This window comes from Chelmon rostratus, chromosome 16, assembly GCF_017976325.1.
Source record: "Chelmon rostratus isolate fCheRos1 chromosome 16, fCheRos1.pri, whole genome shotgun sequence".
Classification (NCBI taxonomy): domain Eukaryota; kingdom Metazoa; phylum Chordata; class Actinopteri; order Chaetodontiformes; family Chaetodontidae; genus Chelmon; species Chelmon rostratus.
This window is the reverse complement of record NC_055673.1, coordinates 7,641,045-7,785,223: the sequence shown is the minus strand read 5'-3', so window position 1 is coordinate 7,785,223 and position 144,179 is coordinate 7,641,045. Positions and strand designations below refer to the sequence as shown.

Below are 144,179 nucleotides of genomic sequence, written 5' to 3'. Positions count from 1 at the left end.
TGCTACAGACGCGCTGTTGTTTAGCATCGGCATGCTTGTCTGCAAAGGACCACAGGATAGGTACAACAGTCGAAGAGTAAACTTCATTATTTATTGTCTCCTAATATACAGGAATGCAGCCGCAGGTATGTACTGAGTGAAACAATAAATCAAGGAGTCAGCCAGCAGTGGGAAACACTAGGCGTCCCTCATTAGCTGCAGCACTAGTAGCGGCTGCCAGACTGGTGCATCAGGGCCAGGCCATCCTGGGGTCAGTCTGGAGGATAATCAAAAGCTGTAATTATATCAGGAATGTCCCTCAAGCACAGCGACTGGCAGGGGCAAAGGATCGCTGGCCAGTATCAGGCACAGAACATGGAAGACTTACAGAGACAACGAGCAAGAGAGGAAAGAAAGACAGAAAACAAATGGAATAAAGTAAATATGAAAGAAAAAAGCGGTCTCAAGAAAGCACACATCCTTGAGCTGCTGCCGGAGAAAAGCGGCGCTCGTGTAATAATGAAACAGCAATGTGGGAGGAACTGAAGGACAAAAGTGGAGAGACAATGAAACACATGAGACGTTGACATTTGAATAGATAAAACAGACACAAACTAGCTGTGAAAAGAAAATCAAGACAGAGAGGGAGAGACAAGGAGACCCGCTTGGCATTCGTAGCCGGCGTATGAAAGAGGGGTGGGGGTGGCGGGGATGGAGGAAGATCAATCATGTGGAATAGCAGAAAGACCTTTCAACAAACTGGCTTTAATCTTCTGACAATGCAACAAACTGGTCGTGATGTGAAACTTCTTCCTGAGGAGCAGGGGCCCCTGCCTCTAATAACTCCCCTCTGTGAACAAGCTAAATCTTTAATGGAGGGCAAGTTCAGCCCGAAACTTCTCCCCTGCAGCACGCACGCGAGATGCAAAAGACAAACGGCGACCTGTTCTGAGGCCAGTCTGGCAGGACGACGCCGACCGCGTGCATGTGTGTGCAGATATTATTCTGTGTGTGCAGCACATACTGCACTTCACATCCATACGTGCACAGAGCCTCATCCTACGCGTGCCGACAACAATATCATCAATGCGGAGAAAATGTGTGCGGAGAATTAAATCACGAGCTATTTACAAAAAAAAAAAAACCAAAAGCCTCATTTATATTTCACCCCTCTGGCAACCCTTGCCTCTAAATATTTATTAAGTAATTAAAATAAAAGTTAAAAGGCCTCTGAAGCTTCAGGTCCTGTGGTGGTGTTGTGGATAAAAAGCACAGCTCAGTTACTATTAATTCTGTTTGAGACCCGCAGCTTATAACAATGCCGCCTCAAATGCATTTGGGGGCCAAAGTTCTCCTGGAAATGATCGTGGGGTCAATGAACGTTTAGTAGCTGCTGTTGCTGCTACTAGAGGGCACGTCACACTCAGTAATAACCCATAAAACCATAACCTGTGAAGTCAAAGGTTACTCCCATATCTTTATTTATATGTCACCTGTCTGTCAGAGAACCTCTGAAGCCAAACCATCATGCATATCCAAAAACAACAAACAAGACCAAGGCCCTATTTGCATGGGACCAGTATTACTCCCCCGGCGTCTGTGGTGCGTTATCCCCCGGATATGATGTCAAGGCTCTGCGTCACATCAGCGTTTCAGAGCGTCGGGTCTTCGGCAGCCACGTTGATTATATAGAGTCGTTCTCCCAGTTGTTTTCTGCACGTGTTCAAAGCAGAAATAGACATTTGCAGCTCATTTGGTTCAAGTAACAGACGGCTTGCTGCTGCATGACAACCCTTTGTTGCTCCTAACCTCCTCTGTCATCACTCATCTTAAACGTCATTCTAAACATCTCAGCTGTTCAACATGTTATGAGCTGCGATCAGATTTTATACCTCTGTGACCTCTGTGTCTGGCGGAATACGGGAGGCGATTTGCGGCAAAATTTTTACATTGCACACTAAGGTAGGATTAAGGTCACAGACGACATCTGCGGTTATTACTTGTTGCTCGGGGTCCTCTGGTTATACTGGTCCCATGTGAACACAGCAGCACTTGTGGCTCTGTGAGGCTGTACTTAGAGCCAGTGGCGCTTTGAGCTAAATGCTGAAGTCAGTATGCTAAGACGCCCACAATTAATGGCTATGCTAGCACTTGGATGCTTATACTTACCATCTTAGCTTAGCATGTTAGCATGCTAACATTTGCTAATTGCCACTAAACACAAAGTACAGCTGAGGCTGATGGGAGAGTCATTAGTTTAGCAAGCATTTGGTAATAAATCACTGAGGTAATAACAATTCATCTACTGGGAAACATGCAAGCCTGCACAAAATAAAACAGTTGAGATGGCATATTTATTTCAGTTCGGATGTCTGGAAGTATTGAACTGACCAACCGACTGACACAAACCCCAGAAACAGCTTGGAGCTGTGAGGCCACAACTTCGCAAACAACCCGAAAACGACTCTTTGCAGTATCAGAGTTTGATCCACTCAGCCCAGCAATGATCGGAAAACGTAGAGGAGCTGTATGATTAAGTTATTTTATCCGACTCGTGCGTGCCAGCAAGGCGGCCACGCTGCCAGCTAAACCGATAAAAGAAGGGTTTCTGTATACATGATAGGTGCTGCAGACTGTCAGGATAGTAGTTCAGACCAGTGTCAGCAGCAGACCAATACCCCATGAATACCTGCTGAGATGACAGAGTGCAAAGGTTTATCACATTTACCACCTTCATACACCAAATATCAGATAACATCATCTTTACTTATTGCATTTCTGCTCTTTCCATTTGTTAACTGTAATTTGGTGCCGCACACTGCTGTAAACTTCATTTCAGACCACTCAATAACATGTTGAGCAGGAGCCATCCAGGACATACTGCTATTTCTCTGTCAGCTTTAATTGCTTTCATCATGACCCGACACAGCAGGCACGGCGCTGTACAATGTGCAGGAACCAGCGCCTGCGCTGAGGCTGTGCTATACAATAACAAGGGTCATTTAATAAAGCTTTCACCGCTGGTTGAAAACAAACAACTACAAAGACTAAAAAGTTGTTTTTCCAGTTTTAAGGGTTTTTTTTCAAGTCACCCACTTGGCACTGAGACAAGTAGACAATAACTTTTAATTACTGACAGTCCAAGAAAAAAAATAAAAGAAAAATGCGACAAGAAGGAAATAGATAGGCTGACAGTTTGTCAGGCAATCAAGCATAAAAAGACTAATGGCACCAATTACAACTGATGTGGGGTGGGCTGATCTGTGTTTCTAATGCAAGGCTTGCTTTTGATTTTTAACCTTTTTTTTTTTTTCAAACAGTGTTTTACAGTGAGTCGGTGCTGTGTATGGCTTTTCAGTGACTGTGAGAGGGGAGCTATTAGAGCGTACAAGAGTACAATCACATTAATTAGAATAGAAGTTCTCCACGGGTGCAGGGCAACGGGCGATTTTTAGATTGAGGCGCTGAGTACTTAAAAGCTTCCCTCAAAGCAAATGTGAAATTGAACACAATTCTCACATTTTCTACCCAAATATAATGAATGTTTTTAAAATGTACATTTAAGACGACACGAACGGTAAAAAGGGACGATGCTCGGTCACGATTTTACACCTTTGCTTGATTCATCTTTCCAGGTAATCACTTGACAAACGCCTGTGTTCTGTTCAGCCTGTGTCCAATTGCAAACACCACCTTTTTGAATACTCTGTGTCACTTTTGTGGTAATAACAATTTCAACCCAAAGTCATTAACGGCTCCCCATCAATCACGCCTGCCCCCAAAGTGAGAGATGTTATAATAATAATGGATGATCCGGTGTGGCGCGGCGCTGTCGCTACGTACACCGCCATAAATCCTCCATACACAAACCATGATCCCCGACTAGCATGATATACATCATTTCCTTTTATGTACCTACTCGTTGCACCCCATTTCCCTCAAAATGTCCTTGGTATCCCTCTCTCTTTTCTGCTCACCTTCCTCTCGCTCTCCTTTATGCTCGTCTTTATGCATCTGTGACACCGAGCGTTCTGAGGCGATTCAGTGAATAAATATTCTTTTTATGTCTGTCACTCTTTGCTCCTGGCTTGGCTGGCTATGTCTGATTGATGCTCACATAAACACACAGCGATAACTTTGGAGGGAATAAGTATTTTATTAGTTATGACTAGAACACTGAACTTTTAATTAGACGATCTACTTTGTGAATACACCCGTAGACGGAATATCAGACATGTTTTCAGTGCAATTACGATGTTTGCTTGTAATGTTGATGCACGTCTGCCAACCTCGACTGCATCGAACGCTGAAGCTGAAATACTGTGTGCTTTTACACCAGGTGTGACGCAACTGAATGAACTGAAAGGTCAAAGCTGCAGTAGGCAATATTAATTCCTTACAAATTTTGACTATTACGAGTGCTGGTGACATGATGTGCACAACGATCACTTAGCCCACAGCCCCGGGAAGCAGCGAGGTCCAGGTGACTGCCAACTGCAGCTTTAAGATGATTGTTTTCTGCATATAGATTACTATAAACTGTTATGTGCCTTGCTGGTGCCACAGCTGCATCAAAGTCATGCTTGTGCGTGCTTGTTATTCTGATGCAAACTATAAGAGCAGGCTAATTAAAACATTCACCCTCTGCGGTTCTGCTCATCCACAAAAGCCTCGTTTGAGTCTGTTAACTTCATAAACGCATGTGTGCAAAGTAAAAGTCCAAGTAGTAAGTAGTACACGTTTAATTCTCTGGGGTTGTATAGCCGATGTAGGTCTGTTCTGTTTTGAAAGTAAGCAATCACACATGGTGCCCCCGCTGTGCAAAACCCCCAAATGGCTAAAACTAATATAGTCTTAATGTAAGTAATTATGTTCTATCTTAAATCGGTTGGGAACTTTCAAAACTGAGGCATGAACTTATTATCATCTCCAGTAAAGTACCAGAGAGCAGAACCATGTTGACACATTAAGGTGTCTGCTCTGATGATTCATTAACAGATAAGCTCATAACGGTCGCCCTGGCAACGAACAGCGGGCAAAACAGCTTCTCAGGTGCCGTTTTTGTCTTCTCCATTACACGTACGTACAGTAAGTCTGGAGCCGGTGCTCAGGCATGTTTATGGGGTAATGGCTAGTCTCAGAGTACAGTAAGTGTCCTCTGGCTATTGATCCAGGTTGGTAAGATCACGAGCGAATGCTGGGAAACTGAAGGCGTGGGCTCAGGAGTCTGGCCTGTCCGTGCTCCGTGCGCCTGTCTGGGCTCCTGGATGTCCGGAGGTGGTCAGGGAGGCTGGAGACGGCAGCAGACTGAGTGGAACCAGCCGCGCTGCCAGGCGACCGATACGATGACTTTTTAATGGCTTCTCATTTCATGATAAACTAATGAATGTGGCTCCGCGCAGCGAAACCTTACCCGCCGCTTCTGGTCGAGAAAGGCACAAAAGAGCAAACTATTGAACGTTTGGGTCCCATCGACCGGCGGGGTCGTATTGTTGCAAAGAGTTCAGGTTGTGATTTCACACCAACATGCCATTTACAGAGTGCACTTCTGCAAGATGCATGAACTTCATTACGTTTGCACGACTGACAGGCTGCAGACTCTGCTGAGACTTGCCTTTTGAGGCGCAAGATCACATCTATACAAACAGTATATTGATGGCTAAGCTCTCTGCAAATTTCCCTTCATCGCGGACAAGCTACAGTAAATGCCTCAAACCCTCGTGGACATCTGGCAGCCAAGGACTCTCCGGAGACTCTGGCAAAAGAGCAGAACATCTCATGCAATGTCAGTGGACCTGTCAAAGCAATCTGTTTTTCTCTGCCATGGGTCAGAGGCCAGCGCGCTGAGTGTACACACACAGCACAGCACATATGACTAGAGCGCCGGTGCTTCGCCTCCAGCTACTCCACCTGTGCACCTTCTCCATCCTCTGCCTCTCCTGTTTATCTTTCTTGATAATCTCTCTTTATTCCTTTAAATTTTCTCCCCTTCCCTCGCATTGTTCTGAATTCTGGTGGCGCCCTCCTTCCTTCAGCCTCACTAAGAGATCTGCACGTTGTTCATACTCGGCTGCATCCTGCTCCGGTGTCCTTGAGAGCCGGGGTTGGAGGTAAGGGTGGGTCTGTTGTATTCGTGCGAGCCCCGCTTCTCCCAGGGTAAAACTAGATGAAATGTGCCTCGCCTAACCTTGACGCCGCTCGACTCCCTCTCTACAGCTTTTCCCGCAGAAAAAAGAAAATGGCCGACTGGCAGTCCAGTGTGAAAGCCTTTGGAGTGAGGCGAAAGTCTGTAATTGGGGGCCCTGAGCAGGGGAGTCTTCGCTGCATGTCAAGGAGAATTATAGCTTGAGGTTAGAAAAAAGTATTTTTTCGGGAGGAGGGATTCTTTTCAATACGCCGCATTAGTTATGCTCATTTTCTTCTCCCTTCCTTTCTTCCTCCCTCCCTTCTTAGCATTTAAAAATACAACCGGACTCCATTTACTGATTGAATGAACGCCATACCAGCTACGGGGCTTCTGCTCCGCCTTTATTACCAAGGCCAGTTTCAATTCATGCCTTAATGAAAGGAGCCTTTACTTTCACAACAGGGGACGCAATTATTCTCTGTATTTCATAACAGTATTACCATCAGAGGTGTGCCGCTTTAATGTGGATGTCTGCATTTAGGCTTTGAGACCCTCAGAGACCCACAGCGTTAATGAGCAAGGTTAGGGCACACTGTGTCGTCTGAGCAGTGAAGCCATTTGCTCCTAAATGACATTCCCTTTGTCAGAATGAGCCCATATTCGTCCTTAATGTGGAGAGTCACCCAAGGCATCTGCATTGTGTTCATACTGGATTCAAAAATCAAAGAAGAGAAAAAAATTAAACTGTGGGAGTGTTTATTAAAAGTGATATTACCACACACCTTATATATCTATATGGATACGTTAAAAAAAAAAAAAACATGACTCACTTTGTCAGACACAGGTTTTCACTTTGTCTTCACCTTAATCACATCTTTCAGGCACCGAGCCATAGATGGCGCCTCCGAGGGAGGAATCTCGCTGACAGGAAATTATGAAAAAGAATTAATTTGACCTTTGCTTGCAGCGAGAAAAAGAGAGAGAGACAGAGAATGAGGAGAGGAGATTGCGGGGAGGGTGGAAAGATGGAGTCAAGGGAGGCTTAAGGAGGAAGCGCCTCCACAGAGGGCAGGATCCTGAGGAGAGAACTCGGATAATGAGAGCGCTCAGCTTCCCACATGGAGCAAGACATCTGATTCACTGGAAAGCCCAAAGGAAGGACAGTCGTCACCCCGAGCTCCCTCAGTCCTCGCAGCGAGTGGCTTCAATAAAGACTTCGGAGGAGAGACTCTCTATTCACTCATGATGGCCATTTGTGCCAGTTTGCTCAAAAAATGTGGGCTTCCCATCGCCTGGTGAACGTGGCCGAGTTCAGGAGCATTCTTCAGGAGCAAGAGATTAGACACAGCCTGTCGTGCCAGCTGTTTACCTGAGGGTGGCGCTGATTGGCGTGTATCAGTGGCTCTGCTCCTTACCATCAAAATGAGCTGTCACTGTAACCCCTCCTCCCTCCTCACGAGTCGCCATGGCGGTCCGAACAATGAGCGCATATGAGCACAAAGCTGTGAGGAGTTCACTGTCTGCATGACTGTCTCTGTTATTTATTGGATATGATGCCTTTCTAAAGTTATTACATCCTAGGTTTATGAAGTCAGAAACTTTCCTCGATATTTTTGCACGCATCGTCCAGGATGGCTCCATCGGATCCATTCACTCCTCTCGCATGTGCTCGACTAATAATGTCTTTGCTTTCATTGTCTGGGCCCGTCAATCAGCTGTTCTCATCAGCTGCTCACGTCTATCCAACAGCACAGCGGCACGCCTTCAGTCGTAGCCCATCATCTCGCTGCTGTCTCTGAAAATACGACTGTCTTGGTACGTTCTCGCCGCTGTTGCTCTACCTCCTCGTCACCGGCCGGTCTTTGCAGACTCATCAGCTCCATCATTTCATCAGCCACCACCACCAGCACCACCAGTGTCTTTACTGACAGAGTCAAAGCCTTTCTGATGAGACTTAATCATCACATATCATCTGTCATAATAAACGATGATCTTTACTTCGTTCACTTCTCCCCCGTGATTGAAACTTGGTTTGAGAGGGAAAAAGTGCAGATCTGCGTGATCCTTTAGCAGACACGGTGAGATAGCTCTACAAATCCTGCTTCTGAGGCAAGCTAACAATGTTTTTTCTCCAGGCCTGTTAAAAGTTATTGATCGGGCTGCTTGTTATCCCACAATCACCAGACTGTAAAATGAGGCGTTAATCTACAAGCGGGGCAAAACGTGGAACCCGCCGGTGTGCAACTCTTCAAAAGCAAAGTTTCTCTAGTCGCTCAAGATCTTCACGTCAGCAAAGTTTACATGTTGAGCCAGTTAAAAGCCGCGGAAAAAAAGACAGAGGAGGACATCCTGTTCAGCGAAGCTCTCTGACTGAAGAGATTTCCTTTATGAAGCCGTGAAGTGGGGAGAGATAATTCATTAAGGTGCCTGGAGCAAAGGAGCCGAGGTCTACTAAAGCACAACAGGAAAGCTTCCTTCATTTACTGCCCCGCGGCCACAAAAGCTGCTGAACTTTTTCACCCTGGGACCTGAATAAGAAATTTAGGCTATTGTGTGGAGATTCAGGCTCAGAGAGGTGGTTGCAGCTCTTGTTATCATATTTTAACCACGAACAACACCCGCCCGAGTTAAGAAACTACGTGCTCAACGGAGACTGAGGGGGAATTTTTAAGTATTTGCATCAATTTGCATGATTGTTTTTGCATTTTCTGTGATTGACTGGCGACCGCGCTGCAAATTTACTGGAAAAGCAGCTCTTTAACATGCAAGCAAACAAACTTCTCAGCAACTTCGCACAAATGCTACAATTCTGGCGGACAATGACGGGCGCAAACGCACAAAGTGAAGCAAAGTGAAACTGCCTATGTCTAATTTTTTTCAAAGTTGTCCTCGTCTTCTCTCTTAAATGAGACTCTGTTACAGTAAATGAAGCATAAACAGCGAGCGGGTGTCGACATTCACAGATTAGCACTATGTACTCAGAAAACCACTTTCATACAGCTCCGTCAGCTGTGTAATTCAAGTTTCTTTTAAGAGTGATGATTTCACAAGCCAGTAATAGCATATTTACTGGCATAGGACTGTTATTGAAAACTCTGAAATGGTTATAAGCATGAAATTGAATACAGAAGAAGAGCAAAATGAGATTTTTTTTTTTTCGAGGAGGGGAGAAACGCGACAGCTTAACGGCTTCCAATCTGTGTATTCGAGTTAATTCAGAGAGATTCAGTGCAGTCACTACAGGCTTTTAACACACAACCATTTGGACGGTTTAACGGCATTATCAAGAAAACAAGCTAATTAATCACAACAGCCTCGTTCCCGCTTCCCAATTGTCTCCGAGTGTGACTTTTTAAGCTGTCAGGGGGGTTAAAGTGAAGCCATAACTCACTGTGATTCACCAGAGAGACAGACAGATGCTTCGGTTTAACACCCTGCCCTCTACATTTGGTCTCAGGTGCAGCAACGTCTTCGTTTGTTTCTATGGATACACACATTAAAGCTAAATATAATCTGTACAAGGAGTAGCTCAGACATTTACAAGAAGAAACACAGACAGGAGCTGCTGGGCCAACTGTATCATTTTTTCTATCACCTCATAAAACCTCAGTTTTATTAGTTTTCTCCTGTGTATTGATCTTTTATTAAATGTCCCTCCTTTTTTCATGTTTTAGTTGTTTTCTAATATGTGTTGACATTTTATAAAAGCTTATTCTGCTGATTTTATCTTTTGCTTTCATTTCCGCCCTTTCGAAGCACAGCCGCGCTCGAAAGCTCTCCAATAAAAGCGTCTTACCATTAACCGTCAAAAACAAGGTTTTATTTTGCATCGCATGGCGCATTAAGATTTTCCAGACTTTCAGCTGGAGAAAGAAAACCGCATAAATCTGCTGATTCTCACAGCGGAAGACTTACGTGATACTTCCCGGAGTTCAGGAAACTTGATGATGGTAATCAACCAAGAACATGAGGATATTTTTTTTGTGTTTCCTCGCAAATGTGAAAGTTCTGGATGGAGAGACACATTTCAGCATCATAGAGGACAACAGAGACATGTATACCCTACTGGAAACACTTTGGTTTGGTTTAGGCGCCTGGGTCGAGCCTGCAGGATGGTTACACTCCCCCCGGGGGCTACATGTCAGGGTTGCTGCTCATGTCGGAAAAGGACTTTTGGATGAAACTTTAAATTCATTATCATGGCTTCTCAGATGTTTAATTCATTACATCACGCCCTACAACTCCCCTTTAAAGCCCTTTAATTTTAATAAATCGCTACGTATATTTAAGATTGAACACGAAACTTACGCTGCTATCAGAGCTGCTGTCGTGCAAATGGGAAACAAAGCTGAAGTTTTTAGACACGAGCGAGCGAGTTCTGCTTTGTCATGTGTTTGCATGTTGTTTGCTTGATGGAATTATGAAGCTCGGGAATTTCGCGGAAAATAAGCTCGCAGCGTAGTGCAGTTAATTCGCTGTGTGCTGTTATTATGTTGACATGCTGTGATACGCTCACAACACGACTGATGTCACATGCAATTAGCGTCCAAAGCTTCGCTTGATTTACATGAGCATGTGTAATGTCATCCTCGGTGGGTCGCTGTGCTTCAAAGAAAGTGCTTCTGGGATTGTTGAACAGCTCCACACACACACACACACACACACACACACACACACACACACACACACAAACCTTTCTAAGCGATTGGGCAAAAGTGTGCAGCGTTGAGAAAGTAGGCAAGATCAAGAACTTTCTGATCAAGCTCTTTCTTTTATTCCTCACAGAACAAGCTGTGGTGGGGGGGGACACAGCAGAACTGAGCACCCTCTGCTTCCACCCTGCACTGACTCCAAAGGGCCACTATCAGGCCGTCCACTCAGCGCTCCGAGGCCGTCGCCGTTCGGGTATCGCTTTCTATTTGGAGTGCCTGGGCCCGTCTCTGTTGACTGTAAGCAATAAGCGATGAGCCTCCACTCTCTGCCGTCCCCGTGGCAAAGAGAGGGAGAGGGGAAATCTAATTATTTCCCTCCCATGGCCCAGCAAGCCTTAAAGGTTAATCACTGTCCGTCTAGCTAATTCTGTCTGGGTACACTGCAGTAATTACAACACCTCGCTCTCTCTCGCCTGCTCTCTCGCCTTTTTCTCTATTGTGTACCTTGCTCGCTCCGGCGCTCTCTTCTGCACCCTCTCTCTTTATAGATACTGGATGTCCCTCTCTCTCTCCTGCTCTACCATGTTTGGCTTTATATACAGTTGCTGCACTCTCTCGTCTCTTCTGTCCGCATATACTGTAAACTTACATGTATATCTTTCATCCTTTTCCACTGAGACTTCCTGTTTCCAGCCTCCTGCCACTTTAATTTGCTGCTGATGCTTATCGCTCAACACTTCCTCCATGTTTACCAAAACTAACAATCAGACTAACTGCCGCTTCATTTCACTTCACTCATTCAACCTCACATTGTGATCATGTTAATTCATTTCCGAGGAAGGAGGAAGCATTTCCGCCTCTGGGCCGCAGTCGACCAATGACAGTCTCACAGATAAGTCACACACCTAACGAACAAATCCCGTCAACTTCCAGGGTGGGGCAATCTTACACAAAAAATGACGGATTTTGCTGCAAAACGTACGTTGAAGCCCGACTCTGTTCCATCCGTTCATCCCAGAGACACAGCGAGTGCTAGCCAACGAGTTAATTTTCTTGTGTTATATCTGTTAACTGGGTCCACACAAATCTGCAGTGTGCTCGATAACGTTAGCCAACGTTAGCCCTCCAAGTTACATGATGATTCATGTCATGCCGACAGGACATCTCATAGGCAGGGCTGCTGACAGAGAAGGTTACATGATACGATATTAATAATTAGAAAAATACGATAATTCTGGCAGAAAACGTCACATGACTCTGGGGTTGTTCTTCTATTGAATATTTAGATCCGTGCATACTACGGGCAAAGATCTAGAGCTAGATCTAAGATATTTTAAGGCATGGCAGTATTTTACGCTACAGAGGAAGACAGCATCATCAGTCTGAATCCACAAAACTCTGATTAATGGCTCAACATTAGGCGCCACCAGTCAGAGATGTAAGGTGCGATTCAAAGCTCTGGACACATGCCGTCTACATAAATTTATGATAATCTACATTTAATCGACAGTTTGGTCATATTCACCACTTTGCAACTCTGAGTTGCTCTTTTTAAGAGAGATCCTGCTACAAGTCGCCAGTGAAATCACTTTCCAGCTTTGGTGTGAAGCCGCTGTCAACAAGACGGAGCCCTTCCTGCCCAGATGTTTCACATTCAAAGCCTTCCAGTGGCTCAAATGGCAAAAAGGCCTGGTCGCCTTTTAATGTGACACATCTGCAGGACGCGTTGTGTTCAACTGATTAAAAATACTTCAGCAAAGTCGAGGCAAATGGGAAAAATAGTGAATAAAACAGTGTTTTCGGAACCTTAGAGCAGCATATTGTTGAGTTTGGTAATGTGTTACGCTGATGGGAGCACCCCCTCTCAGTGCCTCTCATTTGGCTGTTTTTAGTCAGGCTATTATTTGAAACTCAGCCATTGTTTAAATCCTGGATTTGCAGAATATATAAAAATATACAGACATATAGATGATTTATATATAGATATTTCGTAGAGACGTGTTTGCCTTCCATCAGATCTCAGAGGGAGGAGGGTTTCCTTTTCTCACCTCCTCTATTTCTCACACTCCCTTTTCTCCATCTTCTCACCGCCTCTCTTTCGGCTTTTCTTCCTCATCCTACCTTCTTGTCACCTACTGTCCCCCCCCCCCCATTCTTCTCACCAATTCATCCCCCTTCTTTCTCTCTTTCATTCTCCCTCTTCATCTTCATCATCTCATCACCACTCTCCGCCACCTTCTCACTTCATTTCTCTCCCTCTGGCTCGGCTCCTCGCTGGTTACAGCTGCATATCCCTCCAGCAACAGCTCGAGGAAGAGCGCCTTGGGCCGAGAAACACTCCTCCACCTCTTCTCCTTCCAATTTCTCCTTCCCTGCCGAAAGCATCTCCAGAAGCGACAGCTTAGGAGACTTAAAATACTTTCTGTTTTCCTTTTTCTCCTTTTCTCACTGTTCTAACTTTCTCCCCATTCCATCACTCGCAGTACTTTCAGTGATGCAGCTGCTAAATACGGGAAATTTCCAATAATGGTTATAATAGAGCAAAAAACAAGCAAATAAATTTTTTCATTCATTTTCTTCACTTATACCTATTTGTTATTACTTCCTGTGATGTTTGTGCATAATTCATGTCATGCAAAACAAAATCTAAACCCTGTGCACATCTTCTCACTTCCATTTCCCAACATCCACCAAATTTAGGTCCTTCCCGTCCCCCTGTCCTATCTCCCCGAGGCCCAGATAGGCTCCGCTAACAAGCTGCCTCCTGCTGAGGCCAGCGGCCGGTCGCTGCTGAGGGTGGTGGGCTGTCGCTTCGCATATCATCAATACAGAGAAGGGATCGGAGACGAGAGGAGAGGAAGAGTGGCGGAGATGAGACAGAAAGCGCGAGGAGGGAAGGGATGGGAGGCTGAGAGTAGCCCTCAGCAAAGTGTCATCGCTCAGCTAAACTCTCTGCCGTGCGCTCTCTCTTCCTCTTTCTATTTTCCACTTGCCAGGAGACCAAAACAGCGGCAGGGGATAGAGGCTGCTTTATTATCCTCCAAATGTTTTCCAAGAATTTAGCAGAGTGACAAAGATCCCTCGAATTTGTTTCTCGGCCCCCGCGGCAAAGCCCTGCTTGAGAGTCTGTGGGCAGACGGGCGCTGATGGAAGTGGTGGCGGCGGCGGTGGCGAGGCGAAGCGCTGCTGGTAGCGGTGATGGAGGAGGGCAGCTGCTAGAATCGCTGAGGAAGAGACGAGGGAAGCTGAGAATCACGGGGTGAGGAGGACAGAGCGAGGAGAGGATGGGAAACAACAGCACCCGCCTGCTGTTGTGAAACACGCTACAGAGGACGCGCTGAGAAGTGAATCGTGTAGAAAAAACAAAGGAATGAAGTTGAAGTGAGAGACTGCGGGGGGGCCACAGTGTGCATACAGGAAAGTACGATGAGGGGAGGATGATGGTGGTGTCCTCTGTGACAGAGAACAGCTGACGGTGGAAAGGCGAATGCTGTATTACATGTGTCTTTGGTGAAAGGGCAAATTCAGTACAGGTAATAATGTAAATTAGTTTGATGAATACAATGTACCTCATGTGGATACACAGCATGCTCAATTTTGGATTATTATGGTTTAGATTTATAGTTACTGACAGCGGTGGCACTGCCCTTACAGTACAGTTTTGAAGGGCTTGAGTATTTTCATTTTATGCTACTTTACACTTATACTACAAACATTTAAGAAGGACATAATGTACATGTATTTTACAGGTATGTTTACTCTCTGCTTTTCAAATTAAGTTTTTAAATCCAAAACGTGATGATCAGGTTCTAAAAACAGATGCATCATTGCAGTATTAAGAAGCAGTTAAAATTAGCCCTGCCCCACCAAGTCCAACATTAAAGCATCACTTCATGCATTAATAATAATGATCCAGTAACATAATATAACAGTGAGAGGGGCCATTCTGCATAATGAGTACTTTTACTTCCTTGTGCATACACACAGGATTTTTTATGTATAACACAGTATTTCTACACAGATGTATTCCTACTAACACTTTATGTCAGCACACGATCTGAATACTTACTGCGTTCTACTTTACTGTCATGAGCTCATTTATTTATTGTTAGATTAATTTGGAAATTACAAATTTCCAAATTATAGTCCAACTATTTGATCAAACTTTGATGAAGTGTTCGAATTATTGGACATATTATTCATACTCCGGAAATACTACATTTTTGTTTAATTGTGTCTGTTATAGCGGGTCCTTCATAAATTATACTGGAGCCACCACGAGCTACAAACCCTGCGGTTCTCTGTCGAGTATTTCTCAGGTGTAACTGTTAATATGACCACTGATCACTGTCACACTGTGATCTGGAAACGTACCTGAGTGAGTTACTGTTTGTGGAACCTCCTCTGTTATCAGACACACTGTGTTTGTGTAAGAGATGTGGTTTCGACAACTCTGCGCTATCCCGGTGTGGATATGATACAATAACCTGTTAATCTTTTCTCGCTATTAAACGGACTGTGTTTCCTTTTTTGAGTATTAATAGTCTCAAAACGTGGCTGACAAAACGGTGGAGGTATTTGTTCTTCTGTCAGCGCGCCAGCACCGATTATCCTCGTGCTTGCGTTGGAGTGAAATAGCACCTACACATATTGTTGAGATGAGTGTCTTGCATAGACTCTAGACTCTATCCTGAAATGTGAAATGGCTTTACAGCTTCATATTCTGGGTAATCCCTGCACAACATGTGCAGGCAGGTATAGCTGTTGATATTAAAGATGCCATGTGAAGACCACGAGTCGTGCTATGTTAATGCATTTTGGTGAGTAACAGTGAACGTAACCTGGGTACCCTTAAAGTGGCAATCACACCTGAAAGTGACATTCAAGGCTCGTTCATGTGCAACATGTTGGGGGCAGATTCTTGGTGCACAGTGACTAATTGGAGCTCTAGTTAGTGAACCACTGTAGCTGACGAGCTAAATGCGCTAACTGGCCTGGTTGACTGGCACTTGTCAGTCACAAAAGCTCCTGTAGCTTCTCTCTAGTTTCAGTGCACACTGTTTCATTCAATTAAACAGTAAACAAAGGGAATTAAAGCTCAAACAAGAAGCTAGCAAACTCATCAGCTTGTTGGCTTAGCTTGTTTGCTACCAGGAGAACAATTTTACACAGTTTATTCAAAAGACGCACGTATCAGCAACTCCTTTCTCATAACTTTGCTCCTTTGTGGACTTTGTGGAGGAGGTTATATAAAAGTTGGTGGTGAGGCACAGCTAATAAGATAATCTGGCTCTCAAAGAGATTGGTTAACAGCACAAATTCATGTGCCAAAGATGCCATTCCTGCGCATTAATTTTCTCAAGCTGATCCCCTGATCGCAGCCATTCCGCTGGAATGAACTGATTTCAGTGTGAAACCTGGTCCTGGTGCATCCAGGCTTTAAAGCCGCCTGTGATCACTTCACACCAAAAGATACCAAAGGAGAAAAAAATGGTGCATGACTCTCGCGGTTGCATAATCGTTTTTGATTCATCACTTCCTGCCAGTTTTAAGACATGCAGTGATTGCCATGACTACAGATGGCATGCACATAAATGCTGCACAGTAAATGACTTGAATATTTAACAGAATGTGAGATGTCGTTCTGCTTATGAATAATCTTTACTCGGCAGAGAAACAGATACAGCACATGCTCTAAAAACCTGTTGTGTTTTCAAGCCTGTGCGAGAAAATTATATGATGAGTGAGATAAATAGTACTATGGTGAAATGTGTGCAGTGCGTTTTATATATTCTATGGTTGACCGAGTTCGAGGGGTGAAAACGGCTGCTGAGAAATCTACCTTGTGTGAGAAGTTGAAGGGTCCTGACTTCCTCCCGGACGCGAAGCTGCAGGACCTGCTGCAGGATGTGCTGCCTCTGGCCTTCCTGCATGATGCCCATTCTCTCCAGCTTTCTGTCTGTCAATCTCATCAGAGCCCGCCCTAAACAGCCAGAAAAAACACAAAAACAAGGCCGGAGGTTGAGGGCCAGAAAGAGTGGGAGGCCAGTGGGAGTTCAATATGCACAGCTGGAGACGCTCTAAAAGGGAAGACATAAAGCTTTTATGTCAGTAGAAGGAAAGAGTGAGGAAACAAACACAAACAAATGTGGTCAGAAAATTACAGCCGCACAATTTGTGCATTGTATATTGATAAGAGAGACGTCGCAACACCGAGTCTGACATAAAAACTAGCTGTTTTAAGAGCCTTCGCCTTTTATGTGAACGTCAATTAGTCTGAAATTTGCTATTAAGCCGAGCACAACTCAACATGGAGCACGTTCTTCTAAAAGACGGCACACATTTTACACAAATATCAGAACTGTACATCCCGAGAGCAAGAATCCCTCACAGCTCCCTCTTTAATTGCAAATCCTTGTATAAAATCCATAATTTAATCACCCAATCAGTTTCTATGAGGGGGATTTGGGCTGCTGGTAAAGTGCGAGCAGAGTGTGGTGTAATTATTAACGCTTGTTATGAGTGCCTTTGTAACATGTGGGCTGGTAAGCAGATAGGATGATAATTCAGGGTAATTACTAGGCATTAGGTTGGACCCCGAGAGCTCCCTTTGCTTTTGTGCACCGATGACTGCGCAGGGATGAAAGTGGCTCTGATTGGTTGACGGCCGGGGGGGTCGGTCCTGATAGGCTGATGAAAGTTAGTCCGTCTTCGCCCTCGTTTTCTTTCACCTCGCTTCTGTCAGATCATTAAAGTTAACAAATACGAGGCTTAATTCGTTACTTACGCAGGATTGAAAGTGAATTTTAAATGTGTCCTCTTATTCAAAGCCCCTCTTTTTAAAAACAGCAACAGAGAGAAAGGCAGGCTTTTTAATTTCGTGTCTCTCGACTTGTTTGGACGATCTATTGTGGATCGTTAGGACGCGCCGAGCCCCACGCTGCCACTTTGCTACCACAGCACAGAAGGGAGCAGTTGGGGAAAGCTAAGCACCCTTAATTGTTAGTTGGTAAAACATTGACTGCGTTAGGACAATTTTCTCCTGCCTTAACAAAAGAAGCTCTTTGCTCGCCGCTGCGGCCAGAAGGGGGTAAAATGCCAAACATAGTTAAGATGCTTCACAGCAAAATGGCGCTGAAAGTACCCATTACATAAACACTGGGGAGCTAAGTAGACTCATAAAGGCTCAGACGTGAGAGGAGCATATTAAAGGGGAAAATGGAAAGGACAAAGATTAGTGAGGTGGAAAGAGAAAGCGGGCTAATGAATCAAAGGCGGGACGGAGGGCGGAAAGTTGGGGAGAAGAGAGACACGCACAGATTGACCGACAGCACATAAAGCATGTTGGTATGAGTCTATAAACATTGACCAACCGTCACCCTGCACATCATCTTATGACCAAAGATAGATCGGCATGGCAACAGAGGCTCACTTGTTCTCTGCTTCAGTGATGTCTATCTTAAATAACAGCCAGCAGATGAACAGATGGTTCTCACAGCGTCTTTGCTAATCTTTGCATTATTCATTGAGGCATCCACATGTTGACATGTCCTCTGTGTGTTTGCTGATGCTGGGCCACAGATCCCTCTGCTGCTTGTGTAAAAATACCTTCGCTGTCTTCTTCTGACCTTTAAAAAACAATAATGTGAAAGAGCCTTTAAGTAATCACCCTCCCCTTTGCCACAACCTGATTTTGATGAAGATGACAGCTGACCAAACGAGGAAATGTGAAGGATGTGGAGGAGCAGGACGAGTGGATCAAAAGCTACAAACAAACTCCTGCAAACAGTCCAACTCGCTGTGACACATTTGTTTGTGATGTTTCGAAGCAGGACCTGCGTCACAATGAGAGGCCATCTTAAAAAGGGAGTGGCTGTGAGTCTGCAGCCAATCACATTCTCCACGTGCAATATGAAGACATTAATACCAAACAGCAATGACATATAAGTAAATTATTGTTTGGTAGTTATGCCCTCTATTGAACACTGGGATTGGTTGCAGACTTAGAGCTGCATACGGCTTCTCATTTGGGGCGACTGTGGCTCAGGACGTAGATCAGTCGCCACCTATCAAAGGGTCGGCGGTTCGATCCCTGGCCTCGGCAGCCTACATGTCGAAGTAGCCTCTGGCAAGACACTTTAGCCCAAACTGCTTCCGATGCTGTACATCGGTGTGTGAGTGCGTTAATGTTCGTAATGAGCAGGTGGCCTAGCTATCGTCGTGTGAATGGCTGAACGCAGGCTTGTGTTGTAAAAGCACTTTGAGTGGGCGTCAGACTAGAAAAGCTCTATATAATAATAATAATATCTATAAATACAGTGCATTTACCATCATTATCACAAATCATATCTGACATGGGTAATAAGTGAGCGTTTTTTTTGGCAGTGCAGTGAGCATCAATCACAGATATACAGCAGATAGTCTAGTAATCCATTTTTAAACAATCTTGCCCAGAGTGAATTAAGAGTTTGATACCAGTTTCACACCTGTAGGTTAAATATGAAGCTAAGATGGCTAGTTTAGCATCATCAGCAGGATAAACAAATGAGACATAACAGGTTCCTGAGCGAGCTTTAGAGGTGCTGCTGAGCAGAACCAGACTAGCTGTCTCCACATCTTTCCAGTATTTATGCTATGCTAACATAGCCAGCTGGTACTGAACTAATGAAAACAACCCTTCTGATTTTACTCTCTGCAACAGAGAAAATAAGTGGACGTGCTCCAAAATGTTGCACTTTTAAATGACTTCTGGAACAAATCGTCATTTCAAAATCCAATATTATAAAAAACTCTCATAAAATTAGTAAGAGTCATGAAGTAGAGAGGTGATAAAATAATGTTTTTGAGCTACTTAAATGGTCCTCAAACACAACACCAGGGTTAATGAAACCTTCCAGTTGTGATTTAGAAGCGGTCGTCAAAATCATTTCGCATGAATGTTTATTTCACTAAATAAGATTTCCCGTGGATGTCTTAATACATCAGGCCTGGCATCCTCTAACAGCTTAAAACAAGACGTGTATTAATGTGGGCAGGTGGAGCACTGCGGATGCCTGGAATACGCAAAGCTCGCCGATGCCGCGGACAAGCGGCCTGTCCTCGGCGGCGGGCGCCAACGCCGCTCCGTCCGGTCGGCGAGGCAGTAACAGCAGGGTGGAACAGCCTCGGAAAGGAGTCCAAGCTTTCACTCTCTCGCCCTGCAGTTCTGAGCCATTGGTTTTGACAATCCCACCAAGCCTCAGCTGGGAATTTTTCAAACCACAATTAATACACTGAGCAGTGTAGCATGGCCACGAGGAGGAGGAGGAGGAGGAGGAGGAGGAGGACAGAAGAGGAAATTGGTCAAGAGGAAATAAATGAGGTAAGAGTAGAAGGCATGCTTAAGAGAAAAGTTGAATTTCTTGAAGTGACAGAAAACAGTGAATCAGCTGTAAAATGAATCACAGCGGGCTGCGCGTGGCACAAACACAATATTATGTCAGCTCGCCGTCGTGCTGCACGGTTAATTCTAAAGAGCGGCGCCTCAGGTCACTTAGCAGGTCAACGCCAACAGACGACGGCAAAAACAAGACCAGGCAGAAAATCAGCGACTCTTGACCCGGAACATATATTTTACACGCTGTCACATACTGACGCACACCGACACTGTCGTCCTGCTTAACAGCAGCGGCATCTGAACACGTGTCTAATCGCTGCAGTGTCTTTGAAGGCAACACGTCCACTCACTCTGCGTGTGGTCCCGTCACCACAGCTGCTTTTACGGCAAATTTTATTCATAATTACGACGACCTGGAAAAAATAAGTAACAGTATTTAACATAATTGCAATGCATTGATTCTAATTATACAATGCCTGTTAAAACAACAAGAAAAGAAAAGCCAATTCAGCTGTTAGACGTCACAGGTGCATCACAGCAGGAACACCTACACACACACTCACACACAGTGAAGTTATGTTGGGAGGGCAGGCAGGGGCGGTCGTTACACACTGTGGCGGTCCCAAAACCTCCTACGAAGAAGTCAGAAGACAGTCCAAGCTGAACGCCAAGCTCGTTCAATACTGGACGAGTCAGAGGAAACTCTGACAGATGCTGCTGGAAATGTTCCATTTCACTTCCTTAGTTGTTCTTCAGCTCACTTATATTTAAAGTGCAAGGGAATCCTCCGTGAAAAAGACAAGTTTATTCTATTTTTCAAAGTCAGCAATAGTAGCATAGTATAGTATAGTAGTTAGTAATTAAAGGATAACTTTCGTTTTTTACAACCTGGACTTTATTTGTAGCATTAAATCTGACCATTTAGACACCCAGACAACTTTGGTGGCATTTGGAGTCATATTCATATTGGAATATGAACGAGTTTCGCCGCAGATTATGCGTTTATAGAGGCTGTGCACGGATGCCCCGAGTACTCGCATTATACGGATATACGCGCCGCTCCTCTGGGGCTGATTTCTTCAAAACGACTCCAAATGCCACCAAAGTTGTCTGGGTGAGTAAATGGTCGTATTTAATGCTACAAATAAGGTCCAGGTTGTAAAAAACGAAAGTTATCCTTTAAATCATGATCATGATGAACTCTTTGAAGAATTAATTCTTCAGATTTGGGCAAAATAAAACGTGTTCATCAACAAGCTCTACGCAAGTAGTTCATCAATATGTGACAAGATCACCCCCACCATCATTAAAGGGGAGTCAGTGCCTGCGGTCCAGCAACATAAATATTTGGGACCCATCTTGGATGTTGACCTTTGATGCCAACACTGATTTTGTTAATTAAAAAAAAAAAAAAAACAATATTCAAGGAAGTTTATCTCTAGTCTCTGATGAAGGAATACTTCCTTAGTTGAGTTAGGTTGCTATATTCTGCAGGTTTACAGCAACAGACTTTACGCAAAAGTGACTTTAAGTGCTGCTTCTGTTTGTATTTAAGTCACACGGAGAGCTCAGGACATCTTCATGGACTCACAGCTACACGGGGAGTTTCATTGATCGGGACAGAGGTTTTCCAGATGTGCCACAAACACATACCTGAGGTTCCTCTTCTTACATCAGCTGTTGGAATAAAATGTGAGATTTGGCCTGCAGCTGTAGATGCAACAGGATGCAACAGTTTTTTTTCCCCCATTTGTTGTTGTTTTTATCCATTTCTGTATTTTTCAGCATTTGCCATCGACTGCCATCTGTACTCCACTTTGTATTAACTCTGAAACATTAGTGTTTCATTGCTGCTAAAATGATATTTGTGTTATTTAAATGAATTAATTCGTAGCGTCTGATCAATATGTGCCCTGCAGTGTTTTTAATGGGCACTGTGGTGATATAGACTCTGTCTGGACTCAAACTGGGGATATTCAATTATTATCCTGTTTTTATTCTTTATTTCTGGGGGGGGGGGGGGGGGGGGGGGGGTTCTGGCGGCACGCAGAATGTTTAGTTTTAAGTTTATTGTACTTTAATAATCCCAAGACTGGGAAATTGCTTCTCTGCTTTTAACCCATCGCTGTTGAAACACAAACGCATGCAACATGCACCATGCAGTGAAACACACACAGGAGCAGTGGGCTGCAATCAATCCAGGGAGCATACTGGGGGGGTTAAGTGCCTTGCTCAAGAGCACATCGGCCGGGGAATGGAGGGGGAGGGATCCGAATTTTTCTGCCGGTCCGGATCAAACCGGCGACCTCCTGATCACAAGCCACTTCTCCAACCTCTAGGCCACGGCTGCCCCCCTGACATTATCTACAGTAGAAGAAGCAGGAAGAAGGCACCATGATGTCTGTGTGTATCAGGATCGTATCTTGTTTTTTCCAATATGGCATCTTTTCCAACTGTTTTTTAACACAAACTGAAAATGTGCATGAACCTGCTGTCCTGTCTGTCCACACATACCAAAACACTAGCCTCTCTCAGGCCTCTCCACTCAGATAACTTCTAGCTTCTACTTTTCTGCCACCCTGGGGGTGAATCATTTCTTCCTCTCTTTATATAAGGCGGTTAATGGATCCAAACTCGAAGGAAGCTGCTCCTGCTTCCACCGAGCTCTGAATATTTCTCTCCATATCACCTATTTCCTTGATTCTGGATGTCACCTGTACCACATCTGTGATTCATAGCCAAGAATTTATTTCTTATAGCTATATTGCGACAACGCTAACAAAAATGTATCATCATCTATATGCATTTTTACGCTCAAACCAAATACAGGCGCACATGTATAAACACACTTTACAGATACACACTGATGTGAGTGCACACACAAGCACATTGTCCCTGGGAATTAGATTAATGAGTGGTGGGTGAGCAGCAGTGGGGCTGAGGCAGATTAATCTACAGCTATAGCCTGGCACGTCAACCACGGCGTTGATGAATGGGAGCTTAAAGTGCATCTGTACACACACACAGAAACATACACATATACAGATATAAAAGCATGTGAGAACTGGGAAGTGTTCGCTAACCGGTCACATACACACATGCCTATAAACAGACACAGATCCCGCAGGAGTCCACTTCAGTTTTCAGCTAAAATGCCATGTGCACTGTGGCTGTGTGGGGCAGCCACGGGTGAGGACAGCAGCACAAAGGCAGCAAAAATTAACCCTCCAACTCCAAAAACCGCACTTTTCAGCCCTGACGTGTTCTGGCAGCTGCACGGCGTGCTGCAAGAATGTATTCTATGACTGCTTCTCCTCAGGTAAATCTTCCACACCAGTCACACGTACTTCTCAAATCTCCCACGCAGCTGTGTGTCCATATGTGTGTCCTCTGGGGATGAATGTCACCGAGCTGCATCTGGCGAACTGCACTCAGAACCTGCGCTACACTCTGTCAAGAACAGAATAACAAGTGATGTGAGTGCAGAGCGCTGGGTGGTGAGTATACTTATTGCTGCCAGATGCGATCGTATGCCCCCTCAAGAATAAAAGCGGCTTTTGGATTCAACTAGCTGACGACGACATAACATAGACTGCAGCGGCACTGGGCAGAGTAGGGATGCACGGATTCATGTGTTTTGCACAGTGCATTGTAGCGCACAGCCCCCACGTTGTGTGAGCAGCACACTGCCCCCACCTGTGCGTTCATGGGCGTGCTAGTCTAGGTGGGGTCAAGCGCATTTGTTGGCACATTGCTATCTTGAGCCAGCAGAGAGTGATTGCGCCACCAGTCAACAAAAACCCGCTCTGGTGTAGCATTTTCCTCTAAAGGGTGTACTGTTCATATAGACGGCTGCCTCACCTCAGGGAGCTTTGGTGAATCTCTGCTGCTCCCGTGGACAATCACAGAAAACAGTTCGCTTCTAAATGCTAGGTGCAGGCACACCTGGCTTTTAAAGGAAATGGGAGATGACCCTCTGATTGTTTAATCAATGCTGCACCCAAAGCACACATATGATTAATGAAGAGACTGAACACAACCTGTTTGCACCTTACTTTGCGCCCAGAGAATATGCTGTTTAACTTGGTTGGTCACGCTTTGAATGCAATTTAGAGCATGAGCTATGTATTTAAATAGTTTAGTTTATTTATCCCAAACTGGGAAATTACTTCTCTGCATTTAACCCATCACTGATTGAAACACACACATGCAACATGCAGTGAAACACACAGGAGCTCGGCTGCATTCAAGCACCCGGGGAGCATATAAGGGGGTTAAGTGCCTTGATCAAGGGCACATTAGCCAGCTAATGGAGGGGGAGGGGATACTCCACCACACCCAAATTTTTCTGCCAGTCCAGTGGCGGAATCGAACCAGCAACCTTCCGATCACAAGCAGCTTCTCCAACCTACAAGCCACGGCTCCAGAAATTAGCACTTAATATATATATATATAAATTGACTGAATTGTCATTTATCATTAAAATAAAGAACTGTGCACCAGCAACGTAAACATTTAACAAGATTCGGGTGTAAATATTTTAAATGCTGCAACAAATTAGTCAGGAATTAATATTTCAGTATAAAACAATACAGCTGCATCAAATGAGAACAACGTTAAATCACAATCAAGTCACAAACTAAAGCAGATAAACTTGATGAAGCAGTATAAACAAGTAACAGTAAAACCGAACATTCAATATAAAGGTTTAGGTTTAGTAAACATAGAATTGAATCGATCAGCCCCTGTGTCACAGGCACCCGATGCAGCTATTTGAGTCAGCATGAGACCGATGGTGCACAGGGTCCGCTGTGATGTGGTGCAGCTTGAAGTCCTTAAAGCAAATGGTGACTGATCGTCTCAGCCACAGAGCTGCTTGTAGCCCTGCAGCTAAAAGGCGACTGCAGCCATTAAGCACCTGTGATCCAATGCTAATGCTATTCCTGACTGTCGGAGAGGAGACCTGTTATGATCCTGGAGAGACCGGGGTTCAGTCTCCGCATTGAAACTAGTCCAGCCAGCCAGACACACACCCACACACAGATAATAAGCTGCCTCGATCCTCCACTTGTCACAGCAGCAGTCGCCTCATGCTGATTTCACCACTACTGATCTATTCCAGTTTGCTCATCATTACAGCGCGCCTCTGTTGGTTAGCCACAGCTAACAACCTGTAGACAGCTCACTGGGACTCTAACGCCGCGGAGTCGGCGCAAATGACTGAAATCACCGTGAGCTTCCCCGTGGAGCTAACTAGCTGTCCTGAGCTCAGCGGAGCACTCGGATTCTCTGTGGTCATTATGGAGGGACCACTGGCTGTGATTTGAGAGCGCTAACATCCCGTCACAGGTGGAGGAGATCACACAGAATAAATGTGCGCTCTTGTTGCGGGCCGACGACCCGGGCCCGTGATTGGAGCGGCCTGCTGTGATCCCGTCACTCGAGCCTCGAGCTGTGTTCGCCGTCACATCACGCCGTCTCACAGCTGAAATTCGGCTGATTTTATTATTTATATATAGATTTTATTACATTAGAATATCATATTATTGTTAAAAATTCTGCGCCTCGCCTGTGTTTTTAATTGATGGGCATCTCTGCTGCACTTTTATTGCCTTTGCCTTGCCTGGACTGCACTTCATGTATCTTATGCTATTCTAATTGAATTGGCTCTAATGAATTTCTTTGCCTTGTGTGAAGCACTTTCATTTGCCTTTAAGTTTGAGAGGTGCTACACAAATAACCTATTATGCAATAATCCTTGAAAACAAATAAAATTAGTTCTTAAAGGTTTGAGCACATATGAAGACATCTGTCATGACACGTTTTATTTCTGAGGACGTCAGTTTGACTATTAATGATTTTGCATACATTGGACATTTTGTGATGTATATTAATATCCGAACGCACACTAATGAAGCTCAGTAGTACATTTTGTTAGACCCTCCCTGCCTCGTTCAAGCTATGAAACCATGCAGCCAGAGCTGTGAATGCATTCTGGACACAGATAACTGTCAACAAGCAGCAAAATAAAACTGGTCTCAGCCTTTCCTGAGCTGGAGTGCCACTGCTGAGTCGTACTGGGGAAAGGCTGGTGGGAGGTACTCAGCACAGCGTGATTACTGTGATTGAGACTTTAATCACATGGCCACATAGCGGTGATGAGATGGGTTGTGTTTGACTAAATCTGTAATTTTCTTGCTATGATCATTACAACAGGCTCACTGGGGACAAGAGCTGTAATGACTTGAACATCAGGAGTCCATTTTTCTCTCTTCTGGCAGGTCAAAGGCTCCTTTTCTTTCTTTATGTGATTACAAAGGTGCAGGACCAAAAGGGAAGAACACAAAGAGAAGAATATTGTGGTTTTGCTTACTCATCATCAGCTGCTCTGCATGTCTCAGCCGCTTAAGATTAATGTCCAAACTCTCCATATGGAAAAGCAACAATGACATTTTTCAAACATGCAATTGGCAGAAGAGTAATTAATTTTATACTACACATTGCCACGCTTCCTTCTGTCTGTGGATCAAATTGTCCCCCAAACAGCTCATCAGCAGCGAGCTGTTCGAATTTCCCGTTTGGAAATTACACAAAACAACGGCCACCAGTGGAGCCGTTTCGTGGCTCGCGAGTTGATTCGCAGCCATTTTAGTGCCTGTGACTCGCTCACTGTTCCTCTATTACACAGCAGCGCTTTTATGACGCCTGCCGAACTCATCGTCTCATCGCTCAAGCTCTGTTTAGGCCTGTTGCTGGGTGTCCTCGTCTGGTTTCAAAATAGCGTTCGTCGCCTTTCATCTCTCGGTTCCGCGGCTCATCAAATATACATTTTGTACCCGGTGTGAGACCTTCCAGTGGACGGGGGGATCGCGGCCGGGGCAACGCCGGCTGCTGTTGTTTTCAAAGTGGAGCGATGATGGATCCGCCGAGGCAGAGGGGGCTGAACACAGACCTTTAAGAGAACTGAAGTGTGAGCTGCTGAATACAGGCCGCCCTCCATTAAACCGCTAATATTACAGGCTATTAATTATTCAGAGTAAGGCCTTATGACACCATACATCAATGGATATTATGGGGCTGGTTACTCATTTATCTGGAGAATTCCTGCGTGAGGAAAAACAGTCTAACCGATGGATGATGGCGGCGATATCGTCTTCAAGCCGCACTGCCGCCTCTTTTCCTCTCAAACCTACAGAAATGTTGTTTTGTGTCTCCTTCAGTCTTCAGTCTGGGTGTCTCGCTCCTACGCAGGACGGGTGGGGGGCTTTTATAGGTCTCCATCCAGGGACCCTAATCTGTCCGTGGCTGCAGGTGATTTTGAGTTACCAATTACATCATATTAAAGTCGTTAATTCGGCATTAATTTATGATGCTGCATAATGAAAAGACCTGCTCCAAGGAAAATCAAGTTTTGCACTTTGTTAACACGTCCGCTGGTGGGTTTATATGCTACATCCCATCAACTTGCGAGGCGACGCTTTTCCAAAGGCTCGGGTTAGCTGTTACCGTTACAAGGTGCAGCAATAACTAAAAAACATTACCATCGACTTGGAGGTGAAACCGTACGAGTCACTCGTCTTTTCAAGTTTCCGGTTCGAACACGTACAGCTGAATTACTCCTATATAACCTCTCGCTGTGTAGCATGCAGCAGCTACCAAAGCAGAGAGCAGGCGAGGGGGTTTGTGTGCCTGATGGGCAGAGCTAAAGGTGAGCAGGTGGAGAGTAAATGGACTGCATTTATAAAACAAGCCAGCATTCACCTACACTCACACACACACACACACACACACACACACACACACACACACACTCACACAGTGGTGGCACAGCTATCGGGAGCAATCCGGGGTCAATATCTTTGCCCAAGGATACTTTGACATGTAGACTGCAGCGACCACAGATCGAAGCCCTGACCTTCTGATTAGCGGACGGCCGCTCACCCTCCTGAGTCACAGCCGCCCTGATGGAGAAGCAGGGACTATTTTCATATTCACAGATCCGTGCATACTTAATGAAGGTGTAGAGTTACATCTATGCCATTCAAAGGCGTGATTTTTTTTCACGAAAAAAACCTGCGAACATGTTATTTTGATGAACGGAGATGAGGTTTTAGTGGTTTAATCGATGCCAGGAGAGGCTCTTCAACTATCAACGATGACGCTGTCCACTTTGTTATCGGCTTTACATGCGAGCCTTTGTGCGAGACGTTTGTGCAGCCAGCCTCTACAGCTGCATCTAATTCTGCTTTTGTGTGCCTTTCGAGAGCCTCTGAATTTCCACAATATGATGTAATGATCTCCTCTGACAGAAAATACAACTCAATAGTGACTCACCCTTCTTTCCCCGCTCGTCTTCCACCCTCTCGCTTTTGATTACCGATGTCACCGCACCTTTTGCGCTGATTGCATCTAAGGTAGCGGAAATTGTGTGTTTAACTAATTTATCGTGCCAAGCTTAACTCTCACCGAAAGTGCCTCGTCCTTGTAATTACAACGGATTAGGGCCTAATATCTAATTATGCCGTAATATGCTTTAATGCATTTTTAATGGCAGCTGGGTGTTAAAGTCAAATTCGCCGCTGTCTCTGTTGGGGGCGGGAGGTGAGGACTGAGGGAGGGAAAGGGTTTCTTGGCAGTATGGGCTGCAGGGAGGATGGGAAACATTGATTTCTTTGGCTGAGGTTGCAGGAGCCTAGCAGGGAGGCAGCTGCTGCATACTGAAGTCATTTGACGTTAAAAATGTTGCACCAGCCCCTGATGCGCAGTAAAATGCATTTCCTCCGCCACTGTTTTATGTCAAAGGAGGGAGGACACAAATGCCGGTTTGAATTATGATCTGGAATAGAGACCGTTTATTGATTTGCTACTTTATGAAGGGATGACTACATTGCCAAGACAAGTGAGATTGAGCACCGCTGGCAGCCGAGCAGAGGGTTGAGTATTCTGTTCTGGATGGATTGGACGCTAAACACAGTAAAGAGAGGCTACGGTCTGGAGAATCTAGCGTTCTGAAAACCAAAAACCTGGCCTATTCATGCAGATACACACACAAACACACACACACACAAGCTTTGAGGGTCAGAGAAAGTGCATGAAAAGCACACTGAACATATCTTCTCAGATGCACGCTGCTCTTACAAATGTATTCATCCTCTCTGTTTGTCGGCACATGATTGTTCTCCACGACAATATTCCATTCATCATTTGTTTCCCCCTTGTTTATTCTAATAGGGTGCAGGAACAGAAAAAAAATATCTGCATAATATTTCAAAGATTGATTGGGATGCAAATTGCCTTGTGAGCCCAATTGGTGTGGCTGGGCCCGTTTTAATTGGGTTCTGTTAATTAATGCTCGATGTGAAGACAAACTGAATTACTTGCAGGTTTTGTGCATGTCATTATCTCCTAATTGTGGCAGTGGGGAAGCGTGTGTGTGTGTGTGTTTGTGTGCTGTATGCGCATGAGTGTGCATGCATATTTGGTTAACCCTTTGGTCTCTTGCGTGATCCTGCAAAAATCATTACACCCTAATAACAAACACAGGTCATTAAGTTAATGCGCCATTAGGAAGCTGAGATCACATGTTTTAATCACTGAAAGACTAATCAGAGAAAATATCATTTATTTACAGGTTGTAACTGAATGCTTTAGGCTTGTCGGGAACACTTAGGTGTTTAATCTTAAAGTTAGATTAATTTTCCTACCGCATGATACTGGATGGCTGCACTCGACATGATTCCTCTGTTATGTAAGAACAAACGCTGCACAGATGTGAGAGGATGAGTGTTTTCAGTGGCAGCTGAACTGGAAGTCCTTCTCATGTATGTGTTGTGTGTTTGATCTGAATTATTACTGCGAATAATTTATTTTGCAAGCAAAACCCAGATAAATGAACTGTAAAAACAACTCGTGTTCCACTAGTCGTTAGACGTCACAGCCGTGCTTGCACTGCGCCTTGAACGAAGAGAAAAGTCCAAAATGCTTCTATAAGCCTGATTCGACAAACTTTGGGACGCTGTGTAAAACATGATATGTGATCATTTGCTAAACCTTTCTGACATATACTCGACTGAAAACAGTACAACAACAATTTATTTCATGTATTTCCTCATTAGCTTCATAGATTTTTATAAATATCTGCTTATTCTGAATCTGATGCAGCAACAAGTTTCAAACAAGTTGGGACAGGAGCAACAAAAGACTGAGAAAGTTGTGGAACGCTCCAAAAACAGCTGTTTGGATCATTCCACAGGTAAACAGGTTGATTGGTAACAGGTGATAGTATCATGATTGGGTATGAAAGGAGCATCCTGGAAAGGCTTAGTCGGATTGGATAAAGGATGTTACTACATGGGCTCAGAACACTTTGTAAAATGATGATTGCTTTCTGTTTTTATTTATGGTTTTTCACTCCCAACTTTTTTGGAATCAGGGTTGTGCTTGAAAATGGATCCAAAGTGAAGCAGCGGTTCAGCAAGCATGCAATGAACTGTGGGTTATCTCCTGGACCTCTACGCTGCCGATGAGATATATGCGCAATTCAAACTGCAAAGCAGTGAGATTCATATTTTCGGACCATTAAACCGAGGATGCTAAATCTCAAAACCCTCCATGCAAACATATAACAGTCAGAATGCATCAAAGGCTAAAACGGGAGCGTGAGTCATTACGCCACTCATCATGACCGCTGAGCGATTTATCCTGCCAGCCAGTCACTGAGTCGAGGAGGTCCTCGGCAGCAACAAATAAACATATTAATGTGATCAGTCGTGCTCCGAGAGCTAGACTGCACGGCAATTAACAGTCGTCTGTTACTATGCGGACCGGAGTGTCGTTAGCACCGGGGTGACCTTGAGGAGCCTCGTTAGGGAAATGATTGACGTGGCAACTGTTGTCAGTGGTAACACAGACAGTGGAAAGGGAGGGACGGACAGACGGGTAGGCCGGGTGGCAGGGCTGCAGGTGGTAGACAGCGGGTGCGCTGCGCACCTGGGATGTTATGGATGAGATCTGGCTCCGTCAAGGTGAGAAATGACAAATGCAGCAGAGTGAGATTGTTTTGTCTCCAGAAATTCACGCCTTCTGCGCCGAGTGTTCCTATGCTAAGGTGTTTCTGTAGCAATGTCGAGCAAATGACTGCACCCGGTAAACAGAGTGATTTGGATATTTTAGCACCAACCACTTGTCACCTAGCAACACCTATGGCACAGAACCAGTGTTTTTTGATTGCTTGACAAACAGCTAACAGTTAAGCGAATGAACGCTGGAAGGCCGTCCTCCACGACAGCCACTGCACAGGTGCGAAGGTGTGAAACAGTACCTGTGATGTCGTGCTGCTTGAAGGAGTCGCTGTAGATCTGGTGCTGATTGGGACAGTGCTTCTTCAGCCATTTGCACACGTCCTGCTGGGTCCACAGGGCCACCGGCTTGGACAGCTTCACATATCCTGGCTGTGACAAACCAAAAAACGAAACGTCAGGAACATTTCAGGATCCGTTACACCGACTAAATTTTCATGAAGCGGTAGCACGAGTTGTTTCACAAGCCTGCTGAATGGTGCCTCTGTAAATACAGTATTTACATGTGTTATTGCAGCTGGGGTTATTGTTCACACTGGTTAGAGCAGAGGATGTCAGGACTGCACACAGTCTGCCACTGATGGGCCATAATGCAGTCATGTGACACCTTTATATAGCTTGACTGATTGTGTTATGTAATATTTGCTGGCTGCTGAGTGACATTTTGCCCTCAAGGATGAATTAAGTATTAATCTTAGGAAAAAGAAGAAGTCAATATAAAACTAAGGCTGAGCAGGCGCTGCAGTTTTATTAATCTTGAATGTTGTGTTCATCTGTCGAAAACAGCTTCTGGGCTCACATTTTACTGTTTGTTGGACCGGTTACAACACGGTTGCTCTCGACGGATGTAAACATGGGGCATATACTGCAAGCCGGGCCGTCCTCGTAAATAAAAAATTGCTCTAAATGTCTTGCCTGGTAAAATAAAGGTAAAATAAAATAAAGAAATGTGAATACATGTTTTGCTCTGATGTGAAGACGTGGAAATTCGGCCTTCGGTTCTGCAGTTAGTCGACCTGCACGGTGTCTGTCCAGCATTAAGGTGTCCTGGGAAGCTTTAAGTGTTTTTGTTTACACTCTGCTTTTCTCCCTGGCACTGTTCCCTGAAAGCATGTGGACTGAATTTTCCTTTCTCAGAAAAAAGTCCTCTTTTGAATGTTTTGAAACCTGCATTATTCATAGCAGCTCTTATTGACAGATTCCTACCTTCAACAGCGCATCACCACCACCGTCAGATGCCTTGTTTTAAACTAGAGCAAAACAACACAACACAAAAACATCAGAAAAATGAGACAAGACTAGAGCTACGCCCAATACAGAGGAGGCCAAACGCAGCGGGCTCGGTGTGATTTGTTTCCTCTCGGTAAATCTTTGCTCTGCAGCACCACGAGTTCCACTTACTTCCAGTAATGTAGTTGAGAGTGAAGGTTTGCATAAAACTACACACAAATATGACATTTAATCTAGTGTAAGGTATATTAGCTTTCATGTCACAGCACATACATACAAGCCAGATTCCAAAAAGTTGCAGAAAACATGAAAAAAAAAAAAGAATGTGATAACGTGATGATCCTTTCTGACATAAACTCAACTGAAAACAGCACAAAGACAATATATTTAATGTTTGACCTCATCAGCTTCATTCATTTTTGTAAATATCTGCTTATTCTGAATTCGATGCAGCAACACAAGTTGGGACAGGAGCAATAAAAGACTGAGAAAGTTGTGGAACGCTCCAAAAACACCTGTTTGGAACATTCCACAGGTAAACAGGTTGGTAACAGGTGATAGTATCATGATTGGGTATGAAAGGAGCATCATGGAAAGGCTCAGTCGCTCACAAGCGAGGATGGAGCGAGGTTCAACACTTTGTGAACACATGGTTGGATAAAGGATGTTACTACATGAGCTCAGGAACACTTTGGTAAACACAGTTTATTTGCATGATTGCAGTCTTTTTTTATTGAGTCCCGACTTTGTTGTAATCAGGGTTGTAAATGAAAAGGCAGGATATCAAACCTTCAACATCACTAATGAGAACTTTTTGTGTCAAACTGAGATACGTGACTTGTTGAGCAGATGCAGGTCTCTTTCGGTGCTGTTTAGTTCGTCATCACTGCAATAACGCTGTTCACACCTAAAGCTTCCATTCACAACCTTCTTGAATCAAGGTGTCAGTGAGCACCTTTCCTCAATAGCAAAAGCCTGCAAATGACTGAATTCTGTTTTTATTCATGTTTCACGCAGCGTCCAAACTTTTTTTGGAATCGGCGCTGCGCACATACACACCCGTCTGTATTGGGCTGTACTCTGGTTGCAAGATGCCACTCTAGTTTAAATACTTCAGCGCAGTAGCCTGCCAAAGGGAAGCTCTTGAAAGTGCTGGCAATGCTTCGGATTTTGATTGAGGGGCTACTAAAATTACAAACACAGAGAGGTGATTAAAATTTCAAATCCACTCCCCTCCACTTCAGCTTGCTCTCTGGCTACAGTGTGGTGCGGCATAGCAATGGAGGCCCCTCTCTTCTCCACCCAGAGAAAGCAGAATAACAGGTACTGGCAGCATTTCCTCTGCCCCCCCCCAACACCTCCATCTCTCATCTCTCCACCGTATTCAATCTCGCTCGGTCCCTGTCAGATCTATCACATTGTCTTTCTCACTTCCTCTCGTCGCATACTCGCTCTCATCTTTCCCATCTCTCTCTTTCTTATTATATGGCACTACCTCGCTCTCGCCTCCCTCCACGGCTCCTTCCCACTCACTCTATATGTAGCATCCCAGCGAGAAGGAGAAATTGGGAGAGGTGTACGCGCTGGTTTTGGCATGTGGTCCGTATCCCCTGCAGGTAGGCGGGGTGACAGACAGCTAGAGCAGGCAGGTAGGCAGGTAGGCGAGGCCACCGCTCTTTAATGCTATCCCTCGGCAGCCTGCATGTATAGATGCTGAATCTGCAGCGAGGGGAGGGCGCGCGGAAGAAACCACATTAACCATTAAACACAGCTCAACTCAATGCTAATTAACCCTGACTAGCAGCCTGAGGCGACGAAAGAGAGAGGGAGGCCTGGATGGAGAAAGAGTGAGGGATGGAGTGCACGGGAGAGGAGGAGGAGGAGGAGTGTGTGCTGAAAGCATGCGAGGAGGGAGAGTTTGGGAGAAGTAGCAGGAGGGAAAGGAGGAGGATGGCCGGACTGACAGATGAGGCAGCGAGAAGGAAAAAAAAAGAAAAAGAAAGGAAAGCTAGCGGACTCTGACACAGGAGACTCTCTCATTTTCCATGAACCCATTTGTGAGTCAATGGCCATCTGTGTTTTACATTCTGCACTGATTTAGCCCATAGCCGTGTTCCCGGGGCCGGTACAATAGGTGAGCCGGTGCCTTCCTGCCTGCCAGCCAGCCAACGCAGCCAAAGGGCGGGGAGAAAACAGCAGAGAGAAAGAAAACAGGAGTACAATCATGCTCAAAGAGCTGTGTTCAAGAGACTCCGGGCCAATTAGAGGTTTGAGTGACAGCAGAGGGGCGAGAGAAGAAGAAGAAGCCTGCTTTATTCCTAACTGCAATACGTCTGGGAACAGGCGAGCACACATACATGCATCCACATGTGCAGGCAACACCCACACTGACACACACGAGTGAAGAGTGTGCACATAAACCATCCGAACATGCGTGCCAACATTCATTCAGAGTGTCGCTGTCCTTGGCTTTAATTGATAACCGAAAGCCCAGTGCAGCTCCCAGTATTCTTCACGTTACCTTAGCAACAGAGCAAGGACAACCTCAAAAATTAAAGACGAGGAATAGAGCCTTCGGGGAAGACGCGCAGCCCGAACATGAACCGGAGTGCGGAATAAACATCCACACATTAACGACCGCAGTGGAAAACTATTACTTACATAATGAAGCATGTAATCGCGCTGACACTGATAAGCATTTATAGATCCAATATGAATGTACTCTGTTAAATTAATCAAGAGGCAATCACATGGTCCCCTTTGTGGAGACAGCATTGGAATACAGAAAGAGCCGGGGATGAGAAGCAGCGAAAAGCATCCAGAGACAAACACCATCTGACTGAGAGAGCGAGTTCGGCGGCTGTGTCGTAGACAGCAGTTTCCCTCGTGGGCGAGATTTTCCTTTTTGGCTCCGAGATCGGGTCAAAAGGCTTCACACTCAATTAAAAATGATGACTGCAGCAGCAATTAGCCAACACACAGCGACACTGTTTCGTCGATAATTTCCTGCATTTAGCATTAAACTGACCACAAAGACTTCATAATGTCAAACAGATTCTATAGTTTCTCAGAGTTTTGTTTACTTCACAGAAATAACTCAAATTGAACCTCAACCCTGGATATTTCCCCAGACGACACAAGTGGGCAGAGTTCATTTATTGAGCAAAATGCGTACAAGGGCAAAGCAAATATTCAATAGCTCTTTGACAGCACAAGAGCTGCTACTTTTGTTCAGAGCCATTACAGCTGTCTGGCAGCCTTCATTAGGAGCCATATTGTTTGTTGGATGAAACGCGGCCGTGTTCAAAACAATGCGAGCCCGCCTCCTTGTCCGGCCTCGGAAAAACACAAGAACACACTGAGACGTCGGGCTGCAGAGTCTGTCAGAGGGAAGGGGGACGAGCTCAGTTCCTGCATGCATGATGCAAAGACAGCTGCAGACTGGAGGTGTAATGGAACTTTTATGAGGCAGAAGTGAGAGTGAACTAGATATTTTGAACATTGCTTTTTTGGATTTTTTTCCCCAAAGATAAAAGAGGTGAGCATGATAAGGCCTAGTCTTTAAGGTTGTTTCAGACATTCGACAGCCTTTTTCTGTGTGTCTATTAACTTCAGAGGGAGCTACTCCGCTATGACGATCCACGTAGGACACTTTTCTACACCGTTTCTCAGCTTTTGCTGTGACGGCACTAGATGAATGACACTCCTGGTGACTCGAAACCAGGAGAGAGACGATCAGAAAGCTACATGCGCTTGCTTGTTCGAACATTTTATTTACAGTTAATTGCAGACAGTTCACATCTGGATGTGAGTAAGAGTGTAATTAGCTGCAGATATGTGCGCACTCGCGTTTCCATAGCCACACCTAAGTTTGAGAAACAAGCAGTGCTACAATTGTGGTGATGCTACAATTGTTCCTATGAAACGGCTGCAGTGCTGCATAATCACTGCTTTCTGTATGAATTTTGTGCAGCTACACGTGTCGGCCGCCCCGGAAGATTACCGGTCCCTGCGATGGTGGATAGCAATATGGAGTCATTCAACTGGCTACGTTTTGTCGCTATTTAACTTTAACTTTGATTCAGATCCGCTCCAAAATGCAATGGGTTTCTCCTCGGCCCATGCTACACCCCTCCACCAAGTTATGAAGTTTTATTTTAAAGGCTTAAACACAAGTTGGGAGGGGAGAAGGTGTCCAGACCAACGCAGGTAAAGCTGGAAATGCAGCAGAATGGGAATTTCTGCAATAATAAAGAGAAAAATCGTATCTCTGTGATTCAGCACACGTGAGACGGACACTTGAATTCACATAGACAAGTAATATATAATGAACTATATAACATACAGGGGTTACAATTAAGTTAACCCCCTCTACTAAGCATTTCAAAGCAGTACTCAAACATTTTTCAGTATCTGTTTATATAACAGCATCTGGAAATGAAGTGTGATCAATAAATACTTAAAAAAAAAAAGACCTGATCTCTGCTGACAAGTCTATAAATCGTTACCATACACACATCCTGCCCTGTGCATGCTGTATGAATTTTGCTCTGTCATGTCATTTTGTATGATTCTGCTCACTATTTGCCTTTCATCTGATCCATTTTTTAAGAAGACCAGAGAAACTACAAGGCCGCATCAGACTGTGATCCTTCCGTATTGAACTTCTAACGCAGCACCAGTCAGATCCACTGTTACACACTACCCTCTAGTGTCACAACCGCACACTGCAGCTGCTCCTTTTTTTTGAGTGTGACTGGACAGAAGAGCGCTGAGGAGGAAGAGGGCCGCTGCCATTAGTGTCATGTTGACTGAGTGAATGGCTGTTTGAGACACGGAGCCCTGTGTCATTGGCCCTATCTTCACTGCACAGCTAATTAACAGCTCTGGCATGCTCTCTCTCACTTTCCCTTCTCTCTGCCTCGCTCCATTTCTCTCGGCCAGAGCTGGCAGGAGATGAAAATTCCCTGTATTAATTAATCTGTTACATACAGGAATGGGGATGAAACCGAGATGTGTGTGTGTGTGTGTGTGTGTGTGTGCGTGTGTGTTCAGAGAGCTGACAGAGAATAACACGCTATGCCGGGTAAATTAATAAGCCTTCATAAGGAAGCTCGGCTAACAGGCAACGCCAACTTCACTCTGGCACATCAAAGAAAGTACACAAGGCCCCTTCACAGTGCCTGACCTTGGGATTCGGCAGGGTCCATAAAGCATTGCAGGGTGTGTTAACACTAAATAAGATATATTCACCTTGGGCTTGATATTGATTACGGCCGAGATGAGCTGATTTGCTATGGATGTTACAGCCATCCACTGAGTCTAAATGGCTGTTTTATGCCTCATGTTTAATCTATGGCTAGGCCTTGGCTCCATTACAAATCCAGCGGGGCGCAGCATTCAGCTTCAGTCTAATATTTAAAAATGAACACCGCTGATGTGATGAACTGAAGCGACGTGGAGTGTGTTTTTCTTCGGGTACGACCTGTACGAAGGTCTGCATTTATTATGTCTTCACATTTATGAAGAGATGTGAGCTCTAATGTTTGATTTTCTCATAGCAAAACAAACCTCAGCATATTTTTTTTGGCACAGTAACAAGAATGTCTTCATCTCTGTCAACAGTCCTGACAAGATACTGAGTTTGCCACCATGCAAGGAGACTCTTTGAATTTCATTTATAAGGCTGGGTATCAAACTTTAAAGCTAAGGTAGGAACTTTACTTTCCTTTAAAAGCATTTTTGTTCTATTTGTGGAAATTCTCTATACACAAAGACAGCAATTAACTGCTCTAAAAATCTGGTATGTGTGGCTGTTGCAGGGCTGTAATAAGCCAACCTGCCTGTCTACCAACATACCTGCCTACCTGCGTGCACATGCATGGCGCACGACTGCAGCCTTCCACAAGAATAGGCAGATATATCGCTAAAGCTAATAGCAAGCTACTCACACAAGAATGGTGGTGATTGGGTACTTACGAAATCTGTCTTAGTTTCTCGAACGTTACCAGCTCCAGCCTTAATGCCTCTTTGGTCTGGACCAAAATGTGTGTATGCCAGCAAGTATCCAAAATCTGGCATTAAAATTTGATTCAAGGCCAGATATCTTGTTAACTTAATGCTTGAACAGCTCATCATACAAAGTAGGGGTTTTTGGTACAACTACTTCCAAGGCTCACGCAGAAGAGAAACAAACCGAGAAGGTCAAACCTCCAGCAACACCTTCAGCTTGTGGCCTTCATCGGGCTCATCATCACATTTTTTACATTATAATCACTGCTGGAGCTTTGACCTCTTCAGATCCTGGTTTAAAACTACATTTTTGGCAGCTTTGGAGTGTAATTTATTTATATTTTTTGTAGAAAAACATGCATCAGGTATCATACTATTTGCACTAGTTTTGACATTCAGCCCTGACATAACATCTGTGTAGTTTTATCTCAAATCAACCAGATCTGACTTGATATATGTCTTGGGTGCAAGATAAATATGGGTGATTTGATTTAAATTAAATCATACCTGGCCAACATTTTCCTCTTCTTGTGGCATCACTAAAGCTGTAGACACTCTAACTGCTGCTGACTTCAATTGTTAACAGTGAAATTAATATGCTGCAAACCTCCCATCTAGTTCTTAATTAAGCTCAAACCCTATAAGTATTAATAAATACTATCTGGCCTGTGGCTGTGTTGCATGATAGAACAGATTGCCATTCTATGCAATTATAGGCTTTATGCACTTATTGACCGATCAAATTTCTTCCAAAGCGAAAAACTAATTCTCAGCCGCAGTCTAGAGACACAACACTGAAACTGAAAGCTCAGTCAGTTGAATTATTTCAGCTAATAGAGAATAGAGTCCTCCACGCCTTTGCTGTAATTCAGACTTTGCTGCAGCTTCAAGCAGAGCAATGATATAAAATTACACGGCGATGACCACAAAACCCACACAGCCCAGATCCTATGTTACAGATACTGTGTTTTTTTGTTGTTACTGCAGAAAGAGCACATATTAACTTACAGTCGGAGCACAATGCAGAAAAAGCAGAGCATCTCCACCCTCCCCGGGTGTGTGTGTGTGTTTGCACTAATTGAACCCAGGCCTGGCTGTCTTGTCTGGCAGCTCATCCAGGGCTTACACAGAGGACTTTGTCTGACTCAAAAGTACTTCCACATGCCTTGATTGACAGCTGATTACCACAGTTCTCACACAGAGAAAAGAGAATATGAAAGCCATCACTCCCATCTCCTCCCACCGTCCCAACCACGGTCTATTTCTGGAGAGGAAGTGAGGAGTTTATTCTGCATAGCTGATGATGGATCCTTTGATCTACTATCAGAAACACAGAGAAAGAGTTGAAACACAGCCTGAAACAACAGCTTGTCTTTCAATGTTTATTCCCTGTTAAAGTCTTTGTTTGTGCTGAGGAGGTGGATGTGTGGAACATAGGGGATTACTTTATTTAAGTGGGTGGCTGATTTGTTTTGTGTGTGGCAAGCAGTCAAATTACAGTACAAGGACGTTTTTGTGCACAAAATGTAATTCGACTACAAATACAATCAATTTAGGACCAAATGAGGGTATTATAAAAGCAGCGAAACCACCACAACGGCACCAACATGAATTTCTTGTGAGTAATATGGAAGCATGACTCAGAGGATCATGCTAACTGCGCTGTTTGGCTGTAGCTACGCTGCTTTGAGCTTAACGCTAACATCAGCATGCTAAAATGCTCACAATGACAGTGCTAACATGTTGACCTTTAGTAGGTATGGGCTTTACCATCATAAGTTAACATGTTAGCATGCTAACATGTGCTAGTTAGCACTACACACAAGGTGAAACTGAGGACAACAGGATACATTTAGCAAGAATTTGGTCATAAACTGAAGCAACAGAGAAACGGACAATTTTAACTGATGTTATTGAACATCTTTCAGCTAATAGTTTTGTTTTTACAGCCATCAGCTTCACTGTTTTGGTTCAATCTCACCACTCAAATACTGATAAACCTCTTTGTCCAAACATCAACCAGACAACGTTAGCAACTAGCTAGTGAACATAGTCCAGCATTTGGCAGCTAAACAGCTAAGTATTTCCCTCTGGAGGCTAAAAATGGAGGGAATTAGACTGAAACTAGTGAGAAATGAAAGCTAATGTTGCTCCATGTCTGCTGGATGTGTAAACAGCCAACCGTTTGCTAACAGGTTAGCCATAACAACTTTATCATCTTGATAATGTGTAATTTTTTTTGTTTTTTTTTGTTTACAGCTTGTTCTGCTCCTCCCAAGAGGCCAAAATAAACAAATAAATGCTTTAAATCACACTCATCTATCACATATATCAACACTGGCCTACATAAGTAGCTGAAACTCAGGAAACCATATGACTGAAAAAAAAAAAAATCTCTTTTAATTGCAGGTGCGTCATGTTTTATCTCTGGTGGTTTCTAAGACACACAGCCAACTGTTCACTGCTTTAATCAAAGTAAAGAATTCTGTTTAAGGCAAATGTAGAACTACATCAACCTACATTTAACTTTTTACTTGAGTAGCAGTACAAAATGTACGTAAAGCAGGCAGAATGACCCACTACAGATTAATATGTTACATAACTGAATGATTAAACTATTTTATCTGCAATATTATATCTGAATGTATTTCTTGGTCATATTTTGCATTAATAATCCAAATCTGCAAAGTAGGAACAGCTGTAATATATATTGGTACTTCAAAACTGCACTTTAGTACAGTACTTACATTCCACCAGTGAACTCACAGGATGCCATTCAGTGTAACATTAAGCAGTAGATTGAATTTCTGACCTGATTTCTTCACACAATCTCTATCACAAGTGTAGAATTTAAAGATTTTTGCCTCTGATGCCCACAAGTGGTAGCATCACACAAAACACAGCACATCATGGCCTTCATCTGCAAGTTTCCAAAAGTGAAGAAAGTGCTGATTTTTATTGCTAATCACTGAGAGTGGAGCAGTCTGCTTTAGAAATCTAAACATATCATGTGTGATGAGCGTGGACTGCGGTGGTAAGATTTCCAAAATGTGCTTTCAGACCAGCTCTTACCCGCGTCAGCTCAGACTCGGAGACGGAGCGGTGTGGCGGCGAGCGACGCTGGTACATGGGGGGGCTCACGTCCTGGTAGCTCGGGCTGTCGTCGTCCAGCAGCACGGCCCCGGCGTCCACCGACTCCTCCTCTTCCTCCAGCTGTGACGTCACGTCCTCCGGACACATCTGGTGGTCGATCCCATTCTGGCTCAGGTTGCAGTGAACAGCTGTGTGGGCAAATAGATGGCTGGATGAGTCGTGGCTGAGAGTAGACAGTTTTAGTGTTCGGTAAGTAAACCATTTATTCAGACGTGTTTCACTTCTAATCTAATCAGCAGTAGTTACTATAATGCATTAAAGTTGTCCAATACTGTAGAGATACTTAAATACAAGTGCTTTTCCGTACGTTTGGCTTCCAAAATAGTGCAATATGATCTGCTTTCTAGTATCCCAAATGGATTTTTAAAAGGATTTAAGGTGACTTTTGAACTGCTTTATAGTTTAATGTTCCTACGTGAACTGATATTTCCATCTGTGAGCATGTTGAACCACCTCAAGTCCTCCCACACTGAATGCTACACTACACAAATCCCACTAGATGGCAGCAGATAATGCAACATGGCAGGTGAACAACCACTTAGTCTCAATTCAAACCAACAGGATAGCATCATACAGTCTGTAATATAATAATAATAATATGCAAGAACTCACTGTATTTAGCCATCAAATGACACCTGAGACATAAACACTAAAACTATTAAAACTGGAACTTTAAAGGGCCACTGCCAGTTAAAATTGGCAACTTGAGAACTAGACGTTGCAAATTACAGGTTTAATTCGGGAACAATAAAAGCACTTTTGCTCATTTTAATACACTATGATGTTTTGTGGCTTAAGCCTTACATGGTCTGGCATGACCAGGAGCTGTTGGTGGCTAAATGCTAAAAAACTTTCCACAGAATATTGCTGAGTCAGTTTGTGCTACTGTGGAGCTGCATTTCACCATTTACCATTATCCTGTCATTGTGACCTGTGGCCAAATCTTTTATTAAATCATTTCTCAAACAAAGAGAAAGCTAAATGTTTTCCCAAAAATGTACCTTCAATGATATTTATGGAGCCGTCTCACCGCTGTCTACTGTTTATTCCTCCATTTATTTTGTGCATTGCAGTGTGAGACTATAGTTTCCATCAACATCACACTCAAAAATACGTGTATCGAGTATGCATGTGATCATCTTTGGGTATCTTTTTCACATCAATCACATGCTTTAAAAACCCAGAATTGGCATGCAGGATGGAACTGGGACGCAGCCCGACCTTACACCAGACATGCATTAAATCAAGAATGCACGAATGCAAACTAAATACAGCATGTCTGCACAGATTTTATGGATGCTTCACTTGCGTGATGGAGTTTTTGACCTTGCAAACTCAAGATAAATAACAGAGCTCTACAACAGCAGGTTTCCATCTTCGGCCAGAGAGCGGCATCTGTTCAGCGAAAGTGTTGTCAGAAAGGGAGCTAAAAGCAAATAAACTGCGCCTTGATGCCAGATCAACATTCCTACAGCTTTAAATCCAACTAAACCTCTCATTTGTTGGGACAAATTGGCAGTCAAGTTCAAATCTTGAGCGGACGACTTAAAAATAAAGACAGGCTTTAAATCCAGTGAATCAATTCTTATCCAAGTACGGGCGATTATGTATCAGCTGAGGCTGTGTTCTGCAGACTGGAGCTTTCAGGAGATGAAAGACAAAAGTCACATATCGGCAGCAATTCCTTCTAATAAACTTGTATTGTACCAGTTTGCCGTTTCCTCCATGACGTGCTTATTTTTAGTTTTGTTTTTCGTTTGAAGTGTCAGGCTCAGGCACTATTTCAGTCTCATCAGGCAGTGATGCAGGCGCAGAAGCGACAGCGAGCAGTGAGTTGTGAGGTGTCACTGAAATAGGCCATTTGTCATCGTGCAATCTGCCCACTTGTTCTAAAAAACCACCAGGAGCTCGTTCTTGCGGAATGGGAGCCAAAGACCCTTTTTCATCACACCTGAAGGCTGCATCGGCTTCTGCCGCAGCTGCAGATTAAAAGGTCACGGCAACGTTTTTCAAAGGTGTTTTGCTTTTCCTGAGCGGCCTGAAGAGCGTGACAGTGAACTTGGAACATGGAGTAGAAAATCTGCAAGAGGCGCACATCAGCACATACGCAGATTAAGACACAATTAACGGTCTATAACGAAACACTTATAGCGACGTCGAACATGTCGGTGGCACGTGCTCCAGGCAACGATTCGTGTAAACTGCTTCGATACATAAAGGCTTAAATGGAGAAATCGTTGTTGGCTGAGATTAAAAAGATGACAGCCATATATCCGCCAAACAAAAAATTTCAGTCTGTTTGTTGGCAGGCCCAGCGAGCCCAGGAAAACAGCCAATTAGGGACTTATGTCAGGCCAGTGTCGGCGAGCAATTACAGCAGCTGTGACACAGTCCAGAATGATGGGAACAAGACAGTAACAGCACCAGCATCTGTGCCGTCATTTGATTTAACAGGAGCGAGAGCGTGAACGCTACGGTAGGTGGTCCTGTCCTCCTCCTCCTCCTCCTCCTCCTCCTCCTCCTCCGACTCCAACAAGACACGCTGTACAGAAACAAAGCAGGAGCTCAATGTGATTCAGGGAATAATTGCACTGAAAACTAACCGAGTCTCTCCGAGAAACGTCCTCCCCCACGACCTTAAATTCCACCCTCCTCTCAGAATTATTGAAAATGTCTCAGGCCCAGTTTTAAAGCTCAGCTCTCTGCACTTTCATTCATTATTCTGAGGACGCAGGAGTATTTGTTATACGTGCTGTCAGAGAGCACCGAACCCTGCACAGGTTTCTGCTGGATGACTCAAACTGAACATGTAGGAATTTATGCTTCTGACTTCATTACGAGTCGCACGCTGTCAGAAAGCCAAAAACAGTGGTGGAAAGAGCATTTACTCAAGTACTGGACTTCTCCAGCTTACGTTACTTTATACTTCATTACATCATTCGACAGATGTAGGTACTTTTCTCAGATCAAAAGTTCAATAAAAGGCATTTGATAAGCTTATAAATACAACAGATTGTTAAAGCCGCTGTTTGTGAGCACTTACAGAACAGCAGTTTGTAGTCGGGTCACATTTCAGATGTCTACGATGTGTTAGCAGCTCCACAAAGGAAAGATTTTCCCCTGAACTTCTCAGATGTTCCTATTTAAATTCTGTCTGTAGCTCAAAGAGGAAAACTTCGCCAATAATTCACAAAGAAAGTCAAAAATGAATGAGTGCAGTGCAGCAGAACTTTGTTTTTTATATTTTCCGGGCCCAGTCATCATCCCACGACCCTTCGGTTTTATCCTGTGACCCGCTGGAGGGAACCTGACCCTGGAAACCGCTGGCCTAGAGGTCCAAACTACACACTGTATGTAAAGTATTTACAGTAAAACGAGCTCCAACTGGACCAGCTGAAACAGTATAATGCCACTGACGCACTGATGCACCAGTATTAAATAACTAATAATGTAACATACATTAATATCAGTCAGAGGGACTATTTTACTGCAAAATTAGTACTTTTACTTTTGATATGTTAAGTACATTTGGCTGATAATACTTCTGCACTTCCACTTTAGTACAGTTTGGAAAGCAGGACTTTTATTGGTGACATTGTGTTTCTGGCCACCCATTGGGTGCCAAAAACTGCAATATGGACGGCCAGACGGTGACGTTGTTTCCACGTCCAGTAACGGTCCAGTCAGACCCAGACACCAGGAAATACTGATCATATTACTGCTTTGCCTTCTTATACAACACGTTATTAAGAATTTATTCATTTATGTGTATGTTCACTTTTAAAGGCACTGGTGCCCCGTTTAGTGTCATTTCTCAACGTGCAGGCAGGCAGATGGACAGTCTGGTCTCATTCCCAAGGAGGGGTGGCTGGAAGGGTCAAACACAGGACCCTGACCCAGCTGACCGGGGTTTATGTCCAGCGTGAAACGTGACCGTTAACTTCTTTTTAGCTTAAGTACGTTCTGTGAGTGAAGTAACGTAATGTACGTAACTGCAGTTATGTGACTTGATGTACAAACTAACATACTTATTTCAACCCAGGCCGTAGTCTAAACCTAACCAAGTAGCTTTGATTCGGTTTATTATCGTTCTCAGGAAGTTTTATTTTGAAAGTATAACCAGATGTTGCTAGCTGGATGTTGCATAGTTATTATTGCTAACTAATCGCGGAGCCATGTGCAAAACTGACGCTAAAGGGGAACTTAGTTTGAGGCGTATGGCCACTGACCACGTGACGGCCAGGTAACGTGATTTTGGATCTGACGTCTTGTGTTTGTTGGGTTGTTGTGTTTTCACAGTACTTGAGTAAACGATCAGAACACTTGTTCCACCAGTTTTTTTTCCCTGCGAGGTGGAAATAACGGCAGACAGAATTAATGAAAACAGCCTAAAAGTTTGTCTGCAGAATAACACTGACTCACAGGTTTAACGGGAGCAGACGGATCACAGCGCACTATTACAACGTAATATCACAAACAGGGCAGAGCTGCAGACCTGCTCCGTTCTGATCCCGGATCAGAAACGGAGGTCTTGAGACGCCCCGTTTAAAACCCAGAGAGAATATACATGAGCGAGCCGCGCTTTAAACAAAGCCGACTTGAGATGCGCAGCACGAAGCATTGCCTCCTCTCACTGCCTCTTTATTCCCCTCTCCTCGCCTCCACGCTCACTCCTTCCCCTCTCCTCCTCGCCCCGACTCCATTCACGACTGCTGTGCAACAACTCTGGAGGAGAAATGAATTATACATCCTCTGCTAAAAGCATCTAAACAATGGTACAAGCAGACTAAAGGAATAGCAGGATAGACGGATGACAAGATGATGAGAGGGGTTAAGGAAGTGGAGGACCACAGAGGGAGGACAGCTCCTTTTCTCTCCATCCTTTTAATGGAGGAAGGGTGGGCGGATAAAGGGGCTAGGAGATACAGAAATGCTTTTTTTTTAACGGCAACAGTTACTATAAATAGCAGCGCTCCATTCTTCCCTCCCTGACATGCGCCGTGCAAGCATCGAGAGGGAAGAGAGAAAGATGAGGGAGGATGTCTGCCTCCTTTCTCCCCCGACTTCTTTTCTCTCAATGAGATTCAGAGAAACAATGGGAGAGGAGGGGAGGGGATGAATGGAGCGAGCAGCGCCGTCCCTGCACAGCCCAATGCGCTCCCATGATTGAGACCAAGATTAGGACAGAACTGGATTAGTCTTACATCTCTGTCTCTCTTAATTACTGCACATGGAGGCATTACCAACAGGTCGTATCTGAAAAACACCACCAGACGAGTGTATGTGTCTGTGTGTGGTGGGGCATGTCATCATTATACACTGCTTCATCATTTTTAGACGATCTGAACCTAAACGTCTTTGTTGCCAAGGCTGCACCTTCACCTTAATCAGGACTTCCTGAGCTACGTCAGCTCTCACCCAGATAATAATGAATATGGAAGATTTTTCTTTTTTTATCCTGCCAGTTCAGTTTGAATCTACGTCATCTATATTAGCTAAACATGGTTTAGACCAATCAAGTTCTCTTTAGTCTGCTCTTCTTCTTCTTCTACATTTAATCACGAGAAAACAGTGAAACATGGCCGTCACACTTTCCCACGGTCCTGGCTGATGCCCTAAAATGTCTTCTTTTGTCCAATGAACAGTCCAAAACCCAAACAAATTCAGTTTACAATGATATAAATCAGGGAAAATCTGAAAATCCTCACACTGGAGAAGCTGCAACCAGTAAATGACACTAAAAGAAAGACTCAAACGATTAATCATTTGTCAGAATTGTTGCAGATTAATTTTCTGGTGATTGACTAATAATTAATTAACTGATCATTTCAGCTCTAGATAGTCGAGAATAAAGTAAACCACAGACAGTGATGAAGGAAGAAAAAAAAGGCTCTTGTCGTCCTTTTGTACTCTAGTCTTTGCTCTTTGGGTGAAATATAGGATAATTCTGTCTCTTTTATAAATGTAGTAAAAGCACAAGTACAAGCAAATCGCTGATTATTGGTTGAACATGAATCAGATTAAATGTTTATGCTGACATTCAGATATCATCTGCGGTTTAAGGTCTAACATGACTCCATTGGATTTTAAGACATTTTAAGGACCCTCAGACTTCCTGCTCATTACATCGGATGTGTTAACTCAGCTGCAGCCTGACATTTAAGTCCGCTCTGCGAGGTTTCAGTGAGTCAAATGACTGACCGGACTCTTTAACTTCACACTTGCAGATAGAAAATGCACGTTTCAAACTGGAGCAACGGAAGAAGCCAGACGGCGTTTTTCTGTACCGAGTCCAGAGGCTGTGTTTCACAGCCCAAGCTGGTTCAAAGCGAAACCAGCAGCGGGTCCATAATCAAAAGTGAAGTTTGCTCTGTGTGGGCGCTCAGGCTTATAGTGATCTCTTTCTCTTTGGCTGACTCTCAAAGTGGAGCAGAATGAATTGTTTGTGACTAGAATCAACTGCGTGACCCAGAAACAAAGCCTGGAGATAGAGGCCGGGGTAAGCCAGGCCAGGCGAGAGTGTACCAACTCTGCACTGCAGCTCCGAGATCTTTGTTCTTTTAGCTGCTTCCAGGACGTTCAGCAGAAAGGTGAAGCTAATCACAATCCGCAAATCGGCGTGTGCACAAGACAGGAAGGACGTGGGCGCGTTCATTCCCGAACCGACTGTGCCAGCAGATGCTCTTGGGAATTTGAAGAGGTTGTCTGGCACCAAAACCGGCAGGATCTCGGCTAAATGACATTTCAGTCATCCGCGCAGCTGCTACTCTTTTTATATGTTAACAGTGGCTTGGAGCTGAATCACAAATCAGTGCAACACTGAAATAACTAAGCAGTTCAGGAATAAATGTGTGGATTAGCACATATTTTTTCACAGAGCTGGTCGGCTTCCTCCATCTGTCATCTGCTCACACACACATGCACAAATCTGCATGCATCCACAATGATTTACATGCACTCGTACACAACCCTGCGTGTACAAAGATGCGCACACAAGCTGCAAAAATGCCTTCTTACAGTAACGCCGCACGCACTGCCGATTCTCACCCAGACTGATCTGAAAAGTGAGCAAGCGCAGCAGATCTGCACGGGGTGTCAACTGAGTCCATCCGCTGCTCTCCGAATTAGAAAAAAATGTGAGAAGAGTGTGTGAATGTGTGAGCTGAGTGCGCCCGAGGACCTCGGAAAGAGTATCTCCATCAGCGGGGGACAGAAGACACAGTCAGATCCTTGTTACACGCTTACAAAAGTACTAATTAGAATATCTTTGAAGGGTAGAGAGAGACGCACATCGCCTGCAGTACAGGATGTTTTTGGACAGGAGCCTGTAGGAAGAGCTCACTGCTCAGCGAGATTAAATTCAGGAGAAAGAGGAGATGCTTACAGAAGATCTTTCTTTCTTGATTAGCGTTTTTGCAAAGAACAAAAGTCGCTCACGGAGTCTCAGTTTGAGTCTAATGACTGATTCACTAAAGAGCAGTCTCTTTGGAGATGACCATTAGCGGCAGAACATCATTAAGGCTGGGCATCAGATCTCAGTATGTTTCGGTAGTGATCAAAATATGTGCATAGTGATGAGTTAAAAACTGTCTGCCCAAGTGCCAAAAGCTGGCATCAAATGTCTGTTTACATGTGTAATCATGTTTACTTCACTTTAACAAGATCATTTCTAATTTGAATGAAAAATGTTGCTGATTTGACGGGCAAAGACCCTTTAAGGCTGCTTGTGTTGAGAGAACATTTTGCTACAAGCCTGATTGGACACCATCAAAAACATAAACCAACCAAAACTTGCTAATCCTTTCTGACATAAATTCAACTGAAAACAGCACAAAGACAATATATTTAACGTTTGACCTCATCAGCTTCATTGATTTTTGTAAATATCTGCTTATTCTGAATTTGATGCAGCAACATGCTACAAACAAGTTGAGACAGGAGCAACAAAAGACTGGGAAAGTTGAGGAACGCTCCAGAAACACCTGTTTGGATCAGTCCACAGGTAAACAGGTTGATTGGTAACAGGTGATAGCATCATGATTGGGTATGAAAGGAGCATCCTGGAAAGGCTCAGCCGCTCACAAGCGACGATGGAGCGAGGTTCACCACTTTGTGAACACATGATTGGATAAAGGATGTTACTACATGAGCTCACTTCAGTAAACACAGTTTGTTAATGACTGCATTCTGCATTAACATCATTAGTAAGAACTTGATTTGTCGAGCAGATGCAGATCTCTTTGGTGCAGTTTAGTTCGTCATCACTGCATTAATGCTGGTCTCTTTATTTGCACCTAAAGCTGCCGTTTCCAACCTTCTTGGATTAAGGTGCTAATGAGCAGCTTCATTGGGGCAATACAGAGTTTATTGTGCTGCTCAGTAGCACCTCAGCAGCCAGTCGTTGAGGGAGAAATGTTCTCGCGTTCAAGGGGAGCTGCAGACTTAAAACAAGCTAACATTATGTTGAGCTCAGAGAGAAAGTTGATGTAAAATTTAAGTGGTTCCTCTTTCAAAACGTTGCAGCAATCTACATTTCACTCCACCAGAAAGGGCGTCGCTGCTCTCAGAGGAATGGGAGCACGTGGTTATGTAAGCCGGCTAGGTATCCCACCCCGAGCATCACATGGATTTAGGTGTTTCCTGTTGCTCGCGCTGTATGTGTGGCATCTGTCTTCCACCCTGACGGATCCGTTACTCATTAACAGAGCTGCCGTTTGAGGTGATCCCAGCTAACGTTCGCTGAGCGCAACGTTCAGTGGGTCAGCTCTGCCGTCGCTGGATTCAAAAGCACGCGTGTGAATTAATTTACTGCCGCTATGCGCTTACATTAGTGGGCTACGAGTCCAAACGGCCCTGAAAGAAACACACACAATCAGGCTTGAGCTGCTGGTAGCTTTGCTGCGTTTGCAAGCTCAGCAGGGTCGGTACGACAGGGGTTAAGTTCAAGACTGTTGCATAAGCGCAGGCTGGTAATACATGTAATGATGCATTACTAATAAAACATGACATGCGGAGGAATTGTTGTGGGTCCTTTTAGGCTTACTGGCTTTAGTGCATTCATCAGCATATACAAAGCCTCCACGAGGACCTCGCTGAACTGAGAGCAGCTCAGGAAAAGCTCCACAATTACAGGAGGACTAAAACACAATGAGGGCAGCATGCAATTGACATAAGCAACATGCAGGCAAGAGACGCCTCCTGGCATGGTTGTGTTTTCACTCCTACATGCTCATTAGTCAGCCTGTCTGTTCATACGTCAGCTGTAGAGACAATGAGGATTGACTGCATGACTAACTATCAAAGTGGAGTCATGTAACAAGTTATCCAGCCTGCCAGACTCTCTGTGGGGCTCTTAATTCACCCTGACATCCTATCAAAAGTTAACTGTGCTCAAACTTCACAGGCTGCCCTCTCCAACCCCGCGGCTAGATCAGCTATGATTGGTTGGTCCCGTGTCAAGCAGGCGCAGATGTGCTCAGCTTTGAACATCTCTCAGCTGCGGAGGGTGAGGGAGGGGCGAAAAATAAAAAGAGAGACGAGAGGGATGAAGCGAGAGAGGATGAAAAAAGTTGTAGGCCGAGCGAGAGAAAGTGAGAAGGGAAAAAGACAGACAAAATGAGTCGGAGAGACGGAGCCAGGAAGAGAAAGACGGAGTGAAATGACCCACTTTGCAGCACAAACACACGCGAGCTAAATATAACCGCGGTTCACTTTGGCTCGCCGTGAAGCATCTCAGGAATAAAGCTGTTAACGTGCGCCGCTTCAAAGGCAGACAGTAAAAGGATGACAAAAATAGATTGTTTTAATTTAGAGCCGAGTGACATCTATAAATATTTGATAAGAGACACAAACTTCCTCTATTTAAAGACCACAACAGGAACTGCTGCAGATGAAGTGGAAAGTTTAGTATTTCTCCATTTCTCTCGACAGTAAGGCAGTGTGTTTTGTGTCTTTTCAACCTTTTTCCTAATGCAACAACAACTGCAGACTTAGCGTCAATAAGTATCTTGCTGTCAGTAATGATGTACAGCAAAGGAATTACAGCAACATGCATGAAGGCACAGCACAAAATAAATGTTCATCCGGCGTCACAGTGGCAGCAAGTTCCTAATCTTCCTGCATCTTTCACCTCCGTTGCTTCTCCGCACAATCCACAGCCAGCTACACCCTCCCTGCTCTGCAGTGGCCCTCAGCCATTCTCACCTCTCAGCCACCAGATATCCACACCCACCTGCGCACCAGCATGCAACCCGCTCTAACACTCCTCCACACAGTCACGCTGAATCCAGCTGCCCGCCTCATCTTTGCAGGCTTCTGTCAGGCCTCCAAAGGTGCTGGACTCCGAGGGGGTGACATGTGATAAGATGGGTCTTCAGACCTCAACATTTATATTGTATAACAGATAGAAATGTTCCCTTTACAGGAGCTAACATGCTAATATGAGATCTATATTCAGATTATATAAGTCACGTCACAGGTGGATGAAAAGCCACTTTTCTCTGTGAAACTCACTACATCCACAAAGTTACAAACAAAAAATTAAAGAAGCATATGTCTTCAAAACTACATGCAGTTCATTATCATTTATTTTTTGTGCATTTTTTTGCTATGAACTATGGGTAATCTTCAAACTCTGGTGTACTCTGTGCCCTAAGAAGTCTGCAGAAAGTCCATGTGAGGCCCCCTGTGGACTGTTGATCAACCAAAAGGCACTCGTGGACTCCTCGGGAAAACTCGGGCAAATTCGGATCCAGCCTTTACGTAGCTGGTCCTTCCCCTGCCAGATCATCTATCGTGCTCCTCAGCTTTAGCAGCCCAGCTGTCGTCTCCCTGCCTGGTCTGACTTATCGTGACCTTTCACGTGTCTTTGTGGACTTTCTACCTGCCTGCTTTGCCCTTTTTGTTCTGGTTGCCTGTGCTGACCGTTGCTAAATCTTATTTTTGTGTCGACCATCAAAGGGTGAACTTTTTCGCCTCTGACTCATGCATTTCAGCCGGCTACGTCTTTCACTGAGCCATTACAAGTTCCTCAGTACCACAGATAATATACTCAATACATGAATAATATGAAGACACCCACCTTGTGCTTCAAACTGTTAATGCAAACACTACAACTGAGCTCTGAGCTCATTGCACCCCTTCGAACTGCTTTTCTTCAAATGACTGATTAAACTAGCAGTGTTGTAATTAGCTGCAACCTGCTGTCGCCACCCTTCAAAGCACACAATTACAATTAACCGTTTTTGCTCTTCACTTTTAAGTAATTCCAGACTGTGTCCGGCTGTTTTCAGACCACGTGCAGCACTGCTGTAAGTGGTGGCATCACTTGTTTGCATCTGATTTTGATACCAGATTGCTTCATCCTAACTTGACGTGGCACAATTTCCTACTTGAGAAGCACTACTGTTGTCTAAAATTAGATACTGCGCGTGTTCCACCTTAAAAGGGTCAAAAGAATAAGGTCTGCAGCACTGCTACACCACGCCACATAATCACCGTCTTCACCTGACACTGACTCCCTCCATCTGTGCCCACTCAGTGACACATAAACCATCTCAGATCTGCAGCTTCAATCAGTCAGCAGAGCCCAGAGAGCTTCATGGTCACCAGGGACCGGAGCTGACAAGCTGCCAAGGCCCTGCACTCGCCACGACAGGGTGCCAAATGATGCTGAATATTCACAAAAAGCACAATGGTCATCATTTTTGAGAGGTGCGAGTGCTTTATAACAGCGACATGACCGATATTTATCTCTTCCCCTCAGCTTAATCTGCCTGATGCTCCTACTTCACGAAGGTCAATAACTGTGTACAGTAGATTTTGTTCTGCCCTGTTTGGTGACACAGACAAGGACCCGCGCTGTCAGCCAGGTTAATGTTGCAGTGCATTAAAAAAAAGTCCCGAATAGAGGTCGGACGCTGCGGAGAATCTCCATAAAACAAAGGCGACACAAATCTGAACTCCTCTCGCCGTTTAGCCGCCGCTCATCTGCATATTCGTCTAAATGTAGAAAAACTGCACCTTTTCCCTCTTTCATCACTCCGCTTCAGTGTGTGCAAGTGTGTCAAGTGGCTTACGATTCAAGTTGATTGAGTCGTGCGTCCCGAGGCTACAGGTGACACTTTCACACAGGGAGAAATCTCAGTGCAGGTGTGATATGAATATGGAAATAACGACGGTTTCCATCATCTTTTCCGCTGGGCAGCACTCAGTATTCTGGGCTGTGGTTATGTAAGCGAACACTTTTTAAATCTTGAGAATATAGTTCTGCTCTAAATTACCAGATCAAGTACCACTTAGATAAAACTTAGATGGACTGGGCCTTCCTTGAGCTAGAAGACAGTAAGTTAGCCTAGCTTAGCTTAGCATACAGAGCTAAGCTAGCATGGCTCTGTCCAATTGTAGCAAAAATTCACCTAGCAGCCGCTCTGAATATCACATCACAAGTTATCTTGTTCAATCTTCCTCATGTCTCTGGTCTTTGTACTAAGCTAAGCTAACTGGCTGCTAGCTGTAGCTCTATGTTCAACAAACAGATGTGAGAGTGGTATCTTCTCAGCTATACCTCAGAAGTGAGTGAGGCTAGTTCTGAAAATGTCAAACTATTCCTTTAAGGGGCATTGCAGGCATAATATGTGACATAACAGCCCAAAACAATTCCATCATTGTTCAAACCCAGACAAATCAGTACCTTTATTCAAGGTAACAGTGTGTTTCATTTGGTTGCCATGGCGGCAATGGCGTCATATCCCCTTTAGCCCTTGTGGCTACAACTTCCAGGGAATCACCAGACGACACGTCAGAGAGTGAGGAGTGATGGAGCATGATTATCAGTTTTCTGTGGCAATGGAAGACAACAACTCCCATGATGCCACGCTACTTCATGATGTCATGAACTTTGATGTCTTCAAATGTCTCGCTTTGTCCGAGAAACAGTCTAAAACCAGAAGATGTTTAGTTTACACTAATAGAAGACATGGAAAACCAGCAAATACTCACATATGAAAAGCTAAAAGCAGATTTTTTTTTGCATTTTTGCATAAAAAAAATGATCATTTACTCAACTAACAGGCCTTTTTCACATTAAACCTTTTGTCATTGTACAGTCTGCTGTGAAAAGAGGCCTCTTGTTTCAGGTCTACTTCTTTGATACAGTACAATGCAACACAAGTAAACATATATAACAGAAGTGACAAAAGCTAACTGGTGCATTACGCTCAGCGATAGATTTACTGCCCTGTGGCTTTGCTTCGTTGCCCTGGCGTCAGCCTTCCTGGTATTTTGCAACCGGAACTGTACGAGTTCATTCCCACAAATTCTGCTTGAAAGCACGTCAGCTGCAGAGTCCGCTGGCTTTACCTTCTCTCGGACTGGCGGGCAGACACAGTGCGAGCTGGGCCAGCTGAGGCGCTCAGGCCTGACAGATCCGCCTGAAATGTAATGAGTAAACTCCTGACATTCGTTAGGCTGATTCCCTCTCAGGTATGAGGCAGGAGATGCAAGTAAGCCTTTGATGAGGATATAATATGTGAATGCTGACATTGCTGCTACCTTTTTCTATTTTTATTTTCTATTTTTATTTTCTGCTTAGCTCTCATTCTGAATTCCACGCAGCAGCACTTTAGCGTGGTGCATCAAAGATTGCTGTCGGTCCACCCAGGGGACGATTACACAACACTGCTCTCCTATGACATTTCCTACATCTTCTCTCATCTTAATCCCATTTCCTGCTGAGTAAGGTCGGGACGGCGCTTCTTCACCGGAGCAACTCCTGATTAACTTGACTAAAGATGTAATCCTATTCCACCGGTTCAAATAAACATGTCTATTCTACTAATTCTATTCCTGGGCCAGATCCCGGGGATGGATTTGAAATGGGTTTTTTTGAATGGGTGCACAGGCAGGCAGAGCAGGGCAGGACATATGAAGGAGGCTCGATGCACAGCGGCAAGAGAGGGGGAGTGAAATAAACAAGCTCAGGCGCAGGGGTGAACACTGCTGTGGCTGGACACGTGCACAGCTCTTTCCATTAAACCTGTTTCTGTTTGCCTGTATGAAACCTGGCTCTTCATTATTGACCTGAAGTCATGTAGCCTTATCATAGCCGATCTAATAAGACATAAACGAGAAAGAGGTTTTCCCCGTTCGTTCAAAAAACAATTCCGTAAACATGAGCTTTGTGCAGTCAAACAAGCGTGACGTTATTTCAAGACATCATAGTGGGAGATTGCGACGTCTCCCATTGTGCTGTGGACTTGAGGCAGAATGACCTAAAGCTTCATCACCAGGAGTCTTTGTCATGTTTATGTGGAGGGCAACTGCTGTGCATCTTTACTGTAGTTCTGTTTAAGTTTTGTTGTGTTTTCCAAGCATACGTACACCGCAGATTCCAAAAAAGTTGGGATGCTGTGTAAAATGTTAACAAAAATGTAATGCAAATCAGATGCAACCATTTGCAGATCCTTTCCAACCTATTCTCAACTAAAAACAGCCCCCAAACAATGTATTTTATGTTTTTCCTCATCAGCTTCATTGATTTTTGTAAATATCTGCTTATTCTGAATCTGATGCAGCAACACGTTTCAAACAAGTTGGGACAGGAGCAACAAAAGACTGGGAAAGACGTGGAACGCTCCAAAAACACCTGTAAACAGGTAAACAGGTTGCTTGGTAAGGTGATAGTATCATGACAACACCAAGAACACACAGACCTCTTAAGATCATCCAAGACGGACTGACACAAAATGGACTGCTGTGGTCTGACGAGTCCACATTTCAAACTATTTTTGAAAACCGAAGACGTCGTCTTGTCTCCAGGCTAAAGAGGAAAAGGACTGTTCAGATTTTTACCAGCACAAAGTTCAAAAGCCCGCATCTGTGATGGTGTGGGTGTGTGTTATTGCCCACGGCACGGCTCACTCGAACATCTGTGGAGGCAACATTAATGCTGTGAGGTACGTACAGGTACTGGAGCAACATATGCTGCCATCCAGACGACGACTTTTTCAAGGACAGCCATGCTTATTCCAGCAAGACGATGCCAAGCCACGCTCTGCACATGTTACAACAGCGTGGCTTCGAAGTCAGAGACTTCAGGTACTAGACTGGCCTGCCTGCAGCCCAGACCTGTCCCCCATTCAAAATGTGAAGTGCAGAATCTGGCAACGGAGACCCCAGACTGTCGAGCAACTGAGCTCGTACACCAAGCAAGAACGAGGAAGAACTTCACCAATTAGTGTTGTCTGTTCCCGAAGACTTCGTGAGTGTTGCTAAAAGAAAAGGTGATGTAACACAGTGGTAAACAGGCCCGACCCAACATTTATGGAAAGTGTTGCAGGCTTCAAACTCAGAATGAGTGTATTTACAAAATGTTTCACTTTGAACATTAAATGTCTTTTTACTGAATTCAACTGAATGCAGGTCGAAAAGGATTTGCGAATGATTGCATTCAGTTGTATTCATGTTCTACACAGCGTCCTGACATTTTTGGATTTACTCTCTGATGATGTAATCTGTCTCAAGACGGCATCAGACTTCCTGTCGGACATGATGTAACTATCCCCGAGACTCTTGTCTTGTCAGGTAGAAGAGTTGAGTCAGAGAAAGCCAAACGTTTCACGACACACAGGGCAGCATCTTCCTCACGCGCTTGTTTTCCAGGTTTTCATTTTTACAAGCACAAAAAAGATGCAGATATACAGATTATATACAGAACCCAATTAAATCGTTCCCCGGAGTTTAAATCAAACCGCTTGCCAGCTTGAAGTATTATCAGTGAGTTTTTTGCTGTCTTGCACAGACTGAATTGGCCAAACATGGCGAAAAGAAAGCGCCTTCAAAGTAATGCTCAAATGGGGGGAAGCACTCTCCAAAGTGCTGGTTTCTCAAAAGAGCTTATTGTCTTCTCATGTGTTATAAATGATTAAATACTTGACCTATATTCTCCGTCTTAGAGGGGTTGGCGGAGCACTGGAACAGAAAACAGTGACACTGCAGAGTTGTTGTGATTTCTCTCAAACGTCACATCTTAAATAAAGAGCGATGGTGCTGCAGTGGGCTTTGTCCTGTCCACCGGGGCGCCGCAGAGAAACAAACAACGGCAGTTTTAATTAGATCCACGACTTCTGAGCAAACTGTGGCAAATGTAGGAATGGAGATCGGTTTGCACTGAAGTAATCAGTGAGCATCATCTTAGAGGGACGGGGACAGAAACACAACACAGATACAATACTAAACATGCATCTGTATACAAGCCAGTTTAATAGAACTGCATTACAGTTACTTTCACAGATTCATTTACAATTAAGCTTTTGTTTCTTATATGATGAATAAATTGATCATGTGATGTGTAAAATCATTACTTTTGGGGGGTTGTCATAAACCCCTCAGGTATTTAATTTCAAATGTAAATCTGTCATTTAACCAAACAATGTGATTTTACTTGATGAAAACACTGTTCAATTGTCCGGTCACTCAATACTTTCCTCCCAAAGAACGACTCTTCAAATCAAGTCAAAACATCAATATTACAAATTCAGATGAAGAAATATTCAGATATTTTACGCAAGTAAAAGTGTCAGTACAACAAAGTAAAAATACTCAGCAAACTTACTACTTTAAGTATCAAAAGTAAAAATCATTCATTTTGCTGAGCAATGGTCCCTGTGACTTAAACATTACTGAATATTACACGATCAGGTGGTTAATACTGATGCCTTACAGTGGCTCCAGAGTCAGGGCTGACCCCCTGTCTCCTCAAAGGTGTCACGAGATGGATGTGAGGCGATTCATGGTGCAGGAAAGAACATCGTTTTGCAGGGAAGTCCGATAGACTTATGTATACAGGTTCGGGTGGTGGGATGGGTCAAGCACAGGACCCTCACCCAGAAGACCGGGCTTTGTGTCTGGTGTAAAACCGTAAGCAGAGGCTGATTTCTTTTGTAGTAGCTTAACGTTCGTAACTAACATTGTTATTTTAGGCCAAATTGTGATCTCTTCCGAAACCTAACCAGTACTTTTAGCTAAGGCTAGCTAGTCACAGGAGAACAGCAGAGAGAGCGCAGCCAGAATGGCTGACAGAAGCCACGTTCATGCCGATGATGTTAGCGGTTTTCTTACATGTGCATGAGACATGAGGTCGCTGGAGGGAGGCCTGAGGGGATTTATTTGGTTGGATACTTTAAAAGTCTGGCTGCCTTCCCTAACATCATCTACCCAAGCTTTAAGTACAGTACATGAGTAAATGTACCTTTAGCCGAACACTGAATCCTATAATTGTGCTTTTCTCTGCGAGGCAGAGCGCTATCATCACCTCACAGAGAGAGTTAGAGGCCGTTTCAGCCACAGTGCAGCGCTCTATAGGAATCTATAATCTGACCTGGAGTGTTTTTGAAGTGCAGGATTTCTCCCTAATTTTGTCAGACATATTAGTTATAGCAGCTTCAGTGCGTCATCATTCATCTCTCTCAGTGACACAAGTCAGTGGATCAGGACTGGACGCACCGAGCCGTCCTGCAGCTGCTCGAACCGCTCATGTCCCAATTGATCCTGACGCTGCGTTTCACGGTTGCCGTTTGCTTTGCTGCTGCAATGACAAAAGCAACAAAAAAGCTTCACACACACACTACGCATTACGCTATCTATCTCTGGTATCTCACAGTAATGCTTGTGAGAGGTGATCATTTTGCAAGATATGAAAATGACTATGCAAAAAAAAAGTGCTCGATGAGAACGATAAAGGGGTGTCATAATTTTTGGATTTCACAGTTGTGGAGAGGATAAAGTATGTTTCTCCATAACTATTATATCTAACAAAGAGACGCTGTTAAAATATTCATCTATGTTAGCCTGGATAAGAAAAGACAAGAAAGGGATGAAGAAATGCATAAAACTGGATAAAGCATTGAGCTCCGGAACAAAGTGGCAGCTTCAGCACCAGCCTCCCTCTTTACTGCTTTGAAAGAGGAATCTCAAGAGACGCATGAATGAAACTGTACAGGGGGATGTGCTGCAAGGATGGCGCCGTTATAGCTGCGGCGGCGCTTGCTGTATATCACTAAAGACGCATCGTACATGCAGCTTTGAAGCAGGCGGCGATAGCTTTACACCTGTGGGTCAGCGCCAAGAAGAAGCTGCAGCATCAGAGCAGGAAGGGCACAACTTGTACAAGATGTTTCTTGATCTTAGAAGGCACAAATGGAGGAGATGCTGTTAAAGCGGATCCCAGAAAGCTCCAGGCGAAGCTTTAAGGTGGACTTTGAGTGGAATATTTCTTATTTAACTTTCCTGTGAGTTCTAGCCTGGTGAGAGGAGAACGACTGCTGCGATCAAAGAGTTCAGAGCCTCTATCCAGAGTACAAACGTTGCACTAAAGTCTGTAAAATATCAGGAGAGGGGAAACAGGAGATTGCTGTTTCACATGTGTCTATTTTTGGGTCCTTGACATGGGAAAATAGAAGAAGTGGTGCTGCAGAACAACAGCAGCGCTCTGCATGCAGCTCTTCCTGTCATTTAATCTGTGCAGCCAATGACGCCGCATATAAACACTGACTTGCAAACACAACATGATGCATTTAAAGTCCACTTTCATGAATCTAGAAGGAATACAGCCCTGTAATGGATGTCAGAGATGAATAACCTGATTGGTTAGGTATGCAGGAGCGCCAGCGGTTCATACCAATCATACCTGCATGGGCAAACACGCACTGGACGGCACTGGGAAAGCCCTGGGAGGGAGAGAGCCAGTCCAACTGCATGCATGTGACTCCCCCCCTCCTCCCTCCCCTCCAACATACCTCTCATCGGATTCTGGATCCACAAGATGCCTCCGATGAGGTGAGGAGATTGGCCGAGCATCCCGCCTCCCTGACTGCCACTTTCTCTCACCTCCACTGTCCGGAGCACCTCCACTGACTGCTCAGTGACAATCAAGCCGGTGACTTCACCCGCTCCACATGTCACACCACCTGCTGCCGGATGAGCAGCCTCCACCGGACCCGTTCTTGTGGAGCAGGCTGAGCGCACGCACGGCGCTCTGTTGCGCCACAACACAAACACAGAACAAGCCGGTGGATGTTGTCTAAAAGGCTAAATTAATTTCTCAGAAAAAGGGTCCCTGCTGGACGAGCTCAGCACCGCGGGGCTCCGGGATCCTCCTGGGAGCTCAGTGCGCGGCGCACCGGGGATGATTATGCAAAAGCACTGGACGCTCCTCGGTCGCAGACCTGTTAACCAGCGCCGTCTCCAATCGCAGCGCGCGCGCACACACACGCACACACACAAAGCAGCAACATACAGAAAGAGGCTGCGCGTTAACACGAGTCTTTATGGTGTGTGAGCATGTACCAGGACACTGGTAATAACAGGAGATGACCAGGACAGTGCACGTAATGCGGAGAGAGCAAGAGGCTGCAACATCACCCAATCACAGGCTTTCACAGCTGACCCGACCGCGTCTGGGTTGATCTATTCACACCACACAGCTCCCATCATCCCGGTTAACTACAACTACACTGTCTGGTTTCTTTAAAAGGACACAAAAACGGAAACGGCACCGCGGGCAGGAGCGCGTCAAGCGCCTTACCTTCGACAGCCATCGTGCTACTCCACAGATCTGGGCATCACTCGCAAGGGAGCAGGCGAAATGTAAAAGTCAACGCTCCCTCATTGTACCTTGTTTGGCGTGTTATCATCACTTTGCTGCGGGCGAGCCGGAGCGCACAGCTGCTGCCGCGCCCCAAAGCATCCTGGGAAGTGTAGGCTCAGCGCTTTCTGGAAAATGAGGGAAGGGCAACTTTCATCCGTTTTTGCAGAGAAGGCATTTTGAAGGCACCACTCTTTCTCTCTTCTGTCCATACCACATGCTCTCCCTGTGTGTGTGTGTGTGTGTGTGTGTGGTGCCCTAATGAAAAATCACAATACTGAAGTCCATAAATGTTCCCACAGGTAAGGAAAGGTATGACAATTTGGCTTATACTGCACTTTCCACTGCAATTAAAGCCAGAAATGTGAAACGTAATAAATAAATGACCATAAATAAATGAAAATACAACAAAACTACAACAGGGAACAGGAAACAGGGTCAAAGCACCCTTGCCAGATCTGGATCATATTCTAGGTCAAGTTACAAAACCACCGCATGTAGGAATAGTTCTCAGTTTTTTGTAACATACACTTTTTGGCCAACATTGGTATGAAGCTGGTACCTGCAGCTAATTAGCTTAGCTTAGCACAAAGACTGGAAACAGGGGGAAACAGCTAGCCTGGCTGTGTTTGAAGAAAACAAAACTCACCTATCAGCACTTCAAAAGCTCCCGTGTTAAGACGGCACAGCCTGTAAAAACAACAGGTTGTGGTATGACATGGATTACATGCGGGACTATTTTCTAGGCCGGGTGCAGGGACTTCCTGGATTACTTGTTACCACGAGGTTGCTGGGCAACCAGCAGAGTCTCCAGGGAACAAACAGAGTGATTGCAATCTTTTTGTCCAACACCCTGCAAGAAACCAAACAAAATATTCCTTTAACATACATACATGACAAGTGGTGTACAGAGGAATTTAATACAAAACAAACAGGATCGTCGAGGAGTTTTCCCCAGAGAGCTGGACCCAAGCAACCAAACCCGTCACACCAGCTCTGGGTCATAGCCTGGGTACAGTTACCCTAACCCCCGCTTGGTTGGATCAGTGGATGAAGGAGACATCAGGCTTTCAGTAAGTTAAAGCTGCTGCATCATGCAGGCCAGCGGTCCTCAAACTTCTCCCTTCTATTTTATTCCATTAAAAAATGTGTGCATGTTTGCAGGTATGATCATCACACTGTACTATTCTGTGAAATTATGTGTTTGTGCATTGTGTTGTGCTTTAAAGATTTATTTATTTAACCTTTATTTACACAGGGCTGGCTGAGCACACACGCCCTCTTAATAGTGAAATTACACATCAACACATGCATCAGTCAGACAATTTAGATTAAAGTCACCCAAAACTACGAGCAGAGGGATAAACTGAAGGGAGTCTATGAATTCCCATTGTGTCATTTATCCCTGGAGTTGTCTTAGGAGGCCTTTTGGAATAGATGCAGCATGCTGTCTCGTGACTGGAAAGTCTGATTTTCCATAAACTGCTTTCACCCCTGCCAGTTCGGTCTATTCGATGCACATTAAAGCCATTGATGCTGAGCTAGCGCGGGTCTTCCTGGATGTAATGCAGCCTGAGGGGGGGCTGAGGGGAGCGAGCTGGAGGTAAACTCCCCAGTCGACTAGACTAAGTCTGGGGCAGGCTCATAGCCAGCTGGCGGTGCTTTGATACTCTAGCAATCTCGCTCCTCGCCGGGTTACGGCTGAAGTCAAAGCAAAGGTTGAAATCAAGGTGACAGCAACGCCGGCCGCTGCTCTGTTTGTGTCCGCAGGCTCAGAACGTAAAGCTGTAAAGCCTGTCTGCCACACAGCTGTAGATTCGGCTCTGGGCACGGCCATTCTCTTTGCGCTCCACTGGTGCAAGCAATAAAACAACAGCTCACTTTTTAGACTGGCTGCGTCTGCATGTTCATACCGTAATTATCAGGGCTTCAAACTGACAGCCACAGTGAAGACTTGTAAATCCTCTCTGGTATGTCAATTAAACAGAGCAGTTCAAACATGACACACCTGCCCCTGAAGAAAGGGGACATACAGTAGCCGGTGCAGCGACTCGTCACTGACTCAGTGTGTTAATTCATCGTGCAGCTTTTCTTCCTGTCTGCAGATGAACAAACGGATGAGCTGTGCTGTAAATATAAACCACCAAACCTGCTCATGAGGCCTTTCCACTGAAGTGACAGTGAGCAGAAGGAGGAAGCGCTAGTAGCATATTCAGAGAAGATATGCAGTACAGGTACTGCAAGTAGGACAGATCAACAAAACAGCCCAGCCTACTTATCTGTCTGCACGGTATTTGATTGTGACATTTTTACTAGTGATATCCTGGAGTGATGACTCAGATGTTACCTGTGACACCATGAGGAAGTCTGTCTTGTGCTCACGCAGGTGCGGCCGTGGGTCGGCGAGTTTTCTTCCTGGTTTCTTCTTTGGTTTTCAGGTGTGTTCGGCCTCCCTGACACGTTCTTCATCTTCCCGCTTGTCATAATGAGATTTTCAAGAGGAACACGCAATGAGTCGTAAGTTTCAGCATACAAAAAATAGAATAGTAAGAAAAACAAAACCGTTGTACATATGAAGAGAAATGGGGAATAAGTGGCAACTAACTGGAAACTCAACAAAAATCCTGAATCACTGCAATAAATTAAATCCTTTGGTCTTTTTTAAACAATGTGAAACTCCATGAAAATAGACATAATTAGAGAAGACATAATTCATAATGATGATAATTAATCCAAATAAAAGTTAAAGTGAGAATGACACATAGATGACAACTACAATGTTGGAGTCAGGAGACTATGAGGAATGGTTCTTATAATAATAACTAAAATAATAGATGTCTTTTCCTGATTTTGCTTGTTGATTTAGTTATATAGTTGCATGCAACTATAGTTTTTAAATTGGTTTTGTCTACTGAAATTGTTTTTATGATTGGCTTGTTATAAAGTTGTTGCTTTGTGTGAGCCACTTTGTAAGGTGGGTTTAGAAAAGGGCTTTATAAATAGAGATTACTTTTATTATTATTGTCAAAGCATTTTTTTACTGTAATGTCTAGTGAACTGTGTGCAGTAGGTCAGTGTGTCTGAACACAGAACAAGCTTTGGTGCTTTAATGCTGCATTAACGTAGAGATAATCCAACACAAATGCAACAGAAAATAAAAGTTCTGTTCCACAGTGCAGTTAGAAATTGTTTACAGTTAGGTATGTGTGTGTGTGTGTGTGTGTGTGTGTGTGTGTGTGTGTGTGTGTGTGTGTGTGTTTAGTGCAACAATGGCTGCCTGAGGAAATGTGACCTCAGGTCATCCCTGTGGCAAATCCCTGAAGTAGTACACACTGATTGGAATAATTATGAGCATCAAATAGTTTGGCAGTCTTCATGGCAGAAGCACAATAAATGAGGCTCAGTGTTGGAGTCTAAATTAAAAGAAAAGTAAGCAAAGCATTTGCTTATTTGCAGCAGCCAGGAGAAGACAGCCGGGTCAAATACTGGAAGCAGGGGAACAGCTGGCTCTGTCAAAGCTGGAAGGATAAGTCCACCTACCAGCACCTCTAAAGCTGACTTATCAATACACTACATCTTGTTTGTTCAATCCATACACAAACAGAAATGAAAACTACGACTAAGTTTCAGTTTTACATGCTTGTATGCTTTAGCTGTTTCGTAGCCAGGTGCAGTTACTTCCTGGAGTTTCTGTTGGTTACCTGGTAACTCCAGCACCTGGACAAAAATATCCTGGTAGGTATACTTATGGAAATCCCCATAAAACTACAAGTTGTTGCCAGGCTAGCTGTTTCCACCTGCCTCCAGGCTTTATGCTAAGATACGCTAATCATCTCCTGGCTCCAGTTTCATACTTGATGGACAGATATGCAAATTTCTCTTTGGAGATGAATAAAGTATCTATCTATCTATCTATATGTGAGGAGCATCAATCCTCTTATTTAACCCTCATCAAACAAAGGGAATAAGTCTGTTCCACAAAATGTCAAATTGCCAAATTCTGTTAAACGGTACAGACAATTAGCCTCTGAGACAGCTGAGATGTCGGCCGCAGTTTGAGGGGGGGGGTACATGTTGAAAGAGTGGCCTGAGGGCTGGCCTGCATGCCTGAGGGCTGGCCTGCATGCAGCGTGCGGCCTCTGTTTGTGGCGAACGGCACTGACTGCAGGCAGCCGACACACTTCCCAGAGATCAAAAACAAATCAAACTAGTCAACGTCCTCGGTGTCCTGGCTGTGCTTGAAACCAGCAACCGGGGCCCAGATGTCACCGAAGCAGAGCTGGAAAGTGATGAATGGAGGGGAGACAGGCTAATGCTGATGTTTAATAAATTCCTGCCACCAGTGGATCAATAGTTGTATCTCTGGTGTCCTGTAATAAAACTTTTTGAGTCCCACCAAATTAAATATAAGAGATATTTACCCTCAGATGTTGCCAGAGTACACCTCACACACTGATACAGCTGTGATCCTCCCTCTGTATATATGCATGTGGCTATAATGTTGCATAACTTTAAGCCTTAATGTAATCTAAATGAGTGTGTTATATACAAATTCCACACAGTTGTCATGAACGGCAGAATTAGCTGTAGAGACCAAAAATGTTTTTTGGACCAGGCTGTAAAACCTGTTGATTTCTGCTGTAAAGTTGTGCATTTTAATGTGGGGGTCTATGGGAATTGACTCACTTTTGGAGCCAGTCTCAAGTGGCCGTTCGAGGAACTGCAGTTTTTTGACACTTCTGCATTTGCTTCATTTTTCAGTCCTGGAGGTTGCTGCTTATGTCACTTAACAACATTAATGTTTTTGTAAGGACTCTTCCTGGAAACCAGTTAAGGGGGGGCTTATCAAATGTTATTCAAATCTCATTAAGCAGAGACATCAGACAGCATAGTTCTCCATATAATTGCATATTTCTGGTCTATTTTGTAGCGGGCAGTGCCTTTTTTTAATAATTAATAGAAATTGCTAAAAACAATTGCTTCACCATTCTGGATATTTTTCTTCATCCACTGTGACCTGCAAACAACAGCCAGTACATGACAGTTTATTAGTGTTAACAAAAGCAATTCTGCACAATGAGTCGACGGCGAGCTACTTGCACAAGAATGGCGGAGAAAGTGCAGCCACAATTTCCAGCTCCGCCTCGACCGACAGCAGCTTGTACCGCTGAACAAAGCAGGAAAAGAAAAGACGAAGGTAGAAAACCAAAAAGAGGCTGGATAAAGCAGGAGGTCAGACCGGAGTCAACATCAGTGTGGATTTTCAACTGTGGCGAGAGCCGAGGGAGCTGAAGGGCCTGGAGAGTGGCGCCATGGTTTCTGTATTTCTGCCGGACACGTAATTATCTGGTTTATTTTGTTTTGGGGGGGAATTTCATCATTTACGCTCATTATGATAATGTTAGACGTTGTCTTACATGTGAATGAGACAGGGAGGAGAGGCTTCGGAGGGAAGCCTGAAGGGCAGGGATGAGATTTGTTTCTCTTGATGCTGAAGATCTTAATCTTGTTGGTTTCTCCAACGTTACCAACCTCAGCTTTAATGAGAGCGCCAGCAAACACATGAGACACGCAGGAAGCCTCAGTATGCCTCATGCTCTCTGCTGAAAACAGAAAGCAAACAGCAGCTAACAGCCGGCATTGGTTCTGTATGATTCTACAAACACTCAATAAAAGGATGTGAAAAGGAAAGTTTTCCTTTCCCCCAACCCAGACAGTCATAGTCTCCCTTTACATTCATCATAACAGGCTCAGTCTAGCGGACCATGAGATTTAAAAGTGCTGTGGTCTGCTCTGTTGCTCTGCATCGTGCCTGCAGTATAATGAATGCTGAGCTGCAGGTCTGCAGGCAATGAAACCCAATCCGTATATGAATTACCGCGCTACGCCGCACCGCAAAGCTGCTGGTTATTTGGTACATTAACACATAATCAAGTATCTCATCAATACAAGCCATAAAGAAAGTGCAAAAGAGACACATATGAGAATGTGCAAGCAACTCTGAATGGAAACTTAAGCAGCTGAAAACGTCACCCTCCAGAGCTCCCGAATTAAAACTTTAAAGTCTTAGCAGATTACTGAAAACATATGCATGAAGGCTGCAACTCAAATATCCACAAGAGTGACAGAAAGAGGTTTCAAGTATCTGCAAAAATAGAAGCTATACTCCTTGGATAATCCACACCGACTCATCCGCCAAGCTTTCTCATCTCCATATTCCTTTGATATTGTTCTGCAAGTGTCCTCTGAGTCGACCCGGGTCAAACCCTCTTTTAAATCCTCCTCTTAGCCCCGCTTGATAATGGCCGAGATTATTTCCAGCCAAAGTAGCTGCGAGAGGATTTCCAGTCCAGCCTCGACCCAGGTGTTAACATCACACCAGCAGAGTAATGATCACGCCGTCGTCCTGGCCCTGCCACAGCATCTCGCCCTCGAACGCCACCTTCCCGTGCTTCCTGGCTCTCATCAGGATGCCCACCACCTTATCGGAGATCCGGACGTACCTGTCGAACAGCTGCCCGAACGTGACGCGGGTCTTTCCGTCCGGGTCCGGGTCAGCCATAGTCCTGATCACGTAGCACATGTCGTCTATCTCGCGGTGGATGTGCTGCTCGGCGCGTTTGGCTCTCTCCGCTGTCTGGGTACCCTCCTTTGGCCGTCCGTACCCCTCTTGGCCCCTCTGGAGGCGGAGGGACATCGAGTATTCATAGTCAAAGTACTCACTGAAGGGGTTTAGTTTCTGGTTCACGGTGTGCTCTGAGGCCCAGTTCTGCCAGCGGCTCTTGAGGTTTCCCACAGCGCTGTACTTTTTGGAGAGGACGCTGATCTTGTTGGCATCCTCAGCTTCCTTTTTGTACCTGGGGGGGGTACAATACACAGAGGGTCTGCTTTGATTCTGCAAGGGGAGCTGCAAACACTAGCTTTTTTAGCAGGGTCTTATGGGTAAAGGCAGACATTTCTGAGTGATGTGATCATGAGAATGAGCGAGAGCTTATTATTAATGTGAAAAGTTCTTTTTGTGCCTTAAACTGCTCGAATCACAAAAGTTACGGGTGGAAAAAAGGCTCATTATCCCAAGAAGGAAACCGCCCTGTTAGCTGAAAGTATCTGTTTGCATCCAGCGGTCTAATTAGGTGGAAAGTTTTGCACAAAATGGTGAAGAAGAAAGAGGAAACATTTGTTATGAGGTCAGACAGCCCAAACTGTTAGTGTCTTATATCAGACTGATGAAGAAACCTACAGTCTGAATCATCTATATTTCGACACCATGTCTCCTGCCTCTTCAACATGCTTCCATGAAACTGTTTTGAAACCAAAACACTGTGAGACGACCTTTGAACTATTAGCGTGTGTCATGAAACAGGAACATGATCTTCGTGGAAACCGCTACTTCCTGGAAGACGTCCCATCTTAATCTGTAAAATCGTGGCGCACAAGTGGGCGTAATTTCATTCAAGGAATAATAATAAGCTTTCTTTAGACTCAAAATTGATCCCTGACTGTCAAACATCTCGCCTTAATATCCTGTTTCAATAGGACGTGTCACATAAAGGAAGTAAAGATACGATGTCATCTGAGCTTTAAGAACTAAATCAGGGTTTCTTGATTTTGAGGCTGAGCATTTAAAACCACATGAAGCCGGCTGCTCGTACTCACAATGACACTGTGGATCTTTTAATCTTCACTGCCGACTCAGAGTCTCCATCAGAGTCTTTTTGCTCTGCGTCTTCTATGGAGCTCATCCTTTGCGCCTGAGCATCCTCTGTGTCCCGTCTCGCCGTCTCAGCCTCGCTGACGTCTTTATCACCACCCTCTCCTGGTCCTCCCCCCTCTTTCCCGTGCTTCTGCTCTTTCTCCACCTGCTTCCAGCTCTTCGTCAGAGACGACACCATGTTGGAGCATTTTCTGCGGCGCGTCGGCGAGCTTTTCTTCTTCAGCAGCCTGTCGATCTCCTCATCCGACGGCAGAGACTCCCTCTTGATCTTCTCGGTCAGGAGGCCCACGCCGGCGCCTTTCTCCTGAACCCCGCTGGTCACCGTCTTCACCACTTGCTTTACCTTGATGCGAGATGCAACCGGTGGCACGCCCGAGGTCTTCGCCTCCTTGGCCTTGGATGCATCCTGGGTCTCCTTGTGAGGAGTTATGGTCTTCTGAGCCTCTCCGGAACAGATGGTGTGATTTTGGGAGGCTTCTGTTGGCTGGGTCTGAGTGGGAGGACGCTTCTTTGGCACCCAGGTCCTTTTGGGCTCCTGTGTTGGTCCTCCCAGCGAAGACGGAGCCCAGCCACTGGGCTCACTGGCCTGCTTCCTCTCATTATCCGTCACCCACTGCTGCCAGCTGCTCGTCAGGCCGCACACCATGCTGATAGTGCGCAGCTTCTTGATGTTCTTGTTGGTGGACGCTTTCCTTTGGGAAGCTTTGCCGGCCTGTTTTTCAGACATGATAATGACTATTAACGTGTCAATTCAAGCACAATTAATCCCGCTGAGTGATCTTCTTTAACAGCTGTCAGATTATCTTGAACATATTAATCTCCTCTTTGCTGAAATCGTTGTTTTCTGTGGCTTCCCCTCACGCTCGCAGCAGCAGCAGCTCTAAAACGGGGAGAGCAAACTCTAACATGACGGTGGAAAGTATTCGAGTCATCCCAGGCTACCGACCTGATCGTCTTTCCCTGACACTCGTCACCCCTGCGGACTCATGTTTCATCACAGATTGTGGAGCTTGTAACTAGAGGTAAACAGGGCACTGGACCAGCGGGTGCTAAATTTACTCAGCCAGAGCACAAAGACCATCAATGACATACCACTTCATATGAAAATGGAAACACACATATGTGTACACATACATAAGATGAATAGTGGATATTGTTGCTGCATTACTGCACTAATGCTCCCTGCTTCCTGTTGCTCTGCAGGCACCAACTCATTGATTTAAAAACATCTGACTGCAGCTGAAAATTAGCCCGCTGGCTAACACTGGCAAGGCTAACTGACTGCTGACTTTTATGAATCTTTCCTACTTCTACAATAATAAAGCTACCATTAACCTGTTATTGTGACTTGTGACCAAAATGGCTGCTGTTCAAAGTTACACAGTCTGGCTTTAAGTAAGTAAGTAATCTAGTATTAAAACGCTATTAATTATTATTCTGTGCAATAGTAGTAAAACTATTTAATATTTTTTTTAATCTGAAGGCAGTTAACATTGTTCTTTTTCCACAGCTATTGGGGCAATACATACTTTTTACATATTTATCACATACATTTTTTTCTACATAATTTATTTGTCTTTTATATAGTCAAATTTCATTTTGCTTGTATAATATGTACATATATATAGTCTACTTTTTTATTTTGTATTTTGTTTTTATTCGAATGTTCTCTACTTCTGCTGCTATTTTTCTTCCCACTGCTATCACACGCTGCTGTAATGCCCGAAATTTCCCTGGCTGGGGATAAATAAAGTTTTATCTTATCTTATCTTATCTTATCTTATCTTATCTTATCTTATCTTATCTTATCTTATCTTATTTTAACAATATCACAGCTGGTTGAGGTGGAGCTTTTATCTATATCACTGCATAGCATAGTAAAGAAAAATTAGAACAACAAACTGAAAACATTCTCAGTCTAAGTAAAAGTTCTGCATTGAAAATGTTACTTCAGTGAAAGAACATAAGTAGCTGAAATGTATGTTATTATATGTTGTATTATTAGTCATTGATTGACAGTTTGACATTTTAATCTGACCCATCTTGTATCCTTTGGTGAGTTTAGTCTATAATTATGCATCATATTTTTATATGCTCATGTGTTTTTTGTGTAAAATCTGACTATGGCTGCATGTATATTAGAGTGGCATGAAATGGAAATACTCAAGTGGAGTAAAAGTACCTTGTTGCTGTTCTTAAGTGCTCTACTTGAGTAAATGAACTTGAAGCTGCATTCCACCACTGGTCGTTCCAGTTGTCAGGTTTGGATTAATGATGGCAGTGTTTAAACAGGGAGAAAGGAGGTAATGAATGAAATGATCGTTTGTCTACAGTTTGTACTGACAGGCAGCACAGAAAGACGACCTCAGGTACAAGTAAAGCACCTGTAAAAATCTTCCAGAGGCTTTAAATCCTGAAATAATTTCCTAATTTAAACCTGAAGAGTAAAAATGAAAATCCCTGTCAAATACTGCTGAGGTTCCAGTTTGAGGCTGAAGCAAAACTTTGCAAAGCTTGAAGGGAATGCAGCCAAGACTGAAGCAGAGAGTATCACAGATACGAGGAGACACTTAATCTGAGGTGCGAGGAGAAACAGGGAGCTTCTGACCAGGAGAGAATGTGATAGCTGCAGGAGACGAGGCTCTCCTGCTTACGCATGAAGGAGTTTAATCTTGCAATGCAGCTGGTGGCGAGATCAAAATTCACCCACTCACTTAGCAGAGCAGAGAGCGCCGTGCGTCCTGACATCAGCACTAATAATATCAAGACCTTCTGCACTGCAAATCTGAGCCTTCACAGAGGCGTTTAGTGCTGCTTTAAGAGCTGCGCTTTATGTGCAGATGCATGATGCATGTGTGTTGGTTTTTCATATTAATGCTTGCAGAGGAGGGTTATTTATAAATAGAACTTGGCACACGCACACACACACACACACACACACACACACACGCTTGCAGCTGTTGGAAGTCTGTCATGGAGACTGGAAGTGACTCATCCAGCATCAGCACAGGAAGTCTTCTCAAAGCAAGTCAACGTGAGGATAGACACATTTTCCCATGCTGGTCTGAGAGGAGGCTGAGTGCGCCACCACGAGGACAAACAGGCTCATTACACTTTCAAAGATAGCATGGATGAAACTGTTTTTTGCAGCTGAAGTGGTCAGGTGTGTTTCAGTGAAATCAAAGTATTTTATGCAAGAGACTCGATAACACAGTGTATATCCTTTTGTTATGTTGACAAGCTACAAACTTTTGTATCTTTTAAATGACACAGACAATTACTGTGTGCAGTAGGATTTGGATGCAGTGGTGTCAGCATAGACAAGGACAATGTTTTTTCTACCTCCTCCCTCAGAGTTATGGATCTTATAACCTGGAGCTTTCCCTGAATTTAGCTGAATATGAGACGGCAGATCTCCAGGGAGCTGGAACCATTTCTGAAGCACTAAATCTGAGGCAAAAAGGAGGCTCATTCACCCATCATTCATGCAATAATGTCACAGGTAGAGAGTTTTTATTTATCAGGGAGTAAGAATAATTCAACCTGATTTTTCCTGCAGCCATATTCATTGACACAGAGGTGCCGTTTGACAGATTGAGCCAATAAAAGGCAAAAAGTCTGTTTGAAACAATTTAAGGTGGATGTGAGGGTTGCAGTCCACCAGTAGAGGGCGCTGTGATTTCACTGTTGAAGCACTGTTGATGCAATACTCCACAAAGACCTAGCCAGGCCCCAGCAGCTCGCTTTTTAATGTTTTCACTCAATAACCCCATGTAGCCCTTTGCACTAATGAATCAGCAACACACTGCATGCTGAATTCAACTGTATACCACAGTTTATTATATCATATTGAAGAAATTAATTCTATCCCACTCAGTTAATCCATTTTTGATTAAAAGTGCACACTTGTAGAGTGGAAAATAGAGGGATTATGGAGCGCTGAGGTGCATTTTCTACACAAACACACAGAAAAAAACACTGCACAAAATACCAAACACAAAAATAAACAAATAAAACAGGATTTATGGACGCAAAACTCATTTTGTCCATGCTGCTAACCATCTGGAACAAGGTTTTCACTCTGCCTTTAAAAAGATTCTGCAGGTGGGAAACCAGTCTGCTCTGGTGATTTGGGCCAAGTAGACCGGGTGGTCGGCCCCACCTGAAACAAAGGAGGTCCGGCTACAGGGAGAACGCACCTGCGTTTCCTGGTGCTTAACAACATCTGCTGCTTTGTTGACCTTTCGCCTCTACTTCTGAGGTTGTTTTACTTGGCAGTCCTCACTATTGTGCATTGATTGTGCAGGAATGTATCTGTGAGGATCTCTCAGGCCGCCGCTCTGACCTCTGTATGTGATGCTGGCTTGTGTTACGCTTGGGGCGATCTTGGACATAATTGGAATCCTGTTGTTGCAGCGATCAGATCAACATCCCGGCGTAACTATCATCTTGATAGCAGCAGTAGCTTAAATTCAGGGTTTATTTGCAGGACCGGTTAGAATAACTAAATGAAGCCGCTCTAACCGGGTTTCTGAGGATCTTTTTCACTTCTCATCTGCAGAGTTTGACGGATTTAATGTCTCTTCATTTCCGTACTAATCAACAAAAGCATATGTAGCTGTCAAACATATGGCTCATCTGAGATAACTAGGCCAAACTACACTTTTGATCCAACCGCAGAGGGTTCTCGCCTCTCCACAGATCTCAACAAAGAGGCCAGCCTCACAAATCTGTCCTGGCCCAGGAAAAGTAAACCGCGATGTAATCCGCTAATACTTCCTTCCGAAGAGGCTGTATGTTATTGTTTGGCTGTACCACTTGGCCCTGATGAATAAAGATGGGAAAGAGAGTAAATTAAAGCTATACAGGGGTCAGCCAGGGCCGGCCAGGAAGGCTGAGAGGAAGCCTCGTCCCCTGCAGAGGCAGAGACAGGATGACATAGAGCCCATCGGGGGCTGAGGGAGAGCTGAAGGTCCCTGCTCTGGATTTATGTGACGGGTTTCATGACAATGTTTTACATGACGAAGAGGATGGAAGCAGAAGAGGAAGGAATATGATAAAAGATAAAACAGGAGCTCTTTGGCGTGACAAGTGTTTACAGCCGTGGAGGCTTTTAAAGGCCCTGTTCTATGTTAGAGGGGTTTTTTTTTGGTGTCACTGGTAGCCGCTAATGGCTTTCAATAACAGCCGTGCTAGCGCCTCCGGCCGGACTCGGGTGGCGCTTTGCGGTAAATGCTAATGTCTGCATGCTAGCAAGCTCGCAGTGACAATGCTAACATGCTATTGTTTAGAAAGTCACCATTTTCGTTTTGCATGTTAGCATGCTAACATTAACATGCCCTCTCTCAGTGGGTGAAGGACGCTCTTAGCCTCTTTGCTAGTTCATGACAGATAATTCCAATGTAGGTTTATCCCCAGCATGAACATGCTACTGAATTGCATTTTAAGACACTATCGTAACCTGAAATATGGCTAAAATGTGCTATAATAACATTTAGAGTGTGCTAGGTCTGTGCCCACCGTTAGCTCCTAGCATGCGTGGCACGTTATGTATTCTAAGTTAAGTATTTGAGTTTGAATTGGTAATATTTTTCTTTTCTGACATGAAAAGCTACGTTTGCTTCTGTTAATCCAATGAATATGAATGTGCTTTCTTCATGTGCATGCAAACAAGAGAGATTTCACAGTGAAAAGTTTGAAAGGACGTACAAAACAATATAAAACAGCACCAGGAACAGAAACAGAGCGGGAGAACAGGAAGGATATTCAAATCTTCGGACAGAAAACGTGGTCCCACTGTATTTTAGTGCTAGTCGAATGTGTTAGTTAAACATACGGGCTATTTGTTTTGAGACATGCTCTCGTTACCAGAGATCTTATAAAAACATGTTGCTTTTGGCTCGCGGCGTGTCGGTCAGGAATCGCACTTCATTACTTCTGACCGCCGCAGCCTCTGGAGCAATAATTGGCCACACACTTCTCACTCGTTACACCAACTCGCATAATGTTATGGACACTGAGGCCTGAAATCAAAAACCCAGAACAGGAACGACGCATTCATTCGTCTACTGTTTCTCTATACAGCATACAACTTTCCACTGTTGTTTCTTTTGTTAATATTCCAACATGTCACAAGAATAGACAAATAAAATAACAATTTTTATGAATTAAACAAACGAATGCTCCTTAGTTTGAAGACTTGTCCAAGTCTCTCTGGGATCCATATTGGCTGATTTGGCCTTTAAGAACATCAGAAAGGAGCGAAATCTGCAGCTGATGCTTTTAAGGCCTTTGTTGCAGCTGAGAAGGCTTCATGCTATTATCTGTTTGAATGGCTCCTGCTGGGGCCTGCAGCCTTTCTTTGCTTTACACCCTCTGTGTACACCAAGTGTCACTCTCACTCCCACAGACCATCAATCATATCAAGCTGCTTTTCACTTTTTCTAGACGAGGGAGTCTCTCACCTCAACTCACGTTTACGTTCTCATTCTACTCCATTTATTTTCCTAAACCGCAGGGCTTTCGGCTCAAAACCAGCATTACACAATCCCAAATCACTTTCTAATTACCAACACAACAATCTTGCAGCTTTTCTCCCTGCAACTGGACAAAACGTCTCCTGCTTCGATAACCAATGTGTACAAATGGCAGCCATTCTTGTTAAAAAAAAAAAAAAAAAAGCCAAGAAAAAAGGTTGCTTGGCCTTCGGCCGCGTTGAGAAATCAGAGATCAGATGACTTGTTGCTGTAGATCTGGAAGCCTAGCCTGGAACTGGATACAGCCTCAGGTTGATACGAAGCTCTGCACGTTTGAAGAGAAGCAGCGATTCTGTCAGCGTTCAAGCTAAACCCAAATCTCAACATGTCTGCACGCAGGTGGCTTGGGGTTACAGTGTACGGTGAAAAACAGAACGAGCTGGAGTTGCAGGCATTGATGTCCGCATTTACTGCAATGATTTTAGGTTCGCTTACACCTGATGAATTCATTCCCCCAGTGCCCCGCCAGCACCATGCTCTGTGCCGTGGCAGCTTTTTAAAGGACCATGGAATTTAACAGGAAGGGATGGCGTATAAATGCGCAAAATTGGACTTTCTTGTCTGCACTGCATGTAATTTGAAAGCTGTATTTGTACTCAGATTGAAGAGACAGTGTGGAGTCTACTGTACTGTCCAAGCTGAAGATATCATGACAGTTTTAATAGAATATTCACAGCATTATGTATGCACCACGAATGACTGAGATTTGTGGCATTAATTCCATTCAGATTTAAATGTCTGTGTTTTCTTTTGTTGCCTTTAACTCCTGAGAGTCCAGTCGGTATGTGTTAGACCTGAAGTTAAATTCCTGGCTTTCACAAAGCCTGACAAGAAGCTTTTTAATCTGCAGAGTCAATGAGAATCCATTTTTACTTCGATGCCAACAGGCATCCACAGCGACTGAAGTGACTGGCATCAAAAGTGGATCCAGATACAGCAACGCAGCTGCCTCCGTGTGAGGCCGAACAGGTCGAAGCAAACACCTTTTTCACGCCTTTGATAGAGTGGATGTGATGCTTGACGTGCCACAGATGTCACGTTTCATGCTGCGTTCACATGGATAAAGACAAACTGGAAAAACGTTTGGGGGACAAAAGCAGGAGGATCAAAGTAGGTGAATATAGGCAGTGGTAACGTTCAGATGCTACGACCAGGCGTAAGATTGCCGCCTCACACAAGAAGAAGAAACGCTCAATCTGGAGGACAAGATAATAATCTGGGTTATTTTTGTTGGAAATGAACGAATGACCTCAATGTTTTGGAGGGAATTAAAGAATGATTTTAAGTTTGCAATAGAATATGAAGAAAAAGCTGCATTTTATAGCTACACACATTCCAAGAATAATCCCATTGAAAAATAGACACAAAATAAGTTCATTTAATACGTTTTATTCCGTTCTTCCGTTCCGTTCACCATAGCAACATATTGTCATGTGCGTATCGTTTTGCTGTCCTACCATTCGGGCTGTTGGTGTTCTACCGTTTACCATCTGCTGAATCCATGTGAATGCAGCATCAAACCTGTTTCTGTGAATCCATGACTGCCAATCACAGCAGCTATCACTGACTGACCAGTGATAATGACCAATAAAAATGAAGATGAGACGAAAGGCGTATTAAGCGTGCATTCTAAAGGCATTTTTGGGTAAAATCTGATACGAACGGAATGAGGGCCTCAGGCAGATGTTCTATTTTTGCTCATTTCCATGTGAGCAGGTGGTCTCTGCAGGGGACTCAGTGGCCCTGAGTGCTCACACTGCAGGTACTGTACTCTGTCATATCTGATTTGGTCGGGGTCCAACGCTGTCCGTCTGCAACTCCACCTCCCTCGGGGAGTCCCATCGCCTCGCCAGCCCTCAGCTCCTCCTCAGCTAACAGGAAAGGATCCACTTTCTGCAGAGCGACCTGGCTGTGGATCTGAGAAGTTGGTGGAGTGTGTGTGTGTGTGTGTGTGTGTGTGGACATGACAAGTGAAACGCCACTTTGCTTGACATCCTGAACGTCCACTGGAGACAAAACTTCCCCGCAGTTTAGAAGTGGTTCTCGGCACCTCCTGTCCTCACACCAACAAAGGACAACGCTTAAGACCCACATAGGTGTTTGCCAGCTTGTGCGGACTCTCCTCACGCTCCGCTGCTCCGGACTCTATAGAACACATTCCAGCGAGGGTGTCGGGTCACTGCAGGCGCTGAAGGACATGCAGTGGTTTGCAGGCTGCAGTAATTTGTTTAACCTCTGATTAGGCCCAGGAATGTCAACTATGAGGAGACACTACAGGTCCCAACAGCATCGTTTGACACTTTAGCAATCTGTCATTGCCACTAGAAAGCTAGCAAGCGAGTCACCACTCGAGACAATGGCCACTCCACTGCCTGGGTGGAGAGGGAGATTTAATGTTTGCACCATCTGGTTTGGTCCTGAAAGGACGGAAGAAAGCACGTCCGTCTATCTGTGGGATTTATCTCACGTCTTTCTGTACAATAAGCTTCTTTCGCATGACATACAGTGGAGCGTTAGAATCGGAAGATTTGAACTGACGCTGAAGATGTTATCGCGAAAGGAAGCTTTTTGAAGTTGAAGCGCATCTGCTTAAAGAAAGACCCTGACTTTAAACCGGTGTCTATCATCACATCAGCTTTGGCACAAAAAGCGCAGCCTAAACGCAGATTGAAAACATTAGTGCATCACATGCTCTTTTATTTAATCTAGCAACACAGCACTGACCACATGTTACAAAAGATGTTTAAATAAATCTGCAAATCTGGAATTTAATGAGGTAAAAGCAAAGTTATCAAAGGCACATTTCTCCAGGGTTATTATCCTAATTTCCACGTTTTATGCTCGACAAAACATTGTTGTACTTGTAGCGGAGTAAAAGCAGACAAAAAGAATGGCTTTCCTCAGGAAAGCTGCTCTACGTATACACACACATTAAATTATACAATTTTAGTATGCTAATAAACATGTCAATCGTAGTTTTACAGGTTCCAGATACACTTTATCTTCTTGCCACATGTACCATTAGTAAATACTCGACAGTAGATTCTGTTGTTATAAGCTGGAAGTTATGAAACATGTGTTCGCACGGATCACTTGGTGGAATCATTAATTTCATGCTTCATATCCAACTCGAACTCCTTTTTCTCAAAGCTGCATTGATGAGAAACAGAAACAAGCTGGATTCTGAGGCTGTGTCATGTTGATGTCTGTGGAAAATACCTTGGATGTAACTTGTCTTAATGATCTGCTCTTTGTCTTAAGGTAAGAGGTTAGAGTACTGACAGGACCAGGCTTGACGTTTTATAATGTCCTCTACGGTTAGAAATAAGATTCGGTAATATGACCTTCAACCTTATTCTTTGCGAGTCCTGTACATGTGGGACACCAGCTTAATATAAGCATTTACATATTTGTGAATACGGAAGGATCACGACATCATTACACTCAGGAATATACTGTATATCTCTACACATTACTTGTTGTATATGCAAATGTGTGTTTTCTCCCCCCCGGCGCACACAGCTGTATTGTTATATATCACTAATTAAATGCATCTGACTTAATGTCCTTGTTTTTCATATTGAGCAGCGGTAAGGTGATCACTCACAATCTGAACCTTGGCAGGAATAAGTTGTTTCTCAGCCAAAAACAAAGGCAAATGTATCTGAGTCCAGAATGTAATCCAATAATAACCTCACATCTTGAACCCTAAAAATAATCACACTCTGTCAAGACAGCTAACGTGTAATTGCCAGCAAATACTGCAAGTGACCCTCATAACGACCAAGCACTTGCATTTCAAGGTCATCATAAAACGGAGCTTGTTTTATACGTAATACAGACAGAAGTTCAGTATACACTGTACAGTACAAAAGACAACTTCATCTCACTTTGGATATTGTATACAGGTGGGATAACAAAAACAATACTAAAAACACAATATATAATACAATCGTAAGATTTATGCACTGCGTTCTGTGAGCAACATTTGAATAAAAAAGCTGCATCTCTCATCTGTCTCCATCCAGATTAGTTCTGTCCTGCAGTTGAGGAGTCAGCGCTGCTCTGTGATAGCTGCTTTCCATTCACAAGAGTTCAAGTCCTCCATACTATTACAACACAGGTCCCCGGGAACATTGTGGTTTCACATCATGCTTGAATTCTCATACAAGCTGACAATGTGCACCAAGTCCAGGCGTGAGATAACACACCTGGACGCATTTGTCCTTAAATAAGGTCAAGTTTGTGAAATCTGCTCGGGAACAGAAATCAGCTCAGGTGAGTCATGTCTTGCTCTGTCTTCCTCCCCATGGCTGCTTGTCAGTTCAATGAAGGGAAAAGTTTATGAGGCAACAGCAGCACAGGAACTGCAGTTTCTCTGGAGAGGAACCAGGCTGAATAAAAGATTCACTGGATGACTCCCATGACCTGCGAAATGAGATGAGACGAGAGGATAAAATAGGAAGCGTCCCTCTAATGTGCTACGTAGCCGTTTGGAAGTTGAAAGTTCGCAAGGTGGAAGGACTAGGAGAAGTCCAGCGGGCGGATCATCATGACGGTGGCTCGTAGCGAGTAGCTGGGGCCCTTGAAGTAGTGCCACTTGATACCGTTCAACTTCCCTATGTGTTGTCCTTGGGTGAAGTACATGCCGTTAAGATTGGAAGGGCCACAGGCATCAAACCACCAACCTGCATAGAGAGTTAGGACAAGGAAACATAGAAATATGAATTTGCACTTAAAATATAGAGTAAGGTGACATAGTATGCATGTGTTCTCACGGTATTGATAAAGTCACCTCAGCTGTGTCCTTGGTAAAGGTTGAATGTTTCCCATGGCCTCTCTCACACAGCCATGGCAATGGTTCAGACGCCATTTCACCGCTATCTGCTCAATGTGTTACTGTCACTGGGTTCATATGCATGCCAGTACCTGTTGCTGAACACTTTGGGTACCTCTTTCTATTTAAAGCAAAGAGTGCATGAGCCTCAGCTCCAGCACTGTGAATGGCATGGGAAACTTTTATTCTGCTCCCGAGGTGACACGCTTCATAATTTCCCTCATGCACATCTGGTATTTAGAGAAAAGGTAGATGTGCTTGGACTTTATGTAATGTTATAATTCAAGCAACACACTGGTGCCTCATCTCTTTTTAGCATTGATTTTAAAACATTATGGCTAGTTTATTAGGGTTTTAATGGTTTAGCGCCTCCATACTTTGTCAACAGTCTTTTCTCTATTGTCCTACCCACTGCCTTGGGTCATTGAAGACTACAGCACTAGATTTACAGTATTTCAGAGTAATTCTACCCATTATTCTACACTGCTGTGTATTTAAAGGACTCCTGTGGAAGAACCTACGGCGGCCACTAAAAACACAGCCCGTCCGCACCAGAAAAACGGTCGTAGGTCATCTCTACAAATAGGTTACATGACCCATAGTTATGTTTTTTGTAAGGCGATGACCTCTTGAGGCTGCAGTAATTATGACAGGAGCAAAGGTGGAAGTTGGATGACGTACTGTAGTATAAAGAGCCAGAAAGTCCACATATGGATGAAGGTGGGGTGGATGGATGGGTCAAACAAACGGGACTTTCACCGGGAGGCCATCGTTTGTATAACATCACGTACCTAACAGCCTAAACCCAGGGAAACTGTGACAGACTCACACCATTAACCATGTGAGGACGGAGGTCTGGTTCAACATACTCCAAAGCAAACTGCAACTGTTTCACAATATGAACCACATGACGACGAAGGTCTAGTAGGAGGAAGGAGGAAGTCGTTTTGTTGTTCTGGGAGCCATTGACAATTGACCTACTCAGTCTTTTAGGTATTTTTATATGAATTTGTCTTTTTCTGAGCTAATGTAGAAACATGGCGGTACAACACCCCATGGACGAGGCTCCCTCTGCACCTGATTATACATTTATGAAAACATCATCATTATAGTCAATTTCAGCCAGTAGATCCTCCTAAATCCTTCACACTGAACCTTTAACATAATTTTTTGTGTAAGTGTTGTAAAGAGATTTACTGAACATAGCATCTAGTCCATCCCAGTAATCTGCCCAGTCTTATATCTGAGCGAGTCAACACAGCTGCTCTGATACAGTCAGATATAGAACATATGCGAGGAATGGCATGTGTCACTCACACAGTGACAAATGGCAGCGCTGCTCCTCTCTCCTGTCAGACCTGAATACCACCACGACTTACAGTATGACATTTCACAAGACCTGTCTGTAATCAGGAGCAAAGAGTTGCCCTTGTTGCTGGCATGCGTCACACATATGAATTTCACATTGATTGCTGCTTCATCATAAGACATGTGCACAATATAGCACGGAGACTGGTGGACACCTCCTTACATTTCCACAGCTGCGTATAATTTCATGAGGAATGGTCCTCGAGCTGGGAAGCTGCAGTCAGTATTTATAAATTAAAAATGGACTGAATTATTATGGTTAATGTAAAAGGAGTCGCTTGTAGTGACAAACCTACTGGAAAACTATTAACCAACTCTGCAGGTTCCCTCAGCTCTACGGGGCATTTTAACATCTTTAAGCTCATTGTTTTGGTTGTAGGGCCAGCAATTTTAATGTTCTGGTGCACCCCCATTCGCTTTCATCAGCTTCCAGTTACAGCATGTGGCTGCTTTAAAGGAATAAGCTCTAAAAAAAGCCATCATGTGCAACCTGCCAGGCACCAAACGAGAAAGTCAGTGGCTAGCTGATGAACACAGTGCAGCATTTAGCAGCTAGGGAGTCAGATATTTCCCTTGGGGGTTGGTGGAGAGGAAAATTGAGCTAAAATGAGTATTGGACTTACATTTGCCAGATAGCTACCTGCCGGATGTGTAAATAAGCAATAAGGTTGCCATGTCAACTTAAAAGGAGATAATATGTCTGTATTGTTGTAGTTTCCACTGCTCCCAAGTGGATGAAAAAACATTAATGCAGCTTTGAATAGGACATTCAATGACTGTGAGCCACTTGATCACAAAAAAAGAGGCCGCGGTTTACACGACATGTGCAGGAAATTACTTATGACACGAGACAATATTAGAATGAAAAGACAGTTGACAGCGCCAGTAGAAAGAGCTGCTGGTAATGTCCTGTAGGGTTTGAGAATCGCATGTCACAAAGTGCGTATTGTGCAACCCGCTGTTTTATTTCATTGAGAAAGTGTTTTTCCTTCTTAAACCACAAAGCTGAATACAGCAACGCGTCCTACTTGCCATCCCTCACTTGTTGATAAACCACAGACCGCACAACCGCCGTCACACACATAAACATTCAGCATGCACAGCAGCAATCCCTCGGGATTTATGATCAGTATACTCTGTTTCCAGCCCGGAGAGTTTTACTGACTTGTAAAAACAGTGGGGATGTCTTCTTTTGAAAAAAGTCTCAGCTAGTGCAGTTTGTTCTCGTGATAGAGGGATCCCCTCTTCCTCCTACTGTCAGTGCCTTACCCCTACTGTATGATCTGGTGCTGGGTAACTATATACATTACCGTATGTGTGTGTCCGCATTATATCCTCCCCCGTGTTCTGGACACGACATGCTGCATTTTCCCTCATAAATGTAGCAGAGAAGTATTTTCCTCTTGTACACTCCAGACACTTACATCATTTGATGTCAGCCCTGCTCTTATAAACGCAGGGAATAAATGATATAGTGTACATACAATAAGCGAGCACAGTGCTGGGTTCAGACCAGCCTTGACTACATGTTGTCATGCCTCCCCTCTGCGGCTGGCCATAGGCAGGCTATGAATCAAGCAGAGCTGGGGTGTTGATCAGCGATCAGATGCCAGTTCTCTTTAACCCATTGCATTCACAATGACCTAAGAGGTAATGCTGATCTTAAATCTGCACTTAGAAATGCTTGATTAGTACCAGGTCAGGACTCCGCTGGAACAGAGCTGCCATGAGGTGACAGCGAGGGTCAATGGGCTCCACTTACACAGCAGGAGAAGCAGAGTCATTTTAAATCTCTCTGACACTTGGTGCCGCGCCCAGGGATTTTTATAATGTGCTCGTTTCCAACCACAGCACAACTGGGAGGGGATGCAGAATGTGGCCTAATAGGTGCAGATAGATGTATAAGTGGCCACGTTAGCCTATTGCATGTCTTGCAAGAGCAGGTTAGGATCATAATGACCTGAACTAATGACTGGGCAATGAACATTGAGGGGTTGGTCATACAGCCAATCAGAGAAAATGGCCTTTGGAATTCTTACATCATGCTGTTGTTTTCTCATAAACGCAATTCTGTATTGTGTCGCTGGTGCCAAATACGGACGAATATTAAAGGATCATTCTGATTTATTACATCTTGGGCGTTTTTTTTTTGGTTTTACCCATGATTTCTGTTGGTAATAATAACATTGCAACCCCCGAGTTAGCTGATGAGATCTGAGAACAAGAAGATGTTGATGAAAAGAAGTCTGATGTGGCATGAAACACAAGAACTTCAATGATCAGACAGGTTTTACACAAACCTTCAGGCTAACTAAACTTATTTGGAGGAGAAAAGGAAAGAAAACGATATGTTTATATTAACAGTGGATCAAATGACTATGTGTCATGTTAAAGCACGCGTTGGTCGTAACAAACCCACAGGGAATATCACCTGACTCTGTGGGACATTTTTAGCATATGTTAGCTCATTGTTTTTGTTTTAAAAACCGCAAATTTACAGTCCTCAGCGTCGTTTCCAGCAGCAACAGGCAGCTGATTTTGGTGAAAAAAGCTCTCATAGACAGACAGACAGACAAAGTTAGCGACTAGCTGCTGAACATAGCGGAGCATTTAGCAGCTAAGAGCCAGATAATTCCCTGAGGAGTTGATGGAGACCAAAACCAGAGCTAAAAAGAGAGTGAATATTGGACTTGTATTCATCAGGTGGCCAGAAACGCTAATCCAAATGAATGCTAATTTTGCTTTATGTTGTGTCTGCATCCTTTGCACATAAGCGACTGTTTGCTAACACATTTGTCTACTTTAGAAGGTGCATATGCAAATGTTGTGTTTACAGCCTGATTTGCTGCCTCCAAGTGGCCAAAAAATAAATCAAATCAGGGTGAATTGTCTTAAAAATCCACCACAGTTTAAGGGACAAAGTTGAGCAATGAAGGATTACCAGCTACATTTTAGGTTTACCAGCAGATGAAGTCATTTAGATAATTTGGCTGTCTTGTTTACAACAGTCTGACTTTCTGACCAATGATGTTGCTTGCTGTGTTGATCTTTAATATAACGATCTTGCCATGTTCCCTCATCTCAGCAATTATTTAGGTGAATACAGCGTTTCATAAACAATAGAAATTATGGTCAAAACTACATAAATGATACTCTGAAAATATGACATTATAAGAATCACTCTTACACCAGGAAGTCATGGTCTCTGGTTCCATCATTAATTATGATTATCCTCATTGTAATGCACTGTTTGGCTGCACTTACCACCAGTGAGCATGAGGGCGCACTTGCACATGCAGTTGTCATTGTCCATGTCCTTGGTGCTGAAGTCTGCTCCGTGGATTACTAGACTGCTCTGTCTGCCTGCAGTCCCACTGTGGCTTTTCAGGAACAGCCTGAAACACATCAGGAGGAGGAAGAGTAGGGAGTCAGGACATGGAAACACATCAGGAGGAGGAAGGGGGTTGGGGAGTGTAAGCAATAAAGACAGCAAGAAGACATAACATGCAGCAAGAAATGTCTCCTGAGAGATATTTATTTTTTGTTGTGATTGAGTACATGTAGAACACCTGGAACAACATTAACACAGTGGAGGGAATAAAAAATAAAGAACCAAAGACAGACAGAAAGAAGTACAGAGGCGAGAGGGAGAGAGAGGAAGAGGAGAGAGAGTGCAGTGTAAGGAATGTCTGGGAATCACATTTCCATCTGCAGGACCACACTACGTTAATTTACACCACAACAACAGGCTAAATCATTAAATACTGACCTGTAACAGCTATATACAGTAAAAGAGCAATACGCAGTCTGTTTAACATATCATCCATTCAGCGCTGGACAGGTATTTCCCCTCGTCTTGTGTTTAAATACACAGTTCCTACTGTTCTTTGTCTTGACGCCACACACCTTTCACGAAACCACAAGTATTCCCACTGCCAGCACACATATACAGGACATTAACGCCCAGTTTAAAGGATTTGACATTTGAAAAGCATGCAAGAAGGCTGCAGGCATGCAGTAACTGTAGAGTGCAAACTGAACATGTTGAATGTAAAACAACCATCACTGGTACGAGATCCAGGCTGGATGCAAAAGGGTGAGATTTGTTGTGTGTGGGAATTAAGTGTTGTATCTGTAGTGGCTGTGACTTGCAACAATATAAAGCGTGTGGTGTATCCGCACTGCATTTTTGTTAACAGTTGCATCTTTTACCGAGAAATGATCAAGAACTGCTACAAAATTCATAGTTACCAAGTTGTTCCTGAATAACTCATAAGTAATATGTGATACCTACTTATACTATCTATTTATAAAAAGTCACACAGTATTCGTCTGAAACAAACAGCTGCTGAGCATCACCTGGCAATAATCCATCCAATATAAGAGGCGATGAGATAATTAGTATAAAAATGTCCTGTCATCTTTTCACTCTGAGGATTATTACCACAAACAGCGTGTCTGCGGGAGAGATAAACCATCACTCCCACGCTGCGTTCCTTCAGACACTCGCTGCTCAACACACAAATCGAAAACTAATATGCAGCTTGGACGCAGATTTCTTCAGGGTGTGTCTCACTGTGAAGTCACTCGTGGTGTGAATGGGAATTGCTGCATGCGGATCTGACAGTTCCTTCATCCCTTTGACAGCTCAAATATCACCATCCGAGTGCGCCTTGCCCTAATCCACCGCATCAAACGCTTTTTCTCTTAATGTCTTTGTTTCTCTCACGCTCTCTTAGTTCCACTTCCTCCCAACAGAAGAGATTGCACATCCAAAGAGCAGGGCCGCAGCACCATGCCAGTGAGGTCTCTGTTATTAAGTATGGTTCACTCTCACTGAAAGCAATTTCCTGAGTTCATTTCTGGACAACAGGGGACCACGGGCGTGTACTGAACCTTGCACCCAGCTCGGGTTTTCCGATGAGAAAGTAACAAATACAAAAACAATATTTTATGTTTTCAGGAGATGTTGAACACTCTGTATGCACCTCCAGCCTTAGTGCAGCTCTGAGGCATCAGGTTGAAAACCTCAAAGAAAGAGACTAGTAGACTCCCCAGGAAAGAAAGTCATTTAACGGGAAAGACTCCTGTATTTGGACAGCTGTGTAAATGGCTGCAGTGTGAGTGCAGGTCACAGTGGGGAATTCACAAAGCCACTAAACCAATACGAGTAATCCTACAATGCAAGGGTGAGTCATGTGTATAATCAGTGGCACCAAATGACCACTGGACATGGCAGGTTTGGATAACAGCCTGCGAGTACATTATCAGTGTGCAGGTTCCTGCGAGCAGTGCGTCATTGTGACACATGCTGAAGTATTAACTGATGGCTACAATTCAACAGATGTCTTTGGAGATATTTTCCAGTAAAGAGTAAACTCACATCCCAAAGTGCTTCTTAACTTAGTGGTAGCATGACTCCCATCAGCTAATTCCTGGTTCTGAGGACTAAAACATGCAGTGTCAAGGATGAGGTCTGCTACTGCTCTGATAGAGAACAGACTTTGCCGCACATCTACTCTCCATTTTCCAAAGCTCTTACAAGCTCTGCCGCGCTGACGAATCGCCAAAGCACATCATCAAGAGGGATTTTCAGCATGACGCTTTGACAGGCTGCTTTAAATAGTCAGCGGCTGTGTTTACCGGCTTCGCTGCTTATTGACGAGACCAACAATCCCCAACTCATCTGACATCTGCAGTCTTTCCTGTCAGGATCCATTATGCACTCAAATGCTAAGTGGGGTAATCCAAAGATGGGCCAAGTAATGAACTCAAGAGGAAGAGATGCTTTTCCCAAAGCCTGTTTCTAAAAATGAGAGACAGAAACACACACATAGAGATTGACAGAGAGATGGCGTCTAGTAATTCATGCTAATGAAATGTATTAGACATCTGCTCAGCCTGATCTGGGACAGGCAAATGCAAGCTAATCTGATTGTTCCTGTTAAAGTAACTTAGTAATGCAATTGGTCAAGGCTCATTAGCAACCAAAATATTGAGTTGTGAGTGGAATAATTTGGTTTTACTCAATATCACCTCTGGGGAGGGAGGTTGATGTCCCGCCATCTAATTCTTCTAATATCCACTGGGGATATTTGGAAAGTCGAAGTAGCAACAGTGCATGTCATCATTCAGGAGTCATTTCACCCAGATTGCAAAAAACATATTTTCCCATTAAGCCCCGGTGGTACCTTCTCATGCAGATAGTGTTTGGTTTCTTTCCAAAGCTTTTGAGACATCTGAGCAGAAACTTCTACTGATCACAACAACCAGCCAAGTTAACTTAAACTTCATTGAGTCACTAAAGAAAGACAGCTAACAGAGCTAGCCCCCCTCCTGAATGATGAACACAACTCTCAGTCTGAGTTTGGAATCACACACTAAAGCACTATTCATACAAAACATGGTGTCATGGTGCATAGAACAGCATAACCAAAGCCTAAGATAGCACTAGTAGCATTAGTATGTGATTTTGAACCACTTCATAGCGGCACTCAGCAGGTGTTGAAGCAACATGAGTGAAAAGCAACTTCCACTTGGAAAGTGGAAGCTAGTTAGCTTAGCTTGCTAACTTCTATTTTGCTTTGGAAATAGCATGATCATCCCACGTGCTGCATGTTGTAAAGGGACAGATAGCAGTTGATAACTAACACTGTGTGAAAAAGGACAGAAAAACCTCATGTAAAGATGTCATTTACAAGATGTGCTCCTGTAAGTAGGCCACCACAGATATTGTTAGCATGTCTCTGGCTAATAGATGTCAGCCAACTGCTGCCATGGTAAATGCCAACCAAGTGGCCTGTAGCTTACGCACTGTTTCCACAAGTATGTCCAAAAACTGTTTCATACTCTTCTGAAAAACGGAAAAAATCAACAATAGATGCAGCATAATTTTAGTTTATGTTTCCAAAAAACAAAAAAAAAATCAAGAATTCCGTTTGCGTTTGAGAGAGCGATGGCAGTATCCAGGTCAATAACAATACACAAACCTTGCATCAGTAGAAAATCATTCCCAATTAAAACTGCTCACATCAAAAGTTGCTAACGACACTTACAGTAACTGGGACGCTGTTTCTGAAAATGTTTTCAGAGTGTTTAGCGCCACAAATGAACTTCCACGCATTTGTATTGGAGGCGGCTACAAAAGTTTCCAATGGAGATACATCAAAACATGGGCAAATAAAACCAAAACTATTTGCATGACTAAATACTGCTCGGTTATGAGGAGAGAAAATGGGGTGAACCGACACCTTAAAGCTTTGACGCAGATTCAGTTTCACTCATAATGAGTCTGTGCTCTGGAGTATAACAGCTACAAACTGTGTACGTGGGAAATGAGTCGTAGAAGGTGAAGGTGAGGCATCAGATGACTGCGATATGTTTATCTGAGAGCACCGCCGAGTAAAACTAGGTTACCAGGATTGACATTTTATCACACTGTATCTTAAAAACAGTGTTATCTAACTTTATTTAAACATGCACTTCCTAGAGGATTCATACTTTTTTGCTCCATTATCTAACATGCATATTACAAAAAACTTTTGAGTTGAAATATGTGAAAAGACAAGAGTTTTGTTAGACCTGCTGAAGCCTGTCAGAGCTGTTGTCCCTAGAAAGCGCCTTCACAAGCCGAGCTAGTATATATCAGCCTTCGTGTTTGTAAAAATGAACTTAATTTAAAATAGAGAGATCACAGAGGACTCCTTGGAGGTGCTCCTCCTAAACATGTGCCCCTTTCTCCCCACACACAGGAGGAGATGTGTTGGATTACAGCAGGCTGGGCTTGGCATTTGGCCTCACATTTGCTAACATGTCGCCTGTTTGCAGTCTTACTTTTTATCTGACACTTCCCATTTCACAATGCACCGTGTTACTGCGAACAGAGGATATTGCTGTCATACAGTAACTTTATGAAAGAATTCCTCTGGAGGGGTTAGGGAAAGGCCATAAAACAATGTGTCCAATGGAATCTGTGTTACCCTGTGCAAAGTTCAAGTGATTCTTTGAAGAGCACGGCAGAAATCAAATACTGAAATGGTGTAAACGATCACTATAACGTTTCTAGAGGCTCAAATGAAAGTTGTTTTGTTTTTTTTTTAAGAAATATGCCACTTTTCATCTTCTGACTGACACAGCCGAGCTTAGCCTGCTGGTTTTTCTTTCATCTCCGTACATGAAGGCGACAACCCAGTCAGCTGAGGGTCCAGCACGTGCTGTTACACACCTGGCAGTCATTAGCCCCCTGAACTGCAGTCTGATTGGCCCATTGCAGAGGTTAATCACCCTGACCAATTGTTCGGGACCTGCTATTAGACGGCAGAGGTGTCTGGCTGCCTGAGACCTGCTTGACTGCTCTTTTGCCACTGGGTGTCATGTATCTCCACTGAGACACATACACACTGATGCAAACAGTATGTACAGATATATACATAGGTTAGCTATAGTGCACATAGATCGCTAATATAATGTTTTCTGCAGGAAAGTTACTGGCTATGGCTAATTCAAATGAATAGCTCTGTCTGCTTCTTTAAGTCTCACATCCATTAAAAGGCATTTTAAGACCAGACAAAGACCTGAAACTCACTCTGCAATGTTAACATATAATTCTGCAAGTTGCTTTTAGTGCTAATGACCATTCAGGTTATTATTTTTGGAACACTTTCCTTCGAACACCGCTTGAAATTGACATTTTTGTCCAGTTGAGCATGACAACGAATTCTGGACTTGGACATTTGGCACAGCAACTTCAACTTAGTAGCTTTTTCCACAGCTTTCAGCTGCATCATAGGACGTCATCCGCAGATGGAGTTTTGTTTAGTTGCCACAGAGATGGTTGATATGTGAGTTCAGTAGCTGATATGATTGCATCCATATCACTTTAAGTCAACAGATCCAGCTCCATGACAACTGAGCAAACTCCATCTGATGAAGGCCATGTGGTATGTTTGAATGGTCTAGTAGGTGGACCATAATTTACTTTGATTCTTTGATTATGGATAAACTTTAAAATACACAACATATCGTTGATCTCTAACAAGTCCTGGTACTGATCCTCATTTGTTCTGTCCTATACGAGTGTTGTAGCCTATAGCTCTGCTGCTTTGTCTCTGTGTCATTGAAAACTGTGGAACCTGATGCTTCCAGGGATGAGGTTCAAGTAGACATAGCTTGAGATATCCAAGATTATCTCAGTGTGAGTCTTGGAAAATAGAGGGGTCACCATGTTCTGGAGCCCATATCTCTGCCAATTTCTTTCCTAAATCCTCACATGAAAAACATCTAAACGAGATCTGTCTGATTCCATGGGGAAATCTGGCCATTTCCATATGGAGAAATCACTGGATTTAAGAACTTGGCTGTCCGAACAAAGAAGGATATTGAATAAAGATGTAATGGCTCGTTCGAAAATAAACATTAAGTCTTTTCTTCCAGCAGGGAGGCTTTGAAAGTACATACGAAACATTTTTTCTGGTTAACCTCAACTTGTGTCCGTGCATATATTTAACTGCTGTGAATGTACACCTCAGACAGTTTTGGACGTTATGGTTCTCTCTGGTGCCCAGGGTACTTCACTACGTCTTAACATGCATTAGGGTTAACGGTGCATTAACCGCACTCAGACATTATACATTCCTATCTATAGTTCAGTAAAGGACTTTGGGGATATGCTGTGTCAACCATAAATGAAATGTGAATTTTGTAAATATCTGCTTATTCTGAATTTGATGCAGCAACACATTTCAAACAAGTCAGGACAGGAGCAGCAAAACACCTGTTTGGAACATTCTACAGGTAAACTGGTTGATTGGTAACAGGTGATAGTATCGTGATTGGGTATGAAAGGAGCATCCTGGAAAGGCTCAGTCGTTCACAAGAGAGGATGGAGCGAGGTTCACCACTTTGTGAACACATGATTGGATAAAGGATGTTACTACATGGGCTCAGGAACACTTCGTAAAACCGTTGTCAGTAAACACAGTTTGTTTGCAAATGATTGATTTCTGTTTTAATTGACATTTTACACAGCGTCTACCTGCCGCCAACTATACCATGTTTTAATGAATTCAGCACTATTCAGTATATATTACCCACATTTATTCTACAGCTCTTAAGCGGACCTATAAGTAAGCCACTCGAGGGCTTGCCAACATTCAGGAGGTTTACATGCACTTACTTTGAACATTTTTAAATTGCCATTTTTGTCAAATACATCTTTATGCAGACAATACTGCTTTATTCTTGATGCTTCTGTTCAGTTAGCCATAGAGAAATTACACCTGTCCCTTAATGCACCACAAGAAGCTCTGCTGCCATCACTCTTAACATGCCACTTTGAGGTTTGTTACTGGAAAGAATTAACAATACACCAGTACACTGAATAAGTTCAGTTGGTCTTTCCTAGCTGAGTGACATAATAATCCTCAGTATTTATTTATCTACAAAGGCTGTGTCAAAAAACTTCAACACGGAAAAAGTTACAAAGCCAGCTATAAATCGAAACACTCCTCTCTAACTTCAAGACCATTCTCAAGAATCACTGTTTATCTGCATGAAACTGTTTACCTAAGCTGGCATTGTGTATCATTCGTTTCAGTTTGTGGCTCTTTCTTTTCTTGTTACGTAATTTCGTTTTGTGCAACGTGCAATTTTCTTCATTCTGTGCCATCATTTTCCCTCTGACTCAGCACTATTTTTCTTTTATTCATTCCATCTGTACTTTCTCTAATTAGCCTCTTTTTTATGTCTTTTTGCTATTTTGCTTTCTGTGTCATACAGGTTGACGTTTACTTTACCCCGTCTATTCATATTGATATGTAGCACAAAGTCCATTTTTGCAGTAAAGAAACTTTGATAAATGAGGGTGATTAACTGCATGTGTTGATCTGATGGCTATCGTTACAACAATATTTGCAGGTCGTCAAATTATATTCTTATTATTTTTCTTTCTGCAACCCATGCTGTATCAAAGCAACCAAATTAGCTATGATGATAGGGGACTTTTCTGTTGTTTGCAAAGACAGTAACCTCTGCAATTATGGTGACCCCACTCACAATGAGGCAAAAACTGAAAGAGCTCATTTCACAACATTATGAGGTTGTGGTTCAGTGGGAACCTTCTTGCTCTGGTCAACCCAGATTTACCCCTCACAGTGTTCCTCCATAAGATTTGTTCGTTCAACATTAAATCAACATGTTGATGTCAGCTTACACTGTGCAGATGTAGCCAGTGACTCGATTTCTTCTTTTATTTGACTGCTATTGCATTGATGCAGCCTTTTGATCTGCCCCTAGTCTAACGCTTTACTACTAAGGGCATCGTTTCTGCAAAGACCAATGCATGGTAGATACCATGCATGACAGACAGTTATCTTTTTCTGCTCATAGTTAAGCCAAAAATGTTGCATATTTGCCATTATCCTTTAATCTGCACTTTATTTTCTGTATTAATGTCATAAAATAGAGAAAAATGCCCATCACAATTTTACAAAGACCAAATTGAGATATATATTTCTTAGTCTTTCTTAGCAACAGTCCAAACCCAAAGATATTCAGTTAACTATCAGAGAAGGAAACCAGCAGACATTCAGATTTGAGAAGCTGGAACCACCTTAAACAGCTGATTCAGAAATAAAGCGATACACCAAATTTGCCTCATTTTCTCTATTCTAAAAACAACATTTTTGGTAAAAGCTTGGAGCTTTAAGCTGTTGAACTTAACAATGTTGATTCAGCTGTGTTAACAAGCTGTACTCAGTCACCTTATCAGTTATGATTCATGGAAGCGAACTCTCTGAGGACAGGGTTGCCTTCTTAAAAAAAAGATCGTCAGCACAAGCAAAAACTCAACAGTCTAATGGCATTGACTAACCCCAGCAACATTAAACTGGGGTAAAAAGGATGTTAATTGATCGTTATATGGGATAGTAAGCAAACACACCCATCATAGCCATGGATATGTCTCTATTATTGCATTCTCTGTTCTTAACTACCACTGTTCCACTGTGAGACACTGACATCGCAGAGCTATAAAAACCTAAAGAGTCTCAAAGGGTTTCCAGTCTCACAATTTCAATAAAAACATCAAACAAATGGAACCTGAAAGTAGTGAAATGACACCTTAGTGTTTCATTCAGAACAAGGTTATTGTTAACGATGAACTGATTTAAGGGTCGTACTATGCTGGAGAAAGACAACAAGAGTTAGATGACTGAATAAAAATGAAAGTCAGGTCCAAACTTTGAGCGCCGGTAATAAATATGACATTTATTCCATGTATATGATTTCATTTCTAAAGAATTAGGACCCTACGGTATATTTCACAGAGGAATAATTGCACACCTCCCTCTCTCTCTCACTGCATGTTGAGTAATTTCCATTTCACAGGAAGTATATTTACAGTATATACGCACGAAACCAAGAAGCTGGCAGCAAGACAGACATTTTCTGGCTGGTAAAGCTCAGTATTGTGTATGATAAACGGTGAGTTGTGTGCTTGTGTTGTTGGATACATATTATCCACTTATTCTACCTGGTGACCAAGTGGTGCTTTTCTGCTCATGACCTTGTTTATGTGCTCTGGTTTTTAAAGTGTATGAAACAGAGAGGGAGAAACAGGCACACTGACTGTACCATATGAGGCCTTTATAAATGTTTGTCTGACTCACACTGACGCAGACTTTATTCCAGTAACCCACCATGGATGACAGAAAATAATCCAAAACCAACTAAAAGACAGGACATATCACTTACAGCTATCTCTTCTGTTTCAGAGCAGCAAATGCAATTTGGAGAACATGTCGCCGATTGTTTGACGTTTAAAAGCAGGGAGGTGCCAAAGCAGAAAAACAGAGGACGTGGCAGCGTCGGTTTGTTTGGGACCAGGCCATCTGGTTTGTTTTGGCCCGTGTTTCAGAGAAGCAATGTGTGATTATCATACCGCAACTATTTTTCAAGAACAAATCTATTTATAGAGATCTGTGTGTTGAGCCTGTGTCCAAAACAGGCTAGAATGGTCGAGGATGTCCTTTGCCTGCTTCAGCGGGCACAAATATAATTGTTTGCCCAAATCGAAAGAACAAAAAGGTCAAGTGTAGGATGTTTGAAATATGTGTGAAACCCAGGAAAGGATGATATAGAAGCAAGCATAAATGTATGTGTGTTGTTAGTTAGTTGCGGGAAGCTAAATTTGCTTAACATTTTGATAAACTCTGTTCTCTTAGATTCGCACGTGGTTTGAGGTTTGATACCCAGCCCTACCGACACACAGGCCTGCACTCCACATATCTGTGTGCCAGGCTGACAAGCTTGAAGAGCTGCATTCAAACCAAAGCCTTAAAGACTAAAGGTAACCAGAGATGGAGTTTCTCTCGGTCCTCAAGTTGCGGTCAAACAAAACCTCAACTTTATGTTAAATTCAAAACAAAAAACAACTTGATCTCCTCTGCCTGATTGAAATCCATTTCCCCAGTTCTCAGCGAAAACCACAGAGGCCACTGCAGGTACAAGCTCCTCAAAACGGAAACCTCGTAAAGTGAAACCCCTCTCATCGCAAGACAATTCTGAAGATTAGATATGGCATCGCGCCTAACGGCCCCCCGCTGCAGGGACACACTTGAAACTTGTAATCTTTTCTGGAGCTTAGGTGCAAGGAATGGAAGGGCTGAGGTAAAGGCTTTTAAGCCACAGAATCTAATTCCTTATTTCGTCATTCAAAGCTGAACACAAGACATTTCGCAACTAAAGGGACTTCTTATCAGAGGGAACCAGCCATCCAGTGAAAGCTGCAGAATTGAAGATGTCAGACCTTCTCCTCTGAAGCCAGCAATTGCCTGGAACTCAGTGGAATTTGCAGTAGTTTTCCACATCTGAGAGGGCCAAGCATCTGCCATAGTTTGAGGCCTGTTATCATTAACCCCCTCAAAAGAAAACAGAAACCTTCGCCCCCACAACACACAAGGACAAAGCGTCAATCACAGGGAAGTTTGTAATGAGGAGACGATGACAGGCGATACATTTGGTTTGGAAGGAATTTGCAATGAGAAAAACTTTGCCACAGACTTACATAACAGGATCGACACGATTGAAGTGTCCGGGGAGCTCACAGTTACAGTTGTTGACACTTTTGCACATTTTGTCTTTCCATTGAAGTGTCATTACCTTATATAATTTCATTCCTCCTTCCATCCTTTCTTTAGGTGACATACGCTCAAGACAGTTTCACAGTCTTCTGATATGCAACGATCAGCCACCTCACACAGATCAAACGGAACAAATATGCTCCTATTTTAATCAACGCAGGCGTCTACACAAGCCTGGTACCGGCTCACATTTATTCGCACTATGGGCGTGTAACCACGACCTGAGGCAGATTCCCTCCTGTTTTACGCTGCACAGCGATTGTGTGTTGAGCTCTCGACAGAAACCTAAACTCAATACCGTGTGTGAATGCATCCTGTGCAGCTTCTTCTGCTGCTTTTACTTCAATGTCTGCAGCTGCGCTAGCAGTTCTGTGAGGCTGCAGTTGTCTTAGGCACAGCAGTGCTTTGAGCAAAATGCCAAAATCATCATGCTAATGTGGTCACAATGTTTGCTTGCAGTGTGATGTTTAATGTGGTTGTTTAGTGTATTCACATGCTAACATTTGCTAATTAGCAATAAAGTACAGCTGAGGCTGATAAAGGTCATTAGCTATGCAGATATTTGGTCATACATCAAAGTGCTGGACAAGTAAAGTTTAGGGATAACCAAAGTTATTATAATTAATCCAGACAGGATGTGAATGTTTGTACCAAATGTCATGGTAAATTCATCCAATAGTAGTTGAGATATCACAGTCTGGACCTCAGAGGTGGAGACTGACCAACATTGCCATCAGTCGAGCCATGCTGCTACTAGTGTGGCTAAGGATAATTTGTTCTGTTGCAGATTCATTCATTTATTCATATTTCAAAGTAGTGTCTGTATTACTTTAACACATGGTGCAAATGAGGCTGGAGTTCAAACCGCTACTGATTCCTGCAAAAACAGATCCAGTCCTGAGGATACTGACCCGCCGCGCTGAAAGGCTGTCTGTGTGTTCCTCGTCTGAAAAAACAGTTATCCCCCTCTTTGTCTACATGTAGCAATATGAGCACTTTCACCTGTAGTTTTGTTTCTCACTGCCGATTTGGAAGCGGTCATAAAGTGAGAAGGCCTGGTGTCCGTCCCAGTCTGTCAGCTCTACACGGAGGGCGTACTGCCTCTGGCTGGTCAGCTGGTAAACATACTCGTTCCCCAACCAGTGCTCTGCAGACACGCTCCCAAAGCCCTGCAAGGACGGAGGAGAAACAGGAATGATGCTGAAAATCCTTTTTATAAATCACAGACAAGAGATTATTATTGTCATTGCTATGGCCTCTCTTTTCCTAGAATGATAAAATCTCAGCACTAGAGGATTGTGGAATGGGTGGAAAGGAATTTTCTAATTTGTTTATTGATTTATTTTTTGTCAATCAGAAATTAGATCAGAACAAACTGTCCCTTATAATGAATAATGTGGTTGTTTATCCAGCAGTAGAAGCAGTAGATTTTTTTTTATTCGTAGCCTTCGAGTCTCATTTCTCCAGACATCAGTGAAAAAGCTACACACATTACTCATTTTGTACATTAACATATTTTATGCAGGTTTTTAAAGCATGCTTTTTGGCTTGATCCTGCACGTGGATAGACTTACCTACCTATAAAAGTCTCTAAATTGGTACCAGCTGAAATAGACACACACCTTTTTCCATTTGTCTTCCACTCAAGTCACACATGTTAAACTCATTATTACTTAAAGACTCCTCTCCCAAAATATATACAGCATGCACGGACTCTCCTTCAAACAACTGCAAAAGCTTGTATTTGATTTGATCAGGGAGGCTCCCGGTTACAGGCAAAGTGCTTCTGACAGCAGCAATATCACAAAGCAGGATGACATTACAGCTCTGACAGGATAGTCTGGACCGCTCCATTAAAGACTGGGAAGGAGGGGGGTAGAGTGGGCCAGGGAGGCAAAGTCAGGGAGAAGTCTGTGTTTGTGCTGAGCGTGTGTGGTGATGAGAAATGGGAAGGAGGGAAAGTAAATATGGGGCATTCCTCTGGCCTTAGGCATGTCCTGCCGAGTGGGTGGAAGAGAAAGTGACTGGGGCCCATTGCTGCTTTCGCTCCTTTTTTCTCCTTTTTCTCTGCATTTGATCTCACTCCTGATGAGATGTTCCCTCCTGACTGGCTTTCAGCTTGATCCAATGCCTCCTACTGTGACCGCGGTTTATCTCAAGAACCCTGGCCGGAGAAAAGGCTTGGAGTCGAGCTCTGTTGACAGTTTTCCTTTGTATATTTCCGGTGTTTCGTGATCCTTCACACGCAAACCTGATCTACATCACTCAGCTCAGAAAAGATGAGGAGATGGTTAGTCATATTGTTGGACTGAGCGCTCGGTTTGCATTTCAGTTACACTTGCTAAAATCGCTTTGTCTGGGGGAAAAAGTAATTGTAAAGGTTGAGCGCTGTAAATCTCAGGAACTGTTGCGCATTAGAGAGATAAGATAGAATTACACTGAGTGTCCAATACTAGAAGAGAAAGCCCAACCTTTTTTGTCTGACATGCCCTTACAACTGTATAAGATAGCTGATATCAGCACCAGTTCCATGTATTCATGGAAGCACTGTAAGTGTATAGAATTGAACAGCATTAATTCTAAAACAGTGACTACAGTTACAGTAATTGTTTCATTCAATTTAATTTTGAGTAGGTTAGCTAAGTATGCAAAATTCATAGCCTGCTACTTGGAAACTGAAACTGTTTTTTAAACTGTTATTGTTATCCATTACTTTTTGCTCCCAGTTTCACCTCTTTATCCATTACTTTTAGCTCTTAATTTCACCTGTTTATCCCTTACTTTGAGCCAATTTCTTCGATTATAAGTCATTTTACTTGTTTAGCTATCTTTTTAGCTAATGACTTCAACTGTTGATCCAATACTTTTAGCAAACCAGTTAAATTGTTTGGCCATTACTTTTAGCTAACTATTTCAACTGCTTATTCATGCCTTTTAGCCCATGATTTCAATTGTTTGTTCATTACTTTTAGGTACATTTTGTAGCTGTTTATCAATTATTTTTTTCAATGAATTCATTACTTTTAGCTGGCAATTTCAGCTGTTATCCATTAGGCTACTTTTAGCTAACAATTTCAATTGTTTGTCTATTACTTTTAGCTAACTACTTCAACTGTTTATCATTTAGGCTACTTTTAGCCAACATTTCAGTTGTTAAATCATTACTTTTAGCTAACAACTTCAATTGTTTGTCCATTACTTTTAGCTAACTACTTCAACTGTTTATCATTTAGGCTACTTTTCGCTAACTATTTCAATAGTTTATTCATACTTTTAGCTAATATTTCAGTTGTTAAATCATTACTTTTAGCAAACAATTTCAACTGTTTATGAATGATTTTTTAGCAAACTATTTCAACTGTTATGCATTAGGCTAGTTTTAGCTAACTATTTCAACTGTTTGTTCGTGCTTTTAGCTAACAACTTCAGTAGAGCAGCAGTTGGGACCCATTGCTCAACATTGATAAGAGGAAAGTTGTGAAACACTTTGTAAGATGTGTGGTCTCCTGGTAATGTAATTACAACCATTAGATGGCCTTAAGACTGCATTTTAATGTGTGCACTACAACCCTTTTGCCAAAATCTTCTCCATGGTCTCACAAAGAAACAGCATCTCAGTTTTGACTGAAAGATTTACAAATCCTTCAAGTCCTTTAAATCTGTGAGCACAAGCCTACGGAGACCAAGAATGAGAAAATGAATAACACAATAAAACACCATTGATCACCTTGAGTCTTTCAAGGCGATGAAAAGGAATACTAAACTGTCAGATTAGCGCTGTAAATGTCGGCCGAGCCCTAATGCACTGTAATGCACTCCATGCTCTCTATAACACCTGTTTAAAGCTGGACGGTTTCCATGTCTGTCTCACTGGTGCTTACTTTCTTTTGCCTCACATTATCTGAATTTTTTTCTTCTTCTGTTGTCCTTCTCTTTTATTATCACTCTGTATCTTTTACCATTCAAACGGTCTCTCCCATTGACTAGTAAACTGCACACCAAGAGCAGCGGAGAAGGGAAATAATTAAACTGGAAACGGAAATAAGATTACAGTCGACAGAATGAAACTAGTCCATTTCCAATAAACGCACAGCTCGTGGAAGGCACACACAGGTGACTTACACAGTAAACACAAGCAGTGCGACTGCCAGCAATAATAAATCCAATTACCGTCTAAACACAGCTTAGGATGAAAATGTTAACACTCCCAGTGCAAATATGCATAGATTTCTCCTTGATGACAAACAGATGAAACAGCTGGCACAGTGCTATACAGACTAAACAAATGTGTTGTTTTTACATTTAGGTAATAATTTCCTGTTGGAAAAGAGGAAGAATAACAGCATGTCACCGAAGCCTCGGCTGAGGAGCGAAGCAAGTCTCAGACACCCTTGACAATATTGCTAATACAAAAACGAAGGAGGACCTATATCTGAAGAGGAGGATATCTGGCTGAAGCTTTCCAAATGGTCTTGGATCAGTGGGTCCTGCCTCTTATTTTTCAGCGTGTTCAATCGTAGCCAAAAAGCGCACTCAATTTGTCATAATCTCCCTGCGGAAGTGTGTTTCCGAAACAGGATGTTTTGCTCATCGCACAGTTTCGTAATTTATGCTTAATGGATATGGATGAGCATATTCTCTAGCTTTCAGTCTGTTTGTTGAGTCACTGTCTTGAAGGGCCACCATTATCATCTCGGGTGTGATGGATATGGATGAGTGTCTGCGTTCCGGGGAAGTGTCTGTGTGCACGCCTTTTTCTTGTCTCACCATCTTGTACTCCTTCCACGTTTTCTGGAAGTCCACACTGCCGTCCTCTCTGCGCTGGATGACCGTCCATCCACCGCCGGCTGTTTCCATGTTGCAATACACCTACACAATAGAAAAGAGAGAGCAAGGGAGGGTGGGAAAACACATGTATGAAAGCACACTGATAGCACCCATAGGCCTTTGTACATTTTTTCGGGATTCGGAGCGCATAATCTAACTAGCAAGCTTATGATTCCAACATTCAGCGTGACTCTCAGCGGCATTAACAAACAATGAAGTTACGTTCGAACAATTATTTGGATTCAGACACTCCTTCTCCCAGCTTTCATGATGAATAATCTTAGGGAACGCAAGGTATCTGTGTCCTCCTTAAACTTAATCAGCGTCTCCTTATCCCTCACCTACTCCCGGGAGATGTTCCTCATCAGACGGCCTCGATTCTGCAGGATCAAAGTGGAGGTCCTGGGTGTAATGTGGCCCTTAACCTTGGACCTCGGTGCGTGTAAGCTGATAATGCAAGGCTGTTGCTCTATCTGCAGTGTTGCTCTTTGTTTTGAGGAGGAGACCCCAGGGTGGAGTGGACGAGGTCTCTCACCTCAGCCAGCCCACACAGCTGAACACACATGAACGCAGCCTGGGTATAATTAGGTAAGCACCCTCGACAGAACCTTTTTCCCTGAGACTAGCTCATCATTCATGCTACAAAAAAGTATGTCAACTACAAATGCTACTGATGGTTAAAGTTGATCTGCAATTAAATTAAGATTCTATTCTCTTATAATCAGTACACTATACGCATGCACCTGTATGTCCTTGGTGTTTTCCTTTGTTTTTAACTTATGTGCTTCTTTGTCTATGTCCAACTTGTTCTGCAATAATAGCGCCTGGGTGTCACTTACTCTGTCAACTGGATTGGTGAAATATTTGCGTGCACAGGCTCTAATAACACACGCAGTTAACCGTTGTCACTCCATGTTGTGATTCATATAGTGAGATGTCACCATTTGCCATCACTACTCTCCATGACTCTTGAAAGAAAGACAGCTAACGCTATAGCTAGAACGAACACAATGCTGATCAGCGTGTGGGAGCTGCCAATGACTCAAATAACATGAATTAGAATGAGCGCTAACGTTAGCAAGCTACACTAACTAGCTTCTACTCAAACAGCTCTAGTTAGCTAAGCTAGCTATCTTGCTACGAGTGGAATACAAACAGCACAATGCGTTCTCCCAACTGAATGTTGTAAAAGGACACTCTTTTTAAAATGCTAACAGTTCATAATTAAAGCTGGCGTTGTTGAAAAAGTAGAAAAAGTAAGTGATGATCATCGCTCACATCTATCAAGAGTATAAGCATAGTGTCGAGGTTAAGAACACAGGCGAACACACACACAAACACACACAAACACAATTGTCACCATGCTGATCGGCTTAGTGTCCTGTTTCACGTCTGTTTCACACCTCACAACCCCCAGCAGCAAGCACCCACCATTCACACTCATCGGCCCAGTGGTGGCTTGGGGGGTCTTTTTAGCTTTCTTGGAGCGAAAAGAAAACATGCAAAAGCCTGTAAACCCACTATTAAAGAGCAGACTAAAAGTGATGAAAAGGCAGACATTTTCACACCACGATGGACTGCTGGCTCTAAGATATTTTGGTTTCACACCTTTTTGGTCTCCTGAGGATTGATCTGGATGGTGTAGACTCCGTTCTTATGGACGCCAGCCTGGTAGAGGTCGGCACAGTCACGGAACTTCTTCTCTTCATCCGCGACCTTTGTGCTATTAGGAACCACTGTGGGCGTGAAAGAAATTATGGGAAGGTGTTATGTTAGAATTATGTTCAAAATCATACTGTAAATTGACTTGCAGCCCTGGAGCGACTGGTTGCTGCAAACTGTTGGTTTGGTTGACATTTCTGGAAATACTATTTGCTAACGAGAGTAAGATGAGGAGATTAATACCAAGCTCATTTATATCTGTTAAACTTGAAGCAGGGGCTAGGAGGCAATTAGCTTAACTTTAACGTAAACCCTGGAAGAAGGGTGAAACAGGACGGCCCTCTCCAAAGTTCAAAAATACCTCTACCAGCACCTCTAAAACTCACTAATTATCAGTACACAAACAGAAAGGAAAAAAGAAAAGCTTTCTGTTTTTTACCAGTTGTTAGCTGGTTATTAGGGAACTGGGCACAGTGACTCTTTGCGGGTTACCTGGAAATCTCAAGACTTCATTGGCCCATTGTACCTGCTATATGTAAGTTAGGATGCAAACTCCACACTAAATGATGCGTTGAAACTAGTTCTACATACTAAAGCTGTGACAGTGGTTCCATGACATGTTAGGTTCAGCTTAGCTACTCTGGTGCTCAAGTCCAAGCTAAATATTACTGCAGAAAATGTATTACTACAGAAAATTACTTTTTCACTTCCCGTGGCCAATCACTGAAAAGAACTATTCTTAATACAGTTTTTATTACTGTGTTGTCTCTCCTACTTATTCTCCAAGTTATCCCACCTTTTAAAACAATGCATACTGCAACAATAATAGGGTCACGTTACATTACCGTGTTGAAGTGGATATTTTCACTACTTGGCTGTAGATTAATGTTGTCGTCTTTCTGATCTTGCTGCTAGGGGCACTTAAGTCCAAAGCAGAAATTCTAATTCTATATAAATTGGCTTTAATGTCATCTATTAACAGCCTGCACTACATTTTGTATATATGCACATATGCCAGCTGTCTGTCAGAAACATCGGTGGAGCAAATTTGGACTTTGGACTAACAGATGCCAAAGCTCAGGTGTTAGTGCCGATAAAAGACAAGACTAAATAAACACTTAATACACCAGATACAGACACAAGAATAGCACTGTTAAAAAAAAGTCCATGCTATTTAAAAACTATTACCTTTCATGCAACCTCTTGTGTCAGATAAGTATGGAAGTAATCAGTTCTATAATGTTTTATGCAATCACAAATTGCAAACAAACCCTTAATGGGTCAATTTACCGTATTTCAGATCTGTGCATCTCAGAGGAGAAAATATAAAAGGAGTCTGAGGCAGAAGCTGATCGGTGAGGTCTCGTTGTGAGTATCTTGTAACGGTCAGATAAAATCTGAGGGCGACTAACTTATTAGCAAGAGAAAAGCAGTTCATCGACTGGATGATCCCCCACTCTGAGAGAAGGCCTCAGACTTTGACAGACCAGCTGCATCCATTTCCATCTGCAGATAATTATGGCGGCACTATTTTGAAACCAAGCAAGGGGCTGAGGACAAAATACTACAAGCTATAAATTTCAAGTTCCTGTTATAACAAGTGGTTTATATTTACCTTCCTTGCCCTTGTTATATAGATGGAAATTCCTTCCGATTTTCCCTTTTTTTTTCTCTCGCTCCTCTTTCTTCCTCCCTTTCTCCTCCCATATGAGGGGTTCATCTCAGTTTTCACACCACTGTTTGTATTGTTGGAATCGTCGAGCCAAAGAAGATGTCAGAGAAAAGTGAAATGTGTCAGCGATCCCTCGCCTTCGCTTTGATCGCCCCTCCCGAGCGCAGAGCTCCATGGCGGAAGCAGGCCGTGTGTTTGGGTGTACTATCTGAGCATTTTGACAAAGTATTGAGTATCAGCGACAAGAATCTCCTGCTGTGACAGGTTGACAGAGTGGGCCCTCGCACTCCAGACTCTAATACAACAAAGAGCTGCCCTGTCAGGCGGTAATTTACCTCAAGCCGGCAGACAGCGGGGCACATTTTAGAGGCCATGGAGAGCTTTGTCAGAGGGGAACTTTCTGGTATTCGATCTGTAACCGTGTGGACAATTATTTCACAATCACCTCTGAGATCTCCCTTGGTGGAAGAAGACTGTCTGCTGAGGGACTTGATGCTCCAGTGTAGGAGCGGCTCCCTTGAACAGCTTGCTGCCCAGCTCTGAAAATATTATTTATATCCCAATATTTATTTAGAGAAAAATATTTTGTGGTTCAGTGGGGACTCGTATTCAGTAGGGGGTTCATGTGAAAGGATCAGCAGAGCTTGGGTGTTTGCATAAATCAGTGCCCTTGCCAAATGAGCCCAAATACAAGAGCTAAGGAGAGTGAGTAATGGAGCTAAATGGACTGCCATAGACATCACAGCTCCCATGTGACTATAATCAGTCTTTAAATGCCACTAAGGGTTTAAGTGATTCCATCCAAAATCCAATGAATTTCTCTGGTGTATTCATATATGAAGGATGCACAGCACTATAAAATAATACCAGTGCATTCCCACAGTACATTTTACAACAGTGATTTGTAGTCCTGGTTTAACATGTGAAGAGGATTATGGCTGCTGTGTAAAGATTTCTGGGTAACGAGTCCCAAGATTCATGAGATTCAAGTAATATATGTTTAATAATCTACTTCCTTTAATATACCGCTGAGGAAAGAACAGGAATACATCTTGCAGGAATCATATGCTCTGTGGATTATGTGTTTTATCTGCATATCAAGGAATACTGTATATATGTGAAACACATCTATAAAACTCTCACTGTCAGTATATTTTAATTGGATGGCGTAGAGGAACTGCTCCTTGCAGCTTTTGCATGATTAAAGTTTTACGGTAATATTTAGGAAATTCAGTGCACTTGATGAAGGCTAAAGAAAAATCCAGGGTAAATACTGAAAAACACGGTTTAAGCATGTGAGATGGAGTGTTTTAGTAGTCTAAACCCGTTCTGTGGAGTTTCCCTCCTATGATTTCTGTCCAGTAAAAGAACATTTCACTTCCTGGATTTGTGAAAAACATCACCAATGTGCATAATCTAGAGAGCAACGTAAATTAGCATATATATGCTGGACAGGTTTTGAATGCTATCATAATGTATACAGTCTAAAGACAGTACTGTAGCCCTGTAGCCCTTCATGGATGGATTTAGACTTGTAAGCCCAGGTGAATGCAGTTAATCAATTTACCAGCTCTGAGTGGAATTTGTGTCTACTGCTTTATTAAATGCATCAAAAGTTCCATTCAACAGACAAGTGTGCAAACGCCACATATAATAAAATTACCTACTTCCCTCTGCAAAAATAATGGTGAGAGACACCCATACTTTTATGAACGTCGCTAAGGGAACTCGCAATAACTGCACACTTTACAGGGTCTTTGCAAATGTAGGTGTCAACTCATTCTGCTGGTCGGTGAAGCGTGAAAATAATCATGTGCAGGACTTAAAGATTCCGTCTGCTTCGTGAATAATGAAGTGGCTGACCATACTGTCGTGTTGGGGCATTACAACCTGCAAACGGCATTTTTTGAGGCTTTGCATGGAACTTATAATTCCACCCTCTTCTACTCTGAGTAAGCAGCTGTAAAAATGATGAATGTCATTCATTTTGTGGGATAATAGAACACTAAACAAAATCATATCTGGTGGCCAGAATTTTTTACAGAGGGTTTCAAATCTGAGGTCAATTACTGTTAATAACAGCATGTGGCTCATTGCACACTAATGAGGTTTGGGTAATGATTACAACCTAAACAAGTGCTCCGCTGCAGCATCTGGCCACATCAAAAATGCCTCAACTCTTCCACTGCAATGGTTGTAAACACACTGGAAACCTTCATTTTAGGAAAAGCCAAAGAGAGAGCAAATGGGAAAACGTATATTAATGAGGATCCAGTCTTAAAACTTCCTATTCTAAGTATTTGTCATCTTCCCCAACACAAAGTCAACGCTGATTTGAGTCCATGCGTTAAAGGAAATGCTCAGTTTTCATAACAGCGCCAAATGCAAGCAGACGCCACTCCATGGCATGAAATGCTAGCCCTCTCCTCAAATGAAAACAGTAATCTGTTTCTCAAACAAACAAAAGCCCTCCCCTAAACATGGGGGAAGAAAGAGAGCTGTCTGCTGTTTCTGTGTTTTAAATGCCGTTGAAAACAGGAGCAGTGCGTCAGATGACCGGTGAGATCTACCTACTCCTTCACCTCCTTTGGACGGGGTTTCCCCCAGGAGCTATTACAGTTTGACTTATTTGGGCTGAGGTGAAGAAAGGGGAGACCTCTGACCCGCACGCCCGCCCCAACCTTCAACACCACCACGGAAGAGGAGAGGACCAACCACGGAGCAACAGCGGCCAGGTTCCATTTCTATCGCCTCTCATTAAGGCAGCCACCAATCACAGGCAGGGGGACGGGCTGTGGCACCCTGCTTCACTGACCCCACTGAAAAAAGCAGGCTTGGTGGGAAAAAAAAGCCAGAAAAGTACAATATACAGAGAATCTAATCAAACTTGGCAGACTACACACCCATAAAACAGAGAGCCAAAAGTGTTGCATCAATATGAATGTCAATATGAAGAATGCAAAGATGATACATAATGACCAGTCAGGCCAAAATGGTCTCACAAGACCTCTGGTAATTAAATGTAACATACACAAATCCAGACTAAACAGATGGAGAGCGAGCAGGAGCCGCCCTGACCCTTGTTGCATGGAACATTAAAATCACAAAAGGGAGCAGCATGATAAATACAAAGCATGTGTTAATCATGTGCAGAAGTTATCCGCTCGTGATCCCGACATCCCTTGTTGTTTCCCGTCAGATGGGAAACTTCAGGGAAGCACTGTGAGGTCTCGAGGCGTCTCAGCAGGAAATCCACAAATGTAAATGAGGTTGCAACCAATTCCCCCGGCGCACACAGACATGTTAAATCTGCTGTGACCAATGGGATTTAAGGCCAATGTTGGGATCAACTGGGATCGGTGTTTAAATGGCTGGGAAAGGGGTAAACGAGTTCACCGAGTCTGACCGAACAAGAAAGGTTGCGCTGCTGTCAGGTCAAACGTAGGGCCAAAAGGGAAATCCCTGGTCTCATATTAGCAGAAGGCGGAGACTCTGAGGAATAAAATAAGCCTATTACTTCATAACCAGAGTCATGTTCGACGTTCCAGTGAAGCCACTTCTTAAAGTTATAGCGTGAAATGCAAAAAAAAGAAAAGAAAAAGAACAGTACCATGCTGGTTTATGAGAGGCACCAAACGTCTTTAACAGGAGCACACCGGGTTACAATAAGAACTATGTTTCCTTCTTCATGCTGCTCTCAATGATGCAGAATTTAATAGCCAGTGCATCCCTGTGTCTCTCAGTATGGGGGAAGGTTTATAGAACAAGTGTCATCATAATATCACGAGGACTGTAAAATCAAAAACGTTGTAGCTGTAACATCTGACCAGAGGAAGTAAGCAATCCAAAACAAGTTGAGTGCTGCCTCACGGTTCAAGCGTCACACAGCCAGTCCACAAACTCTCTTTTGCACATTGTGGTTTGGCTCAGGGTCACTGAGCATTTTCTAGCGTTAGGGTCATCGCTAGTGGGGGTGGACGTAATTTGGACCAGTCTACAACCAACTGAAAGATGACTGACAAGAGTTCTCCTCCACTGAAACATAAACATAAACCTTTCTTCGCCCGGTTGGACCAAGCCAGTGCACGGTGGATGTTCTTGATTTTGCTTCACGGCTTCAAAGTGAATCAAGACTAAATGTCTACAGCCATGCCAGCAACTCTGTGGGGCTGAACTTCGACATAGAAGGGCACTGAGCGTCAGCTGGCCAACATGCTCACAGTGACGATGCTAATGTGCTAATGATAGAGGGTAAAATGTCCACCCTCTTCACTTTAGTTTCATGTGTTAGCATGCTAACTTCTTCACACAAAGTAGAGCTGGGGCTGATGGAGTTTTGGTCACAATATTTGAGAAATTCAAATACTGAGTTGATGATGGCGCTAACTGAAATGTCAGGGGATCAGGAGCGTTATTAAAATTCATCCTGAGGGGAACATGAATGTTTCACTCAAAACTCAGAAACCTAAAGCTCATACTGGTGCTAGAGAAAAAAAAAAAATCAAGGCAGAAGGGTTCATCCCCGGAGGACCATGAATGTCTGTACAGAATATAATGGCAATCCATCCGATAGTTGTTGGACCAACCAACATTGCCAACCCTGAAGCCGTACCGAAAGCATAGCCAAAAACACTGCAGCTGTAATAGCAGAGTCAAATTGCAACTTAGCTCTACCTACACCTAAGCCCCTGCAGTTGGTAAATCATGCTCTATGTCCTGATTTTCCATGATTTCTTGGCAGTTTGTTCAACTTCAGAACACAGCCTTGCTTATTGTTGTCATCTAAACCATTCCTGGTATTTCACTGATTGGTCCAGCTTTGAGCTGCTGGCCCCAGTCGTTTCTCAGTGGCTCTGCAAGCGATCACGGTTAGTTTAAACATTTGCTTGCACTTCTAATAGTTTATGACTTTCTTCTTCTCCATCCTCAGCACCACACAATAGCCAGAACGTGCTGTTACGTGATGGCTGTTGTGTAAAACCATATTTACACTTTGAATTGCTGAAAAAGGTCCAAACCTCTCAGTATGTAAAGCTTTGATTCCAGTGCGCTTACCTCCATCTTTGGAGCAGAGGTTGAGCAGGTTATGGACGGTATCCATCATCTCCTGCTGCTGTCTCTGCAGGGCTGTGCTGTTTCCTGTGGCCCGGCTCAGCTGGGCTTCCAGCTCCCTGATAACCCCGCTCTGGCTCCCCACCAGGGCCTGGAGACTTCCCTTCTCCTGCTTCAGTGTCTCCAGCTCTTCACGGTGGCGCATCTCCATTTCTAACATCTTCTGCTCCAGGAGGCTGTCGGAAGGGAAAAAGATCAGGAACAGTTTGTTATGGAAGATGGAGAAGTTGTGAATAATTGTCATCCTTCAGGACGTCCAAATCCACTGGAAGAAGGGTTGTTTTTACAGATTTAAAGGGATTGAACATTGTTTTGTTTTTTCAGTTTTAGTTATGATGTTGCCAATGATTTATTTGTTATGTAATGTGTATCTTTTCATATAGCAATCATAAAAAGCGGTCATCCCATTGAGCATAAATTAATAAAATTCCTCCACTTTGGACATTTTTACTTCCTGCTGTTCTCCGTGATGGACGCTGTGAGTAATTACAGTCTAAATGCAGCGATGTGCTCCCTTCATAACAATTTCCCAGACAACAATATGGGAACACAAACACAAGAAGTTCCCATTAGACAGAAATACAAATAATGACGTGTATAGGTTTGGTTGCTATGTGTTTCCCACACAACATATGCTTCATCATGCGCATGGCAGACTCATCTGAGGTAAATGACCAAGCCCCTTTCGTACATAAACATTACCACTGTACAGTCTAATGAAAGATGATATACGCTTCAAATTCATTAACTAATCATGTTTCCCTCTATTACAGATTCAGTCAAGGAAAAGAAAAGATGACACGTACGAGATGGAACAGCGTCAAAATTGCTGAAGCTTAGGGAAATTGCCCTCAGAAATCCTCGACAGTAATTTAAAAGTCAGAATCGCCAGGGACCACCCTTTAAAATGTTCTCTTTTTTTTTTTCAAAGTGATTGCACGGCGTCTCCATGGACACAGCAACGAGAGATGTGGACCAAACCCTTCTAAACACTACATCATCTAAAACAATCCCACAGGACCAATCACTGTAAAGAACAAGATTTGAAGACATGAAAATGGTCCAACGTGAACATCACAGAAAATATGAGCGTCTTATTATGTTGTCGGGTACACAGCTGACTATTGCTTTGGAAAATTGTCATTGAGAGCTGGTAGCAAGCTTTTACGTAAACCAGCAGACAACATCAGAGTGAAAAGCCGTTTTTTTTGCACAGACAGGATCATCTTTACTTCCTTCAGTGTATCTTTGTCCAATCTGCCGCAGTATGGATGCTATCCAGTGCGTTTCGTTTTGTTTGCTTGACGTCTTGTCTGTTTACCTGTTCTTGTCATGCAGCTTGCTGATCTCATTGGTCTGGACCATTAACTCTTTCTCCAGCTTGTTAGTGGAAAGAGAATTTTCCAGCAGCTGGATCTCAAGCCTGGATGTCTGATTCAGAACCTGCCATGATAAGAAATACACAGAATACAGATATTTAGAACACAAAAGTAATAAAGAGGAAATTATGGCTCTTTATAGCTGATGTTAGCTGCAGTAATATTAGCAAATACCATGTACATGTGCACCAAACTGTGAAGAGAAGCCAAAAACATGAAGCTTTCTAGACACTGGAGGAAAGACACACTGCACATTCGAGGCACATATAAACCATCAACTTTGTTTTCATTTTGTCAAGTGTTCACCCAACACATGGTAACACTTAGGAGATATTCATCTCTGCTATGATTCTTTTTTTTTAACTTTGCAAACAGTTATCTTTTTTAGTGCTTTAGCAAAAATTACCAACCGCTAACTTCACAACTTTCCATCACCTCCTCCTCAAACTCCTCCGTATAAACACTGAAAGGAAGCCGAGCCAAATAACTCAAAGAAGGGATAGGCATTTATATAGCACTAGTGTTGCCTTTGGCCAGTCCTCTGTAACCTTTTTGGGGCTGCTCAATGCAGAATAGTTGGGTTAATGGAGCATAGGATGGATCCTCTCAGTGCTTTTGTGCATGAGAAAGACATAAAAAGTGGGGCACATCTACGGTTTATTGTGTTTGAGAGCATTAGCGTCAGTGTGTTTCTAGAGGCGTCACCTGCGTCTCAACGTCAGTCAGCTTGCGCGTCTGTTCAGCCGTCTGAGATAGAAGGTTGGTGCCCATTTCCAACATGGCTGCTGTGTGGTTGTGGACGGCGCTCTGCTGCAGTTGAGCCATCTCTGTCTTCATGTTCTCCTTGATGTAGTTCTCAATCTGCACCAGAAAAAAAGTTGCAGAAAAACAGATCAGACTCATGAAGAAAAGGTGCAGAGTTTACAGGTAACTCCCACTGAGTGATAACATTTCCCCATTGGCGTAGTGCGTGTTCACTCTCATACAGAACACAGCAGATGTTCTTCAGTAAACTTGCAGGTTTGCCCCATTCATGACCTGGTATTGGATTCCACTGATTTTCAGCTCTGCCTGTGATCACAGTATGGTAAGATGGTAAAAATCAGACGATATTTTACAACTGACATGAGGCAGATTTAATCTCTAAGAAATATATGAGCTGGATACAGTGATGTAATATTATCTCGCAGGCAATGATTTGTCCCCATAGTAAAAGCAGGTTTAAAGGATACCATATAATGTACCTTAATCAAGATACAAGATTCTGAGAGTCGTTGTTTAATCAACATTTCGTTGGTCACACACTGGAATGGGTTTCGTCCGTACATCTGAAGACATGCACAAACAAACATATTTTTTCCATCATTTGAGTGGCGCTCAAGTGAAGAATTGGTTTAGCCAACATAGGCACAGCCAGATGTCGGTGGTTAGCTCGGGCTGGAAGAGGCAGCGATGAAGAGATATTCACTGAAGCTTGTCTGGAAAGAACTCTTTCATCCTTATCTCCAAACGATGACAAGAGGGAGATGAAGGTTTACGTTGGATAAGTTTCCCCTATGGATTAACTATAAGGAGCACCTGTGTATTGTACTATTGTGCTTTGATTCTTCATGTTATTTCCCTCACAAATCATATTTTAGGGCTTTTTTTTTCAAACTTTTCACTGAGTGAGTTAACCCTACTAAGTCTTACTCACTTTCCTGTACTTTGTTTCTTATTTGTACAATGTTTTACATCATTTTATATCAAATTATTATTATTATTAAATATAGAAGAGCTTGTCTGTGTATGATCAGAGACATGCTTTTGCTTCCCAAACAAATCTGACTTGATTGGATTTTAAGTGTCCACTTGTTCATCTGGTTGCTCTCAGTCCGAACACACACTGAGATGATTCAATAATGGGCCAGTGGGGAGATTCTCATCCACTTGATCTTTCAAAGATGTTCATAGTTTTGCTTTGGCTCATCAATGGTCTGTAACAGGCTTATTTCAGGGACACATCAGCCAAGACAAATCAGTGTCAACACTGAACACTGCACAACATCACATGTTTTGGTGTCCTAAGCAACTGTTCCCCTGCTGCACTGTAGCCGTGGGCTGAATAATACTGCACACACTCTGATAAAGTAGACTGGGGAGGGAAATGCTTTATTCCAGAGAAAGCAGACGGTGACAAAATAAGTCTCACGTTATCTGTCCATCCCCCAGTAGATGCACGTCATAAATCACTGGGCATTAACTCTAACACGAAGTCCTGTGGTCCAGTGCTTTGCCCCCACTGGCGGTCCAGTCAAAGGGGTCTTAACACATTTTATGTGGCCCATATAAGGAGGGCCACATGCCTGAGCAGACACAACAAATGTGCAATCAAATGACAAATATCAGACAAAGTAATTCCAATTAGACGTTTATCCTTGCCATAAAGGGTTTGTAGGATCTCTCTCTATATATATATATTTTCAGACAGAAAAATCAATGTATCTGTATCTCTTGGCACAATAGAATCCTGATAATATTTATGTACTTTCTTGCTTTGCTGCAGAAAAAGCAAAAGCCTTTTTCCTGCTTTTATAAAGGATAGATGAATTCTAACATTTCAATCAGTCCCAGGCTAATAGATAATGAAACTGTCAGAACAGAGATGGATATCTTCGCTCTTCAACAGAAACAGCCAGTTCTCGGCCATTTGCAAAGGTCTGCCAAGTCGAATTAGCTGTTCAGTGTAATATCCTTTCTTGGCAACACTATTAAAGGGAAATGTAACATTTTTTCGGGCCAGATTTCAGGCATAATACAGCTTCCCCTGACTGTGAACTACATAAGGCTGATATAAGTGTCACTTTCCACATAACCTCCAATGGTCTGGCCCGAGGAATTGGAAAGAAAACAGTGAGTTTGGAATCCACAAAGCTAAAGTAATGATGGATTACTCTGCCTGATAATGAACCTTAGAATATGACTGTGTTTGGAAATGGTTATCAGTCGATCTAGAAATGTAAAATCTCGTAATTCTGCGGATGGTGTAGTTTGTTTTTACGTCCTTTTAGGTTGAAAACTTCAATTTAAACCTCACTGTTCTGTTCAAGGTCTTTGCACTGCGGTTTATTCATCCGCTGAGATTATCGCGGCCACATTTTGAGGACAGCGATAGGCTTTGCTCAGTGTAAGTCACCTTGAGAGAAAAGGTATTGAGGGGACAGATGGCTGACAGAAACTTAAGCCCAGCGATCACTTCATGGTTTGTCTCTTAGGGAATGTGGCTGACTCATGGCTGGATCCAGTGGGGGTCATAAATGGAAAGTACCAAGGAGAAGCAAGATTACACAAACACGCCCAATCATGTAAAATCACCACTCGGGAAGCCGTAAAATAGGTCTACGTGGGTGTTGGGTTATTTAGATGGTTTCTAACCTCGTCTCCAGTTAAATGCTGTGCTTTTCCAGTCAGCGACTACCAATCGTAACTGTTGTCAGCACTGAAAGCCAAAGCTCTCTGTCATTGCCAGAGCTGAAATGCAAATGTGTGTCAGTTGGGAATGAGATTGGGATTCTGAAATAAATACGAGTGCATAACGAGAATACAAAGTATGTGGAGCTTTATTTTCTACTAAAACGTCAGGTTCTCATGCCAATGACTGATTTTTTCCTTTGTAACTAATCCATTTTTTAGTTGACCTGAGACTGGATCCAATTCATTTCCATTCATGGTGCTGTTTTCTGCATTTTCATCAAGAGATAGAGTCAAGAAGCCAAAGAAATGACAGAACCAAGAGGTAATTTTGTCTGATACTCATAAATTCATCTCACAAACCCCAACTCTAAAAAAGTTGTGACGCTGTCTAAAACATAAATAAAAATAGAATGAAGTCATTTGCAAATGTTGTTTACCAGCAAACGGTTTTACGAAGACTTCCTGAGTCCATGTAGTAACATCCTTTATCCAATCATGTGTTCATAAAGTGGTGAACCTCGCTCCATCCTCGCTTGTGAACGACTGAGCCTTTCCAGGATGCTCCTTTCATACCCAATCATGATACTATCATCTGTTACCAATCAACCTGTTTACCTGTGGGATGATCAAAACAGGTGTTTTTGGAGCGTTCCACAACTTTCCCAGTCTTTTGTTGCTCCTGTCCCAACTTGTTTGAAATGTGTTGCTGCATCAAATTCAGAATAAACAGATATTTAGAAAAATCAATAAAGCTGATGAGGTCAAACATTAAATATATTGTCTTTGTATTGTTTTCAATTGAGTGTACATCAAAAAGAATTACCAACATCACATTCTGCTTCATTTATGTTTTACACAGCGTCACAACTTTTTGGAGTCAGGGTTGTACACTGAGCCCCCCCAACTCAGGGTTACTAAACTACCGTATATAGAAAAAATAATAATACAAAAAACAGGTGTAACCATCTAAGTATGAGGGCGATTTTAAGGTTCAAACAAACTGTAGTAAACTCTAAACAGTGTTTCAGACATAAAGGGATCACATTATCTTGTAAGTGGGACTATGTAGCTTTTGCTGAACAGCAGCCACTGTGACCACACGTGAAAATTATGATGCAATGCCAAATATCTAGTGGAACAACAGCATAAGTGGAGAGTCATAAAGTCAGTAGTGTTCATTATCAGCAATATTTACCTAAAGTTTGCTAATATTAGCCACCATAAGCCACTGGTCATACCAGACCAAATAGGGCTGCAACTGCAAAACCCCTGAGTGTATTGCAGAGAGGAATGGTGTGTTTTATTGCCTCTAAATTCAGTTTTCCATTAGTTAAAGAATGAAAATTGGGTAATTCCTTCTTTCAAAAGTCGCTGTCCCACCTTTCAAATTTTAGTTGAAAACTTTTGTCAATTACTCCTGAGCATGAACATTTCACACTTTAAAAAGAGATAGGAAATTAAACGAAACTCCACTTTCATCAAAATAAAAATAAATCTGTTTTTTAATATACATTCCAAAGGGTGCAATAATAGCAGGGTGCTTTTAGAAACTACTAAATGTAGCCTCTGGTTTCACAAAATCACTGTTTGCTAAGTGAGAGTCACATAAACACAAGTTTATGTTTCCCCAAGTGCTACTTTACACCAAGGCATAAAGGTTTGAAGGTGGTGTGTTTGGCACAGTCTGGCTTCATGAGTTCATGAGGACTGCCTGTGACTTTACTAATGATGCTGCCATTAGTACCTTAACTGCACCCTCACAGTGCAGCGCACAGCATGTGCAGACTGGTCCGTTTAGACAGTTTATGAGGTATAATTGGCTGTTAATCACTAAACAAGCTGCTTCAGGCTGTATGGAATATAAATGAGAAGCTGTAGAACATAAAGCAGGATGCAGACTTTAAGAGCAAAGGGACTGTTCATCATACAGCGGGACAAGTGTTTAGGTTACTGAATGAACTGCTCTGCGTGTGCACATTTTCATGGAAAGCATTGCAGTAGAAGGGCCACAAAATCCATCAGTCAAGATCCCCAGCGCGCATTTTCTGCACATTATCATGGCAGAGCTGCTAAATTGCCATCGCTTGAGAGCCAAGAACAGGATAATCCCTCAAGATGATACTCCCTGCTATCATTGTTACAGATTACAGCAAATGTTTACCACTTTACTGACATTTCCCATTCAGCCAGTCCAAAGCGGGGTCTTGATCTTTCTCTAAACAGCAGCAGTGGTGGTGCTGAGAGTCACTGTGAGAGTTGGAAATCTGTGGGTCTGGACTGTATAAAACACTTACTGCTAGAGCTCTGTCACATCTCTGCTTATCTCTGGCTCTGTTTCTGTGTGCGGGGAGATGGTGATGGTGATGGTGATGGTGATGGCATTACTGGGGAGGTCTGGCTTCTGGGATGCATCCCTTGCGCTCAGGCCTGGATCCATTTCAGACCACTTTGACGGAAGAGATCACGGGGGCTGTTGCCCGCTGCCACCCACTCTTAAAATCAGCACCTCCTGCTGTGTAACAAGCCACCTTGGGACCAACGCCAGCAACACTCATGCCTTCTTATCGCCCACCGACAGTGAAAGGTGAATTTGACACCCCTCTTTTTAACCTGGGACTATATTTCACTCCGGGGCTTTAGGAGGTGTTACCTTGACTCACTGCCCCGTCACTCTCCACCATTGTGTAATATAGATACGTGCAGTCTCTATATTTTACAAAGCTATCTTACTCAGTCACCGCCCTGTTTGTTTTTATATCCACCTTGAAACAGTTTAAGGCTCTCTGTCTTAAACTCTGTCAAGATTAGGTGAGTAACAACTCTCTTCTTCGACCCCTTTGACCTTCGCCCCGGTGGCCAACATTCAGGCATTCACTCAATTGCTGCCACGTTTTTTTCCTCTCGTAGAATGTCAATAGAGAGAGAGAGAGACGGGGGGTCAACAGACAAAAGAAAAAGACATCCTGCATGTCTGAGTGGACAAAATAGCTGCTTCCACTATAAAATGTTGGACTTCTCAGCATGTTGTGTACATGGGACAGTATCTCTGCGCTGAAGGGGTCTGGAGGGAGGAGCCTTTGTTAGCCTTTCCAAAACCAAAACCACAAGGTGTAAAGAACAGTTTATTTGGCCGTATATTCCAATTAGCTCGTAGCTAACTAGCTCAGCTACAAAAATTAAGTTACATCAAAGCCTAAGTTGTGCGTAATAACACTTTTTTGTGGGGTTACGGGTTACTTTAAAAAAAAAAAAGGCCCCGTTCACTGCTAACATTCATCGTGCTGTGGGGAAACCCGTCCATCAGTTTGAGCTAATGTTAGCAGCTCTGCTCTTTGTTTGTCCTCGATAAAGTGAAGCGTGTGAAAACAGGAATAAGTAAGTAAGCCAAGCAGCCAAACAGAAAGGAAACAAGTCTGATCTTACATTTTACGAGCGCCGTCAACTCGAGAGGATGCTGACTTTTTGCCTCGGACATGCAGCTTCAGTGTTTAGCATGATACCATGTATCTGGCCATCATGTGCGCATTTTAAATGTTTTTAGTAAGATTCTTGTTTTACCAATAAACAGAGAGACAGTGTTTTCAACTGACCAGCGGCGCTAACGTTGCTTTAATAGACTGTGTGCATATCACGTCACTTTCTTTGTGGCGCGAACTGCAGATGAAGAGAAACCACAAGGAGCTTTTATCGAGTACCAAAACTTGTTGATAAGGGTGAAAAATGAAGGAAGAAATGAAGATATTGACTGAAAACCGCTGGAAAAAATGACTTGTTAACCATCTGCAGCACCAAGGAGTCGGATACTGGTGGAAATGGCGTAATATTAGCTATTGTTTTTAATGCATCTACACGACTAAATCTTGTAAACAGTTTTAAATACGACAGGTGAAAGTAAATAACGTACCCTGCCTTGTTTCACGGCGATCCCATCCTTGGTGGCGTTTCACTGGACCTTTGTGGGTGGTTAATTTGGCAACCATAAAGTAGACATTAACGTTTGTTGCCATGTTAATGCACAGGACAATAAAAGCTACTCACCCCTAGCAACAATGAGACGACAGTCATCCTGGAGCACCAACTGCTAACAACAACTGCTAACGAAAAAGATGAACGCCTCCATACTTTTGTTTGCTTGTATTTGGTTTTTAGAGTAGGACTATGTTTGAATGACCAGGTAGTTGGTTGTATCTACTGCCTCAACAGCAGGCAAATATTTCAGTTCAGCTCATAACGTAAGGGTCACATCCAGTTTAAACTAGCACAGTAAGAACTGTCCTCCATCTTGTCCTCTGCGGTTTTCACTTCCCGCCCTCCATCTGAATTTAACATCACTTGACCACAAACAACCTATTAGCAAATTAGCTACACCTGATAAAGATCTGTTTTCTCTTCATTTGATAAATCAGTGGGTGATATTTCTATCTGTCTGCAGACACATACAGTATTTGCTGCGCAAGACTGGACAGCCGAGAAATAGCATCAGTGTGTAAGGAGGAGTCGAACGGTCAAATATCATCATATGGTGTAGAAAGGGGATCTGCAGTGAGCTGGGTGGTCCCGGCCCTGCCACATCGCCGTTGCTCTGTCCGAATAGTGCTGAACGCAGGACTTCCCTCAGCCAGAAAGCCTGAGTGCCATCTGAAAAACAAACCAGCTACCGCCAGCACACACTGCCCCGAGACTCTTTCTCCTCTCCTTTTGCATTCCTCTTTCTTCTTTTTTCCCCTTTGTCTTTCGATCAAATGCCATTGTGTTGATGTCAAGCGCGTTTCGTTTGTGCATTTCCAAAGACATAATGAGCCCTGTGTACACAACCTGAAAACAAACCAAACATTCCTCTGTATAAATCACTGGGTAAATCATTGTGCTGGAGGTGCCCAAAATCCTTTGGCAGGTTCAGACGCACACCATTTTCCACCCTTCAAAGGTTTTCTGTCACAATGGTTTGTCAACAGGGCAGACAATAGGCTTTAAGAATGTGAGAATATTTAGCCAATAGTCGAGTTTTCAAGGTTGGTTGACTTGTTGGTTGGTTGTATGGGAAAACAAATCAGAGCTTCTACCTTAAGGGCCAGTGTTTTCAGCCAAATTGATTTTCCATATTCATTTTGTAAAATGTGCGACCTATACGGCCTTGGGAATCATCATTCAGTGTCAAGAATTTAAATAAACCACAAATTGTTAAAACAGAGTGGAATATGCGGTGTTAATTTTTTTTTCAAATGACTGATGAGCTTCGTAAACGGCTGATTTACTTTAAGTTACAACATTCGAAAACCACAATGAAATAACAAGGCTTGGTTTCAAGAGGATCTGAGCAAAATGTGAAGAATGCTGTGATAAATCGTGATTCTCAAACACAAATTGGCAGAAATGTGGCTCTGGTTGAGTCAAATTTGAGATTTAAAGGTTTAGTAGGATGAGGTCAAATATCTAAAAATATAAAAGCCCTGAGAAATGAAGGGAGACTGGATGTAATGTTTTTAGTTTCTTTCGGGAAAATAAATCACCATTTCAAAACAGTAATATGGCAATCTGCTTGTACTCTTATTATCTTCACTTTTTCCCTGATCTACGATACGCTTTCTCATATATGAAGACTAACGTACCGTCACTAGCAGAAGTCACACTACATGAATGTAGCTCCTAGCCTGAGAGGCCTATTTAAATGAAGAACGCTGACACTGTTGTGTCTACAAGGCCTTCAGTGATTAACTACGAAGCTCAGAGCTCTGTATGTCTGTGATATGCAAGATAAAAGCCAGTCCGTCTCAAACGTCGAATGAGGCATACAGATTAAGTTTTGACGCCGTGTTAAGAAAAGGATGAACTTTGTCTCAGCGTCAGAAAAAAGAACTCGAGTTCTTGAGTGAGCACATCCAACAGAAACCCTTCTTGTATTGACATTGGTACATGGCGCGGACGCTCGCTTGTTGTTATGATTTAATTCATTCCGGAAATGAATTTTCAGAGTTGGTCTAGACTGGGACCTTCTGACCGGATTCCAGGAGCAGCAAATGTAACTCAGATCTGCAGAGCTCTTCTAAATCTGTGATGAGAAACACATGAAAGTGACAAAAATGGTTTGAAAAAAGCATAAAACATGAAAATCTGCTGTCCAGGATGTGAGCCAGAGGAAATCTTCTACCTCCGTGCACCCAGCTGTCCCCAATAAAATAAAGGTCAGAATCAAAGCTGTTGGCGGGCTTCTTATTTTTAGATTTTGTAAGGTGTCAACACAGTTAGCTAAACCACAACTCTCAGTCACCCTGTACAAACATGTTTTTTTTAGGGAGTGTAATGCCACTCTGTACTGTTTTGATATGCAAAGTGGTCGTCAATAAACTTGTGTAATCTTGTGTTAGCAATGAGCGCACGTTATTTTACAGCCCTGTAGGTTGTAGCTAGATTGCATAGTGCTAGCTGACAGCTAAAGCATGCAATGAACTACTGTCCCACAGCTGTACTTTAAGCGCGTCACATTAATACTTTGGGCACTTTAACCTTTTCATCACAAAGGACCAGTGTGTAGGATTTAAGAGGACCTATTGGCAGAAATGAGTCCGCCATGTTTTTACGGTAGCCCTGAACGGTTAAGTTAATGTGAGCTATAGGAAATTTGTCTGGTTTTATGGATTCAAACAAACTTTGTTGTGGGCAACAAGTGAAATACTGATTAAATATTAGCAGGTGGCACATTTATGGCCCTCAAAATTCTAATTATTTTAATGCAATAGAAAACTACAGTCCTGTCTGATATACAATAATCTGTTTAACATCAATTCGTATATTATTTTAAGATTATTTTCTAGCACTCACTGCTTGTACAGCTTTCATCATATCGCTTTTTGTCCGCCTTGCATGGAGCAGTAACCCCTGAGAAAAGCACTAAAGGACCCATTTGACCCCTCCAAGACAAGCCTGGCTCGAACACTGTACTAAGTTAGATATTCTGTCATTGACTCATACCTCAAACAGATCACAACGTTTTCTGGTTTCTTTCCATGACAAATAAAAATAAATACACTGGAGTGCAGCATAAGCATGAATGTATATTTTCAAAAATCCTCCGGTTACAATCCTGCGCTCTAATGTCAAAATGAGCCCAAAAATTACTCCAATTAATTATGTGTATCAGGCCATATGGGAGAGGAAGTACTTGCATTCACCCAAGACATGGGAATGCGTAACGAAAACCAAACAACCAAACAAACTGGGACCTGCTCATTCATCCATAGGTCTTAAACAGCGAGTACCAGCGGAGGGGCAGCCTGGACTTACTGTGACGCATGTTCTCCTGCATGGGAATCGTTCCTCAGGGACACATCTGGGCAGGAATGTCCCTGATGATGGCTTTCTTGTGTCAGTGCTAGAGGCCATGTCAGTCTGCCCCTTTCACTGAAACACACAGCGTTACTACAAACTCATCATCATCCCACGGAGACATCCAAATATTTGAGATAGCATTCCAGTGTGCCCTTTAAACATCGCAGCAGGGGATTCCTGGGCCGAAAAGCTGTAGAAATAGATGCGAAAGGACATGTGTTGTTTTAAGCTCAGCCGTTACAGAAACATTAGCACGCGCGCCGCTGTATGTGAAAAACGCCGAGCCGAGCGAAAACCTCGGCGAAAAAATGGCTCGAGCGTTCCAGTTAGTGTGCCAGTGCTACTCTCTATCAAGCTGCGTGTCTCTTCTAATCAAAATGAGCTGACGTTTAATGACAGGGGCTGTTTCCTTTAACGTCACATTCGTGTTTATCTTCCATCCTAACATCCCATTAAGCGAGGACTGCAGAGTTTATAAACCATCGCTGCAGTCGTCCGGGGTTACAATCACTGCACGGCATTACGGTTTTTCTCACTTTCTCTTTCTATCGCTCTATCTCCCCGTGTTTGTGCTCTCCCGCTTTCTTTCTTCCAATCTCGGCTTTGCTTTGCTTCTATCACCAAAGACGGACTGACGCTATCTCATCGGGTCGGGATTATGTTACTGACGAGTCATTTTCTACTCTCCCACTGTTGCTTTTGCTACAGCTGAGCACACTCTGTGCCATTTATCATATCAGTGGCTGCAGGAGGCACTTTTAAGTATGGTGATACATTAAGGCAGTATGGAGTGTGTGTGTGTGTGTGTGTGTGTGTTTGCACGTGGTCTTAAATTTCCCCTGAGTGATGCTGCACCGACGCTCAATCTAAACAAAAGAGATGAGCAGGAAGACGGGGTGCAGTAGCCCGACTGACATCTCCACATGGAACAGCTTCAGCCTGACCTGTGCTTCACCACGGCTGTTAGAGAGGAGGACAATAGATTTTGGTGTTAATGATAGCGTGCAGCTCATAGCTACGATTGTATCACCGCCGTGCTGCAACGTTAGAAACATTTGCTGTTGCATTACCTTCAGCTGAAGATGGGTGAAGATGCCGATAACGTGTCTTTATTGTCTCTTTCTCGGAAATCTGCAGGATATATATAATTGTGAGCCGTGCAGTTGAAACAAGCATGGCCATCTGCACTTTGTCAGACATTCATTTTTGGATAATTTACAGCATATTTGTGTTGGGCAAAGATCCTAAATAAGACAGAAGGGAAGAGAAGGAAGACTTCGAGAAGCGTGAATGACACACAGCACACTGTATGCATAATCCCTGGCCTTTCATGTGCCCAGGTTTCTGTTTATTTTGGCATTTCTTAGACTGAAGTGCGCAAGATGTGCAAGATGTGTGTATAAACACAGTCAAAAGCAGAGGATGGATCAAATTATAAAAAACCAGTGCGACTAAACTAAGATCGTTATGTTCAGACGACAAAGCCAAAACATCCTTGCGCATCACACAGGAATTCCCACAAACCTTCACAACATCAACTACAGTTAAGAACAAAGCCATATCTCCATCAAACACAGACAGTGTCACAATCTCATCCGCATCTAACGTGCCTCGGGAGGTGGGATGCGCTTGAAATACTGCAAGTAGTATGGGATTATTGTGCACTCATTGTCTTAGTTGAATTAAGCCATTTTCCTCCAATCTCACCTCAGGGTCAGCATTAGTGGAGCATTTGATCATATCGCACACTCTACATCAGCCGATGGAGTTTGCTTAATTGCCAATGCAGCCGTAGATTTAGGATTCCCATTTTTTTCGGAGGAATTTGAGGACGTCTTGGCCACGGTGGCTAAAACGTTCCAGGTACTACATGGACCTCGGGGTGAGACTATTTTTTCAAAAGGTTTAGAATGAACTTCGAAACTCTGAAAAATCTACACTTCAGTGACAACTTACTAAACAACACCTGTGGGTCAAGATCATGTGATATGGTCAGATTGTTTTGTCAACTATTCAACAGCTCTTCACATTTGAGGGACCTCAGCTGCATGCTGTTATACATCAGGGAAATTAACCATTTAAATAAAAATGTGTAGGTGCCGTTGAGGAAGTTACGGAGACATCATGCATCACTAAGATGCATATGTGGACGTTCACAATATGAGTGCTGTTTGACAGCCACTGAGACAATCCTTTCTGTCTTTGTGACTGTATCTGGTCCAGAGAAGAAACATCTCATTGGATCCTTTACAGACCATCAGTTAGGCTGCAGGTCATCTCATCCAAACACAGTCTTACATGTATGTCAAACAATGTCATACACTAACACACGGGCAGAAATGGACATTAGTGTAACACAGATTCGTCCGAGTGCACACATGTATTTAGACGACACACACACGGGCCTCTGGAGGATTAGCCTCTCCATCTCAGAACCACTGCAAACATGTCAATTTAAATAAACATCAAGAACCATTTGTAAGCATTTGTATTTTGGTTGTAAACCCAGACCAAAAAGCACATCCATCTGCTCGATCAATGACAGATTTATGAGTGAGTTCCTGTTGGGTCGCCATAGAGCAGTACGTTTTAGGACCAGTCTGTCAGCTACTGCGATACACTTGTACTTTGGGGAAGAGGTAACTATAATACTTTAGTGGAATATTTCTTTAATTTTCCATCCCATCCATTCCAACACAGAGATCAGATCACAAAACAAGTGAATTTAACAGGCACCTTTTGAGCGTGCAGCGGTGAGTCTTTACGCACCTCACATCAAACCTGAAAGCTCGAGTTGAGAAGTGCTTTCATGGCTTTCTGGAGGGGGCATGCTCGTATCCTTCTCTTTGTTTGTCTGACTCAGGGTCACACAGATTACGCTCATAATGGTGAGATAACTTCAGTCAGGAAGAAAGCTTGTGTCGCCACATTTAATGACACCACCTGAGGCTTTCTTTATTCCTGATCACGTGCTGCACCAGTCGTGTTGGTTTTGTCATTTAGAGTGCAGCAGCCATGAAGGCCAAACGCACCAGTATCAACATGCAGTGCCATAAAAGGTTTTACCTTGTAACTAAATGGTAAAATACCAATAAATGCTGCAGTGTTACACAGAAACATGAAGCTAAATCAAGGAAACTGAAGCGGATTAAATTTTTAGATTCACGGTTATTTATGTGGCTGGTAATTAGTGATGAACTTGTCCAATACACTCGATCAGCAATGGAAACAAAACTGACCCTAAAACTGCTATTTTTATATTATTAATGGATCAAATGACCGGGTGTCTGTGAAAAGGGTTGCAATGTCCAATTGTCCAATGGCTCTCTTGAGTGTCAGCACACTCCAAGCAGCTGTTTTCAGCAAAAACCGTGTGATAAATCCACTGTCTTAAACCTGCCCCAGACCAAAGTGCAGACAGACAAAGTTGGCAACTGTCTGGTGAACATACTGGAGCATTTAGAGGCCAAAAAGCCACATATTTCCCTCAGGAGTTGGTGCAAACCAAAACAGAGCTAACAGGAGAGTTTTAATGGCCACATGACTCTGAATGAATGCTAATGTTGCTGCGTGTCTGCTGTTTGCCAACACACATCAACTTTATAAGGTCTTAATATGTCACTGTTTATGACTTGTTCTGCTGACCCCAAATGGCCAAAAAAGAGTTAATACATGTTTGCGCAGATTGTGGCCCAAGCCTAAAAAATACTGTTTCTTTTTGAAATTTCATTATAAAATTGCACCAGTGCCATTTTATGAATCTTCTAAAACAACATTAAAAAGCCCAGTTTGTATTTTTTTTAAAGGATTGTGGCATCTTTCAGTTTATTCTGGCCTAAAATTTGTCCAAGTAGGAAAACAAATCAGTTGATGAGTACTGAAAATTGCTTCGGGATGTATCGCTGCACGTTCTGATCTAACACAGTTGTGCTTTTTTTTTCTTTGTTGTCTCTTGGAGTCACTAAATACAGGAATTTTGCAAATCCTTCAAATAGGTGCTTTTCAATTTTGGACCAAAATCTGCCTTAAAATAATGTTGGTGTACACAATTCAATCTCACATCATGCCTGGAGAAGCAGTGATGTGTTACAGCTTGTGTTATGTTACTCAATCCAGTTTCCATACGATGAGGTATACTGATTTCAAACTGAAAAAGCAGACACATTACCTTTATCAGCTTGCACCCTGTGTTGATGTACTGAAATCAGTATCAGGCAATAAAAAGTGGCTTTGGTGCACTCTCACTCTGAATCTTCATCTAAGCATGCAGCACAAATGGTGTGCAGCAGGTGTTTTCCATCAGCTAATCACCTGCTATCACCACTGACTGGGGTGTCACCAAAAGTGCAACAAGCAGAGAAGACAAGGGAAAAGAAATGTGCTGAGAGGTCAAAAACGTGAATGATTTTATGAGGGCTTTGGGCTTGTGCTGTACTTTGTTTTGTGGGTGTTATTTTCAAACAGTGGGGGAGACGTCTGGAGACTGTGTGCCAACTCCAGCCCTGGTATTGTGTGGAATGTGAGAAGCCTGGCTCTGGTCCCAGACAAGGCAAACACAGCTCTGGACAGGGTTAGTGTGTTTTCAAAACAGATTTGATGGTGTATATGTGTGTCTATATCTTTGGGCGAGTGGATACGTGCATGCGTGAGCAGGCTGAATGAGATGTCACACCCATCAAGGCGCTTACCCGATAAACCGAGACCTGACACGCTCAATTGTCCAAACCACCCATAGAAAACAGAGACGGGGTATAATCAGCCTGCCATTCCGCATAGTTCCAGGCTGTCTACCATCAAGATGTGTCTCCAATTGTAAGTTAATAAATGTCACGATATTCACCAACACCAAAGGGCAAAAAGAAGGTTAAATAAATAAGTGAGATAATTCCTGGATGTGACACAGAGGCTTAAGATCAAGTGGCTCCAATCCCACGACCACAAGAGCAAAATAAAAACAATGGAGCCAACCATTAGTCATGTGAAGATCTGCTTGGCTCACAATGTGCGGGAGTGAAGCTGTTTATCTTTCACCCAGTATCCTGCACTCTGCCTCTATCGCTTTCTTTCCCTCTTTTCACCTTTACTTGCTTCCTGTCATCAGTTTTCCACATCTCTAACTGATTCTACAGCCCCTTTCGACTCGGACTCAAGCATCTCTTTCACCCATCTGACTGCGATTCCTCTTGTTTTTTCAATCTGAAACCATAGCAACGCTCTAGCCGAGGGGCTGAACTCCAAAAAAAGGTGAAACGGCTCTGTCCTCTGGAACCTCTGGAAGGCTCCCCAGCGTTGACAGACAAAGACATCCTCTCAAAAAGCAACATCTGTCGGGGAGAGTGAGCGAGACGCTGCGGGGAGAGACGGCCTCAGAGGCAGCATGTGGGGAGGCTTCAGGAATTTTTCTCCTCACTTCACAGATTCTGCAGAATGAACGTTGGGATTAATAATTGTCAGACAAACGGGGGATCAAACAACTCAAAAAACGGATGAGCATAAAATGAGGCATGTAGCGAGAGCATTCAGATTTTTGTTCCCTGCCAGAATCAGCAATACAAGACATGCATGTTTTCTCATGTTATCGTCTTCTTGAAGTAAAGCAGTTGCAAAGAACTAACAAACACTTTATTGTAAATTCACGCCGTGTAGCCGCTGCGAATTGCGAGCGCCTCAAACTCTCCAGCGCCCTTTTGTTTTCCAATGGCGTCTCAGTTCCCTTGACCTTCATCAAACGTTGATTTAAAGTCAACCTGAAGTCTGCAGGAAAATAAATAGCAGCAGATACGAGTGAGTAATACTATCATCTGCTCTGTTTATCAAGAGTCATTATAAAGCAAAAATACAAGAAAGATAACGGCCGGTTCTGCGATTGAAATGAGTTCAAACACAGTTGTGATTTGCTGCAGGCTGTGATAACACCACATTACTTACCCGCTCACTGCGCACTTAGATTGACTATAATGTCTAATGTTTCGCTCTATCTGAGCCATTACTATCTCATATTTGGCTCATAATCACTCAACCTTAGCAGTGGCAGAGATACAGCCGTGAACCTTGTGCTTTTGGCAACTCTTCTGACCATAACTTACACTCTCAGTACTAATGACTTCCACTTGCCTGCCCAAAATAATATTATTTATTCTCATTCTTTTCCAAAAAAAAAAGGGGGGGGGGGGGGGGTTGCTCTTGTTTCGGCTATTTGAGAATAACATATCGAAATGCCACAGAAGAATAAAATATCGAAATATCTTTCCAAGATCGGAGTAATGCACTGCAGAGCACTCACATTCATAACACATTAAGGCTGATAATCAATATTTTTATATTAACAATGGATCAAATGACCACAAGTAAAAGAAAGGGGAGGATTGCATTGACGAACCCTCAGAGCTTATGAGTTAAGAGCCAGATATTTCCCTCTGGAGCTGTGGAGACCCAGCCCAGTCGCCAGAATAAAATGCTGGCACTGTACGTTTCTGCAAACCACAGATACGTCAAATTTGCAGGTTTGATATCCATCATATCAACGTTTCTACAAAAGGTATCAAAGTGAGGTATTCAGGTTACCGCTACATGTATGTGAGCCGGAGGAGGAGGAGTAGGGACGGTGGTGGCGTTACAGCCAGACAACGTGACTGCCAAGCAGCAGACGACTGTTCAAGCCGTGTTTCTTGGCACAAAAACAGCCGAACCCAGGTATTTAACACCAAAACATCATCTTTTCCAGGTGGGTTTTGTCGCCTAAACCTTAAAACTAAAACTGAAAATTGAGCCCTAAACAAACTTTGTTGTAACGTAAAGAGACGTAAGTTTTCGAAACATCTGCAGTATGTCCATTTATTCTGGTGATTAGGTTGGGAGACCAGACCAGAGCTAAAGTAAGAGTGAATATTGGACTCACCATTCAACAAGACTCTAGATTAATGCTAATGTTGCTCCGTGTCTGTTCAATGCTAATAATATGACAATTTTATGTTCACAGCTTGTTTGGCTGCCTCCCAGAGGCCTAAGAAGCCAATGAATGCAGGTTTAAACAAATTAGTTCCATATCTGAGTGGCATGCTCCAGAGCACTCACATTCACAAAAATGAAACAAAAAGCAGCGCCAATAAGGGAAGTGAATAAACTCAAAGGGCAAATGGAAACACAAACCTGAGAGGAAGCTCTCTGCAGATGCATCACTGGGTGCCAAGCTACACGCCAGCTACGATGTTTTCAGAAGGAATATCATAAATCGCGCTGATCCAAATGTGTAACCTCCTAATTAAAACAAAATAAATCCCCTACAAAGTGCCCACGAGAGAGTGATTCAGTCAGACGAGCGATGGAGAAGGAACCACATGCTCGCGTTATAGCCGTGGTAAGGTAAACCTCGACAGATTCAAGACACACAGTTAAATTAGCAAGAAATTTACTTCTTCGTTTATTGAGCTTTAAAGACAAATAGGCGCACAACACACGTCTGCCCAGTATCACCACTTCCAGCGCGTTTGGGACGACCGGCTTGCACTGAAGTAAGACTTCTGGGGAAAAAAAGGGGGGGGGGGGTCTCAAAACAAAGTGGCTTGCCATATTGAGCGTGACAAAACTACTAAATGCCCCTTTTCCTGAAAATCAGGAACATTAACAATGTCGGGCTCCGTTTTCTCAGCCATGTGGAAATACTACCGCGTGGTCGTAATGTTTTCCCCTATTCCCATGACATGCTAAGCAGAAAGCTCTGTTTCCTTTTCACTCCCAGTCACAGTGCCACCAAGGCGACTTTTCTGCAAGCTGCTGTGGTGTCCTTCGGCAATTTCCACGGTTTCCTTTTTATAAGTTTCGGGGTCAGGAAGGAAGAGCTTCTTATTCCCCTGAGCATTTCTGCATCATCCGATTGTTAGCTTTGGCCCACATTATCAGTGAAAATAAACTCTCATAGAGGCAGTCAACCCGAAAATAGATAGGTTTCTCCTTGGATCCCCGGACGTGCTGTGTGGCCCTCTGATAGCATTAAGTAGAGAAACACATTCACCCTTTCTCAAATGAACTCCCAGTATGTAAAGGAAACAAGCTGCTGCCCACAAGTCGGTATATCCTTTTAAACCAGTGTTTACGCAGCACACTCATGCTCGTCGAGAGGCAGAATGATGGGAATTTCACAGGGATAAGACGCCGCCGATAGTCCCCCCCCCCCCCCCCCCCCCCCCTTTGTTCGACAGCTTAGTTTGGCACAGGCCGTCCCTCTCAAGAAACGCTGCTCGCAACCACTTTCTACTGTCTCCACCAGGAGGGAAATGAGAAGATCTATTACTCCCACTCCCAAGAGCAGAAACAAAATTTGGCTCGCTCAACTTCTGTCGGTGCCAGATTTTCATTGCCCTTGAAATATTCCCAGAATGTGCTGTGAGATACGTGCTTTCTTTTTACTACATGCAACCTTTTCTTTATCCGTTCTCATATTCAGACTGATTCTTGTTGCCCTTCAGCAGCGACAGTAACTGGCAATAAAAGCAATGACGTAATACACCAACCAAAGCTTTGTTTCCACCTTAACAGCTTTTGGTGCTGATTAGAATTTTTCAAAAACTGTCGAGTACCAAAACCTGGTATCGAATTATTCATTGGTTGTATTAATTTCTCTTACAGTTTCAGACAATCTTTGCCAATTTTAGACATATAGTAGTAATAGTAAAACATATTTAAGATTTTCCTTTGTCTGATAAAAGAGATTTTGTAGAAAAACATTTAAGTCAACACAAGCCCGTTGACAGGGGGGGACAACCGGGTATGTTGTCCCGGGCCTCAGGACCATAGGGGCCCCTGAATGACCCTTAATTTATTTTACTTTACATTCACATATTTCTTTTTAATTAAATCATTGCCTGATGAATTAAAAATTATTTTCTACTCAACAAATACTTAAAAACTTTAACATATTAAATATTTAAAATATATATATTTTCCTTTTTTTGCACAACACCCCTACCCCCCATCTTAGCAGAGAATGGTTTGACCCCGCTCTGGCGCACTTAAGGAGGGAGGGGAGGGGGGTGCTGGGGGGGCCCTATGATGGTCTCTTGTCCCCGGGCCCCAGCAAGTCTGTTGACAGCCCTGAGTCAACGTTTTGTTATGCTTGTTCGTTTCTTGAGAAGTGGATGAGAAGATTGATAGCGCTCATGTCTGTGCGCTAAACATTAAGCTACAGCCAGGAGGCAGCTAGCTTTGCTTTGCCTTGACAGAATGGGAAATAGCTAGCCTGGCTCCGTACAAGAAACACCACGTATCTCGTTTATTTAATCAGTACAAAAAACTACAACTTCCTGGAGTCTCTACTGGTTGCATTGCAACCTTGCAATGGCGATAAGGACGTCATTGCTCCCACTAAGCTAACTGTCTCCTGGCTCCAGCTTCATGTATAACGGACAGATATGAGAGTGGTATCGACCTTCTCGTTTAACTCAAATTATTCCTTGAATCTCCCTTCTGGTTACATAGTTGACCTTCCCGCTCTTTCAGTGCAGGACTGCTCGTATCGATCCTTGGGATGCAACTGTTCTGGTTGTTCCTAAAAGCCAAAAGTTTAGCGTTCTTTAGCGACTTTAGCGAGTGTCAGAATTGTGAAGCCCGTTTTTTGTAGACAAGGCTCTCTCACATTATAATCTAAAACCACCATTTTTTGATTGATTTCTCTGACGATTGACTGCTTTTGTCTGGGACAGCCCAAAATCGCACGCTATCTGCACCTTGCTTTGTTGTTTTAAGCCTTCATTTTGCAAAGCACCATGCAAGTTCTGTTAAGAAAGGTGCTACACAGCTAAAGGTGACTTGTTGAGATGGTTTCATGTGTGAAGGAGCTTGTTTCCTGCTGCATTTCCTCCGCGAGAGAGCCGAACTTGTCGGACGCTCCTCGCCTTGCAGGCAGGCCGGGGAAGTAATCCTTGGACAAACACAAGCCACCTTTGACTGGTCAGGAATGTTATCAGGGTCCATATACTCTACCCTGCGTTGAGGAAGGAAAGATCTCAGACTTAAAATGCTTCCCCAACAGCTGTTCGCTGCATCACTCTCTCCGTCTACCCCCCACACTGGACCGAGCGCCCAGGCATGGGGGCGCTATCTGGAATGGTCTCCTCCGTCCGTCTCTTTCATCAGGGCGAGCTCTCGCTTAGACAAGCAGTACAAACGCTGGCGTGATTAAGATAGATAGACTGGCCGGGACACTTAATCTTCTGTCCAATGAAAAATGTTAACTGCATCCTGATGTCCCCCCCCCCAGCCCATGCAGTGCAATTAGGCTGAATTACCACTGTGTGTTCAAGTGTCCCATCTGCAATGCCTCCTCCTATTCCTTTCTTGTGCTAATCTTTTGCTTGTTACTTACGCTTTTCCGGAGTCTTACTTGTTTCTCAACGACATGCATCCAAGGAAAATAAAATGAAATCCTGCTCATCACACATTTTAAAATATAATCCAGCAACAATCACATAGTGTGATCTTGGCGATGTCGGATTTTTGGTCCTGCAAACTCCAGCGTCTCAGGAAAGAGGCGTGATAGTATCAGTGGTGATGGCAGACAATTTCGCAGGCTCCCCTTTTTACATCTGAGGAGAAAGTTACTCTAGAGGTCTCATTAGTCAACCCTTCAGTCTACCAACGCTGCCGTTCTGTTTTCATAGTATCACTTGTACTATCACAGACGGATGAGGTCCACTGAGCAAAGATAAAGCCGGTGTTATTTCACCCCTGGCCTTTCTTGACACATGGATCGCTTTTGGGAGCCGTACAGAAACACACACAGGTTTCCAGACTTGACTCGAGTCTGGCTCAAATAATGGACTGGAGTGGAAACTCATCAATAAAAGCTGCGGTATGTTTCTTTAATTCGCTGAACGCATTCTGGTGTTAGGTTTTGCAGCGTATTTTCTGCGCATCTTGCTCATTTCTCACATTTCCACCATATAAAGGTGAATGTGCACAAGCAGGTACGTGAGATTACACCATGTCTGAAACCTTGACGTACACCATATACAGTAAATTCCTCCTCTAAACTGAGATAAAGTCAGTGATATACACTGCAATGATAAGCTGATATTTTACAGATTCTAACATGTCAGCTTAAAATTCCTCTCATGCAATACTTCATTCGGATTTTGACGTATTTGTATCCACTCTAGATTCTCAGTTTGCAGGAGGGTGGAGTAGCCTCCAACGCTGCAGCTCCCTCATAACAAAGTCAATCAACATCTCGCTGTAACACACTGTGACCAGCGCCTGGTGAATTGATGAGGAATGGCTATTTCCTCCAACCTGAGGAGTGAAAAGTTTACTTGGTGAGTGAAAATGAAAAGCAGGCACACGGCAGAGAAGCCCAGGCGGTTTTGGGAGGACAAGCTGACTGCTAATGAATAGAGTCGAGGTATCTCGGTGAAATTCGGGTTGATTCATTGTGCAGTTCCACTGCAATCCATCAAATCCACCAGGTGTTATCTGTGCATGCATTTCGCTGTTTGGCAGACACAAAATAAACCATTACCTTCAAGCAATTAATCACAGCTTCGACCTGCTAATCTCATTTTGAATACTGCGGGAAGTGGAAAAGCAGGAAAGCCAAATTTGGAAGTTTGTTTATTTGATTCATGTGTTCATTTCAGAGAGATGGTCTCGCTCTCTTTGGAGACACAAAGTCTCAAAGCTTAGAAAAGCAGAGTGCCTGCCAAGCTTTATCGCTACATCAGTGATGGCCTCACAATTTGCGACCCATTAACATTACAGTAGAACCATATTTGATCATAGTAAACACTACAGTGGCTCTATAAATAAACTGTAAATTGGTTCTTCAAGAGTAATTAAATATGAGGGTTTTTTCAACTCAGTAGAAAAATCAGGTGATAGATGTTTTTTTAAATCAGAGTCTGGATTTTCAAGTTGCACGTCTTTGACTTGAATAAATAAAGGGAGCATTCTCTTTCTCTGTCTTTTCCTCTTCTGAGTGTCTCTGGGGGCTCTCTCTGACTTCCTGCCATTAAAGAGACAGCCCACTGGAGAACAGGGGGTGACTGACATATAACTACCTCTGCTCTGTGACCGACGCTCTGCGCAACTCAACTGGACATCTGTGGAATTTACTCAAAGGTGGTAGTTTACGCGGGGAAAGGCAGAGAGAAAGGAGGAAAAAATAGACGTGTTTACTGGACGGATATAGAGCGGCAGACAGCGACTCAACCGTCTGAGATGTCTGCAGAGGCTATAAAATCACACAGCTGTGACATCCAGAACATGGAGCTCATGTCAGATAGTGTGCATAGTTATATAACAGCACAGCAGAGGAAATAAAAACTGTTTCACATATTCTGGCTTCTAGATTATTCAATATGCATTTTGTTGATGTCTGATAGAAGCTTTGTTTGTCGAAAAGGTAGAGCCGTGTTGCCAAATTGACCACAATGTACTTGTGAGTTCAGCCATTAATTGTAGAAGCATGCATGAGAGTAAAGATGCTGAGCTACTGCTGTAATTCTTCCAGCTAACCTTCGTCTTTGTGCATGTTTCATCACGTTGTCACTAACGCTGCGTCTCTGTGACATTTCATTTTGAAACTGGTCACACAGCATCACACGGGAAAAACAATTCTCAACTCCTAAAGCGCGTAAACTCTCCAACTGACAAACACTTTGACAAACAGCGTGTCGACCGCGTGAAAACAGCAAACACAGCCCGCTTTTGGTCTGAGGGCCTCATCCAGAAACCAAAACAAGTTATCTTGTGAAGCCGCAGACGGAGACCACACACCTAACAGAAACACAAATAAGTCTGACCACTTCAAAAGACACGCATCGAGTCAGGGGTTCTTAAAGATGTGCTTCAGTACACAACCTTTGAGATCTCATTAATGCAGGAAAAGTCAACTGCAATCCATCTACCTGTGTGATGAGCTCAAACAGCGAATCAGCAGCTGAGGCTCCTGTTTTTCTGCTCCTTACCTTATGTAGCCACTGCGTGTAATTCTCCATAATGTGCTCGAGCTGCTGGATCTTCTGGCTGGGAAAGTCTGGCTCAGGTGGCGGCGCGTCTCTCTGGAGGGAGTTGACGTTGTGCTGGGGGCCGCCGGCTTTCGCCTCCCGGCAGGAGGCCCCTCTGGCTCCCTCTCCCTCAGGTAGGATGAACGTATAGGTGCACTGTCCGTGCTGGATCTTGTGAAAGCGTCTGCTGCTGTAATTATTACCGCCGCTTCCTCCACTACTGTTGCTACTGCTGCTACTACTGCTGCTGCTGCTGCCACCTGTGCTGCTGCTCTCCGTCCCCCTCCTCTGCTCCCCTCCTCCGCAGCTCACAATCACCAGAAGTGCTGCCAGGGAGAGCAGGCGGTGGCCAAAGTTGCACCACAGCATCTTATCAGTGGGGTAAAAGTCGCAGATGGGTTAACTTCTTGTGCCTTTAGCCGCTCCTTCTTCGTTTTTGGCTGGATGTTCCCTTTAAAGCTGGGTCAGACAACGGTGAGGAACACCGTTAGCCTGGAACATGCGCCGTCCATCCTTACATTGGACCTCCAGCACTGAAAGCTACTGCTACTCTGGACACTCACACATGCTGCGTTTCCAAAGCTCCTTTTAAGTTTTTGTCCTGGTGGGAAAAGTTGCACACCTCTCCTGCAGGGTGACAGCTTGGTTATGAATCTTGATGCCCCTCCAGTAAATCACAGCCAAAAGCAGACTGCGCGCTTGCATTTATCAATCTGTGCATTTAAAATAGGTGCCGGGTATGGTGTCGTCAGACCTCCCCTGGTCTCTCTGCCTTCCCTTCCTCCTCTGTTCTCTGGCTTAACGACTGCTGAGAGTGAGAGAGACGCTCACTCTGAAGGACTGTTCCAAGCTTCCAGCACACTCTGCGCCTGCCCCTTGCAGAGCCTGCAGAGGAATGTATGTGTGCATGGACGTCTGTGTGTGTGTGTGTGTGTGTGTGTGTGTGTGAGCCTGGCAGAAAAGGGACCCCAGCACAGAGGATGTGCTTAGACTATGAGGATCAGTTTACAGGCGCTCTGACTGCAGGATCATGTGGTTGACCTGCCTTTCTGCCTGTGTTGACACAAAAAACTTTTTCTTTTATCTGCGCTGAGATACTACTCAACTCCCTTTGATACTGTATAACAACAGGTGCTTATATTACAAGTGGGCACCAGGGAGGTATATTCCCAGGTGGTTTTAATAGTCTAGTTCTTAACTTTTTTTTCATCTTTCCCCCGACAATAAAAAAACACCAACGGGGCAAGTGAGATTTTTAAAAAGTCAGTGTTTTTCACTGTTTTCACCCTGCATTTGATGGAAGTGGAGGCCTCAAATCTAAGCACCTTAAAGTTATAATTTTATCGCATCATCCCAAATATTGGATACTACGCATGACTGGCATTTCTGTTGAAGTCACTAAATGTATTTACATTCATTGGTCACCTCTCTGTGCAGTACTTTTGCATTGTCACTGGATTCAAATCTTATTTGATTTACATGAAACAATGGAAGCACATGCTGAACAGAATTCGGACGACAAGAATTGGCACACTCGATTGGTCAGTTGCAGCAGCTACATGTATAGCTACAGCAATTTATAGATAAGAAAGCAAATCTTCATTATGCCCGTAAAACTAAGCAAATACATAAGCTGCTCATCTTCCTCTGTTGTGTCTGACACAATCTCCAAGTATTAAAATTGATGTAGCTTTTTATTCTCTGCTTTTTTTCCCATGTCAAAACCCAACTCGACCACCAGCAGTTCTGTTGGATGTTTGGGTGTTACGCTCGTAGCTACTAATGTATCCTCAAGCTCTACCTTAAGCACAGATGAGGAGCTACAGAGGTCTGGTAAACTCACTTCTCCCAAATTCCAAACCACCAGATTTTCAAATTCGTAGTCTTCAGACCCAGCCGACGCTGACTCAAGTGGCATCACTAGGGACAGATTACACATAGCTCCTTCTGGAGCCACAAAAGGCTTTACACAACTTTTTTCACATTTGCAGTAGACCTCTAAACAGACTTTGATGTGTAAAATGGGATTACACATTAAAACTTTAACAATGACAAAGTATTTCTCAACCTGGGGATTTACTGTCTGGCCTTAATGGTAATTTTGCATCACTATAGCCTAGAAAAGTAGAGCCAAGCTGAGTGAGAGACCCTGCAAAGACCGCAAAAAGATCTATTGTCTGCCTTTCAACCATCCACTGTATCTCCATTATATGCACAGTCCCTGTCTTCAATCATTTTATGTACAGTGTGTCTCTATCATACACACCCTGTGCTGTTATGTTTTCAAGAAAACAAAAGTGAAATCCAAGAATGAGCATGGGAAGAAGGAATGTGTCTTCATCATTAGGCCAGAAGAAGGAGCAGCGTGAGGAAACGCAGCGCTGAAAGGCTCTGGGTCAAAGGTCAAGTCCTTGTTATGGACAGTCCATTTTAGAATCCCTGATTTGGGGGGGGGGCACAGCTGTCTGAATTCTGGCTGGACTTCAACATTCCTCTTTAGCCGAAAACATCCAAATCTGCGTTACGGTCCTTGTGCTCGAGCATGCATGTCCTTGCTGCTATTTGTGTGCGATGTACGTGCATGACTGGTATTTTGCACATGAATTTACTGTGTCTATCCGCCTGCTCGTGCTTACACGTCACACTGTATATGTCTGCATGATCCTGCATGTGTGTGTGTGTGTGTGTGTTTGACAGAGTGTGTGTATTCAGTGATAGCAGGGGGCTACAAAAAGTTGGGCCCTCTGTGTGGGAGCAGAGGGGCGGTGTGAACGAATGCATGAAGGAGACCCGAGATAACAAACCCCTTGAATAACCCAGACTGGCCAAGACACAAAGCATGTGCAAATATCTCTTGGAGTGCTTGTCTTTGGTTGACGTACTTTGCTGGTGTCCTAAAATCTGGGCGCCAGTTACTGTGTCCAAGGGAAACTAAGCGGGAGATAATCGGCACCTCTGGGCAACCTTGAGTGTGCAAAATTAAAACTACACATCACTTCTGCGAACAGCTACACAAAACCCCACTGATGTAGAAAAGAAATCAGGAGGGACGATCTGCGAACGATAAATTGACCCATTCGCTAAGCCCTCTCCCCTTGAACGCCAAATATTCTATCATAGTTAGCAAGCGTGAGTAGGTACAGTAGGCCTGTAAACCTTTGGATTTCTTCACGTCTCATCAGCCAAAACCAAAAAATACAAGAGCAACAGTGTAAACAATGGATGAAATGTGTGCAGCTCTGAATTGCTAAGGTTAGCTTGTCCAGCTCAGTACTTACAGTAGTAACCTAACCCACTGTTACCTCCAGGGCCAAGTACCATTTTGTTCTTGGATGCTACTATTTTAGAGTTTAGGGTAATGTCAGCTGCTCTAGCTGCTCTCTATTTGGTTTGGGTGAGACTTTCAAAAACCAAAAAACACAAGATTAAACAATGTGTTTATCTGCTCTACACTGCAATCATTAGCATGTCCGGCTAATCAAGCATTACAAGTCCAAGGAATACATCATGAACTGTGCCTAATTAGGTAACATTTGTGGGGTTACAGGTTAAAAAAAGCACACAGGTAGCACATGCACTGTGTGGAAGTCGGTCTTGGATGCTAGCAGAGTTTAAGCTAATGCTAGCAGCTGTATCAAGATAGCACATATGTACCCATCAAGTGCAAATTTAAGACCCCTTTTGTTGTGATACAAGTCAGCTGGAAATATCAAGTTTTCACCTCACAGAGCTCACATTAGCTAGATGTCATGTGGTAAACTTGCCACCAGTTAGCATTGCAGTTATGTGAAAGAACAGATGTAGCAGCAGTGATTAAGGGCAACGTTTCTTAGCCATGAAGTCAATTCTGCACTGGCACATACAGAAAGTTAGTTTGATACCAAATCGTGCACATGTTGAAATGTGTTTAAAAATGCGACTTTGCAGCATCAAAATCAACATTCCTGTTACTGTATCACAGCCAGTGTTGGCTCGTCTCACTCGGCCGAGCAGCAGAGCCGAAGAAACACAAGCTGTTTATATTTATGGTACGAGTGGGGTAATGTCAGGTCTGAATTCGTACTGGAATGTAAACTTATTGAGAAAACAAACCCCATTTTCAAAGCAACAAGAATACAATCGTTTGCTAACCTTTGAGGTCCCATGCTGTCTGTCCTGTACTTCCTGTCCCACACTCACACCCAATGCACACCCAGTTTGCTAAAATGCAATAATCATTTTGCTGGTGACAGTCAAGCACAGTGCGGGTCATGTCAGTTGAGAGAGGCCTTGGGGCAGTTGGCCCGCATGGGAATCTGGCTTATGTTTTACTTGTGAAAGGTTTGGGAGGACATTTTGTATAATTCAACATCAATCCAAATGACACTGCCTTCCGCATGTAATCTAAAATTGAATATATGATGTGGGAACGTACAAGATCAGAGTTTTTACGTCATCTTCCCTCTGCTGGTGTGACTTGTGCTTTTTTATACTAGTTTAGGTGTGATGGCTGCTTACAGGTTCAATAAAGTAAAGGAAGCAGTTTCCACCGTCTGTTTATAACTTTGTTTTAACAGCGTCCTTTTATTTTCCAGTTACCATAATCCAATTGCGAGAAGTTCTGAAGGTGATAAAAAAGTTCATATGTTTGAATATGTCGCTGTCAATTACTATTACGAGCTTTAGAGTAACAGAAAGTGCTTCCGAGACTTATTTGCCCTGTGTTCCGCCACATGTCTTCCCCCTGATTCATGGAGCTTGTTAAAGCCATTACTCAAGGCAGTTGGAAAAAAAAATCAATCTAGATACTGTAAGTCAGCAAAGGATAGTGCTATTGTCACCGGCTATATATACTGTCTTGGTTGAAGAGCCACAGACACTTCCCTAACCACACATTTGACCCTAAGTGGAGTTACTGTGAAACTATAAATACCTGAAATTCATATCAAATATTTTTGTTTGACATCTCTAAAATGTGTGCAAAATTAGCTCTTTAATCTTCTATCCATGGCCAGGACACAAAGAAACGCTCCGTGTGTTATAAATGTAGTTGTCGCTGGATGTAGGAGGCGAAGGCGTTCCGTTTGACTCCAGAGACAAACCTCAGCAACTCATTCAGACATGCTTGAAAAGCTCCGGCACTCTCACTGTTTGCCCGCTTCGTTTAACTAAGAAAATTTGAATTTGATTAAACGGTTATATAACCCAGCCAAACTACCGATGGCACCTTTTCTTCTTCACCGTTTGTCATGGTGATGGTGATTAACACGCACACATACTCAACCACAGTGTCATGGTAATGCTGAACCGTTTCCAGCTCTGTACCATTGAGTCATCAGGAAAGGGACCTATTTGCAAGTGCTTATGCGGGTCACTCTGGCGTTTTATTCTCCTGTGTTGAGTTCAGGGCGGACCTGTCATATTCTGAGCTGCTTCTTAAAGATCCACAGTCCAGAGGCTGGGGCCTCGAGGGAACGCTAATCTTGCGTACAATAACGTTGTTAGCGCTTCGCAGAGTGACGACTTCACATTTTGCACTCAATGGCTCCAAGGTGAGAGTTAAGGAATTATACATTTGTGTGTGCTTTGAGTGGATTTCGGCTCCGCGGAGGATGCTGTGTGAGCGGATGTGCTGAAGTGCATTTGCAGGGCGTACAGAGTTACACTGGTGGCTTACTCTCTGAAGCCACTTCAACAACTTTGCAGTAAGCCTATAGAGTAATAAGCTCAAATTTTTAAGCCTGCTTAAAGAAATCCTTTTTGGAAAATAATACAGAGGCTCAACCTCCAACCGTTTTCCTTGTAGAGACAAAACATAAAAGGATTAAGAGGAAAAGTAGACACTCTGAGTTAAAAGGAGGCCCAGTAAGAGAAGAATGGCATTAAAAATGAAATCCTTTATTCCTCATAGATCTGTCTGCAAAGAAGAAAATAGAACATTTTGCTGAAATTGCCCTCTTTAGCTCCGTTCTAAGATTGCCAATGTCTGTCAGTTGATGCATCACTTTGGCCCCGATTGAAATATCTCCTCAACTAACAAATGGATTGCTGGGAAATTTACTACACACATTCATGTTTCTCTCAGGATCAACTGTACTGACTTTGGTGATCTCTCAACAGCTCATGTAGCGCCATCATCAGGTCAAATACCTCATTTGTCCAATACTTTGGTTCATGACTCAATAACTGCAAAATCAGCCTCTGCTGTACCCTGTGTTTAGTGCTTATTAGCTAATGTTATAATGCTAAACTAAGATGGTTAACATTACTCTTGCTTAACATGAGCATGTTAGCATCGTCATTGTGAGCATCTTAGCTTGCTGATGTTAGCATTTAGCTCAAAGCCGTGCTGACATTAGTTCAGACTCTTTTTTAGACAGCTTTTTTATCCTCTGTTAGCTCAAAAAGCTACTGACAACACAGCCACTGCTTCGAGATGTAAAGTATGGTTATAGCCAGCAATATGGGCTCAGGCTAAATTCTGCGGCCGCAGCAGATGATTTGATGGATTTCCTAAACAGCCCTTTGTGACACGTGCCGGCCTGGAGCGGTGATGTCATCGGGGCGAGACCACTGGAAGAGTGACACCGCCGGGCTCTTAGCACAAGGTGGTTGTTATTCTTCTTTATCCCCCTGGGCTACGACGTCTTTGCTCGCCACAGGCATGGCCTCTATCTCCTGTCAAAGCGCCGGTGCCTTGTCCCACCTCAACCCCTCCCGTCCTCGTCTCATGAGGCAAAGTTATGGCCGAAGGGAAACGGAAAAGTAAGGAGGATTCTGTCGATCAGGATGATGTTAAATATTTTATTCCAGTTCTTAATTGAAGGGGCATTTTTATTCACTCTCAATACTTGTCCAGCAATGTGAGCAAGAGAGAGGGAAGAGGAAATCTGGAAAGGGGGGGGGGGGCATTAATGTTCAAGGTAATCACTCTCACGCTGGTCTAACAGTTGGGGGTATGGCACCGTAGTTGCACAACGAAATACATGTCAAAACATCAGCAAACAATAGAAAGAGGCAAAAGGGAAGAGAAATTAAAAAGAAAGATGAGTGTTTTTGGGTCCACGTTCCAGTTTTAGCCTCCAACAACTTTTGTGGTTTAGACCCTATGTTTGTTATGCCTCTGTGCTTCACCAATTTATCATTATAGCAAAATCAATCTCAAAGTTCAAGTTGATGTGTGTATTTCTTAAGAAGTTCTGTATATTATTATGTACTGCATGGTACTGATCCCATCTGATGTGCCCTTTTCCAACTTCTCACCCTCATGCTTCCAAAGACTGATCATGTACTGTGTATTTTAGTTTAGATTGTCTCTATTGTTTACGGTGGAATAGTTTTCTGCAAATCACTGAGATCAAATTTGTCACAATCAAGTTTATATGATGTCACTTGAACCCTGCTTTCAATTCGCAATCAAAAGCTGCCCCATGTGAAAACAAATGCGCAAACAAAATTGACCTTTGCTGCTGCAATGTTTGGTTGTTGCAAAGGTCAGACGAGGTTTTGGCTGGACCCGGGGTATCTGCAATGGTACTCTGGGTATGCTACTCGCTGTTCTGACACTAATCTGGAAAGCTGAGTAAACACTGAGCAATGCAGGTCTGCAGAACACAAAACACTGAGACATGCAAAAGCAACATACAGTCAAAAGACATACAGACACAGAGTGTGCTGTACATACACACTCGTAAAGGATATACAGGATCAGTAGACATGCTGCTTGCATCTTACAATGGAGGCTTCAGAAATCTCTTATTGATTAGTGTCTTCTTCACACACACACAAACAAACACACACACAGATGCAGTATGCTGTCAGTTATTAGGGACACGGGGCAACGTCCCGAGTCACTGGCTCCTACAGCTATGAAATAGCTGCAGGAGCCAGTGACTCGGGGCGTAGGGGCGCAGACACACACACACACAAACAGACGAAGACACACACACAGGTAAACAGTGGAAGAGGTGCAGAGGTAATTATCAGGAGGTGGGGCAGAAGTTACACACGCACACACACACACACACACACACATTCAGACACACATATACCAGACACATCTCCATGTAGGAGCTGGTTGGGCTGCTTGTGTAGTTCAAGCAGACACACACACACAAACAGACGAAGACACACACATACGCAGTCACACACAATGACAGATACACAAACACACACACACACAGACAAATGCATAATGAAAACCCCATCCCCCCGCCCCCTTGTTAACGCCGTTAGCTCTATTAGCTCTGTTAGCACAGTTAGCTCTGTTAGCATTAGCGCCATTAGCTCTATTTGCACCTTTAGCTGTTAGCTCCGTTAGTGTTAGCTCTGTTAGCTCCGTTAGCATTAGCTCCATTCATGTTTTTTGATTCAGTTCATTAATTCATGTTAACAGAGACATGAAGCAGAGGAGAAAGCCACAGAAACACAGCTGGGACCAGTTCATTAATCAGGGACTGACTACCTCTGATATCTGCTGTTTTCTCAAATTGCAGCCTTTTTCAATTGTCCGCTGCTTCGCCATAGTTTCTCCTAGAGACTTCATTCAAACTTTAAAACGTAGATAATTTTGTCGGCTTAAACACACCCCGTGTCCCTTTCAAAATTTCCCAGAGGGAATTTTCTAGTTATTTTTCATCCTCCTCCAAGTTTTCGTCCCTTAACTCGCCCCGCAGCTTTGAGAAAACCCTGGCAAATTATATATCAAAACGTGCGGTTTGATTGGGATCGGTGTGCTATTACTTTTCTCAAATTTATCGCAGTTTTTCGCGTCTGGGACGGGTGAAAAAAACAAGATTGAAATTGGAGTTTTTCAAACATCTGTAGCTCAGGCATACATTCACCGAGAGACTTCATTTCAACTTTAAAATGTAGACCCAAGTCTGGTCTATTGGTGTGTTCATCCACATTTTGATTGGTCCTATAGTTTTTGATCAGTCACTGTTCAATGACAGTGATCGTTTGGAGGGAAATTTTGAGATTATAATGGGTGTGTATTGCGCGGAATGTTCGTGCTAGAGTGCGTGCTAGAGTGGCACAGAGTCTAAAAACGATCTGAAAATCTTCTCTTTTTCTCGTCGCTACGGCCACAAATTACACTCTACACGCATAATTTTGGGATCAGTTTGTAGACAAACTTGTCCTCTTTCGTGTGATGTCCTCGAAAAAGCCGAGAGACTTACTGAATTTAAATAGTGAGACTTTTTGTGCAGCCAGCTCCCTCCTGCTCTCCCATTAAGTCCCATGTTAAAATTCAGAGCTGTTTTGTGAGCAAAGCAGAAATGCCTCCTGTCTTTAGATCGCCATAAAACGAAAAGTTGTTGTGTCAGGAATAAAACGAGGAGATGGTCGGACTCAGGAAGTTCTCGGGAGTCCGATGATCTATAGTACACTCTGATAGGAGGTACGGTTCTCTCTCGAGGGGGGGTTGTTTAGGAGGTGCGCAGAACCCAAATCTCACTGCATACAATACAAACTCCTGTTCTCTGAGTCGCAGAGTCTTTTTAAGTCGACCATTTTGTCATTTTTCTAAAGAATATCTGGACATAAAACACACGTACATCTGGCCCAGACTTGTCCGCATCTCACAGTGTAATCGGTTTTTTGATAGCAGCTAAAAAGTGATTAAAAACAAGCACGTCAAAACTGAACAGGAACAGGTAAAAAGTGGGAGAGGTAGAGAGGTAATTATCAGCAGGTGGGGCAGAAGTTACACACGCACACAAACACACACACACACACACACATTCAGACACACATATACCAGACACATCTCCATGTAGGAGCTGGTTGTGCTGCTTGTGTAGTTCAAGCAGACACACACACACAAACAGACGAAGACACACACATACGCAGTCACACACAATGACAGATACATAAACACACACGCACAGACAAATGCATAATGAAAACCCCATCCCCCCGCCCCC

At 43.4% G+C, this 144,179-nt stretch overlaps 3 protein-coding genes across 5 annotated transcripts in view; all 3 read right to left on the bottom strand.

The window, feature by feature from the left end:
• The window catches only part of samd12 (sterile alpha motif domain containing 12), a 104,301-nt gene extending 42,982 nt beyond the window's left edge, over positions 1-61,319 (bottom strand). Inside the window, exons 1-4 of one of the 2 annotated variants that reach the window (XM_041955323.1) lie at positions 61,190-61,319; positions 41,527-41,735; positions 31,455-31,584; positions 16,601-16,741 (exon numbers count right to left, since the gene is read on the bottom strand). In XM_041955323.1, coding sequence (XP_041811257.1) covers positions 16,601-16,741; positions 31,455-31,584; positions 41,527-41,735; positions 61,190-61,202 — 493 coding nt within the window. In that variant the 5' untranslated portion in view covers positions 61,203-61,319. Of the gene's footprint in view, positions 1-16,600; positions 16,742-31,454; positions 31,585-41,526; positions 41,736-60,401; positions 60,692-61,189 lie in introns of those variants that run through there. The other variant, XM_041955322.1, reaches the window with a different exon arrangement.
• A 5,926-nt stretch (positions 61,320-67,245) lies between these two features.
• On the bottom strand, positions 67,246-69,827 carry abrab (actin binding Rho activating protein b). Its single transcript, XM_041956048.1, has 2 exons — positions 68,906-69,827; positions 67,246-68,106 (listed from the first exon to the last, which is right to left on the bottom strand). Exons 1-2 carry the CDS (start codon positions 69,688-69,690, stop codon positions 67,623-67,625), a joined length of 1,269 nt encoding a protein of 422 aa, XP_041811982.1. The 5' UTR covers positions 69,691-69,827; the 3' UTR covers positions 67,246-67,622.
• An 8,357-nt stretch (positions 69,828-78,184) lies between these two features.
• On the bottom strand, positions 78,185-135,063 carry angpt1 (angiopoietin 1). 2 transcript variants are annotated; one of them, XM_041955112.1, is made up of 9 exons: positions 134,233-135,063; positions 111,200-111,355; positions 110,437-110,558; positions 109,059-109,291; positions 102,278-102,405; positions 100,610-100,711; positions 96,845-97,011; positions 84,969-85,099; positions 78,185-80,187 (listed from the first exon to the last, which is right to left on the bottom strand). In XM_041955112.1, the coding sequence occupies exons 1-9, from the start codon at positions 134,638-134,640 to the stop codon at positions 80,024-80,026; spliced, it is 1,611 nt and encodes a 536-aa protein (XP_041811046.1). In that variant the 5' UTR covers positions 134,641-135,063; the 3' UTR covers positions 78,185-80,023. The 2 variants fall into 2 exon arrangements, with proteins under 2 accessions (XP_041811046.1, XP_041811047.1); XM_041955113.1 differs by lacking the exon at positions 134,233-135,063 and adding an exon at positions 121,229-121,277.
• Positions 135,064-144,179: the final 9,116 nt, after the last annotated feature.

What these genes read in the sequence shown, in the direction of transcription:
- angpt1 (XM_041955112.1), bottom strand. Translation starts at nt 134,640, where the DNA reads ATGCTGTGGTGCAACTTTGGCCACCGCCTGCTCTCCCTGGCAGCACTT. An exon ending in TGACTGACGTTGAGACGCAG is followed by an intron (nt 110,559 to 111,199) that starts GTGACGCCTCTA and finishes TTATCATGGCAG; the next exon opens with GTTCTGAATCAGACATCCAG. An exon ending in AGTGAGAAACAAAACTACAG is followed by an intron (nt 85,100 to 96,844) that starts GTGAAAGTGCTC and finishes GATGTGTTTCAG; the next exon opens with GCTGTTCCTGAAAAGCCACA.
- abrab (XM_041956048.1), bottom strand. Translation starts at nt 69,690, where the DNA reads ATGTCTGAAAAACAGGCCGGCAAAGCTTCCCAAAGGAAAGCGTCCACC. An exon ending in AAAAGATCCACAGTGTCATT is followed by an intron (nt 68,107 to 68,905) that starts GTGAGTACGAGC and finishes TACCCCCCCCAG; the next exon opens with GTACAAAAAGGAAGCTGAGG.